Source organism: Rhodamnia argentea, chromosome 7 (genome assembly GCF_020921035.1).
Source record: "Rhodamnia argentea isolate NSW1041297 chromosome 7, ASM2092103v1, whole genome shotgun sequence".
Lineage (NCBI taxonomy): Eukaryota > Viridiplantae > Streptophyta > Magnoliopsida > Myrtales > Myrtaceae > Rhodamnia > Rhodamnia argentea.
Genome location: NC_063156.1, coordinates 9,461,740 through 9,599,587, shown reverse-complemented (window position 1 = coordinate 9,599,587; position 137,848 = coordinate 9,461,740). Strand labels below are relative to the sequence as shown.

Sequence of the window (137,848 nt, the reverse complement as noted above, 5' to 3'; positions counted from 1 at the left end):
CAAACAAGGAAGGAGGAATCTTTCAGTAGGCCCCCCTTGAGGTAACGCCCGAGTGATGATGGTGATGCTGGATTGATCCCACCATGGAGTGTCACGATGAGTCGGACTTCCCCGTCCGGTCGCGATGGCGTTAACGATGGCTTTCGGCAATGGCGACCTATTTCTAGGAGGTGAACAAGCGGTAGAAAAAGGAGGTCGGGTCGGGTGACAAAGTAGATAACAGGAAGACGCCGAAAGAGAAGAGATTAGGAAAAGACAGCTCGAGTTTTCTTAAACCGACAACGTTTAAGCATTGATTGTCCGTTCGTAGGACCGGAAAAATGAATCTAGTTAAGTAAATTAAGTTTCCTAGTTGAGATGATATCTCAAATTTGACTCCGGTGAGTCTTTGCTATACCCGATTCGTTGACTTTGATCGTTGTTTAATGCTTTCAATCGATCTTTGAAATTCAAACTTGATTGGTTTTGATTTGGGCTAGAAGATTGGATGCAATCCGAGTGGTTATAGCGGAGTTGTAATACGAACTTTTGGTTATACAAACCGGTAAAATGTCACCTTGATGTGATGAAAGTCAGTAATTTGAGCCTAATTATATCTAAAACCAATGTTAGTTTTCCTATTTGTGAGAACACAAATTATTGTGTAACGAAATGACACAAAAAAAAAAAGGAAAAATTGTCTAAAAAGTTATAGATCTATTGCATTTTTGTTAATTCAATTTTAAATCTTTTAATTGTACCAATTGAGTATTAAATCTTTTCCCGATTCGTTACTTAAGTCGATCTAGCCAATTTTAGCGGAAAATCATTAACGTGGACATCGGACGTTCCACGTGACATTGTCGGCTTTGACATGGCATTTCACTTAAGTCAAAATTTAGAAATGACTTGTGCCTTTTTTTTTTTTTTTAATGTACCCTATGGACAATTGCTACGCAGTGCATTTCTAATGGAAAGTCTACCTAAAGAGAGGTGGATGGAGTGAGATCTACGTCTACCCAATTAATCAGTACCGATGGACAAAAACTAAAAACGACGTCGGAAGGAAGGAAAGGGAGGAACACTTCGTGGATGGAACTAAAACATCATGGGCCGACGCCGTGGAAAGAAGACGACTTTTGGGCCTGAATTTAGAGCGTCAAAACCCATCAATACAAACCGAAATACCCTCCGCTGGCCTCATCAGCTGCCTGTGTATTGGTCAAATTTCAAGCCAGTAGAAATTAGGGGATCCTGTTTTATTGTAATTGGTTGTTGCAGGTAGACTTGCCAAACGGTGGGTCGGGTTGGATCATAAATTGTCCGATCCAAAAATTAACCCATATATAACTTGTTTATGAGCCATTTATTGCAATGCAAATTTCTTGACCCATACCCCGACTTGACTCATATTATTAAAAGACTTTCATAGTTAATTCAATCTAAGAAAATTTATTTCTTATAAATTTTTTAAAGTTACTAAAACATTGTGGATGATTTTTATAAATAATTTTTTTTATTTTTTAATTCTAAGAACGCGTGAGGGTGACCCTCGCAAACCACAAGGTTGGCGACCCTCGACGGCCACTAGCCAAAGGCCCAAGGCCCTCTTTGGTTGCTAGCGAGATTAGCCAGCGACTCGCTAGATTTCATAAATAAACAAAATGAAAAAATGAAAAAAAAAATAAAAAACAAAAAAAAAATTATTATGACTCACTTAAGATAGTTAGATAACACATTTATGACACATTTATGACTCATTTAAGATCCATTAAGCTATTAAGTGACTCAATTATGACCCACACTCTTAAATGTGGGTTAAAATATGGGTTCTTGACCCATTTTGCCACCTCTAGTTACGGGCTCAATTTATTTTGTTAAAAAATGAATGATTTGGATTTTTTTTTTCTGAAAATCAATCTCTATTTCATTTACGAAAATGAACATTTGCAAAGTATTACAACGTCCATGAAAATTTTTAGACCTAAATTGTCACCGATAAGGAAATCATTTTCCTTTCATTAATTATTTCAAGCAATATAAGCGATCATTTTTTGAAAATGTCTTTCAAATCATTCATTTTTCGTGAAACAAATGTAGCCGAAAAATATTTTAATCATTCATGAAATTATTAGACATAAATTGTTGGCGATAGTAAAATATTTTTCATTTACTAATTATTCTTAAGCGATACAGACGATCATTTTTAGAAAAATATTTTTCAAATCATTCATTTTTCACGAAACAAACGGAGCCATAATCTCAGTAAATTTTCCTTAAGAGACGCGATGGATGTGGCCCGTTAACCTACTAACTAATTTTGAAAACATCATTCAAAAAGTCTTGAACCTGTCGTACGAATATTAACCATTTTTAATTTAGCCAATATAATCATAAAATTTATGACGATTTTTCAACATAGCCCATCCAATCAATTTATGCGAGAAATCGATGACATGGAGATCCGGTCGACGATGGTCGTCCTCTGGCACGACAGGCCATTTTCTGGAATGCTAAATGATCTTTTCCTTCCAACTTAGCCCCCGCTAAATTATCTAAATATTCTAATTTTGCACTCACCATCTTCGCTGTGCGGGCCAGTGCGACGTCGCCAGCGATTCACATCTGAGATCGCACAACCTCTCGGTGCCCGAGTTAGGCGCACTAAGTTGGTGTCCCATTTGCTACAAAAGGCAATTGTATTTACCCGAACATGACTTGCATTTTGTTCGTAACCCCTTAGCCTAAAAGTCCTATGCCTCTTACCTCCTTCACGTTCAAAGATGATTAGCAACGACGCGTGGAATCCGACGAACGCAGGAGCCACCGCACAGGCGAAATAGACTTGGACCGAACCCGATCCTCGTACCGTATTAAAGCGTCCAACCAGAGTGAAGGGATTGCATGCACGCAAAAGAACAGATAAACCCCGTACACGCACTCATGAAGACAAAATCAAGACGATTGAACGATCCGCGCATTCCATAATGCAACCAAATCGCCCCAACGGGTCAGCGAAACCCGAACGGGGAACAAGAATCATGAGCCCGTTGGTACATGCTGCATTTGGGTATTAAAATACTTAGAAAGGGCTGCTGTGCCTGTCTCCTCCACTTTCTCTGATGATAGTTGGTGATGTGTTCTCGCTGTTTTTGGAGCACCAGGACCAAAAGCAACGTTCATATTTGCAGAGAAAGACACGACCAAAGTCCCTGCAAGATCTGAAAAGGGTTGGAAAAGCGCAAGAGGCCAAATCATCAGAAACCCACGAGAGAGGCATCTCGATCCGCGCTCTCTTTCCATGATCCGAACCGAGTTTGTGCAAATCGGCCCCCCTCGATCCGCTTAATGGCAAATTCGTCGATTTGCTTTAGCGGATCCGACTTAAACAATTGAGTAGAGGGAGATTAAGCGTGTCGAATCCCAATTACTGAGATACCTCATTAACTTCATGAGTCGGGCCAGATGAGAAAAGCCAATAAAAAGTTTTAACTTGAAGAGAAAGATTAGCCAAACGGAAACCCGACCCGACCCGGTCAAAGTCCTAATGTCAAATAATAACAAGGAAAACCGTACCTCCCCAATTCATGCAATTCACATGCACTTGAAGGAACACACCTCCCACGAGCCTCGCGTGACCACCATTGATTGACCATCATTTACTCCACCATCCTCTTTGCAGTAATGGAAAGAGAAAAGGAACAAATTCTCCTACCAATGGCATTTCCGTAAAATTCCACAATAACGATGCCTTACTTCGGGTTAAAGCTCCTCTTCTCCTTGATTCGGAACGATTCTCTCCGGCAAAAAATTGCTCACTCGGCACCCGGCACGCTGCTTCAACTCGCTCTGCTCAGCTCAGCTCAGCTCAGTCAGAATCGCGCCCGCCAACCAACCAACGACAACCGGAATCTCTCCACAGAAACCAACCAGATCTCGCCACGTCGGCGCCCGCGTCCCCAAGTGCTTCCTGCTGACGTGTCCACGCTCCTCTCTCTCCCCCCACAGCTTCGCCTTTTAATCCCACTCCGGTCCCTCCTCCGCTCTCATTACTCTCGCAACAGTCAAAACACAAGACCCTCTGAAAATCTCTCTCTCTCTCTCTCTCTCTCTCCACTCAAACTAGAACAGTTTAGGCCAAAGCCAAATCCCGTACAGTCTCCGTTCGGAAATGGCCGAATCGTGCGCTCGGAAGCTCGTCGTGGAGGTCTGCCACGCCAAGAACTTGATGCCCAAGGACGGCCAGGGCACGGCGAGCGCGTACGCCATGGTCGACTTCGACGGCCAGCGGCGGCGGACGAAGACCAAGTTCCGGGACCTGAATCCGCAGTGGGACGAGAGGATGGAGTTCCCGGTCGACGATGCGGAGTCCATGCCCTCGGAGATGCTGGAGATCAATCTTTACAACGACAAGAAGACCGGCAAGCGCAGCACCTTCCTCGGCAAAGTGAAGATCGCCGGGAGCGCCTTCGTCAAGTCGGGGTCGGAGGCGCTCGTCTACTACCCGCTGGAGAAAAGGAGCGTCTTCTCGCAGATCAAAGGCGAGCTCGGGCTCAAGGTCTTCTACATCGACGAGGATCCCCCAGCGGCCGCGGAGGCGGATCCACCTGCGGAGAAGGAAGGCAATGGCGAAGTGGAGAAGAAGGAAGAGGATAAGCCTAAAGAGGCAGAGAAAAAGGAAGACGAGAAGCCGGCAGAGACGCCGCCGGAGAACACGAAGGCAGACGAAGCTCCGGCGACAGCTCCGCCGGCGGCCGCAGTGGAGAATCCGCCGATTGCGCACTCGGAGAAGCTAAAGCATTTGAAGGAGAGGCCGGAGAACGGGAAAGCGGCTGTAAACGACCTCGAGCTTCGGTCTCTGTCGGGCGATCGGAGCCGCCGGAGCGCGTACGATCTGGTAGATAGCATGCCCTTCCTCTACGTGCGCGTGGTGAAATCCAAGCGCGGAGACGCCGATTCGAAATCGCCTGTGTATGCCAATCTCGTGATCGGCACTCACGCTGTGAAAACGAAGAGCCAGAGCGACAACAAGGAATGGGATCAAGTCTTTGCATTCGACAAAGAAGGATTAAACTCGACGCATTTGGAGGTCTCTGTGTGGATCGAAGAGAAGAAGGAAGGTGATCAGACGGTCGAGACTTGCTTGGGAACGGTCTCGTTCGATCTGCAGGAAGTGCCGAAGCGAGTGCCGCCGGACAGCCCGCTGGCTCCGCAGTGGTACACTCTTGAGTCAGAGAAGTCGCCGCCGCCGGTAAATGACGTCATGCTCGCCGCGTGGTTTGGGACCCAGGCGGACGAGGCTTTCCAGGAGGCCTGGCAGTCGGATTCGGGCGGGCTGATTCCCGAGACCCGAGCCAAGGTGTACCTGGCTCCCAAGCTGTGGTACCTGAGGCTAACGGTTATCCAGACCCAGGACCTGCAGTTAGGTTTGGGGCCCGAGCCTAAGGTTAAGACTCCGGAGCTCTACGTGAAAGGTCAACTCGGCGCGCAGATCTTCAAGACGAGCCGGACCTCGGCTGGCTCGTTGTCGTCTGGCTCGTCTAACCCGACGTGGAACGAGGATCTCGTCTTCGTCGCTGCCGAGCCATTCGAGCCGTTTCTGGTGATCACGGTGGAGGACGCGACGAACGGGCTGTCTGTGGGCCAGGCCAAAGTACACGTGCCGAGCGTCGAGAGGTGGACAGACGATTCCACGGAGGCAAGGTCGAAGTGGTTCAACTTAGCCGGGGATGAGAGCAAGCCGTACACAGGGAGGATCCACGTGAGAGCGTGCCTGGAAGGTGGATATCACGTGCTCGACGAGGCGGCTCACGTGACCAGCGATGTCCGAGCCTCGGCTAAGCAGCTGGCGAGAGCTCCGATTGGTCTGCTCGAGGTGGGCATCCGAGGAGCGACCAACTTGTTGCCGGTGAAGACCAAAGACGGAACTCGCGGGACAACGGATGCTTATGTGGTGGCCAAGTATGGGCCCAAGTGGGTTCGGACGCGAACCATCCTCGACCGGTTTAACCCGCGATGGAATGAGCAATACACCTGGGACGTGTACGATCCGTGCACGGTGCTCACAATTGGCGTCTTCGACAACGGGAGGTACAAGCGTGACGATGCGGGTAAACCCGGAAAAGATTTGAGAATCGGCAAAATACGCGTCCGGCTATCGACGCTCGACACAAACCGCGTCTACATGAACTCATACTCGCTGTCCATGCTGCTACCTGGTGGAGCCAGGAAGATGGGAGAGATCGAGATCGCTGTACGATTTTCATGCTCTTCATGGCTCAGCTTGATCCAGGCCTACACGACGCCGATGCTCCCTAGGATGCACCACGTGCGCCCGCTAGGCCCGGCACAGCAAGACATGCTCAGGCACACGGCAATGCGGGTTGTGACAGCCCGGCTGGCCCGGTCCGAGCCACCGCTCGGGCAGGAGGTGGTCCAGTACGTGCTGGACTCGGATACACACGTGTGGAGCATGAGGCGGAGCAAGGCCAACTGGTTCCGGGTGGTGGGCTGCCTGTCCTGCGTGGCAATGTTCGGCCGGTGGCTCGATGGGATCCGGACGTGGGCCCACCCGCCCACCACCGTGCTCATGCACGTGCTGCTCGTGGCCGTCGTGCTGTGCCCGCACCTGGTGATCCCCACCGTGTTCATGTACGCCTTCCTGATCCTGATCCTGAGGTTCCGGTACCGCCACCGGGCCGCCCCAAACAGCATGGACCCAAGGCTGTCCTACGCGGAAGTGGTAGGCCCCGACGAGCTCGACGAGGAGTTCGACGGGTTCCCGACGACGCGGCCTTCCGAAGTGGTCCGCATCCGGTACGACCGGCTGCGGGCCCTAGCGGGGCGGGCCCAGACCCTCCTCGGGGACGTGGCTGCCCAGGGGGAGCGCCTGGACGCGCTCTTCAGCTGGCGGGACCCTCGCGCGACGGGGCTGTTCGTGGCGTTCTGCCTGGTGGCGTCGCTGGGGTTCTACGTGGTGCCATTCAAGGTCTTCCTCCTGGGGTCGGGGTTCTACTACCTGCGGCACCCCAGGTTCCGGGACGACATGCCGTCCGTCCCGGTCAACTTCTTCCGGCGGCTTCCGTCGCTCTCCGATCAGATGCTCTAGTCAAACGAACCACCGGAACACGTGTTAGCTTGGGGGATTAATTTCTTGAAATTACTAATTATTTTTTTATACTCTTTTCGCTTTTTACGGGGTTCGATGAAAAATCGAAGTTGGGCGAGAAAAGTTTTTTTGTTGGGAAAAGCGCCCAAAGTGGGTAATGTGACCGTTGCTGGATTTTATGTGGGCCCATATTACTTCATCCTAAATCTTGGGACAAGCATCGGGCTTGTGCCATTTTTCACAAAAGCAAATATGGATATTTTCTTTTCCTTTTTTTTTCCTGCTTTTTTTTATTATTTTAAAATGCGTAGTGACCGTTGCACGGGCGAGCCTACCGAGCTCCTCCACTTTCGTTCCTCTTTCGAAGTCCACTTTGAGATTTCGGTCGGTTTCTAGAAAGTCCCATGGAATTCGAAGCTTCGGCTATTTTTTTTTTATCTCTGGTTCAAGTCAATGGCCACCAAGAGGCCAAAAAAAAAAAAAAAAAAAAAGAAGAAGTAGGAGAAGCAGCGATCAGACATTTGAGATTTCGGTCGGTTTCTTGCTTGCAAGCTGCTACCAAGTAAGTATGCATAAGTATACATAAGTCACTTTGAGATTTCGGTCGGTTTCTTGCTTGCAAGCTGCTACCAAGTAAGTATGCATAAGTCAGATTGTGATAATGACTAAGGAAACTACCTCGACCCTATCGTTTTTTTCTTTTTTCTTTTTTGGGGTGGGGGTGGTGGGTTGGTGGGGGTGGTTTCACGTCGAGATCCTATTGGGTTACGCGATGCATTTACCTAAGGATGCTGACCCATCAACGGAAATCCAATCATTGAGCTGCGAAAAAGCTGATTATGTGTACATCGGATACGATGATTTGAATTTTTGTGGTTTTGGCTTTGTCGGAACAGGGGAATGAAACTTCTATCGACGATTGGCGGGCACGAGGGCACATGAGATTTTCCGGTTGGGATGTCTTCGTTTTCGGCTTGCTCCGCCGAGGGTCATCAAAAGGGCGTTGAATGCATGAGCTTCTCGTGACTTAAAGAGGGTACGTACGACGATGGAAGCGTCTGACCAAACGAGATGGACCGTGTAACTGAAATTAAGAGGAGGCAATGAATGAAGCCACGAGCAGATTCGGCATCTGGCGGTGCGCGAAAAGGCCTTCTTCCTGCTCGAACAGCCGCGAGGCCCATGACTAATGCCACGATAAGGGGCGTGGCGTGGGGTTCATGAGGAAGAAGCGTTCGAAACGCATGGACCTTTTCCCTTTTCTCGCTTGTTTTTTTTTCGTAAGGAACACGTTCTCTCCCATCGGATCCCGATCGCATTCTCGCAGCTGGATTCGCCAGGTCTTTATACACATTCGGCACGCAATGGGAACGACTTGAAGAAAGTCCGCGTCTTTAACAAGGAAAAATGTACCCAGTTACTTCCCGAGGTTGTTGTTGCGGGAAGAGCGATCATCGATCATCGACACTTTAAGGATCCGGTCCGTGAAAACGTATCAGAGAATAGTGGTGTCATTTTCCAACACTAGTATCAGTAGCATCCGACGTTGGCCCTTCGAGCAACCATGTGAGATCGCCATGGCGAAGGACTGGCGAACCGGAGCGTGATGCCGTCGGAGTACCGAAAAAAGCTCGTGAAGTTGCCCAATTCACGAGTTGGGAAGGGGGGAAAAAGGGATGGATCAATTCGAGTGGTCATTTTCCTTTGTGGGCAATCGAGAGGGAACTAGTGATCTACGAGGAAAGACGATGATACGTTAAGGTATCTACAAATGAAGTATCTGTCATTTTCGCTTCCTTTTCAGAGTATTACCCACTAATAATCTACACCATTACATTTATTTTTTTCCTGGTCCGTGTGTTGACCTTAGAGAAAGATGGTTTATATTCACGGTCCATGGCAATTTTTACGGGAGAAGTGTCAAAAAAATCCTCAATCTATTACATTAGTGTCAATTTAGTCATAAACCTTTTGTATTGGTGCTAATTAAGTCTTAAACCTTTTGTTGGTGCTAATTTAGTCATAAACCTTCAGTATTGTTGCCATTTCCGTCCTAAATCTTTTATATTTATTCCAATTGAATTAATCCGATCAATTTTGATCAAAAATTGCCGATGTGGACATTGATTGTCCTACATGGCACGACTAGCGCTAACTTGGATATTTTTTAATATTATTTTAATATTTTAAATAATTTTTTAAGTATTTTTTTTCAAATTTTTTTAAAAATTATTTAAAATATAAAAAAAATTAAAAAAGTATTCACGTTAGCGCCAACCGTGCCACTTAGGATAATTGACGTCCACGCCAATGATTTCCAATCAAAATTGACCGAATTGACTCAATTGACATAAATGTAAAATTTTTAGGACTAAATTGGTACTATTATAAAATGTTTAAGACTGAATTGTCATTAATAAAAAGGTTTAGGACTTAAATGGCATTAATACAAAAGGTTTAGGACTGAATTGGCATCAACTGAATTGATATTAATGCAATAGGTTTATGACTTTTTTCTTTTTGGACACTTTTCCCCAATTTTCACCAGTCTGAAAATTAATCATTGGAACACGCAACTCCCTCCCGCATGTTGGCCCCAGAAGAACAGAAAAGAAGAGAGAAAATTGAAGAAGGGAGAACGTACGTAGGGACTGTACTTCCCCAATAACAAAAAGCAAAACCGCACCCCCCAATCTCAAAAGAGTCATCTTGACTTGAACTGCTCTCTGCCCCCGCAAAATTATCACGAGAGAGAGCCGTCGCGAGGGAAAACGCACGCCTTTCTTCCCAAGCAAAGCCCAAGTCGATCCGCCCACCAGCGCAGAGACCCGCCAAGAACCTTCCCAGCCACGTAACACCTCCATCGCCATCATCTTCTTCTTCTTCTTCGTCTTCGTCGTCTTCTTTTCTCTCGTTATTCGAGGCTTGGTCTGATGTTCGAGTCTTGACTTACTGTTTGGGGGGGGAAGTCTTCCGCTCGTACGGTGATGTTGGTTTCTGTGCAGAGGGGAAAGTGATTTCGTTCGGGGTCAATGTGGTTTTGGTGAACCGGAGACGGCAACAAGTTTAAATTAGTGCCCTGTTTTCAATTTTTTTTTAAATGCGTAGATCGGTTGACGTTCACGCTCCGAGATAAGCGTCACATGGCCGTATTCAACTTCCAGTTCGCTCATTTCACCAAACTTCTGTCTTTTTTTTTTTTTTGGTTGCAGAAGAAGACCAAGAATTCAAGAAGATTGGTCTTTCGATTTGACACTCCATCCTCTCATGGTACTCTCTCTCTCTCTTCTCTCTGCCCCTTCAAGTCTGGTTGAGTTCTGAAGCTCCCATTGGCTCTATTCATGACTTGCGCATCATCTTTGATCCGTTTCTGTATCTGGGCATTTTCTTGTTTTCCATTATCTTTATCGCGCGCTCTCTCTCCCCTCTGTGAGCAGCATGGAGGTCGACCCTTATGATTGTATAGGCGACTGATTAGGTGAGTGCGATTGCAGGCACAACCAACACCGCCACGGCCGCGGCAGCAGCCACCACCGCCACTGCCGCCGCAGCGCCGCCACTGCCGCGGCAGCAGCTGCCGCCACAACAGCAGGGAACGCAGAACCAAACCGCGGCGGCAGCCTCGCCATTCGTCCAGCGGCTCTTTGCGGTTCTCTTCTACGCTCAGCTGATTCTGGTGGCGATCTTGACTATAGTCCTCACAGTCCGCGGTCTCCTCTCCGCGAAGAGCCACCACTTCCACCCAGTGAAGTGGTACCCTCCGCTCCTCACCGCCGTGGCATCTGCTGGGATCGCTGGTTTCTCATGGCACTTCTACATCCTGCATAACCCTGTGAGAGCCTTGAGGGCGGCATTTTGGCTGAGTCCCTTGTTGACTTGTGCATTCGGTGTGTTGCTTGTGATGATCGAGTCCTCGGTTGGTTTGGCCGCCGGAATAGTCGCGATTATCTCCGGGCTGATACAGTCGCTGTACGGCTGCTGGGTTAACCATCGTTTTGTATATGCTGGCAAGATTCTATGGGGATCCACAGATTTCGCACCGGCTAACACGACCATCTTGGTCGGACTTTCCATTGTAGTCTCCGTCGCTTACTCGGGCTTCTTGGTGTGTGGGATCGGAGGAGCGACTGCCACCGCGACCACCTGGGACGACGTCCTCATCTTCATCATCTTGCTCCACTTGACATGGACCATGCATGTCGTCAAGAACTTGTTGCAATCCGCAATAGCTCGTATCAAATACATGAACTTTGTTTCTGGGTTAAATCGTGGGCACTCGTGTGGCTGCCTGCGATACGATGAAATACCTGGTCGGGAGCGTCTCTATGGGTTCCGCCATGGTCCCGATCATTGGGACTGTCCGAGGCTCTGCACGTGCGCTCAGCTCGATCGCAGGAGGGTCAGATGAATTCATGTTCTCGTGCACCGATTGCTACTCTGGCATCGCATCAACCCTGATTAGATACGGGAACAGATGGGGATTTGTCCACGTCGGAGCACTCAACAAAGGGTTTGTGCCAGCATCGAGGGATGCCTGGGAGAATTTCAATAGGGCCGGAATACGACACTTGATCGACTCTGATCTGACCGGCGTGTTTTGTTTCTTCTGTGGCCTAACTGGAGGAGCAATATCTGCCCTGACGGGCGGTTCATGGGCACTAGCAGTTCAAAGGAGTTATGCTACAGAGGTGTCCCTGTATGCTTTCTTGATTGGCTATTTCCTGGTAAGGTTATGCTAACCAATTTCAACTCTCGTCCTTAGCTTTGTCGGTGGTAGTCGGAAATGGTTATCTAAGTTTCTAACTTAGTTTTCGCTTTCCAGTGTCGGATATCAGTGGCGTGGGCGCAAGCATCTGTTTCGGCATACTATGTTGCTTATGCAGAGAACCCAAACAACCATCGGTTTGACTCGACCATCCCATCTCGACTTGAAGAAATGCAGAGATATGGGCATTAGAGCACACTACTTGGAAGCGAACTGCTGTTTCATAGAGAGCTCGACATTCTCGTCGGGTCAGTAAAGAGTCTGTACAGCAAAACAATTCACAGAGAACCATACTGATGTTTCCTTAGTTTTCTTCTTTTCGGGACTAGTTTTTTTGTTCTTACCATTGCATATACAAAAGCTTCAGCAGTACAATCACCTGTTCTTTAATTGCGGCTTGACAAAATCACCATGATTGAATTGCTAACTCTGTTCCTTAGTCGATCACTGCGACACCGATTGCATGAAGCAAAAGTAACTCGAAAAAAATATATATATCCATGAATTTTGCAGTTTCAAAATGAAAGTCCCAGTGGACAAGATTTGGCAGAAGAGCCACAGGAGAAACAAACCATGAAAAACTCAAATTGCTCCTAGATGACCTCGACCGCCACATTCTGAGCACATTATATTCCCGGTTCCACCACAACCTGCATGGATGGCAACCAATTTGGAAATCAGGACTCATCTCGTGAAATAAGATAAATCACTTAAACAACTGCCCAAGATATTTTTTTTAATCGGATCCCCTGAATCTATAGTCAGAAGGATGATCCAATCACATGATGTATGTCATGTTATGTATACAGAATACCAGCAAGTTCTAGGACATACAATGGATATTCATCTTATGAAAGAACGTCTTGAGCAAGTTCTAGGACATACAATTGATTTCATCATATGGAAGGATGCCTTTAACAAAATCCTGTGGGAACAAGACGAGGAGAGCAAGGACGTGACTGACCATCATCTCATATTACGCCATAGACAGCATTCTCCAATGAGGAAACACAACTTAACCAGGACTAAAGTGTCATTGAGTGGCCATTTCACAATGACAGAGGCATCACCGACCTACAGCCTTAGCTTCATTTTGAGAAATTGATGTAATTAGTGATTTAAGATTAATGCCTGATAAGTTCTCCTCTTTTTATCTTTCTTTTCAGCAAGTCTTTTTCCTTTTTGGGTCTCCTTTTGTTTTTGGCCTTCTTTCTTCTTTTACTTAAATGTTTGGTCTTTTGCTTGATTGTCTCTATTTCACCATTTGTGCGATGTTTTAATTCGGAATTAAGAACTACCGATGTTTGTGCATGCTCCCAACATTAATGAACTGTTTCCCATTACCCGTTCAAAGGAGAGGTGAATGAGGGAAATATCATGCAATCCACGTTTGACAGGCAAAGTGAGATCCTCCTTGATATGAAGAAAACCCAAAAAAAAAAAAAAAAAAAAATAAATAAACATGAGACAAAACATTAATTTGACAAATTCAGTCAAATGCATTGATAACATGCCATAATGGCGCTCAAGCTAATACCAACACTTAAATTGCACGCATAAAAAATGATTAGGCTACTTCTAAAATCTTGAAATTACTTCAGACTCACATATTTTAGATGCATTTCTCTACATAATTTGCTCACATATTCACAAGGGAGGTGACATAAAAATTCAAAGAAGTTATTTTTCAAACTTTATCTTCAGAGTGTACTCACCAAGACGAATCACAACAATATTCATAACTGTTTTGGAAGCCAAATAGTAAAAATGAAGATGCATCCCTAAAAAATTCTTGATCGAGACTTTCTAAAGCAAGAACATGAAAAAAGTAGGCAAAATTCCTATCAGATATTTACATAGCCAAGATGAACATCAAGAACATCGATCAGCACTATGGAAGGATATCCTCAGAAATTCCTCCTGTGGTCTGTTTGGATAAGGTGCGGAAAGAAAAGTGGGAGAGAAAATTGAAAACTTTTTTTGAATTTCCCCATTTCTTCTTCTTCTTCTTCTCACAAATTCATATTCTTCTGATTACCCACTTTCTCTTTTTTCCCACAAATAAACACTCAAAATGAATTGAGAAGTCCAGGGACAGATGCAGGAGTTGGCATTTTTTTGGGGGGGGTTGTTGGTGATGCAGGGAAGTCTACATGTTTTAGAAAAAGAAAGGTAAAAGAAGGAGAAGTCAGTAACTGGTTATATTTAAATAAAAAAGTTCAAAATCATTTGGCAGAAAAAAGAATTCTAAATAGTGCGAATACAATTAATTTATGAAGATGGATCCCCACCCAAAATTTTCTATCCCATTAGTTCTCTACATTTGTTCCATCAATGTAAAGAAATATATGTTTTTTCTGCAAAATCGACATAAACAAACATGTACAAAGAGTATCTTTTATCTCTTTTAATTCTACCTCAAACAAAGGAAAACTGAACTATATTCCCACATTAGGGTAAACCAAAACATTGTCATAAAGTTTGTTAAGTAAATTGTGTTTTTCTTTCAGACTCTGCAGCTAAAACATTGAGTGGCTGTGGCTCCAAAATAGAAGAGAAAGACTCATTGCAAGGATGAAATTTAAAAAGGAAGAGTCTTTGGGTAGAAGTAAAAGAAAATGTTCCTTGCATGCTCATTCTTTATACTCCCCCCCTTCCCCCTTCTTCCAACCCCCCCCCCCTTTTTCTTCCCCCTCCTCTTTTCTTCTTCCCAAATAAACAGAAAGAAAAAAAATATTCTTGGAGAAGCCTAATGAGGCAGCGCAATCACTAATGATTCCACAACAAAACCCAGACCAAGCTACAAACAGCAAAGAGCAGAGGACTATAACAGATATATATCCTGAGTTGTTCAATGTAAGGATAAGTTAGCCTTTTGCGACAGTGTCACCATTCAATCAAGAAATTCACCCAAAAGGATGATATGACACTGAATTAGAGTGGCAACTCCCAAAGAGAGAAGGTTGAAAAACTGAGTGCTCAGTTGAGTAAATGCATACATGAGTAATCAGAAGATAGCGAGTGTTGGAAAAACAAAGGAGAGTTTACCTAAGCAGCGAACTTTGACTATGATTCCCTGGCTCTCCATTATAGAGTCAACATAAAGTCCAGAACCAGAACAAGTGGAGCAGAGGACTGCACCTTTCGCACAGCAATCCTCACATCGAGGATGATCTCCGATTATTTTTTCTTCTAAAGACAAACCAACCGGCTTCTCAATCCTCTCTTCTGGAATAGGCTTATCATAACAGAACAGCGATTCAACACTGCTTATTCTTTTATGTGCATCAGCAACAGACCTTGATTCAGCCTGCAAGATGGAGAAACTTTTCTCAAATTATTCATCACCAGAATCCACTTGTCCTTAATCAGCTTTGATTAAACGAATCAACCATTTAACTGCACATATACCATCTTTACTTTATATGCTCAACTGACCAAGAACTTCAGAAGCAATCAGTCATGATAAATACGTCTACCTATGTCATACTGAAATTGAGCCTAGAAAATATTCAGATAGAAATTAAGAGGCTTTTCAATCAACTCCCAAAAACTCAAGTAAAGCTTTATGCCTTTCTCCTATTGTATGAACTTGGTGAACTTATTCTTAATGCTTAATGCAGGCGCAGCTAAATACACTGGATACAGCTTCTCGATCATAAAAATCACATTCTCCTTTGAGTCCCCAGTTCATCAAATTTCCTTCCTCGACCTAGTGCTCTAATTGCTTTGGCTTGCAATCTTAAATTGCTCCCTGCAAATCTCTTGCATATTCCTCTATATGGCCAAATCTTGTTAGTTGCATCTCCTCTAGATTTTTCTTACCTTGCAGTTGACACTACTTCATTTTTTGTACCTTTACCTTTTCCCTTTCACGATCTAAAGTAACCAGCCACCTGCACTAAAATTTTTCAATAATAACTCCAAAAATCAAAAGAATTTCAACCGATCTCCCAGAGTCAAGTAGATATATTTCCTCATGAAGGACATCTCTTGAAAGAAACTTACTAATTCACTTTCCTCATAAAGGAATCTCCACATAAAATATGAGGACTAGCAAAGTTCAAGGTATTAATTGCTTATCTCACTACTCCATAATCTAATGCGGCAGGCTCTGAATCACAGCCTCCAAAATTTTTCAAGAATGCCCATCTAAATCCCCAACTACAAGTCCTCTCTCTCTCTCTCTCTCTCTCTCGTGAATATCTCAGGCCTAAGATATCCAATTTCTACCAAAAAAGCAGGCGTCCACATATATGCAGCATTCATAATGACAATGCTTTGGAGTGAATGAATGCTTACAGCTGCGCATCTGTAAAAGTTTGAACTTTACACAGAAAATGAAGAAGCTAACGACGAGACTGATGTGCCCAATACAACCAAATGAGTGAACAAGAACATAAACACATGCTGAATTCATGGACAAGAAGTAGAGAAGAACACAAACTAACCCCATTGGAAGCAGAGTGAGAAGCAGAACCGTTGGGCACCGGCACGATTGCCTTGACTCGCTTCATGGGTCCTCCTTTTCCTTTGAACTGGAGCCCATAACAAAGCTTATCGCTCGAATCGATCGATCTGGGTGTGCAAATGGAGGTCAAGTTCGCCGACAACGGCGCCATCTTCGACGGTGACGTGTCCATTGAACACCCCCCAAAGAAAGAGGAAGCAACTTTTGATTGAATTCGAGCAATCCCGAGTTGAGGAAACAAATTTCTGTGGGGGAAGCGATTGACACAGAGAGAGAGAGACAGAGGAGAGCGAGCGCGCGCTTCGGTTCAATCGTTGGTTGTGGTTTTCAGGGCAGTCCCGTTGGTCTCGTTGTTTACGATGCACAGATGAGAAAACCCGAAACAAAATAAACAAATAATGCAAAATTAAAAGGGAAAATTTCAAAAAAGGGCCTAAAGTCCTCATGTTTTTTCAATTAAGACCAAAGTGAAGTTTAAAAGAGCCCAAAGGACATAGTATGTTTCAATTAAAAAAGTTCATAATGTTTCAAAAAGGGTCGGCCTGAAGGGCGTTTGCGTCATTTCACATTTTAATTTTTTTATTCATTTTTCTTCTTTTTCCTGATTAAAAAAAAAAAAGAAAACTCCTGCACAGGCGGGAGGGCTGCCCCTCCCGCCTGTGGCCCCGGCCCACCGCTGGTGGGGGTCGGCGGGCGGGGCGGAGGCCGGCGGGGTCGCCGGCGACCCCGCCGGTCAGAGGCGAGGGCCTCTGGCCCTCTCCCGGATCTGGGTGAGGACCGGCGGTCCCCGCCCAGATCGGGGACCGCCGGCCGTCGCCCGGGACTGGGCCGGGGTCGCCTGGTCAAGAACCGCCGCTAACCCTGGTGGACTAGCCCCCCACCAACACCACCCCCCGCCTCAGCCCTCTCCCAAACCCCTGACCCGATCCGAACCCGCCAACCCCTACCCGACCACCTTCGTCCAGGCCGACACCTCCTCCTTCAAGCAGGTCGTTCAGATGCTCACCGGATCCCCCACCACCACCGCCCCCAAGCCCGACCCCACGCCGCCCTCAGCCTCCAAGATCCACAACATCCCCCCATAAAGTCAACACCCAAGAAATCGGGTTCCGGATCCGGGTTCAAGCTCTACGAGCGCCGGAACTCCCTCAAGAACTTTAAGATCAACCCCCTCGTCCCCTTCTCGGCCCAGGTTGGCCCCAGGTTCTCGCCTCGGAAGCCGGAGATCCTCTCCCCGAGCATCCTCGATTTCCCGTCCCTCGTCCTCAGCCCGGTGACCCCGCTGATCCACGACCCGTTCACCCGGTCGTCCGCCTCGGCCGCCGCCGCAGCCGCCGCGGCAAATTACACCCCGGACGAGAGAGTCGAGAGCCCCGGCTTGGATCCCGAGGCGGAGGAGCGGGCGATTCGGGAGAAGGGTTTCTTCTTGCACCCTTCGCCGGCCACGACGCCGCGCGAGGCGGAGCTGCGGCTGCTGCCGCTGTTTCCGGTCTCCTCGCCAAGGGTTTCAGGTTCTTCTTCTAATTGAACGAGCTCGCGTGAAGTGAAATAATCGTGGGAAAAATATTTTCAATTTTCAACTTTTTTTTTTTTTTTTTTTGCGTAAGAATTGTTATATGCTTTGGTGGTGAAAAAAAAAAAGAAAAATAAAAAAGGAAAAAATTAAATAAGTGAAAAGACTAAAATACCCTTAACTCAGCCCTTTTTTGAAATTTTATGATCATTTCAATCTTATTAAATCATTTTGCCCATATTTGAAAAAAATGAAGACCAGGCCCTTTTTGAAACAACACTCAGCCTATTTGAGAAAACATGAAGACTTCGGGCCCTTTTTGGATTTTTCCCAAATTAAAAGAGTAATTTTGCTTGACTAATGATTTATGATGTATTTTTCAAAAAATAAATAAAAAAATTAAATTTTAAAAACAAAATAAATAAAAAGAAATTAGGCCCGGTAGATTGTACTTGGTACGGAAGTGGATGCAAGAAGTGGAACCTCGTCCAAATTGGTGAATTGAGGAGACTGAGTGTCGTATCATTTCACAAAAAATGAATTATTTAAAAAATATTTTTTAATAATAATTTTTCATATTATTTGAAATAATTAGTCAATGAAAATATTTTTTTCGAAAATGATTTATATTAATATATTTTCGTGAACGATGAAAATGTTTTTGTTTACTTGTTTTGCAAGCGACGTAAGAGATAATTTTTGTAAATTTTTTTTTTCAAATTATTCATTTTTCACGAAGCAGATGGAGCCTAAATATTTGTTTTATCTACCACTAATTGGGCAAAATCTAATGAATGAGAAATGATTTTAATCTTGTGTGCAGTAACAATGCAAGATGGTAAGTTAAGGACCTAGAAAAGAAGGGCTCCTTGTAACTAGTAAAGAGAATTAGAGAAGGCACTGCCCAAAAGAACGAAAACCTATTTTGATGTTTGGGAAATAGACCTAATTAGGGGGGGAGTGGGAAGCGAATCAATTCTAGAATCCTTACCTAAATTTGTTCATGATTAAAAAATTATGATATGAGTCCAATATGAATTACGGGTCCGAGCGGGCCTAAGCCAAACATACAAGTCCGACCCCAAGCCTTTTTCCTCTTTGGGCTGATCAGGTGTGGACAAGATCATTAGATCTGCCCACCCTACAATCTTTACAGTTTTCCACAAAACGAGTTTTGATATTATATACTTTCAAAGTTTTTAGCCATGTTAAGTGCCGATTATTGTTGCGAGGAATGAGTCCAAGTTTAGTTCTCTAAATTTGTCAACTTTCGTAATCGGATCGTTAAACTTCTCTTGGTGCAGTTCAACCCCCCTAACTTGGGTTATTTTTCCAATCAAGTCCAAATTTAATTCAGGAAAAAAACAAAGGCAGATCATTACGAAAATATATAAATATCTTTTTCTCTTCTTTTGGGCCGAAAATGGGCCTTGATGTTGGGTTTGACTTTTAGGTGGGCCAACAATCTTATCAGCCCAGATCAAAATTATTGACCTTTTTATTTATTTATTATTTTCTGTAATTAGCCGTTGACCAGGATTCCTCCAACTGACGCTCATGCCCGTCAGGCGTCAATTTAATTTTCTCAGCAAGGCAGTCTGAGCTCAATCGAGATGGCGGATGACACCGAGGAGGTTTCAGAAGTCGGTCCTCCTCAACAGCTCCCCCCTCCGGTAAGCTCTCCCTCTTTGGTCTCTTCAACTCCTTTTTGGCAAGCGTGTACCTCCTCCAATTGCTCGACAAATCCGATCGTGAAGTTTCCGCGATGCGTTTTGGTTGTGTCGACGTGTCGCGAATCCTTCCCTGTAATAACAATTCGGAGGAATGGGTTTCCCTCAGCATCGCCTTTCGATGGACCTGCGTGTCGATTTTTTCTTTTGAGCGTTGAGTTGGGTAATCGTTTTTGATGCTCGACGGCCCTTCGTGGGGATTGAAAACAGTTCCTGGAGGTGGTCTGCAGGAGCTCCGGCAAGCGGAGGAGGTTCGCGGCAGGCGCGGAGGCCGGATTCGCCGTGCGGGTGATGAACAAGAAGCTGGAGGGTGGGTCCCCATTTGCTCTGTACATTGAGGCAGTCAAAGAAGGAGAGGAAGCTGTGGCTTTCGGCCCTAATTCGGCCCTCGTGGACTACGGCTCTGGATGGAGGTTGCAGACTGTCATTGAAGTGGATTATACTGGTAATTCACATTTTCTTGGAGGATCGGAAAACCATAAGATCCGGCGGCTTTTGATGTCACCGTTCGGTTCTATTGTGCTTTTCTTTTGCGAATTTTATCTGCGAATTCGTTTCTGATTGCACTCCTTGATCAGGCGGGGATAAAGGTGAAGGGTTTCAGCAAAGGATGGCGCGATCGCCTTTACGGGTAAGGTTGTTGTTAATGTTCGGATCGAATTGCGAAAATTTGTTTAAAATGGTGCCATTAAAGAGAGTTTCCACGGGTATAAACTCCTCAAGGAATATAAAGTTTTCACGAGGCTAATCTTGAGCTGCCATCCAAGCACGAATACCTTTGTTTAAGAGAGTATTTTTGGCGTAAAAAGTTTTGAATTCAGGATCTTTCGCTGCACAAATCTCTTGGGAAACGAGTCATAGGCATATAGGGTCAAAGCTATGTTATGGGATCTCAAGGATCTTATGATCTGTTGTTAAAGTGATGTGATTGATCTCGGATGTTCACCGAGATGTTTACCCTGCTCTTAGGCGATGTCATCTTCAGTAGAAATGTTAGGACCTCTGTTCATTATCTCTCGCCAACTCAGTGATCTCTATTTGAGCGAGTTGTAAGTTTTCGGCCATTTCTATCATAAGGAAGCAGAAAAAAAGTCAGTGATTACTTTCACATGAATCCTTAAATGAGTTTACATTACTGTTGATTTACGGGTGAGGTGGATCTTACCAGTAGCTACTGAGCATTCACAAGCTTACTGATGCAGTCTATCCTGTATTGATGCATTTGCAGAACACCGACGGTTCGAGGGTCGCGAAGGATGTAGGAAAACCCACTATCAGTTTGGTGTACGTCGGGAAAATATTAGTTGCGTTCATTTTGATATTCGTTCTTGGTGCGATCTTCACTCTGGCTCTTGAGTATCTTCCCATGTTAATTTTGTCCATCAAGTCATTCATGTAAAGATCAATGATCCGAGTTGAATGGAATTGGTGTTCGCTTCTTCAGCTTATTCGGACAATGCACAGTTCCTTGGCACAAACATGTCTATTTCGGGCATTCTCTGTCAGCTTATGCCTCCTATGAAACATATCTTCATTGGGCGTTGCTGAAAATTGATACAAGGGATGTTGTGTAATTCGACTGTCTTTACAACAAAAGAGCGAGACCTTCAGGTTCCCCTGAAGACTAATGTACAAAGAGGGAGGGAGGAAATTCACTTTGTCCTCTCCACGAGACCCTATTATTACCAAATGAAGTACCGTGAATCAAAATAAACCATGGGGCGATTATTCATGACCTGCTGCAATGGGACTCACGAGTAATTTTTGCAGGAACTATGCTTGATGATTGGATGAGGCTTGATAAATCTCATGAGCGTAGGCTACCGGAACATAGACAGCACCTTTCAATGAGCTGTGACTCCGGCCATAGAAAATGTAGACTAGAGCTCCAATCAACATCCATATCGAGACACGGAACCATGTTCCCAACCTGGTCATCCAGTTGTCAAATGGATAATCGGATCAGTTAGATAGAGCAAATAGGTGGCATGCATAAATCGTTGAGGGGGGCAAAAAAGGGTAAGGATGCTCACCCAAGACTAACTAATAGGTAGGTGTTGACAAGAATACAGGCAACAGGCAAGAAAGGGACGAACGGACATTGAAAACCTGTTAAAAGGAAAATCAATGACAGTTTGGATCATTTAAGCATTGAATTTATTAACTCCTGAAGAAAACCTAGCCTGATTAGGACTGAACCATGGTATATCGACACTTGTCAGCCATAGAAGTTACCTCCTGCATGTCCAAAGTCATGCCTTGCATCATCCTGTTCTATGCAGGCCAGCACGACCAGACTGCCTAAGGCAGCAACTCCAGCCAACCCACATAACAGCAAACGAACAACGCTGTCGAGTTAAAGCAGTAAGGAGCTATGAAGCATAAGATAGTCACTGCCAAAATTTCAAGACGAAGGAGATCGAGGTGATTGCGTGCTTCTATGGGAGTTTTGTGCATGCATGTGTGTCAAGAAAGCATCAGCGTTTTATTGTGCTAAACATGCTTCTGTTGTGGATTTAAATATATAAAACCTGCTTCATTTACCTATTCTGCAAACAACTCCAAGCATATGGGCCACTGCTATTCAACAATTGAGGGGAGGACTCATCCTTGTGAATCACTTTAATAACCCGAGACAATCAATACTCATCAGCCTTTCAGCACTTACCTGGTAGAGTCAACTATTGATCCCCAAAAGTTTGTTCATTGATATGAATTAAGCTCCATTGAGATGATTAAAGCCAATCTAATATATCTATAGAAAGTTCAAGATGGACGACTATAGCTAAACTACATGTCAAATGTGAAAATTGTCTCACGACAGGCTCAAGATTTAACAACTTGCTCTGAGAATAGAGTGACGGGAGTAAATGAAAGGTTGGCCAACCTTGAAAGGCCTTCGACTGAAGCAGCAGATGCTAGTATAAGAATTCCTACACACACAAAAGCTATACTCCAGGAAGCAATCTTCCGCCTTCGTTCTTCATTGTCATCTGTATATGTCCAAGTCAAAATTAAAGAAAGAACATGTGCATATAGTGGAAACAGAGGCAGTGCACTATGGGAAAAATTTTACCCTTTCAAACATAAACCCACAAAGACCAGCTATTTTGTCCATAATAAAAGGAGGAAGCTACTGGTATTCTAAAAGGTATGTCTACTTGCTTAGTACTAAGAGGGGAAAGACTATTTTACACAATGAAGAGGACCCGCTTAGCCAGTGTTCATCCACCTAATAGCTGGCAAAGAAAAAACTGACCATTGCGAGCTTAAATAGAGGACGAAGATGTGCAGGAGGAAGAGGAGGGTTCTTGGACTAATTCAGCAGACATGTTAGGACAGAATTGCAATTCCCACGATTATGACAAACGAACCTTTACAGTACTGCGAATGACAAAGAAGTAGGTTAGTAAGTCTTTCCATACCTATAGTTACTTGTTTTTGCATGATATCGTCTTCGATTGAAGACTCGTTTGTCTCAAACAGCTGATCATCCTCCTTGGATGAGACAAGAGAATATCCAAAATCCATCGAAGCAGTTCCCTTGAGGTCATTATTGTACTGCGAAGATACCGAACCAATCGACTCCTGGAGTCCTGATGCAAAGGGCACTTCATCTGGTGGAACATACCTGAGAATCAGGACAGAAACTGCAACAGTGGTGAAAGCAAGAAGCGTACCCACACTAACCTGCATCCAGATAGCACAGGTAAGCAAGTGACCTCCATATTATAGAACATTTATAAACAAGTGGTTGTGACCCAAAAATCTCAATATACAATTCCAATTACTATTTGACTTACCATCCCAGCCAACTGTGAGACATCCATGAAGAATGCAAGGGCTGCAGCCAGAACACCAGTCATCACTGTACTATTTACTGGAACTTGAGTGTGTCTGTTTATATCTGCAAAGAATGATGGCAACAGTCCATCCCTAGCCATTGCCATCAAGATTCGTGGCTGAAAAGAGGAGTTTACATTCACTCGATTAAACATACTTTTGTTTCCTGACTAGGAATTGTTTTAACTACAGAACGAGCCATAGCAGCTTGATACTGGATGAACGCAAAGGAATAGGAAATTTCAGACTAAATTTTGAGTGCATTTGTTTATATCTGAAACGAAAGTTCAAGATTCATGGCTGAAAAGGAGTTCACTCTCGAACACATTTGTGTTTTATGGCTAGACAGTTACTTTGATTACAAAAAGAGTCAAAGTCAACTTCATACTTGACGAGAATGATGGGATACAAAATTATAGGTATTGAATTACATCTATTATAGATTGATCTAAGAGAGGACTGAGTAAATCAACATCTATAACCTTTTGATATCATGAACAAGTGAAATACTTCAGATGACAGCTCTATCATGTCCAAGCAGGAGAGGGAATGAAAGTTAGAAGATCTCAATAGTCACTGACTAGAAACGGGCACTATTACTTGATACAATGAGGCTAAAAGCCACAATTATTGCATACCTGAGGAAGAATTGAACCCATCAAACTTGAGCATAGAGCCATGACTGCTCCAGTGGTTAATATATATCTGCCATATAAAAAGCACACCTTCAACCATTCGATCTGTGTGAGGTGTACTCAAGCTTAAATTGTTTATCCACATGTTAAAAGCAGAATATCATGCTTACACTGCATATCGCATTCCATAGTTAGAAAATGCTGAGGAAATTGGGGTGTCCGGATCTAATGCATAGTATGGTACTAAGCCAACAATAACAACAGACACAAGCATGTACAATATGCAACATATTGACAGTGCTATCCCTATTCCCATGGGCAGATCTCGTTGAGGATTTTTCACCTGTCACATAAATCTGAAGTCAAATCGAGGTTTGATAGTTTTCAACAAGAAAAGATGTGAAGATAGTCCAGAAGTAGTTAAATTCTGTCAATCATTGTAACATAATAATAACTTCAAGGATGAACCAACTCTATACCACTACCAGTAAGAGAGCAAGTGACCGGAACTAGAAGTATTTTTGTGTCAAGTCATAAGAAAGTACTCAAGCTATCAACTTCAATATTAGATAAACATTGACATTTTGCCCAAATTATCATCATGTTGTCTACTTCATCTTCAATAGACCTATCTATGTCTTGCCTCTGATAAAGCCTGCGCAATTTACTACTTCTTCTTCTTTTTTTGTTTTTGGTCGAACTGCACAATTTACTTCACCTGCAATGACTATTTACAATTTTGTGCCACAAACGTGTTGATTAATTTCCTTGAGATTTATCAACTGCCTGCTCTCTCTTAATTGGTTATTCAAAAAGAAAAAAGTTGCTTATGCTGGATTAAACTAATTAAATGCAACATTAGTTCAACAAAAAAGAAAAAACATTAAATGCAACATGCACACATTTCCAGGAAGAAGGATATGAGTCCGAATTTATCACAGGTTTAAAACTCTTCAAGAGACCTTGGACCCTAGCTTGACATGGCAGAGTATGAAACACTATTCATTTAAGAGAGAGAGAACATATAGACATCGGAATGATTCTCAATTTGAATTTCGTCATGAAGGAAAATAATGGTTAAGAATGTATTTTCATATATGTTGAACTCCTTCACTCAAAAGAGAATTTTGAAAAAGTCATGGGACCAAATGTTTGGCAACCTCTCATTCTGCCTTGCTTCTTGCATACTCACATTTTTTGCCACAGGACACACTAGATAGACAAAATCCAGGTAATTCTTTTGAGATCTATCCTGGCGTCCTTCATTTGGCATCTTATTCTAATATATAATTTCGTTGCAAACCATATTGAAAAGAAAGACAGCATGAGCTTATTACTTTCTTGTTACACTCTATCTGCATCTTTTCTATACAACTATCTGAATAGCTTGTACACTCGGAAAATCCTCACCTCCTCAGCTGTGCTGGTAACTGAATCAAAGCCGATGTATGAAAAGAATACAACTGCAGACCCGCCAAGCATTCCAGTGACCCCATAAGGAAAGTACCTATCGTGTTCATGTACAATATTGAGTTTCTGCCTGTCTCTAAACACATAGCAAGGGGAGTACCAAAACTGTAGCTTACCCGTTGGGAAGTTCATAACCCACCCATCCTGTTTTGAAACCTATATATCCACCAGCTGCAATTATGAAAATCATGGCAGAGACATTTATTGTCGTAACGACGGTTTGCGCCATTGAACTCTGAAAAGTTAATTAAACAGTTAGAGAGAAACCAATACTCAAAGATTCAATCTAAAACACCGAGGAAAAAAGAGCTTCAGAAGTAATAAAAGGAAATGGTACCTCCTTGATGCCTATGCACAGAAGCACTGTCACAACAATAACTAAGGCAGCTGCACAAGGATCAACTACAATGCCAGTCCCCGGTATAGTATGACGAGCCAAAAAAGAGGGTAACTTATTCTCTCCTCCGAAAAACACAGCCTGAAGGAAAGGAGGAAGCAGGATAATACAGATTATCAAAGAGACTACGGATCCCCGTTATTCTCTTTCTCTTCATTATTACTATTTGTTCGCTAAGATATGAAAGAAATGGAGATGAAGGAGAAAAAATAAATATTGGTTGAAGCACACACTTATCATTTTTGTGTTTAGACCCACTATACTTGTGGCAATGCAATTGCAGTGTGACAGTTGTCCGAAGCAAGTGCACCTTAGATAGAAGGATACCAGGGGGAGTGTGCACAAAATGACAAAAAACTAGTCACCGTTCTATCAGGACCTTTTCACTCTCTCCCTGACACTGTTATACTACCTAGCATGTCCAAATTAGACTATAGATAGACAAACATAAAATCCTTTTGGAAAGAGACATATACTTACACGTGAGTGTGTTTTACCATGTTTCAATACGTACATTAACCAAAATCTTCTCTCAAGAAAGCCATAGGTGATGCCAGCTCTGCATTACATCGTGCACAGTGTATAGTATGAGGACTAAAACTCCGTTTCTATGCAAAATGTCATAATCAACCTACAGATATTTTCGTATAAGTTGAGACTTCCAAAAACAATTTGCCTGGTATGATCCTACCTAGCATTAGAAAATGTGAGAGGAGGAACCTATATGTTGGCGGTAACTCTTAAAATGATATCCAATCCAAACCCCATCAGTAATTAACAGCATGAAAATAAGAAGAGCAGAAGTGACCCTAAGTTCTTTCTATGAGAAAGCCTTCTGTTCGACAATATCACCTTTTTAATCCCTATAGTATCTTAAAGCGATTTGGGGATCAAAGTAAGTACTTGGCTAGGAATTTTAGGTGTTTCACAATTCCGTAACTACAATCTTCTTGCTTGCATTTGGAGATTTTGACATTATGACTAAAAACTTTGTGAGTTATTAAGTCATGCTTATCAGACTTGGATTTTCTGTCCATAAATTACATGCTATCCAGGATAAGATTAGTTGATTGTGAATACCAAAGAAAGACAAGGACAATGTAGTCACATAATAATTCAAAAGGACTATTATGGTGCGTTGATATCTATTTAAAGGCTTACTAAGATTTGTCTTCTGATGCTCCTTGATTATTCTCCCACCAATACATTACATTGAGCTATTAAGAAACTCTGCAGTAGATGATGGACTTACAAAGATTTACTCTGTTCTCTTTATGGTTAAGCACTACAGCATTTTCTGCCAAATAAGGTTGTGTGCATTAAACCAGGGCTTCATCAATCCAATAGATAATGACTTGTCGGTGAAAGACTCTAAACTAAACTTTTTCTCAAGTACCATTGCATCCCTTGAGTTACAGCTATAAAGTGCTATAGCAATGAAGGACGGTGCCAACAGCTTGGATGGAGAAAATGAGCAAACTGTTTACACGTGTTCTCACATATTAATTATAACAGGGTTTTGATTTTATAACATGTAATTACCAGTTATGAAAATAGCGCACCAGATTTGGGGAGATACCCCGAGCAACAGCTGAACCGCCTATTGTGTATTCCAGGATCAGTGACCAACCAATCAACCAAGCAACTCTGGGAGCAATGGCAGATGAATGAGCCAATGACATAAGGATGTAAACCTAGAAAATCATTTAGCTTATTTTCAAAAAACTCTGACCACAATGGAGGGACAGCTTAATGATACTGTCGTAGTAATCATGGAAGAATATCATCCTACAACTATTATGCTCCCAATGGAAGTGTAGATGAACAGTCTCAGGGCTTAGTCACATCAAGAACTCAACGTTGAATAAAGAGCTAGAATGGTTACCCCTCGCCAATGCATATGTACGTATAATGGTAGGCACTCCCAGCAGACGGACATCGACAAGCAAGCTCCGCATAACAGAATGCAGAAAGCGCAGCAGCGATTCCAGCGATCAGGAAGGAGATGGTTAAAGCAGGTCCGGTGTACTCTCTAGCCACTGTCCCAACGAGAATATACACCCCAGCTCCGACAGTCGCCCCAACTCCTGATGGAAAATGACATGGCATTTGTTTTTCCAAGCATTATTACCACCGATTTCCACACACACAAAAGTACCGGCTACCACACGACCATAATACTGCGAATGCGATTTATCCCACATCCCGAAGAGCGCATACAATTCAATCAACAAGTTTGCACACAGTTGCAGGCATCAAACCAAGCAGCCCAAACTGAGAAATTTCACAGTTGCTATCGTTCAGACAGCATCAACCGAGCTCGGTCGGACAACAGGAACGGGATGCGAAAGAAGCGGAGGAGGCGTTACCGATGGCAATGATGTCGAGAACCGACAATCGCCTGGCCAGCTGATGTCCCTCGCGCCTCGCGTGGACGGAATCGACCTGCTTCCTCCTCACCAGACTCCTCAGCGTCCGCGAACACTTGCCCCCGCAGAAGCTCCTCATGCCGTCGGCGCACGCGAGCTCCGATCACGCGGGGCGGAATCTGCCGTCGCGGTCGGTGGGGGAAATCCGATGGAATGAGCCCCGCGTCGATGGATGAGAGGACAAAGGGAAGCAGGGTGATGTAGCTGAGGACTGAAGATATGGCGGGGAGGGAGGGAGAGAGAGAGAGAGAGAGAGAGTGGACAGAGAAAGTCGCAGGGGTTGACTAGAGAGAGAAAGAGAGAGGGGGAAAACTAAATTATTGGGAAAGGCTGCTGCGTGGGAAGGGCCCATGAATGGAAATTGCCCATACCCGCTTATGACTCGCCATACGGAAATTGATTGCAAGAAGATGGGAGTTGCAGCAATCCCGGCGCTCTTCGATCTCAGACAACTGAATTTCGAAAAGACGTTCGAGCGGATTCTCCGACATTAGAAAGATCGTAAAATTTATTACGTAATTGCAATAAAATTTTAAATTTTTCTAAAAATTACAATTAAATCCTAAAAAATTATCAAGTTGGTATAATAAGATACTTCCATTAACTCCCTTCAATTAGATAAACGGAGAATGCAAATAAGTTTTAGGATTGGATTATATTCTTTAAAAGTTTCAGAATTCAATTGTACTTTTGTCACAAATTTTAAGACTTTTTTGTGCATTTATCCCATATTACAAAGTTGTTTTTTGGAAATGGATTAGGATTGGCCATTGATCTAATCTTGAACACAGGCAAAGTTTGCGATGGAGAGAGGTTACCCATTGATTCGGAATTCCCATTTTCCAATTTTCCAATTCATCTTGGATTCCGACCCAAAAAAAAAAAAGGGAAATCATCGTGGATTAAGACGTGTAAGGATAGCCACGAAACATTTCTTCCCGAAACATCAAACCTCAAGATTCTCTTCACACGATCTATTGACGGAGTGAACAGTTCTTTATCCTCGTGGCCAGAGGACGTCCCTTGCTCCCTAGGCATTATATCAGAAATGAACTACCGCGTCATAATAGACCAGCCCATAGTAACTAAGCCAAGTGAACCTACTCCCTAGATTACCTAAGAAATGAGTTTTTACGTCATAATTCGTGAATGCATGAGAAATACACCGCTGTGGCATCTGATCCAGCGTCATGCAAATCCAAGATTATGGAGAGGTTCATTTCTGCTCATGCATTGAAAACAAGCGTCCGTTTCTCTACCTATAGATCAAGTCATAGTACGTTTTCCAATGGCCGCGTTCACAATCCACTGTGAGATCTCATTCACGAATCTCAAGTGGCGAAAAGCCACTAGACACCGCACATTACGAACATGTCAAAGCACAGCCCCAAGACAGGTTTGTAAAACAAGGAATTAGTCGAAGAAACCATATCGCTCAAGCACCAACAAAATATGAAGTTTGGCCCTGTCGGTGTGACTATCACCGTGCATTCAGTAGCCAAGACCATCCCAAATAATGACGTCCAATCACTAGATAAGATCCGGGAACACGAAAAGTGCTTCCTGTATAATCCCAGTTCAAGAATCCTGCCATCACAAAGTTCCTGAGTTCCCACTGTGGCAAGGCACCACACCATCTCATTCACTCTTTTCATCCCTTTCTTCCTTGAATAAAGCTCAAAAAGAAAATCCAGGGCATCATATCCCCTAAATTCAATAGAATGAGGGAGAGGCACAAACCATCTTTCAGAAAGTTCGTCTGAAAACCTCACAAAGGAAAGTCGAATAGATGGAGAGAAGAACTTCAGATCGAGAAATTCCTTTCACGTGCTGAAATCACCCTATTATTTAACCAGCATTCCCAGGAATACAGATAACAGCTCATCAGCTTGAGCTAAGTCAGATCAGCTGAATATAAGTCGAATAACGAGACACTGAAGGCAGACAAGTTTCTCTGCTGTTTTGACATTCAAGAAATCCAGGAGTAATCTACAGAACCCAAATCTATGAGAGACATGAATGATTTGACAAACAAAAAGAAGACGAGGGAAAAATCTCCCCCCACTCTTTTGTTTCTTCAATGTAGTCCTTTTCTTTCACATTCTTGATCTGGCAGCAAACGAAAATGTTAATTGGTCATCCAAAGCAACATATTTACCATTCAGCTTTCTTGGCCAGGGCTAGGACCACTTGCATCTCCTCCGTCGGAGAGAGGCATCCACAAGCTCTGAGTTCTCACGCCCAAATTATCCCAGTCTCGTTGCCTAATACTCCTGTCATTTGTTTCATTGCCATCAGAAAATTGGGCAAAAACACTTCGATTTCCCCCTCCGCTGACTTGCTCTTCACATCCTGCAACTGTCTTTAGGAGCTCTGACTGTAGAGATGGGCAGTTCTCTTTAAGATACTCGAAGCCATCCGAGCGCATAACAGCTGCACTAACAGAAAATAATAACGAAAGAATGTAAATCCTAGCACAAGGAACAGCTAGCATACAAAAAGCACCAATGAAAGCTTTAAGCTTCCTTCCAGATTCCAGGCCCTTTGGCAACTGGGCACCTGGGTTATGAATAGCATTACATGTAGAATCTGTTGCAATAATTGATGGTGATTATGACATCACTTTCAAACAAAATACCAAAGAAGTTTGGTGAAAAAAATTGTTACAATGAAACATATGCAGTTACACCAAATTCTAGTCGGAACCTTGTATAAAAGGTACCAAATTCTGGAAAAAGAGAGAGCAAAAGATGCAATTTCACCATTGATAAGACGAACAAGGTTCAGACTTCTTACATCCTCAAAATGAGGATCGCATGCATTGTTCTAAACTGAAATTTTAAACATGCTAGCCTCATCACCAGTGCAATCAATCTAAACTAGAAATTACGCAAGCCAGCCCCAGATAGCAGTAACCAGACACACCACAAAAGCAATCATATCTGTAGTCACATATGGCAATTTGAGACCAAGTTGCTTAAATTCTATAAACTAAAAATTGCGCATCAACTGGGGACAAAAACATACCTACGAGGTTTTCAGCAGCAAATTTCAAACAAATAGATTTCAGATCCATGGCATGATGCTGCTCAGCAAGGGCCAAGATCCTGGCAACAGAATCCACAGATATACCCTGACAGAGGATGGACTCAGAAATCAGTTTCAATCGAGGCAAATTGTATCTGTCTGCAGCAGCTAGAAGCTTTGCCACCGGCATTTCTGATGGACTGCAAAATGCACTTGGTATTGAAAGCTCCTCGTCTTCATCTAGAGTGTCTTTGTAGATGAAATGTAGCAAAGCCTGCTCCATAAATACACAGGATACCGAGTTAAAAGGAATACAAAACCAGAAAGGAGGAGGATAGTCCAAAATTCGAGCTGTGCAGCCTATATCAAGCAAGGAAACCAAAACATACCTGGAAGACTTTAGGTTCCATATCACTTATAAATACTTCATCATTGTCTTCCTCCATCACATTCAGGAATTCCGCCTCAAATACAGGAGATCGAGCAGCTAATACCAGCTTATGAGCACGAAACTTTTCCCCAGACACATTAAAGGTAACATCAGAGCCTTCTTCATTATCCAGCAAGAAGCCAAAGTGTGCACCAATATCAGACTCAGGAACTTGTATAGAATGTAACCTTGGACAGTCTATTTCTGAGACCACAACACCCACTGTGCAATTGATCTTCAGACAGTCATCTTTAAGAAATTCTGATGTTTCAAGCATGGCCCGTCTGAAGAAACGCTTATAACCCCTACAAAGCAACGAGAAAAAAATCAACACGGATTAGTTGGAAAATATTGCCTGAGGGTACAAGAATTATTTTCAACAGCCCTCGCGAAACAGAACAAATGTTCCTTGAAATCAGAAAAGAGAACCTTGATACTACAAAAGAGTAATTCTTTTAAGAACCGGATAGAACGGCTAGGTCAACCGGTTGAACCAGGTATGGTATAAGGTCCAGTCTGGCCATGGCCCTCAGACCCAGTGTTGACCCAATTGAATCGCCAAAAATCGAATGATCCAACATGGATTACTGATTCCAGCTTCAATCGCATGTCATAAGTTTGGAGGAAAATTTTAAAGGTGGAACCACAAAACACAATGCATAACAAAGCATTCATGCAAAGCATTTGCAGACAAGCTCAAGTCATGCAATCCAAGAGGCCGCTAATTGAGAACCATGGTTCTTGATGACCTAAATCTGAAAACGGAAACACATTTCAGAAGGTTAAGAAGTTTAGGCAGACAACAAATATGAGCATCCATTGGCTAGCCCATCAACAGCAAAAGCATCAAAATTTTGGTGAAATAGCTTCTGTAAGCGGCCAACAATATAGGGAAGTTTTACAAGATGCGTGAGAAAACCTCTACTATAGAACAGCTATTCATGTTGAAATTATAAGGGGAATGGTTAACCAAGAGAGCAACATTTAGCCCTCCAAGGAGAGTGGAGAGTACCACTACTATGGAGTGACAGGTGAGTAGTGGCGACTGCCAACTTAGCTATTATATGTGGCACTTCAAACATTTTCGGGAGGAAGAAGGTTCTATTGCACCTCAAAAGTTGTCGAATCTCCTCTTGCAGAGCAGCTTGGCTTTTGTGGTAAGGATCACTCAATATTGCCAAAAGCACACAATCTATTTCAGTTCCAAGTCTATCACATTGATAAATACTTAGGAGGCACAAAAGTTGAAAAAGCTATTTTTAGAGAACAACCTTACCACTTTAGACTAAACATGGAATTATTTTGGCGTAACCCCAGAAGGAAGCACTGGAAGTGGGAAAGAAGTTGATTTAATAACTTGCAATCAAATTAAAGTCATGTGTTCAATGATCAAATCATTAGATCTACATAATATATATAAGCACTTTAGTTTGATTTACAATAACCTTTTAGCAAATTTTAAGGTCACAAGAAAACAATAAACCAGCACGGCGAAGGAAAAACATGTCGTCAAATAGAAAGCGGAATGAAAGACGCCACTAGAAGTCAAGCAAGTTCACATAAGAAGCTACAGATATGATGAAGAAACACTGTAGATATGTCGTTCGATAATTGCTTTTGAAGCTGCACATTATTGTCATGATCAAAGAAGCAATGGGTTGGCTATTTGGCCAAAGCAAAGTGGCTAATTCCTACATGGTTGCGGATGATAAACAAAAATTAAACTCATATGATCTTCTCAATCGATATACTCCATATTTCCAGGCAGAAAAGCTAACGCTTTGATTTCGTAAACACTCCAACCCTCACTACCATATCCTTTTGGAGCACTATCAGCTGCGATGCACCTTGTTGCTTATGCCCTATTTGAACCTATCTTTCTCAGAGCATACGCTCTTTCGAGGTGCAGCATCAAAGCGCACATAAAATCAGAGAGTTTCGATAATTTTAACAATCAAACTTATACTCAGTGGAACAAATTCAGCATGAGATTAGTGATGGTCTCTCTTGCAACCACAAAAGGTTTCTTGCAGACCAACTACTAGCATCACAATTCACCATTTTAAAGCAATCGGACGCTCGTCAGCGCTTAGCACATACATAAAGCAGAAAAGAAATCGAGCAAAACATATAATCATGACTATTAAAAGCACAAATAGGAAATCAAACCCAACTTACCACATACTCCCCCTGTACTTGAGCGTGTAGGGCCCGCCCTCGAGCGACCGATCGAAATGGCTGTGGACCTTGTGCTTGCCTCGGCCACTCTGGTCCAGGAGCTTGAGCTCGAACAGAGCTCGGACGTCGGTGCCCTCGCTAGCGAGCGCGATGAACACCGACACGTAAGCCGAGCTGTCCTCCGGGTTCTTGCCGTCCGGGTAGAAGTAAATCGCCCACTGGTAGCCCCCGACGGTGAAGTTCTCGCTCGCAATGTGCTTACCCACACCCATGCCCTTGGCGAGCGAGTACCCCTGAATCGTGAACTTGTGGGAACCGTTCACGGTCTTGGTGAGCGACTGCGACGACGTCGGCGACACCAGGGGGCTCGCGCTCGAGTTCGCGGGGGGATTCATGGTTTCCTCGAGAATCGCCCGGCGGTCGGAGAACGAATCGGCGGAGGCGGAGGCGAAGGGCGAGAGAGAGGTCGGGGAATTGGGACCGCGCGGATTTCGGAGCGAGAGGGATTCGCGAAGGACTTCAACGTCGGGTAGGCGAATTCGAACGTGGAAGGGAGAAGGTCGATGATCATGTTCACGAGCTCGTCACCATTGGCGAAGGCAAAACTTCTTGCGTTGGGTTTTCTGGGGGAAGCTGCTGATCCCGTGCGCACGACTCTTCTCCTTTTCAATTTTTTTTTCCTCGCGTTTCCATTCGTAATTTCTTCGCGGCCCCAAATATTTTATATATATAATATATATATAATTTTTCAACAAAAAAAAATTAATAAAAGAAAAAAATTTATGCATTTTTTTGGTCAGAAAGTATTAAGCATTTAACACTATTATTCTTAGTACGTCTTTCTATAATTGATGAGATTTTCGTTATTAATTATCCACTTTCCTTTTTCAAGCAAGACTTAATATTGATCGGTCTTCCAATTTCTTTCTTCTTCTAGCTTCGTAAACAAGAGTTCGCTCTACGGTCTTCCCAGGCGAACTCGCTAGCCATGGTGGGGTAACAACGTGCGGCCACAAGGCGGGCAGCCGGCTACAACGACACGAGAGAAAGAGAGACCGCACTCGAGAGAAGAATTGTTATTTTTTTATTTATGTTCCAAGAAATAGAAAAGTAAAAAAAAATATATATACTTTTCATTTCTGTTCCAAACCTATTCCTCGACTAAAAATTCGTTTCATAAATAGATAAATAAAATTGCATTGCCGTAACGGATTCATGTTTCGGGTTTGAAAAAGAAATGGAGAAATCGAATGGTTGTCATTTGCGTTCTAAGTAATTGGTGGTCGAGGGAAAGCGAGCATCACCTTGTATACGTTGGGTGGAGCTTGAACAAGCCGCAACCCTTTCTAGAGAAAGTCAATGTGAACTTTCGGTTGGCTATTAAGCATGTTATCTCGCTCGGGAGTGTCAAAAAAGCCCGCGCGGGACGGCCCAGCCCGACTCGGCCGTAAAATTCACTTAATTTTCGGGCCTTTTCAAGTTGGATTTGGTACTCGGGCCAGGCCGACTCATTGTCCGACTTTTTTTAACACCAATGTTTTCTTTTTAATTTAATTTATTTTTTATATTCTTTTATTTGATGGGTTTGTTAATTGATTCCGATTCAAAAAAGAAAAAGGAAAAAAAAGAGAATCGGACTGGAATCCGGCTCGGGTTGAGCTCTGATCTGTTCTATTTCGGGTCGGGCCGAGACCCAGTCCCGTTGATACCCCTAATCTCGGTTGTAGCGCGTATAAGTATTTATAAAATATTGATACCTTTAATGTTTAATAACCAAATGGACATTTTTCTCAATTATTTGAGATCCACGTTCGGTATGACGCGCTTCCCCGGCCACATGATCAATAGGCTGCAGATTTGTTAGCATTGCTATTATCGGAAGAATTTCAATAAATTATCTATATAACACATTGCCTTTGTTAGCATTGCTATCATCGGAAGAATTTCGATAAACTATGTATAACACATCACCTATTATAACTAACGAGTTAAAATTGTGGATGCTCTTTTTTTTATATCGCCCTTAATTAAACATTTCGACTTATTTGAGTTTCTTATTTTTCCTTCCTTTATTTGGATGATCAAGTGTGCCAGGCGGCCATATTTCGGAGTGAACTAGTGTAAGTAAGAGTAATGGATCGGAATAAAAAAGCAAAGTAAATCCGTGCGTGATGAGAAAAATTAACAAAAAAGTCATAAACCTATTGCAATTGCGTCATTTCAACTATAAACATTTTTGTGTCAATTAAGTTTCAAACTTTTTGCATTTGTTCTAATTTTGTCAATTCGGCAGCGAAATTGAAACGTAAGTAAGGGATCTTATCACCGGCAAGGATTTTGGTCACTTTGTGGAAAAGTGTTCCCACCACTTATCGGACTGCATAAGTGTATTTTGCTATTGGTAAATAGTGAGTTTGAACGAGAATGGAACTTTTCAAGGGGAAGGAGGAACATAGCATTGCTTGGGAAATTACAAAAAAGTTCTAAAAATATTGTAGTTGTGTTAATTCAGTTTTAAACCTTTTAATTTGGATAATTCTATCATTTTTTGGCCAATTTTCGCCAATAACCACTGAAGTACATGCCGGCCATCCTACTTGGAAGAATGGGCCTTGGAGAGGACAAACTTCGCAATTTTTTTTTAAATTTTTTTTATATTTTTGATGTTTCTTATTCCTTAATTTTTTTTCTTTTTTTTCCTTCTTCCTCCACTGGTCACTTGGCCTCGACGACTGCACGTTATCAAACCACAAGCGAAGGTCGCCTTTGCTGGATCTAATGAGGGCTAACCTTGCTGGATCGACCGAGCATTGACCTTGCAGAATTTGGTGCGGATCGTTTATTTTTTATGAAACCAAAGCTAAAAAATTCAAAAGAAAATTTCTTGAAAGTTTAACTTTCACCAAACGAATGGAGCCTTTGGACGAAATGGCAAAAAAAAAAAAAAAAATTTGGTCGAGAGGAAAACATTGTTAAAATTGAAGTTGTTGTGATCTCGATGGAGTGGCGTGCATGCAAGCGACGGAACGGAAGTCTCTCAAAATACATTTAAACTCCATGGTTAATCTCGACGCCCAAACCAAAGCTCTTCTTTTCCTGAACATGTCCTGAGTAAAGGGGAGGAGAAACAGGGAGAAGCCTTGCATGAGGGAAAGTGGGACAAAAGCACATTAATGGCAACAACACGAGAGAAAAGCCTTGAGAAGTGGAAGAGAGACTTCTCCCCCTTTGAGTTTGACCCTCCCCTCATTAACTCCTCCCCTCAAAAATTAAAAAGACGAAACGAAAAAGAGAGATCTGAACGGTAGAGAGTTGGTAGCTGGCGCCAAATTTTGAGGAATTTCCGAGTTTTTCACCAACTCCCAATCTCCTCCTACCTTCGCCGACGCTGTTGCGGCGAGGAGGTTCTTGTCGCAGTCGATGCAAACTCTCACGAGCTGGAGTTTTGGTCCACTCGTTGCCTGTAGCCGGCGCTCGTGGCGTTGAAGCTTGTGTTTGTTTTTTTTTTTTGTGCGGAACAAGTGTTTTAGTTTCGTATAGGAGGTTCAGGTGATTCAGCAATGGTGGCAACGGTGGTGGCGATTATAGACCGGAGAAAGAGAGTGACTCGGGGAAAGAGTCGAGCGTGATGACCGTGCCATGGCCGCTGCCCGAAGAGGGTGATTTGGTTTGAGTAGCTGCGAATTGTTTGAAATGAATGTGGATGCGCTCATGCCAGTTGGATTGAAAATTACCTTCACCGAACGAAACATCAATGAGACAGAAAGGAGATCGACACAAAACAACAGAGTTCCCGCTCATTGCAAATGTGATGAGTACGAAATGTATTTTTTCTTTTTACTTCTGCAGCGCTGCAAGAAACAGCTGCATTTGGGCAGACACTAGATTTCACAAGTACACTATTTTAAACTTCTGAAAAAGTTGAATCGTACTGGTGTAAAGCGAGAACAGAGGGCTTGGAGCGGAGGACATTCTCCTTCTGCTTGTCGATGGGCTTTCCCTGGGCGATGGACTCCTCCATTTGGATGATGCGATTACGCTTCTTGTGGAGGGTGCGGAGGCGCTAGTTGATGAGGCTGAGGACGGGGCCGTCCGGTTGCGTTGAAGGAAGGAGCGGACGACACCATCTTTTAGGAGGAGGTCAGGGTTTAAAAGTTAGGATGGTGACGTTGGGTGGCCACCGAGAGCGGTGGAGGAGTGTTGGGGAGTGGGTGAGGGGTTTTCACGCGAGAATATACATGAGTGGGTTTAAGACTTGCGTTTTCATCTTCTTTTTGCCATTTTCCATCTCTACAAAAGCTTGTTAAGCAAGCACATGGTAGAACTTTCCATTTTCATATGTTTTTCTAGCAATTTAACACTTTACATTTAGCATTTCAGAGAAGAACAACGTACGTTCATCTTCCTCACTTTTAGCATTTCTCTTGGAGGAAAAGAGCAGAAATATCCTGCCGTTTCATCATATTTCCGATTTTCCAAATTTTTCGAAAATACCGCCCGTACCTCGACCGCTATCTCCTTCTCACCTCCGCTTCCCCCTACCTCCACCTTCGTCACGTCTTCGTCCGCCTCTCTTCTTGGAAAGGCTCACAGTGTACTACTATAGGAGTGGGAGTGAGGTAAAGAAGGACAAGCCATCCAAAAGTGAGAGCAAGGTGCGGAAGGACGAACCATGCCGGAGTGGGGTGAAGGAGAACGAGTCATCTTGGTGCCGGGTTTTCTTGAAGCAACTTGCTCTAGGTCTCGGATTCTCCCGAATCAACTACTCAAGGTGATGGAGGATAAGGGTGAGCAAAAAAACCATGATCAATCCAAATCGGACCGACCGTACCCAACCGACCGATTTTGGATGGTAACCGGTGGATACGATCTAGTTCCCGATTACAATTTTATGGCACCGGCGGGTACCAATTCGATTTCCGATTTTGGGTGAAACCATACAACCGGCCCAACCGAACCGACCGCCCTTTTATATAATACTTATTATGTATGTTCTTTTAATTGAATCCCTCCAAGGCCCAGAGTCTTAGCCCATCCATTCGGAAAAAAAAGTCCACACGTCCGCTTCACCCACCCGGACGATATCCACACGAATCGCATGCTACAACCTCACAAACCAAAAACCAAAAGAAAACCCTAGCCTCAATCTTAGATATGCCTCTTCCCACTTTTGACGGGGGGAGGGGAGGAGCGGACGACGCCATCTTTTTGGAGGAGGTCAAGGTTTAAGAGTTAGGGTGGCGGCGTTGAGTGGCCACCGAGAGCGGTGGAGGAGTGTTGGGGAGTGGGTGATGGGTTTTCATGCGGAAATGGGTTTAAAACTTGCTTTTTCATCTTCTTTTTGCCATTTCCCTTCTCGGCAAAAGCTTGTTCGGCAAGTCCACTATAGAACTTTCCATTTTCGTATATTTTTCTAGCAATTTAACACTTCACATTTATCATTTCGGAGAATAACAACACATCTTCATCTTCCTCACGTTTAACATTTCCCTTGGAGGAGAAAAGCGGAACTACCCCGTTGTTTCATTATGTTTCCGATTTTTTGGATTTTTCGGAAATACCGGCCCGTACCCCAGCTGCAATCTCCTTCTCACCTCCGCCTCCCCCTGCCTCCGCCTTCGCCACGTCCTCGTCCGCCTCTCTTCTTATAGAGGCTCATAGTGTACTACTATGAGAGTGGGAGTGAGGTGAAGAAGGACGAGCCATCTAGGAGTGAGAATAAGGTGAAGAAGGACGAACCATGCCGAAGTGAAGTGAAGGAGAACGAGCCATTTTGGTGACGGGTGTCCTGAAGCAACTTTGCTCCCGTTTAGTCAAGTGAAATAGATGTCAAGGTGATAAGGATAAGGGTGAGCAAAAGAATATTTATTTGGAGTCCATCCAAACACGAACCGGACATTAATGCCTTTGATTTTGGATGGCAACCGATGGGTATAGTCTAATTCCAGGTTACAATTTTATGGAACCGGGCACTTTTTCCGAAAAATCGGTTGCAATGAATTTGGGTGAAATCATCCAACCGGCCCAACCAAACCAGCCCTTTTATATAATACCCATTATGTATGTTCTTTTAATTGAATTCCTCCAAGGCCCAAAGTCTTAGCCCATCCATAAAAAATAAAAATAAAAAAGTCCAAACATCTTATTCACCCACCTAGACGATACCCACACGCGTTGTACGCCATAGCCTCACAAACCAAAAATCAAAAGAAAACCCTAGCCTCAATTTTAGATTTGCTTCTTCTCCTTGTTGACGGGAGGAGCGGCCGACGCCATCTTTTAAGAGGAGGTCATGGTTTAAGAGTTAGGGTGGTGGCATTGAGAGGCCACCGAGAGCGGTGGAGGAGTGTTGGGGAGTGGGTAAGGGGTTTTCATGTGGGAGTGGGTTTAAAACTTGCTTTTTCATCTTCTTTTTGTCATTTCCCTTCTCGGCAAGAACTTGTTCAAGCGCCCACAAGTAGAACTTCCCATTTTCGTATGTTTTTCTAGCAATTTAACACTTCAGATTTAGCATTTTAGAGAAGAACAACGTACCTTCATCTTCCTCACGTTTAACATTTCCCTTGGAGGAGAAGAGCATAACTACCCTGCTATTTCATCATGTTTTTGATTTTTCAGATTTTCCGAAAATCCTGACTCTTACCTCGGCTGCAATGTCCTTCTCACTTCCCCCTCCCCCTGCCTTCACCTTCGCCACGTTCTCGTCCGCCTCTCTTCTTGGAGAGGCTCACGTGGTACTACTATGAGAATGGGAGTAAGGTGAAGAAGTACGAGCCATCTAGGAGTGAGAGTGAGGTGAAGAAGGATGAACATTGCCGGTGTGAGGCGAAGGAAAACAAGCCATCTTGGTGCCGAATTTTCCTGAAGAAAAGGTTTTCCTGAAGCAACTTTGCTCCCGGTCCCGGATTCTACTGAAGTAACTACTCAAGGTGATGGAGGATAGGGGTGAGCAAAAAAATAAAGATCAATCTAAACCGGATCGGACCATACCCCAATTGACTTATTTTTTATGGTAATCGGCGGGCACGGTCCGGTTCCTGGTTACAATTTTATGGAACCGACCGATGCCGGTTCGATTCCCGATTTTGGGTGAAACCATCCAACCAGCCCAATCGAACCGGCCTTTTTATATAATATCCATTATGTATGTTCTTTTAATTGAATCCCTCTAAAGCCTAGAGTCTTAGCCCATCCATCCGAAAAAGAAAGTCCACACATCCGCTTCACCCACCCAAATGATACCCACACGCGTTGCATGCCACAGCCTCACAAACCAAAAATCAAAAGAAAACCCTAGCCTCAATCTTAGATATGCTTCTTCTCACTGTCCACGGGGGAGGGAGGAGCGGACGATGCCATCTTTTAGGAGGAGATCCGAGTTTAAGAGTTAGGGTGGCGTAGTTAGGCGGCCACCGAGAGCGGTGGAGGAGTGTTGGGGAGTGGGTGAGGGGTTTTCATGTGAAAGTGGGTTTAAGACTTGCTTTTTCATCTTCTTTTTACCATTTCCCTCCTAGGCAAAAGCTTTGTCAGCAAGCCCATGGTAGAACTTTCCATTTTTGTATGTTTTTCTAGCAATTTAACACTTCACATTTAGCAATTCGAATAAGAACAACGTAGCTTCATCTTGCTCACATTTAACATTTCCCTTGGAGGAGAAGAGCAAAACTACCCTGCTGTTTCATCATATTTCCGATTTTCCAGATTTTTCGAAAATACCGGCCTGTACCTCACCTGTAATCTCCTTCTCACCTCCGCCTCCCCTTGCGTCCACCTTCACCACGTCCTCGTCTACCTCTCTTCTTGGAGAGGCTCACGGTGTACTACTATGGGAGTGGAAGTGAGGTGAAGAAGTACGAGCCATCCAGGAGTGAGAGTGAGGTGAAGAAGGATGAACCATGCCGGAGTGAGGTGAAGGAGAACAAGCCATCTTGGTGCGGGGTTTTTCGGAAACAACTTTGCTCCTGGTCCCGCATTCTACCGTAGGCACTACTCAAGGTGATGGAGGACGTGCCATCCTCATTGACGAAGCAACCTTTGCTTCCGATCCCGCAATTTTACCTTAAAGAACCAGAAGAACCGGAACCCCGGGACGAGCATTCCATGATTCTACTCCACGAGATGCTTACTCACTTAAAAGTGATCAAGTGCAAGTCTTTGAACGAGTGGGGAAGCTACATAGTATATTTAGTTGGAGTGGTGCATCACAGTGAGGTGAGTCAGTTTAAGATAAATGCAAGATCTTTATATCAATTTCTCAACCAAAAGTGAAATGCAAAAAGAGTCGTAGTTCAAAGGGTTGAACCGTCTTCTCCCTCCTCAGAACACAAGTGCGCGCGTGCGCAAGAGTGCATAATATATTTGTCGTTGGGTTGTTATTAGACATGTTCTATGTGAAGAATCTACATTTTTTTTTCCTCAAACAACACACCTCTCCTAGTCATTTAATCATGGCTTCTTGATCTATACCTGTGATAGATAATGAACCCAAACTCGGTGCGTGTCTTATTGAGAATTGTTTATAGTATGCTGCGTGACCTTCATATAGGTTACAATATAAAGACTCATTGATTGGGTGAGGGTCGATGTGAAGAGAATAACTCCTTCTCATGCTTAAGTTGTAGGAGACTCTTAAAGCACGGGAGACTCAAGATTACCGACGAAGGGAATTGTGGCCTTCCGCTAAAATTGCATTAAAAAGGAGGATTTGTGATTGTATTAGGTCTGAAATAATCCGGTTTAGGAGATTGGATGGGATAAGTCCATTTTCCTTGATTTGTTGAGGTCCGTTGGGTAGTTTTCTAAAAACTCTCGATGTAATCTAAAACTTGAAAAATGATGTTATCCCAAAACCGACTTTTGGGAAAACGTGGGTTTTGTTTTTCAATTTGGGGCTTATTCTCTTTGTCGCAAGTTCAAGGCTCAATTGACCTTGGGTATTAGCCGTCTACTGGCTATTTGGTCTTGGGTGGAAGCCGGCTTTGATTGTTCGAATTAGGGATGTCTAAAGGCGGTCTTGCATGCATATTAACAAAAAAATGTGCGAGTGTCACTATTTCGATGATCTTGAAATGTTTCTTTTTTCCGGGCTAGTGCTTAAGTTAACTTATACTAATCAAAGAACTAGCATTTACGTTAACAACTACTTAAATATGAATTGTTTAGTCAAGTAAAATAGATGTCTTTTTCTATTATGTTTGATCCTCAAGAATAGTTTTACTTGGGAGTATAGATACGAAAACACATTTAATGCATTTGTTAGATATTTACAAATATTTGATAATTGTGTTACTATTAGGCATTACGGCACTTTCTTCCGAAAAAAATCAAGATGCATTGAAAATCTCGTCTAAAAGTGTTATTTCATCTCTCTCCCTCTTTTTTTTTTTGGACTGATTCACACTATTTTAATTTTATTACCATAACGATAGCGAATCCTCGTTACGGGGGTTACCCACTGGTTTAAATCGAAAGTTTTACTCATCGAGCTACGTGATGAGAGGGATGATATACTGAGGCATGGTAAGGAAGAAGACGATCGATAAGGAGCGAAGATAGTGAGGCCGGATCAACTCGACTCAGCAAGTGTCGCAAGTGTTTATTCTATTGGCGTTGTGTTGTGTCGTGTTCTTAAACCAATCTTTTTTTTAAAAAAAAATTCCATCCCATAGGTTACCGAATAGAGGATCCAAGATGTATTGTTGATAGATGAGGAAAAATCCAATGAATGGGTCATCAAGAATAACGTTTTTTTGCCTTCGTATGCTGAGGAAGAATTGGAAAGACTTACGAACGATTGGAAAAAGAAATATCCCAATGTAATGAAGGTTATATTAGACAAAAGAAACCGGTATCGTACTTTTTACTTAGAAATTTCAATTCGCCTTACTAGCTGACTTTCATAATCTTCTTGTATTTTATAGGTTTATGATTTCCAAGCTCCTTGATGAAGTCTCGGTTTATAGATTAGCAATTATGATCGTGGGTGCTGCACACGTCAAGGGCATAAGGATCCTTATTGAGGAGCTTCGGGTAGATAAGGAAGATTGACGAGTTTCTGGTAGGACGATTAACCTCGAGGTTGCGGCTTTGGGTTGGTTTGTGTTGGAGTTGTTTTTTGTTGGTTGTTCATTCTGCTTCCCAAGAGTGAACTATGGTTGGGTTGTTAAAGAATCCGTAGTTTTTTTTTTCTCCTCAAACAGGAAACCTCTCCAGTCATTTAATCATGACAAATAGTGAACCCAAACTCAAACTCGGTGCGTATCTCATTGAGAATTGTTTATAGTATGCTGCGTGACCTTCATATAGGTTGCGGAACAAAGACTCATTGCTTGAGTGAGTGTGGACATGGAGAGAATAACTCCTCCTCGTAGAAGACTCTTAAAGTGTAGGAGACTCAAGGTTACCGATGGAGGGAATTATGGCCTTCCGCTAGAATTGCATTAAAAAGGAGGATTCTTGATTCTATTAGGTCTGAAATAATCTAGTTTAGGAGATTGGACGGGGTAAGTCCATTTTCTTTGATTTGTTAAGGTTGTTGGGCGGTTTTCTAAAAACTCTCGATGTAGTCTAAAGCTTGAAAAAGATGTTATCCCAAAAATGACTTTTGGGCAAATGTGGGTTTTGTTTTTATAGTTGGGGCTTATTATCTTTGTCGTAAGTTCGAGGCTAATTTGAACTTGGGTATTAGCCGTCTATTGGCTATTTGGTCCTAGTTGGAAGTCGGCTTTGATTGTCCGAATTATGGATGTCTAAAGGTAGTCTTGCATGCATATTAACAAAAAAATGTGCAGTGTCATAATTTCTGATGATCCGGAAAGGTGTCTCTTTTTTCCAGGCTAGTACTTAAGTTAACTTACACTAATCAAAGAACCATCATTTTTATTGACAACTGCTTAAATATGAATTGTTTAGTCAAGTAAAATAGATGTCTTGTTCTACTATGTTTGATCCTCAAGGATAGTTTTATTTGGGAGTACAGATACGAAAACACATTTAATGCCTTTGTTAGGTATTTACAAATATTTGATAATTGTGTTACTAATAGGAATTCCGGCACTTTCTTCCAAAAAAAATCAGGACACATTGAAAATCTCGTCTGAAAGTGTTATTTCATCTCTCTCTCTCTCTCTCTCTCTCTCTCTCTCTCTCTCTCTCTCTCGGGATTGATTCACACTATTTTAATTTTATTACCATAGCGGTAGCGAATCCTCGTTAGAGGGGTTACCCGCTGGTTTAAATTGAAAGTTTTACTCATCGATTTACGTGATGAGAGGGATGACATACTAAGGCTTGGTAAGGAAGAAGGCGATCGATACGGAGCGAAGATAGTGAGGCCGGATCAACTCGACTCGGTAAGTGTCGCAAGTGTTTATTCTATTGGCGTTGTGTTGTGTTGTGTTCTTAAACCAATCTTTTTTAAAAAAAAAAAAACTCTATCCCATAGGTTACCGAACAAAGGATCCAAGATGTATTGTTCATTGACGAGGAAAAATCCAATGAATGGGTCACCGGGAATAGTGCTTTTTTGCCTTCGTATGATGAGGAAGAACCGGAAAGACTTACTAACAATTGGGAAAAGGAATATCCTAATGTAATGAAGGTTATATTAGATGAAAGGAACCGGTACTGTACTTTTTACTTAGAAATTTCAATTCATTCTTACTAATTGACTTTCCTAATCTTCTTATATTTTATAGGTTTATGGTTTCCAAGCTCCTTGATGAAGTCCTAGTTTATAGATCATCAATTATGATCGTGGGTGCCGCACACGTCAAGGGCATGAGTATGCTTATTGAGGAGCTTCGGGTAGATAAGGAAGATTGACGAGTTTTGGGTAGGACGATTGACGTGGTTGCGACTTTGGGTTGGTTTGTGTTGGGGTCGTTTTTTGTTGATTGTTTATTTTGCTTCTCAAGAGTGAACTATGGTTGGGTTGTTAAAGAATCTATAGTTTTTTTTTTCACCTCAAATAGCAAACCTCTCCAGTCATTTAATCATGACGGATAGTGAACCCAAACTCAAACTCGGTCGTATCTCATTGAAAATTGTTTATAGTATGATGTGTGACCTTCATATAGGTTGCAGAACAAAGACTCATTGCTTGGGTGAGTGTGGACATGGAGAGAATAACTTCTTCTCGTAGGAGACTCTTAAAGTGTAGGAGACTCAAGGTTGCCAATGGAGGGAATTGCGGCCTTCCGCTAGAATTGCAATAAAAAGGAGGATTATTGATTCCATTAGGTCTGAAACAATCTGGTTTAGGAGATTGGATGGGGTAAGTCCATTTTCTTTGATTTGTTGAGGTCCGTTAGGCGGTTTTCTAAAAACTCTCGATGTAGTCTAAAGCTTGAAAAATGAATTTTTTTCCCAAAAATGACTTTTGGGCAAATGTGGGTTTTGTTCTTCAATTTGAGGCTTATTATCTTTGTCGCAAGTTCAAGGCTCAATTGACCTTGGGTATTAGCCGTCTACTAGCTATTTGGTCTTGGTTGGAAGATGGCTTTGATTGTCCAAATTAGGGATGTCTAAAGGCACTCTTGCATGCATATTAACAAAAAAATGTGCAATGTCATTATTTCTAATGATCTTAAAATGTGTCTCTTTTTTCCGGGCTAGTGCTTAAGTTAACTTATACTAATCAAAGAACCAGCATTTTTGTTTATAATTGTTTAAATATGAATTGTTTAGTCAAGTAAAATAGATGTCTTATTCTACCATGTTTGATCCTCAAGAATAGTTTTATTTGGGAGTACAAATACGAAAACACATTTAATGCCTTTCTTAGATATTTACAAATATTGGATAATTGTGTTACTATTAGGCATTCCGGAACTTTCTTCCGGAAAAAAAATCAGGATGCATTGAAAATCTCGTCTAAAAGTGTTATTTCGTCCATCTCTCTTTTTGGGACTAATTCACACTATTTTAATTTTATTACCATAGCGGTGGTGGATCCTCGTTATAGGGGTTACCCGCTGGTTTAAATAGAAAGTTTTACTCATTGAGCTCTGTGATGAGAGGGATGATATACTACGGCTTGGTAAGGAAGAAGGCGATCGATAGGGAGCGAAGATAATGAGGGCGGATCAACTCGACTCGGTAAGTGTCGCAAGTGTTTATTCTATTGGCGTTGCGTTGTGTTGTGTTGTGTTCTTAAACCAATATTTTTTTTAAAAAAAAATTCCATCCCATAGGTTACCGAATAAAGGATCCAAGATGTATTGTTCATAGATGAGGAAAAATCCAATGAATGGGTGACCAGGAATAGTGCTTTTTTGCCTTCATATGCTGAGGAAGAACTGGAAAGACTTACAGATAATTGGGAAAAGGAATATCCCAATGTAATGAAGGTTATATTACACGAAAGGAACCGGTACCATACTTTTTTTTTAGAAATTTCAATTCCTTCTTACTAATTGACTTTCCTAATCTTCTTGTATTTTATAGGTTTATGGTTTCCAAGCTCCTTGATGAAGTCCAGGTTTATAGATCAACAATTATGATCGTGGGTGCCGCACACATCAAGGGCATGAGGATCCTTATTGAGGAGCTTCGGGTGGATAAGGAAGATTAACGAGTTTCGGATAGGACGATTAACCTCCAGGTTGTGACTTTGGGTTGGTTTGTGTTGGGGTCATTTTTTGTTGGTTGTTTATTTTGCTTCCCAAGAGTGAACTATGGTTGGGTTGTTAAAGAATCTATAGTTTTTTTTTCACCTCAAACAGCAAACCTCTCCAATCATTTAATCATGACAGATAGTGAACCCAAACTCAAACTCAGTGCGTATCTCATTGAAAATTGTTTATAGTATGCTGCATGACCTTCATATAGGTTGCAGAACAAAGACTCATTGCTTGGGTGAGTGTGGACATGGAGAGAATAACTCCTTCTCGTAGGAGGCTCTTAAAGTGTAGGAGACTCAAGGTTGCCAATGGAAGGAATTGTGGCATTCCGCTAGAATTGCATTAAAAAGGAGGTTTCTTGATTCTATTAGGTCTGAAATAATTTGGTTTAGGAGATTGGGTGGGGTAAGTCCATTTTTTTTGATTTTTTGAGGTCCGTTGGGCGGTTTTCTAAAAACTCTCAATGTAGTCTAAAACTTGAAAAATGATTTTTTTCCCAAAAATGACTTTTGGATAAATGTGGGTTTTGTTTTTCAATTTGATGCTTATTATCTTTGTCGCAAGTTCAAGGCTCAATTGACCTTGGGTATTAGCCGTCTACTAGCTATTTGGTCCTTGTTGGAAGTTGGCTTTAATTGTCCGAATTAGGGATGTCCCAAGGCGGTCTTGCGTGCATATTAACAAAAAAATGTGCGGTGTCATTATTTCTAATGATCTTGAAATGTGTCTCTTTTTTTCGGGCTAGTGCTTAAGTTAACTTATACTAATCAAAGAACCAGTGTTTCTATTAATAAATGCTTAAATATGAATTGTGTATTCAAGTAAAATAGATGTCTTGTTCTACTATGTTTGATCCTCAAGAATAGTTTTATTTGGGAGTACTGATACGAAAATACATTTAATGCCTTTGTTAGATATTTACAAATATTTGATAATTGTGTTACTATTTGACATTCGGAACTTTCTTCCGAAAAAAAATCAGGATGCAATGAAAATCTCGTTTGAAAGTGTGAATTGATCTCTCTCTCTCTCTTTTTTTTTTTGGGACTAATTCACACTATTTTAATTTTATTACCATAGCGGTAGCAAATCCTCGTTACGGGGGTTACCCGCTGGTTTAAATCGGAAGTTTTACTCATCAAGCTCTGTGATGAGAGGGATGATATACTAAGGCTTGGTAAGGAAGAAGGCGATCAATACGGAGCGAAGATAGTGAGGGCGGATCAACTCGACTCGGTAAGTGTCGCAAGTGTTTATTCTATTGGTGTTGTGTTGTGTTCTTAAACCAATCTTTTAAAAAAAAAAAAAAATTCCAATGCCATAGGTTACCAAACAAAGGATCCAAGATGTATTGTTCATAGATGGGGAAAAATTCAATGAATGGGTCACTAGGAATAGCGCTTTTTTTGCCTTCGTGTGCTAAGGAAGAACTGGAAAGACTTATTGACAATTGGGAAAAGGAATATCCCAATGTAATGTAGGTTATATTACTCGAAAGGAACCGATACCGTACTTTTTACTTAGAAATTTCAATTCTTTCTTACTAATGGACTTTCCTAATCCTCTTGTATTTTATAGGTTTATGGTTTCCAAGCTCCTTGATGAAGTCCCAATTTATAGATCAGCAACTATGATTGTCGGTGCCACACACGTCAAGAAGATAAGGATCTTGATTGAGGAGCTTCGGGTGGATAAGGAAGATTGACGAGTTTCGGGTAGGACGATTAACCTTGGGGTTGCGGCTTCGGGTTGTTTTGTATTGGGGTCGTTTTTTGTTAGTTGTTCATTCTGCTTCCCAAGAGTGAACTATGGTTGGGTTGTTAAAGAATTTGTAGTTTTTTTTTTTCCTCCTCAAATAGGACACCTCTCCAGTCATTTAATCATGACGGATAGCGAACTCAACCCAAACTCAAACTCAGTGCGTATCTTATTGAGAATTGTTTATAGTATGTTGCGTAACCTTCATATAGGTTGCAGAATGAAGACTCACTACTTGGGTGAGCGTGGATGTGGAGAGAATAACTCCTTGTCGTAGGAGACTCTTAAAATATAGGAGATTCAAGGTTATTGATGAAGGGAATTGTGGCCTTCCGTTAGAATTGCATTAAAAAGGAGTATTTTTGATTCTATTAGGTCTGAAATAATCTAGTTTAGGAGATTGGATGGGATAAGTCCATTTTCCTTGATTTGTTGAGGTCTGTTGGGCGGTTTTCTAAAAACTCTCGATGTAGTCTAAAACTTGAAAAATGATTTTTATCCCAAAAATGACTTTTGGGTAAATGTGGGTTTTGTTTTTCGATTTGAGGCTTATTATCTTTGTCGCCTGTTCGAGGCTCAATTGACATTGGGACATAATGAAATATTTAAACCGTTTCTCTCTCCGAATGGTTACGATTCTTTCTTGGCTCTTCTTGCCATATGCAATACACCACTTATTTCATTTTATTTTTTTGCAAGTAAAAATTACCAACACAGCCAACCCAAATAAAAGAAAAATTTATTGCAAATACTAAATTAAATATGTCACGACTGTGAAATTGAAAATACATTTTAGTGGTGGAAATTCCTTCATTAATCAGCAAAAGTGATTTGGGTGGCACTTCATTTTTCTATTATACGATCTGACGACACATGATTGTGCTTCGTTTTCTACATTTAATGTGGAATTTCAAGTAACATATAGTTCAATAGCCTAATTTCGGAAAAATTGAAAAGAAGTCGTGACTACATTTTCGCCTCCTTATTATGACCGTTAAATTGCTGCAGAAGTTAAATTCCAACATTTCCAAATCGTTGCACACGAAAACTCGAAAGTAGATGGATTTTCTTGACTTCAACTGGATTAGTGGCCCTTTGCTAAGATGAACAACCAAAGGGGTTAGTTGCGGGGATCGCCCATTGTTCAATTAATTTATCCTAACGAGAGTCTAGGGACGTGACTTCCATTTCCATTTGATATAACTAGGAATATAAATTCAAAAGTAGATAAAAAAATAAAAAAAAAGTCAAATGACCATCAAATTGATTTGTTAAGCAACATAATAAGACAAGAAAACAAATTGATCTGGTTACATCCTCAGTTCCTCACGCTATTTCTCCATTTAGATGAATTTAAAATCCACAGAGCAAGTCTGACTTCTACGCATATTCTTTTGCCCAGAAATCTTTACGTATTGATTCTATTGTTTGAATATAAACACAATGATTTTTTTTGGTTTTTTTACTTTATCTTTTGCAGAAACGGGCAAGCGTCATTATCATCATCTTAAACAAATTAAGTGGAAAATCATAATTATTATGTTAAAAAAGAAAATCAAGGTACAAATATCTTGATTTAATCCATCACATTCAAATCATTTGACTTTATCTACCCAAACTCTCACCTAAAACTTTTACTTGTTTGCCAAATACAAGTACACATTGATGAGCCAATGAACCCCACCAGAGGGTCACCGAAACGGATTTAATTCCTCATATTTATACTGAGTTATAGGGGCATTCCCCATTTCCCGTGGAATTCCAGGGCCTAATCAGAAATCAAGAATATTTCACAACAGTGATAAAATTGTGGGGCGCGCCTATTTCTGGGTTAACAATGTTCAAAGTGAGAGACTTTTTGCTCGAGAACAGATTGCTGCAGCTTCAAATGTTTGTCCAAGAAAAACCAACGAAGTTAGACCCTTCGGTTTGCCCGAAGTGAATATGACCACAGACCACCCATTCATACATACCAACTTGTTCCGTTGCAGGTCATACAAGATTTCATGGAATATTCGAATAAGGGATGAGAAAAGAGTTGAGTCACACCCATTCATACATACCAACTTGTTCCGTTGCAGGTCATACAAGATTTCATGGAATATTCGAATAAGGGATGAGAAAAGAGTTGAGTCAAGCGAGGAACCAGATTCTATTGGGGTAAGGACAAACTCTTGGATTCCTCCGCCAAAGCAAGAGTTGAAGTTTAATGTAGATGATGGGTGGAGGGATAACAAAGGAGCCACAGGTATTATCGCACGATCGGATGGAGGCTCGGTTGTTCAAGCGTGGACAAGACTTTGAAGATGGAACTCACCATTGGAAGTGGAAGTTGCAGCTCTTCTTTTCACTTGCAATGCTCCTGAATCTCTCGGTATTCACAAAGCAGTCTTTGAAAGTGATTGCTAGGTGTTGATTGACGCACTACACCATAGGAGCCTTTGCCCTTGGTGCATTTATCCATTCATCTCGGACTCTTGTCTCCTCCTAAGCAACAACCCAGGATGGAGTTTGAAGTGGATCAGTAGAACCTGTGATATAGTTGCTCATGGGCTCGCGAATTGAGCTTTTCATCATATAGGAACTATATCTTCTTTTCTTTTAATGATCTCCCATATAGAGTGAAAAATAATGTTAGTAGAATCTTCTTTCATCAATCATCTTAACGTAGGCTCCTTTTCCTCCTTGTAATCTTTTGCTCTGCTTTGATGGAATGAAAGTGTTTTTCTAGCAAAAAAAAAAAAAACTTGTTCCGCTGCAATTGCATCTAATAAAGATGTAACTTGCAAGAACTGAAGAACCCAATAAAAAAGCACTATGAAACTGATGAAACACGATTCTAAGTCCAGCATAGTAACACATATACTGTTCAAATAACTCAAACTTAGGATTCGAATAGGTACTGTTTAATGATACCACCGGCTACTCCTTCTCTTCTCTCCATAAGCATGTACTGCGTGAATGCAATGAGGACGCCATGTCAATGATTCTATGCCAAAATCTCTATTTTTAACACTAAGTATCCTGTAATGATCATTCCATAGAGAGAGAGAGAGAGAGAGAGGAGTAACATGAAGGCAAGAGAAACAAATTCATAACAAGATAAGATCACACTTTTATATAGAAAGTTGGCACATTCCGCCGGAAATGGTCGTATGCATCCTTCATTTGCCATATAGTTAAGCTAGCAATCATGTAACTTTTTCGTTAAACTAAAAGGTTGGGTCAGGCGATTCTCGACATGTTCCCTTTACATGAAAAGCAGTTAAGCGTTTTTGTTTTTTTTTTTTTTTAGCTTAAGCGTGTTTGTGTCATGAGTAAGTCAACCCGTTTATACACAAAAAAAAAAAAAAAAAAATAGAGTTGTCATTTCTCGAGTATGGTCTTTTCAATACATTTATGGCACGCTTAGATACATTACTAAATATGTTAGCATATCACATGCATTGACACTACACATTCAGATGCATTTATCAAACAGATTAACACTTCAGTGGTGACCACATGACATATTTAGATACATTTACATATGGCTTATGTCAAATATACCGTGACTTGTGAACCCAACTTTGACATGACACCATTTGGACACGAAAAAAACCAACTATTACGAAGTACCGGTGTCAAGTGCAATCACAATACTTGAGAAATATAATGCGGAAGAGAGGAACAAGTAACTCATATATTTTCGATATTCATAACGAGCATTACATCAACCTAGCTATTTACAGGCTTTATGAGATCATTATCTAAGGTAAATCAAGATACGCACAATCAAAGGATATACGCAAAATTTTGAGAGATACAAAATATCAATATAAATATTCTAAATATCTCTAATATAGGAAAATATCCTACAGAATTATTCTAGTTATATCTAACAACAATTACTTCGGAAAAGGAAAAAAAAATTTGCAACACTACAAGAGCAGAATGATCTATACGTTTGAAATTTGAACACAAAAGTAGTCTTGCCCTCTATGTTTACATCTAGAACTACTCCTCATACAGTGGCGGAGAACACTCTTCCTCAGGCTCCAGGTATCGCGGTTTCGAGTTGCCTTTCGATGGAAGCCCGATGGTAAGTTTTCTCCAGGGTGTTTACATGTAGATACACGACAGTGCCTCTCAGATTCCAAATGCTTCGGTATGATGAGATAATCAAAATCTTCCAGCAGAATTCCCAGGCAAAATAACCAAGAAATTTGATAGACCAGTACTAAACAAAGTTCCATTAACCTTAAATGAAGTTTCTAGGACTAGAGCTAGATAATGGTTACATATCAAGCCTAGAGAAGCTTGTGTTACAGTAGAGGAGATCCCCATGCAGTTATCTCCGGCAGGTGCCGGCAGATGGACGAACGCACTACCCGGATCCTGCCTGAAGCTCGGCCACTAAATGAGTCAGGCCATATTTTCAAGAAGGCTTTGACAAGTCCCTGACATAAGCTTTGCCGATATTCTCCATCTCCAACCGACAAGACCAGAGTGCCTGCTCCTCAACCGAGGAAGTCGCGCGCCCTAAAAGACTTACCCCAGGTTCCAACTAGTTTCACGTGCTCGATCTTTCCAGACTCCGATCTAATTGGTGTCGTCGGGGAGTGGAGACTAGAGGATTTGCATACCTTGAGGCATTTGAGCGGTGATACTTCACCAATGGCACCAGCGACTGCACAACATCTGCTATAAGTGGCCCGTAGTCAGATTCTGGCTGCACGCACATTGCAGCGATTGCGGCCGCCGCCTGGATGACCTCTCTTTCAGTGAATACTGGACCCCTCTAATGCAGGATCCCCCATTATCTGCACGACCTTTTCCCTATCCGTTAGTAGAGGCAAAGCCTGTCGGTCAACAGTAAAGACCATTAAAAATGTTGCAGCTCTTGAAATCGCTGTGAATCACTGGAAGATTAATGTGCTCATGGGAGATACTCCAAGACCTTTTGCAGCTTCTAGAGCTATTCTTAGCTGGGTTTCCCAGTCCAACTTTGAGTAGCGAGCACTAGAAACTGCAAAGAACTTGAACAATAAATTTAACCAGCAAGAAACCCCCTTCAACACAAATCTGTATTGGAACAACTCGTGAATTGAGCGAGAAGATTATTATTATTATTATTATTATTATTATTATGTGTGGTGTAGGGCAAAGAGAGAGACTGCCAATTTTAGTGAACGACATCTTTCGCGTGGTAAAGCATTCACAGATGAAACCTAAAAAGACAGTGGGAGGGTAAATTTTGACGGCAAAATTTAACAAAAATTAATTAAGGGCAAATTTGTCATAAATATACCAGTTTAAAGTAAATTTATCACAAGTATATTACTTTGGGGGTTTTTTATGATAAAAAAATTAATTTTTGGTAAATTTGTCACATGGGTACCTGTTTGGCATTTTTTGTGGTCAAAAAAATAATTTGGGATAAATTTATCATCGGGATACCAATTTGGGATTTTTTTATAGTAAAAAAATAATTTTTAATAAATTTGTCATAGTATACCAATTTGGACGCTCGTTTTTATACCAAATTTAGTCCTCATGGCCTCCCCACCACATAATCAATAGGACGCAAACTTGTTGGTATTACTATGTATCGAAAAAAAATTCAATAAACTATTTATAATACGTTACTTATTTAAACTATCATGGATGCTATTTTTTTTTAGCGAATTAGTGTAAGTAAAAATAATGGATTGGCATAAAAAAAAAAAAAGGCCAAGTAATTCCGTGTAGTGCCTAATCCTTAGCAAGCTGAAAACTAATAAATTTTTGGATGCTTATGCTAATCTATGTTCTGGTATTGTTCAAAGCTCCCCTTAAGATTAGTTAGTAATCTTTGGACTTTCGCCTAGGGTCTCTCATGCAAAAGGTTGAGAGATTTCCATAGAAAAAAAAAAAAGAAAATTAAAAAGAATGACCAATCTAGACAAGAATTTTGAAACTTTGGACCATCCTTGGATATTGCAAAGTCCTTAGGTCAAAATCTATATAACCCCAGAGGACCTAATTAGGACAAAAGGGGTAAGAAAACTTGGCAAGTTTAAGGAGGATGCTGTAAAAAGCTCAAAGTACAAGAAATCGAACAGTACATTTTTCTCGTACAATGATAAAAAAATAAAAAATAAAAATCACGTTTTCAAACTCGATTGGCCTTCGACCAAAAAAAAAAAAAATCAATTGGCCAAAGAAAAATTTCAATTGCGAATCACTGGAGTTGCCCCGGTGGCCATCTTCACAGGAGAGAGATGTGGGGAGTTCGATCATTCATCTTCTTTGTCGGAAGATTTGGGGTGAGAACGTGCGAGCCAGGAGCAAGGTTGCAACCAAATGGGTAAAATTGTGGCGAAGACGGGCGTTACCCGGACCCGCAAAATCCTACGTGGACGCCCAAAAGGGCACAAGCAACGAATTGGATATTTCTTCTCAAATTCCAGTGAAGAAGATATCCCTCCTCCCTCGAGTTCGAGCTCCGGCTCCGTAGTCTCCTTCAGTCCACCTCTCTCTCTCTCTCTCTCGCTCTCTTCCCCCCGTTTTTGGCGCCAAATTTCGAGGAATTCCCGATTCATTTTGCGCGATTTTCACCAACTCCAGTCTTGTCCGACCTTCGCCGACGCTGCTGCCGCGAGGAGGTTCTCGTCGCGGTCGATGGGAACTCTCACGAGCTGGAGTTTCGGCGCGCTCAACATCAAGCTCCGCTCGTTGCCCGTAGCCCGCGCTCGCGGCGTCGTAGCTCGGTGCTTCGAGCCCGCGAAGTCGAGGGGCTCGTGTTTTTTGTGCGGAAGAGGTGTTTCGGTTTCGTATAGGAGGTTAGATAGGTTCAGGCGATTCGGCAACAGCGATGGTGATGGCGATTATAGACCGGAGGGCGAGAGTGACTCGGGGAAAGAGTCGAGCGTCACGACTGCGCCACCGCCGCCCGAAGAGGCTGAAGAGAGAAGCCGCGCCGAGTTCGAGTCAGAGAAGATTCCGTCCAGGGTACGTGTGTTGATTCTCTGGTTCTCTCGTTGGTAATGATTCCTGGTTGCGTTGAATTACTGATGAGCTAGTTGGCGAGGCAAGAGTGATTCGATTGAGTACTGAGTAGTTGCGAATTGTTCGAAATGAATCTGGATGCACTCATGCTAGTTGGATTGAAAAGTGCCTTCACTGACTAAACACGTCCTTAAATTTGTACGTGAGGTCTGTTGCTTACTGCCGTGCATAGGTACTTCTGGGAGGCAGTTCCATCAGGCGAATTGTCTGAGCGTTTTTCCTTAGAATAATTTCCTGCATTTTCTTTTCCACATCATTGCCAGTAGCCCAAAAAAACTCTACGGCATTCGCCTGTCAGTCAGACTACTTTCATGCCTTATGGAATAGTATCTCTTTCCTGAAACTGTCGAAGGAAGCTGTTTACCGAATTGCAGTAGACTGTTAAATTTGTTGCTTTAATTTTAACCTCAGATATAATCTGCTGGTCAGTACACAATTTACGTAATTCAGGGTTTGAATTCCCCATGCCTCCTCTTTCAAAATTACCAAGTTGTGTACCAAATGTCGGTGAGATAGACAAGAGAAAGAGACAAAAGAGCAGAGTCAGCTCATTACAAAAGATACGTATTATTAATCTGATGAGTGCGAAATGCTTTATATTCCTCCAGCTGCCAGAAACACCTTCATTTGGACCGACTTACACTAGCTTTCAAGTAGACTCTTTTAAACTTCTGGAGCTTCTCGGACCAGAAAAAGTTGATCCTGCTGATGTAAAGCTAATCAAAGAAAAGCTCTTTGGCTACTCAACATTTTGGGTTACAAAGGAAGAGCCATTTGGAGACCTGGGTGAAGGTATACTTTTTCTTGGAAATCTCAGGGCAAAGAGGGAAGATGTGTTTGCCAAGCTGCAAAAACAGCTTGTTGAAGTCTCTGGAGATAAGTACAATCTTTTCATGGTTGAGGAACCCAACTCAGAAGGACCTGACCCTCGAGGGGGGCCACGCGTTAGCTTTGGTTTGTTGAGGAAAGAGGTCTCGGAACCTAGACCAACAACTCTTTGGCAGTATGTGATAGCTCTATTGCTATTTCTTTTAACCATTGGTTCATCAGTGGAGCTGGGAATTGCGTCTCAGGTATTGAGCAACTAATAATACTGCTCAACTTTGTACTCCTTGATCCTTACACCTCGCTGCCTTTTTTTATTTGCCTTTCTTTTTTGTTATTTTTTAAGTGCTGTCGTGAAATTCACCAATCATTTTTTTCTTGCACTAGACGTAAGTCCTTACCTCCATGTATTTAACTGCACAGATAAATCGTCTTCCACCGGAAGTTGTGAAATACTTCACTGATCCAGATGCTGCTGAACCACCAGATATGGCGCTGCTATTTCCATTCGTGGAATATGCGTTGCCCCTAGCATATGGTGTCTTGGGGGTTCTAATATTTCATGTAAGAAGTGTGCCTCTGTCCTTCTTTTGGGATGAAATACTTTTTGCAAATGATGGTTTGATATTTTTTTTTCCATGGTATATATCCTGTCTGTATAGTAATTGTCTTTTTGTTTCATTGTTTGAATTTGGTGGTCATAATTCTATGCCTTGGGTCTCAAGGTCAACTGCTAATTAAATGTCTCTCTGCATAGTACCTCTAAGATATTATAGTGACATCTTTATAGGAACATGATAAAATGCATAAAATCCAATTGAAGGAGTACTTCATACAAGTGTAAGAGTTAAAGCTAACCACTGAGAGGCAAGGGCCACCGTTTTCTTATTAGAAGGTTTTTTTTTTTTTTTTGTCCCGCCAGGGGGTGGGGCAGGGCGAAATAGCCTATGGGCTATTGGGTAGTTCTTATAGCCAAAAATTTTTTAAGTCTTCACTTCATTATTGAGTTCTAAACTCATTGAATCCAGTTTTCATGTTAACATGGACATGTCATTAACTGATCAAAAGTTATTTCAGAACCATATACCTTGGCTCTGTTCATACATAAGTTGTTTATGTGTAGGAAGTTGGGCATTTGCTTGCTGCCTTGCCAAAGAAAGTTAAGTTGAGCATTCCTTACTTTATTCCCAACATCACTCTTGGAAGTTTTGGTGCCATTACTCAGGTGAGTGATTTTTTGACCTCATTAAAATGGTTATTCCAGTTGATACAGGCAATGTTAGTGACAAAAATACCCTTTCAGAAAATGAAATTGATGTGCTGATAAGCATAGTTTTGCATTGGTTTTTGATGTTGCTGAAGATGTAACTCAGAACACCCTCTGGAGCCAAGTTTCTGCTATTTGACATTACTACGGTAGAAAAACAAAAGCAATCACTACCTCCTGTTGGTCAAGAAACATCCTTTTGCAGCCATCATGCTGTCCTAATAGGCTAGTCATTAGCAGGTTGATTTTGTAATTGGCTTGTCAAAGACATTTCAAACCTGCCAATTATCACCAGCTCCCTAGTGTGCTCTGATGATGCTTTACCTAGATTAGCAATGCCCAAAATTTTTGGCACAGCCTTTTTCAACCTATCCGCCGGTATACATTACACGTAATATTTAAGAGTATAGTTATTTAACATAATCAGCAAGCTGGAAAATAGTGCTCTGTTTGGCTTATTGTGAAAATAAAATGTTCTAATACTAGATTTAAAATGTCACTTCATTACAATTGTATTAATATCATTGCAGCCTTCTTTTAATTGTCAAGTCTGTCTACGGCTCACTTCAGCCTTTTCAGTATTTGCGTGTCCACATTAATGACCTTCACTGGGCATGCAGTCCTACTTTGCCTGGGTTTATGTTACTCAAGAATTTTATATTTCATTGCAGATGCAGTTTATTTAAGTCTATAGCATACTTTTATAGCGTAGTAAGATGCATGGGTATCATATAAGCATGCTGGTTTTTACATCTTTTTTTTTTTTTTATTAAAGCAAAGCTAGACTTCTCTTTTTTGACCAATCTACTTCTAAATTTCCTCTTTAAGTTGTGTCAATCAGTCAAAGTAGCGCACTTGAAAAATGCATAGGTATGTCACTAGATGGTGAAGTAATCTTCTAGGAAGGATATAAATGTTGTATCTGCAAAAAATTTTGCAGTTCAAGTCAATCCTTCCTGATCGGACTACAAAAGTTGACATTTCCCTGGCTGGGCCTTTTGCTGGTGCTGCCCTCTCTTTCTCAATGTTCGCTGTTGGTCTTCTGGTTTCATCGAATCCTGATGCTTCCGGAGATTTGGTGCAAGTTCCTAGTATGTTGTTTCAAGGTTCTTTGCTTCTTGGACTCATCAGTAGAGCAACTCTTGGTTATGCGTATGTCTCCCTTCTATTAGCTGTACATTCTTGGCAATTTGCTGGAGACATGTTTCTACTCCAAGATTCTGATGTATGCTTTGACATTTTAAACATGCAGGGCAATGCATGCTGCTACTGTTTCGATTCATCCTCTTGTGATTGCAGGATGGTAATTGGATTGTGGAACCACTATGATGCAATATCTCATCCCGCTCTTTGTGACGTGCAAGTGTTTATCTTCTAGTCATGTGTTGCAGGTGTGGATTGACTACATCAGCCTTCAATATGCTTCCTGTAGGATGCTTAGATGGTGGAAGAGCTGTGCAGGTATATCTGCTTGCTTGTGGCTAGAAAAGTAGGTCAATTAGAGCGAGTTTGTTGGTGAAAGTGATGCTAGCGGCAATGACAACTAGAAGAACTGATGCATTAGCAGGTCCTTTTTCTTTTATTAAAAAAAAAAAATGAACTTCAAAAGCGTACAGTAGTATAACAACCAGGTTGAAATGGAGAGGTGGTTAACCTTGGTAATTACTTTAGTAGCATTTGGAACTTCACTAAACAGCGAAGACATTGTAACTTTCCTTTTTTTAGGTCTTAGAAGATTGTAACTTGATAGAGCATATTCCACCTACGTTTTGCAGTTGAAATTAACTGAGAACTGCAGTAGTGGGAAGTTTTGTTTTGGGAAGACTAATCACCAGTGCGAGAGTGATTATTCTTTCTTGGCTATCTACTAGTCACTTTACTTTTGTCAGCTTCTATAAGTAATTTGGATTCCTCAGTCTCATTAAAGCATATATCATGTAATGTTAAAGCTGCCAGGTCATATTTTTGTGAGGAGTGGATTTCACACGTGCCATGACTAAGATTTTAGAACTCATGTTGTCTTTCGTTTCTAGTGCATTTCTGGAGATTTTAGTACCCCGTTCGAACTTCCAATAGTGTTATTCGTTTATCCTTTCGGCTTTGACTTTTTACACTCATGCAGGGTGCTTTTGGTAAAAGTGTTCTACTAGGATCTGGTCTGACCACTTATACAATGTTGGGATTAGGAGTGGTGAGGCTTTTATTTCTGTTGCTTTCTTTGCTAAAAGTATTTGAGCTTTGCTGCTACATCCATCTGCATTCACTAATCACATATGCATCTAAAAGAAGCTAACACTGTCCCTCGTATGGAAACTTGAACGTGGTTTTTTCTGGTTCTGAGTACACTCATATTACCTGATATTGCACCATTATTGTTACAGCATGTTGCAAAATGATATAAGTCTACTGTCATCATCGTTTCCTAATTTGTCATCAAATCTTGCTTTCCATGCAAAGATTTGATTGGAGTTTTGCTTTCTTCCAGTTGGGGGGACCTTTGTCACTTCCTTGGGGGCTTTATGTTTTGATTTGTCAGGTAAGCACGATCTGCGATTAAAAGGTATCCCTGCAATTTTGAGGCTCAAAAGGTCTGAGTGCGCCTTTTCTCTTACCTTCATCTCTGTACAGAGAACCCCGGAGAAACCATGCTTGAACGATGTATCAGAAGTCGGGACATGGAGGAAAGCAGTGGTGGTAGCAGCTGTCATGCTCGTTGTGCTGACACTCCTCCCAATATGGGACGAGCTGGCAGAAGAGCTAGGCATAGGCCTTGTGACAACATTCTGATGTATGGTGGCGAAACTGATAGTACATAGAGCAAGTCGGTTCAGCCCTTCAAAGCATAAAACCGACGGCAATTTTTGAAACGATGGTCAATAAAAAAAAGCTCGCTCGATATTTTTTTTCTCTTAATATTTGCTCTTAAAAATCTCAATTAATATTTCCACCCCCAATTTCCTCAACCACCTCTACTGGTTTCATAGAATGGCCAAGCGAAGAAGAGGGGGTTTGGGGCCTCCATAGACATGATGACTCATAAAACGATCGCTTACAAAACGTAGGAGTCTCACTAAAGGTGTGCTTTGCTGCGGTTTCCGTCTGAAGATCTTGCAAAGACATCGCTTCCAAGGATTTTCCTTGAAAGCACATCTACACGTAAATCCGGTAAGCCGGCACTGCAGGGAGGATAGTACCTAGGAAGATCGAAAAACTACCAACAATTCTGACCACTTCGTAGTTCCTTCGAAAATGACAATTGCAAGCAACCCGCACATGCCATATGCACGCCGAAAACTTATGTTAGTAATTGGTTAGGGGCCGCGCGAACGCAGGCCCCCGCTGCCACAAATTATGACGTAGGCTCAGCCACTTGGGCTGACCTTAGGCGGGCGCCCCTCCGAGAGTGCAATGGAAGTCGCCAACCTAGGCCATGGACCTTCATGATCGCCCATTGACCCCGTCCAGGTAAGTATGGTGCTCTTGCCACTTAGCCTCCATTTTATAAGATGCTTTCCCTCTCTTGCGCTACTAGTTGTTCGATGTGGGACACGGAAGTAAAACGACAAGGGCGAACGAAAAAGTAGAAACCATGCTAGTCATGTTACTAAAAAAAGTAAAAACAAGTCTGTTATTCACACCAGTGACATGGACATGAATGGCCCTGTGTCTATGAATGAGGAGGAGAACAAGAAACTCACGCCCGGGGCCATTTTCCTAAAAACTCTCTCTTCACCTTCCACGGAAGATTTCGTCCCCGAAAATGGCGGGCACATGGCTCTCCTCTTCCCCCTCCTCCTCCCCCCCCCCTCCCCCTCCCCCTCGTCCTCGTCCCTGGGCGGGTGCGGGAACTGGGGAAGGGGCTCCAGGGTGTGGGAGGACGCTGCGGCGCCGATGTCGAAGTTGCTGGCGCCGGCGAAGCTGCCAATGTTGATGAAGTTGTTGGAGGTGGCGGAGGAGTTGTTGGAGTACTCTGGTTGCAGCATCGGGAGGAGGTAGGGGCGGGGCGGCTGGGGCTGCTGCATCTCCGGGGTCTGGAAGGCATTCGCCACCGCGTATCGGCTGCTCATCAGCTGCGTATGCACCAGAGAGAGCTCAGCTTGCAGGGTCGCCACCTGCAGACGTAGGCATTACTTTTGTGGAGATAACACTCATTAGTTTTGTTCTCTGGTGGGGAAAAAGATTGGGGAAGACGCGGATGCTTCTGGCAATCAGAGGGGAAACAAATCAGGTCAGCTTCAAGAGAGAAACGAACGTTGTGAATCAGTCACCTCATAAGCTACTGGGAATCCATTTGAGTTTTGTTCTCTTCTTTTTTCCTGGATTAGGTACCGATACCACAGTGCCCAAGATCCTAGCCAAGCATTTTCCAAGAACTTGATCCCTGTCGGCTATTATGGCCAAACAAACTAGGAGGAATTGCCAAGCACTTGGTCTAAAAAATCAGAAACGAAGTTTAGAACCTGGGCTCGAATCCTCTTTCGCTCGCTTATTTCAGACAATCCTCGCCATTTTTTCTTATGTTTTTGCTGGTTGGCTTTCCATCAAGGTGTGAAACGGTCGGAGGATAGAGAGTTTTTGCTATTATATGTAGAAAGATAGATTTTTTATACTATGGTAACAGTGGGATCGGCGAGCTGTTCTATCTCACTCGAGGAGAACTGGAAACTCCTAAATACCTTGGAGATACGCTGGATTTGTCCAATGAATACATTGTACACAAAGGATTAATTGTCTATGTTAATGTTCCTGGTAGAAAATCTCTATGGAATCAGCCATCAAGTCAAGCAGAGCAAAAAGGGAAAGGTAATTCAAACCCCAAAGTTTAGCCATCTCCTTATTTGCTGTCGGAGCTGCGTTTGTTCTGCATCATTGATTCAGAGGAATTTAACAAGATTTTGCACAAAAGTCAGTGTTTTTGTGAACCTGTTGTTGCAATGCGAGGATGGTCGACACGCAGCCATAAACGGGATCTGCCAGCCTCGCCTGGGCTTCGTGCGAGACCGTCACAACTGCATCCTGCCTCCTGTCGACAGGAATGTGAAGGAGCAGCTTGGACACATTGCTCGCCCCAAACACCTTGTGCACAGCAGCGAATTTAGCTGCCCCCTGATCCGACCCAAAATAGGGCGCGAATATGCACCCCTTGGTGCACTTCCTCCTCAAGAACTTGCACGCACCGCATGGTGCCCCATTAGGAGGCGCCGCCACCTCCTCGGCCGCCGATTCCACTGGGGGAATGGCACGCCTGGCTGCGCTGCGGCCCTTGCGCCGATCATCCGACATGCCATCACCTTGCATCCCATCCATGCTGAGGTCGGTGCCAATCCTTTCGTTGGTGGTAGTGGGTGAATCAAGAAGGAGAAGGTTGCGGTAGATGTTACTTGATGCGTGATATAAGACAGAAAAGGGTGGTGGCTTGTGTCCAAATGGAGAAAAAGGAGAAGCGGACGATGGCACGTTGCTCGCGTGAAGCGCCCTGGCGAGGCGAGGCGAGTTGAATGAGGTAAAAGAGGGAGAGAGAGAGAGAGAGAGAGAGACGTTATGTTTGGTGAGAGATGGAGAAGAGAGAGACATGGGAAGAGTCTGGTCAGTGGTGAAGTGATATTAGCAAAAGAGAGTGAGTTCATGTTTCACCTTGAGAAAAAAAATGGGGAAAGAATTAAATGTGAGATCAAATAATTAATTGGCGAACATCGGTTTGTGTGTGAAGAGGAAGAAGATTGTGTTTGTGTTGCTGGAGGGAGGTGCAAGAATTGTGCTTCCCGTGGCGTGTGGAATGCTAGGAAAACTAGGCGTGCATGCATGTCTTACCAATTACCATGTATGAATGCACAAGAAAGCAACGTCCGATCCACAAAGTTTCTCCTTATGTTCTTGTTTTTTCGCATTTTACATAAACAGAAGATATTAGTATGTTAAGTAATCATGATTTGTCATGCTTTCTAAGCATGTACACTCAACTGAAACACAATCTGTCTCACCCCTCTATGTGAGGTGACAAGCTGAAATCATGCTTAACCTCTCATTTTATAGCTCATACCGACATGATATCTGTGCTTCAATCTAATGGCCGGCGATATAGCTATGATGCAGTTTTACGCAATCGACTGTCCATACTCCCAATAGAACATAAAAGGGCAATGCTGGGAAGATTGTGGAAATTCCCAGAGGAGTAATGAGCATAAGAAAAAGGTACACTTGAATGACTACTTGTGCAGGAGTCAAGGACAAGAGCTTATTCTCTATTTCACAGAGCTTGTAATATACAGGATGCACACTGTCACTGTCATCCAGTTGCACAGGAAACTTACAAAAATTGCAAGAAAGGATAACCGAGCAAGGAGAAACTTGAACTAATGTATACTTATCAAGCCAAAGAACTAATTATAGTGGAGCATCAGCCGGAAAAATCTCTCTGAGAATAACGTCTTGATTTACTTGTGTTTTCCTGTTTTGCTCTTTTAATTCCATCAACTGCAAACCAAAATGTGTCACATTTACTAGTGTTGTACAATGCATGAAGTTTTGAATAATGGATTTTCTTTCTTTTATAATGTGTTTCTGTAAGGCTTCTCTCTTTTTCTAGTGATGGTGTTTCCAAAAGTTGTAGTAATTTACTATCTCATAAAGGAGTTTGAGAATTTCAAACACAACCGTTTAGAAACATCCAAAACCATTCAAATTTTCAAGAAGATATGTTCATCAATTTTGGTCCATTCATTGACATCAAAATGGGATTATAGATGAGTCAGAAGGAAAGCAAGTAGGGAATCAGGACATTTCACAATGACTTTCCATTCTATGGAGGATGGCACAAGAATAAGAACCTCATCGGATGGAGAGACGTAGCCCCGGCTCTTGTGAAGGGGATGTTGGAGACCCTTCACTGCTCCGTGAGTCTCCTCGCCATGCATCTTGGACCTGAGCAGCGAATTGCAAGTTCCACAGAACGTCTTCAATAGATGGTCTATCTGCGGGTTCCTTGTTCAAACATCTCACGCAAATTTCCATCATCGTTCTCAATGATTGGTCTGAGCATACTCTTCGAATCGAAGAGTCAACAGAGCTCCTTCTAGTGGTATCATCACCCATCATACTCGATTGTAGCTGCAAATGTTCAATGACGCCATACCCAAATATGAGGAAGGAAAAGAACTCTGTCGGTTTGAGGCAAATTGTTACTGAAACAGGGATCAACAATTATAAAGCTAACTGCACATTCTTTTTTTTTGGCACTCTTTCTATACAAAAATGTGCATGACAGGGTGAAATCTTAAGTGTTGCAATTGATGGACAATAACGACAACCTGCGACATGACCACTCAAAACAATCCTGTAAATTTTAGTTTTCAAACTACTGCAAAATGATATAGCAATAAATGAATTTAATTTAATCTAGCAACTTGCAAGAGCAAGACAATTAGTATTCTTCATTATCTAATGCAAGAAAATGCAGGAACTGCTCTTACTTGGTCTTTTACGACATCAACTTCACTGTTTGATCTGAATGGCCTTCCTGATATGATCTCTAGCAGGATTACCCCAAAGTCATAGATGTCGGTCTTATCCTGGTGTTTCATCCTGAAATATCGTAAACTCAGAAAAAATTAAACTGTCAATGTATAAAAGGTAAATAAGTTGTTTGATAATATTTATTCCAAATGCACCATTTATCATGCAGTTTTGACTCGCATGGCAGAGAGGGCAATGGTGCATCAAACAGAGACACCGTACCAGTGGAATGCATGTACTTTGGGAAAGAAAAGACTTTGTCCCTGTTGTGCAAACCGTTTTGTTGTACTCGTGAGTTAAGAGTGTCAGATATTTTAAACTCATCATAAAATGAATGAGCGCCATAGAACTATCTTATTATTCACCAAAACATTCAAGCTTCATTGAGTCTTGTATGGTCATAACTGGTTGTAATCACTTAGAGCACTAAGAATTTCTTCACGCACCTAGCAATTATTTCCTTGGATCCTCCAGAAGGCATCTTACTACCCTCCTGAAAAAAAAAAAAAAAAAAAAAGGGAATATTTTAGCAGCAAAATTACGATGTTTCCGAACAGAAAAAAGCATAAAGAGCCACAACCAGTTTCTTTCTGGTACCTTCCCCTCTTCCTCTGCTAACAATGGAAGGCTATAGCTGCTTATTTTGGCAACAAGATTCAGATCAACAAGAATATCAGTCATTTTCAAGTTGTTTGAATATAAACCGGGCACAATCCCAGTATGTAGAAATTGAATGCCCTTCGCTACCCCAATTGCAGCACCAATCCTTTGTGACCAGGTGAGTGATTCCCTAGCACGCCGCCCTGCCAAACATGTCCAAAGTCGTAATCGGTCCATAACGAGAGAAAGTACCGTACAAAAATAATTTTTCTGCCTAAAAGATTACAAGAAGAGAACAGAAGAACTAATTTTACAGGTATAGCTCGATCAAACAAGGCCATTACATTTATGGTCCAACTCAGATATAAAGTGAAATTCAGATTTACCCGAGATCCAGCTCCTTAATGTACCATTTGGTACATATTCGAACACAAGAAAGATTCTGCTCACGCTTGAATCATCCCAGTAACACTCGAAGCAGTGTCCAAGAGCACTGACAACATGGGGATGTCTAAGTTTTGAAATTAACTCGATGTGGTGCATGAAGTGCTGAATGCTCTGGCTTTTCTTAACTTTCAGGCATTTGATGGCTACAAGAGACCCATTCTTCAGCTGACCTTTGTACATCTGAAACCATTACAAAGAGAGGCATGGGATTCTGACATAGAGAATATTAAACACTATTGGCAATGCTCAGCTGATGAGACACCAATTAAATGGCGCAGAGACAATGACAAATTACAATCTGACATGCTTCTTAAATCACTTCTTCCAAACTTTAGAGGAGGAAAATACTTCATTTTGATCCAAATACACAATGCAAATCTCATGCAACATGAAGTCAATATCACTGATCAGTTGCTGGAAGTAGGAGGAATTTTCTTCTCATGGTCTATGCCAAAATTTATCATGCCAAAAAGCACCACATAGAAGCATACAAAATGAAGAGAACAACAAACGGTGTCACTTAATATAGATTAGATAGCATACCTGGCCATGAGAACCTTCACCTATGAAAGCAGATGTATCAAAGTTACCAGTGGCCTCTTCAATCTCCTCCAAAGAAAAGGTCCGGTAAGGTGGAAGCCCAAGTGCTCCCAGCTTCATGGTCTGAGATATGTATCCTTCACAAGGGCATAACGAAATTATCACTCTTTGTGCTTGATATGTGGAACTTAGATTATCAAGTGTGAAAATAGATTCTTTGGTCATGATGGTTTTCGTTCTCAATCATTTCAGGCGTGTGCATTGTATGGTTCTTCTCTCGCCCACAGAACGTAAGGATGACCGAGCTCCGTTTGTCAATGATTATCAATTAGAACTTAAAACCTCCAGTGGACGCAGACAGTCTCAGATCAGTCCAATTTTTGTTATTTAGCCAGCCAAGTTGAAGTAGGTGATTCTATATCAGGCACAGTATGATAACTTTTACCGTCACATAGCAGAAAGGGCAAGCGTGGTACAATTCTCTTCCGGTGGAAGAATAATAGACAATCACGCTCTGCTTGTTGAACCTCTAGGGCATGCACATGGCTGGGTGAGCGCAAGTTGAAGCAGATGATTATTTCCTCTCATGTTTGGCAAGATAAAATTTACAACCACACAAGCAATACTGAAAAAGCTCTTCTGCACTCACTAGAGAATCACCACTGGTTCAAATAGAAAGAATCAAGGATGAGCTATACAACATTGACTAATGGGATTCCACTTACTTATTTCTGCACAACCATGTTGTCTTTTTACTGTCATAAATTCTTGGAATAGCAAACTATTAATAATGTACTAGGTTGGCAAAAACTAAAACTCTTCTAAAATGCTTGGGTCTCCTTAGACATCACTACTAGTCAATACATAATATGGGAAGCCAAAGAGGCATCCAGATACATTTATACCCTCTTATTTGCACAGGTAGTCTTTCATATGCATTTCAAGCACAAGCATAGTGCGATGCAGAGAGAGAGAGAGCACTCACTGGCATCAGTGAGCAACTTTGAGGTATACCCAGACCCAGTCGATGCTTTCTCGGTTATCAGCCTCGTAGGAGGTGATTTATTTGCCTTCCTGGCATTGGCTCTTCTGATAGCCAAAAATATCAGACTGACAAGCAAAATTCCTCCCAAAATGCCCCCTACAATGCCCAAGGCAAGAACTGTTTTAGCCGCTTGTTTTCGCTTCTTCTGGCCAGGCACTATGCCAACAGCTAAAGCCTCATTGTGGCAAAATGAAAGTGGCTGTTGATCTTGATCTTCAGCAGCCAAACAATTCTTAGCATACGAGACATGACGCTTCTTTGAATCAGACAGACAATCAGGCAAGCTTCCCGTCAAAAGATTGGATGATAAATCCACAAATGTCAATTCATCATTGCAAGACTGATTTTCGGAAAGCATGCCTGTCAGTTTATTTCCCGCAATATTTAGAAAAGTAATAGAGGGGAGAACCAGCAAAGAGTGCGGGAATGGCCCAATGAAACTATTGAAGGAGATATCTAGATGCTCAAGCTGATAATATGAGCTTAGATCAGAAGGAATTCCAGATCTGAACTTGTTCTTGCTGATTATGAGAGTGACCAACCTATTGTCAAGTTTCGGAAATTGACCTTCAAAAGCATTATCTTCCAAGTCAAGAACTTGAAGATTTCTCAAACTGCTTAAGTCTGGCACTTCGTCGGAGAAATGATTATGTGACAGTGAGAGAACTCTGAGATTCTCCAAGTTACTCAAAGCATCAGGCAGAGATCCATTAAATGAATTCTGTCTCAGACTTAGCACAGTCAAATTCAGGAGCTTACCAGTCCAATCTGGCAGTGGACCGGAGAACATGTTCTTGTCAAGAATGAGCGTTTGCAGGATTATCAAAGACGAAACCTCATGGGGGAGTGCACCATACAAGAAATTAGAGCTCACATTGAATATCTCCAGCGATGAAAGCCGTGCGATTTTACCAGGCAATGGCCCCCACAAGCCCAGAGAAACTAGTGTGAGGACCTTCAAATTAGGAAGCTTTACCAGCGTCGTCACAAAGGAATCCACGGAAAAGTTTTGCGGCAATGCAGGAGCCCCATTCTCACCTATTATAATAAGCTGTGTCACACTTTCTTCATAGCACACGATGGTGAGAGATGAATTGGTCTCAGTATTGCAGAAATCTGTGCCGTCAGTCCAGCCTCTTAAAACAGGTGGATTGTCCAAAAGATATTGAATTCTCAGAAGGGTCTGGGCCTGGGAAGACTGAAGCTGTTCTGTGGGGCGCATTGAGAGAAAGATAATGGCAAGAACCAGAAATGCATATCCATTGAATGCTTTTTCCATTGCTCTGACACAGCAATAGAACACACAAGACATCACACAGTTCCCTCAAGACGGAAGATGAATATATTGCAGACCGAACACTTGCAGAAATAGCAGGTGGACACTTGAGATGCTCCTGTGGGTTCTACAAAAATTATGAAACTATGTCCTTGTCAATTGCTGAACTTTTGGTCCTCAAGACTAAAATAGAGGTCTGCAAGCTTCGTTATCATGGATATTGTTAAAGAACTGACACCATAAAAAATTTCAAGAAGATTATGTACAATTTGTCCATTGAGAGAGTGAGAGAGAGAGTTCTTCTATTTCTTTTAAGGTCTGGTTCAATTCAACCAACTTCAAGTAAGCTGAGACCTCTACCACATCTGCTCGTCCCCAAGCTGTTATTTTGGTTTAGATGATATTGTATGCTCGAGTAAAAAAAACTCACTTTTATGTTGCCAGTGAACATGAACAAATGCATCCAGTTAACTGTAGAGCTCCTTCAATAGCTTTCCGAAACAGCCCCTGAAACAAACTCCAGAAAACACACAAATTTTCAGCAGCAAGCATCAAAATCCCAGCACAAACTTCTCCTGCAGAGACCAACTCTTACCCAATCTCATAATTTCACTTGGTTATAGGAGCGAAAATGGAAAACATGGAGTAAAAGCAGATTCTGAAGTAAAATTCCCGGGGGGGGGGGAGAACCGGGGGGAGGGGGGGAACCCATATGGCTTACCGCAGTGAAGCCCAGAAAAACAAATGAAATCTCATCCACACCACACACTTGTAAGCAGCTTTACTATCCTTTTTCCTTCAAAAGGGGGTCATGTGATTCTTTCCCCACGGGCACAGACACTGTGTTCTTCTTCAGGGTTCCAGTGACGAGTTCTCATTACATTGCTTGATAGAAAGACGACACAGCGACACGGGTCTGTTCAATGGCAATTCAAAGCACCCACAACACAACACGAGAGGGTGACCGGGAAATCCCACATACCGACATTTCCGTCACTTTCCTTGGAACACCCCTTCAAAAGAAAAGGAAGAAAAAGAAAAAGAGCGTATACCCCCTTGCTTCCTTTCAACTATTCTCGCTATTATTTTGCCCTTTCTGTGGTATGTATGTGGAGAGAGAGAGAGAGAGAGAGAGAAGGAACGGAGATTCTAGCAGACGATGACCCTTTATTCCTCTCACTTTCAGAGCAATAAAACATCACCTTCTGTCTCCTTCTCTCTCCTTTCTGTACGTGGAGGCCAACCCATTTCAATAGAGCTGCAAAATTATCTGTAGATTAAAGGAAAAAAAAAAGCAATGAAAGGAAGAGTTTTTTCAAAATTGTAAAAGAATGACAAGGAGGGCGGGGATTTGCACAGAAGGGTTCAAAGTAAGCTTTCGCTTTCGGAGTCTGGTGAGGCTTTGGCTCTCTCTCGTCCCGTCATTGCTGCAATTCTGTGCCGTCGAAGTGGACCCTCCACTCCCCTCCCTACTCGTTTGCTTTTGGCGCCTCTCTCTCTCTCTCTCTCTCTCTCTCTCTCTCTACAGTGCTAGTAACGGTTGAATTGATGCTCATTTGAACAAAAGAGATGACGAGTGAATCATCGACCGTTATCCGACCAAAAACAAAAAATAACCGACCGTTATTACCGCAAGTGAAATAGCAATGGTTCCTGTCTCTCCCATCAAAAGGAAAAACCTTGAATGACTCAGATTCAGGTTTGGTTTTGGAAAGAGAGTCATTGGGGCGAAAAAAAATGTTTTTTTCATGTTTTCTCGTATGCATGTTTTTGGAGTTTACATGGTTTCATTAGGCGTTGTTCACATGCGCCCCGCATGATCCAGAGGCGACACACTGCACTCCAAGTGTACAAGTACGTCTAGAGCAGATTGTCCCAACATTTCTATGATAAGTTCGGTCCGCGTGGTTCGTTTAATTGAATGGATGACATGTCATTTGATTCGTTAGTTTGATTTCAATCTCTCAAAATAATTGAAGCTCCTTTCGTTATAGTTGCCCCTTGCTTTGCAACCACTGCAAAATTTATACAGTCACTTCTTTAACGTTGCCATGTTTCACAATTAAAAAAAAAAAAAAAACCTCTGCTCGATATGTAACACCCTAATAAATTCCTAGTCCCGCGATCCATCTCTACAATATCGTGTCTTCAACCAATAATTCACATTCCGACCAAAAAAAAATCGAATAATTCACATCATTTATGTGAATTTATCGATAGACTACTTCTCTTCGAAAGACACAAATCTCTTCGAGAGTATTACCGATTTTAAAACGAGATATCAAAACGTACGATAAGATCTTGATCGAATCGGTATTATAAAAGCTAACGGTCAATCCAAGCGGATCCTTTCTTCGACGGAGCACCGTCGTGGGCACGAGAAAAGCCAAGTGCCACCAACCATTTATGAACAGGACCTCAGTTTGGCTGTTCAAAAGTCAAATGTCTGTATAATTTGTTTGGTGATATCTAGGATCTTCTTGGGGGAACTCAAAAGGCCCACGTTCGAAAGCGACGGGACGAAAGTAACAATCGGCCATAATTGCACGGAGCTTCGACAGTAGTTGAACATCTCATTCCCTCTGTCGAGCCCATCATAATTATTGAAAGAACGCTGCGGATGTTTCCTTCTCTAGCGATGATTGTCATGGGAGAAATCATGTAGGGTAATCCCTTAAAAGACACCAACTTTAAGTTCGATGACGATTTTAACTCAAATTTTCTTTTTAATCTCATAAAAAAGCATCGACTTTGGATTAAATGAAGATTCCGGCCCGAACTTTTTTTCATCCCGTGAAAAATCATAAACTTTAACTCAAGTAGCAAATTCGACCACCATTATTGTAGATTTCATCTTTAAACATGTTGAACACTTGTTGTTTCGGAAATGGTTTAGCGACTCGTTCAATTGCCTCAAGTGCGGACTTGTTTCGGCTTTCAAAGATGTACACCATGCAGCAGGCAAGCATCGTTTTTCAACATCCGTGGCAGCTTCACTTGTCTTCAAAAGCTGCACAAACAAGAAAAAAAAAATAGATGATAAACCGCCACGACCATTAGCAATCGGTGGCCTTCTTTTGTTGGTGACCACATATTTAATCCGCTCCATCTTACAAACTTACTGGAAAAGAGCGATGTAGCCGGATAATGAAGAAATCAACATGAAGTTACCGCATACATCGAAGCCCAAAACGCATCATGTTTACTAACTCGGTTCCTAAATACTAAACATTAAGAGTCTTCACCGGCTCTTCTTCAAACATAGATAGTGCGAGTGCCTCAAATACTTCCTAATCAGCTAAATCGGTCATTAAGTGACTAAACTTTTCGAATTCATGACAATGGCGATACTCCTTAATGTAACTCAATACATATTCTTCATTAAACGAGCCTTAATTAGTTCCAAATTAATGGCGGTCGGATTTGGGACTTAAGTTAAAGTTTGTGATTTTTCATGGGATGAAAAAAAGGTTCGGGCCATAATCTTCATTAGACCTAAAGTTGATGTTTTTTTAGGGAATTACCCCAATCATCATAAGATTTAGGGAATATTCGAAAAGGCTTGCGGATCAGGACATGATGATGCGAGTCGAGTTAGGGGGATACCACATAAAGTTCCATTGTTAACGGAATGCCATGGGCGGTTGGTGACGAGGCTAATCGATCATAAATCGGTGTTTTGGAAGACGGTCAATGGAAAGTCCGGGGCCTTTCAATTGTCCAGGATTCACGTGAGATAGAATAAATAAGACAAGATTGAAAAGATCGCTTCTTTTCGAAGATTGAATCGTTAAATGTCAACTATTGTTAGGTGAAAACGAAGTTTGTTATCGACGATTGTAATTGGTCGAGGCACCAAGAGGAGGAGCACCATGCAAGGGAGTAAGCGTTCATCTGTTGTAATTAATGGACTCCTTTTCGGTCTTCTTTCGACTACGTATGAGCCGGGGCCCCTTATTAACAACGAGTGTCTTACGAACGCTTGCTTAAGCACACTTAATAAAAAATTAAAAGAATATTGCAACAAATTCCAATCCTACGTGGCAAGAGAAGCAGTACATATGATTGGCTGCTTAACAAGCGCTGGAAGCACTGAGTAATGGAAACCCATCAATGAATACGAACTTCCAACCTTGGAAAATAGCCTCTACAGCTTTGCAAGTAAACTGTCATTATCGAGGACTGAATGTATTCCAACCATGATGCATCCTCTTCCAATAGCGAAATGGGTCACTAGATCTTATTTCCTTTTTCAAGGTATTGAGATCTGCAATAAGCCAGAACCAGATTCGACATGGATTCCGGAGCATAACAATCTCAAGCACGACGCATTGGATCGCAAAAAGGGCAAGCAAGCTCAGGAACCAAGCCCCACTGTGCTTGGCCCGAAGAGAAAAGGAACTCGGAAGGGTGAAATCAAAGAAAAGGAACAGACGGCAACATGCAAAATTAGTAAGAGATTCCAGGTAAAAAGGTAGAACAGATGCGTCGCCATGAAACCATGTTTCTGAACACACGATAGACCCAATGGTTTCGTATTTCAGATTTGTTCTTGACAGTACTCACATCACATGGTCATACCTCACACGGTCATACCTATTTCACTACCTCATAACATAGTATACCGAAATCCTGTGGCACTGGAAAACGTCGGAGTTTAAAATCAAGCTCAAACTCTTCCTGGTTAGACGGGCCATGCTTCAAACTAGAATGTTTCTCAACTTACTTGACAGGGCATTCTATGAACTAGAGGAGGAACTAGAGGGGACATTCAGTGAACAATCAGGCACCGCATTGTCATATGAAGTGGTGTGTGACAACCAACAACAACATGCAACACATGGCTCTAGCAAATGTTATGGTCCTCATTCTAAAAGAAAGAAGGGAAAAGGGGACGAAGATCGTTTCAATTGAAAATTTGTCCTTGATAGTTGCATGCAACATCAGCTAACAGCGTAGTGTTTGTTCTCCGCTGAACATTCTCTCGATAGCCACAAAGTACCGCTCATTATCTTGTCAATTCGGATGAACTCAATTGTCCAACTCTGATGCCACTAGGCATTTGGGTTAGCACAACAGATCAACAGTTCAGGTATAAAACTCCCAAACCACGTAGCACCAAAAACTAAAAAGAGGAGAAGAAAAGACTCTCCAAGGCCAAAAAAGCCTGGGAGAGGAAAATTTTGAAGTGATTCCGACCGAACTTAAATTTCACAAAAACCACTCTAAGGCTTACTTTTCTCAGGTAACTATCCTGAAGATTTAACAAAACATGAAATGCTCATGGATCACACCCAAAATCATTGATAAGAATGACAGCCACGCAGATTGCAAGCATCTAATTTCTTTTTTTCCCCTGTTTCTTTCGGGCATACTTTCCCCCTCACAACTAGCAAATCACTGATAAAACCAAATTTACCCCAAGTATACAACTATGAAGTCCAAAGTTTGCAACTGAATCTAAACTGCACAAACTATCCCTCTTAAGAAAAGAAGGGCAAGTATAAGTACACTCATCACATGAGAAGGATATTACAATTGAAAAAATTTAGGAAAGTCACATTATGACCATCCAAACATGTGAACCAGATCACCTTGTCCATCTCCAAAAGGCATACAATATGATGACCGTCAAGATCATGCCTGCATACTTGATCCATTTGTCAACACGATGCCGCCTCTCAACGAGTTTCAGTACAGAGTTAGAGAGTCCCACTGTGTTAAGAATATCCAATGCTCTTCGTTGAGCTTTCTGGAAAAATAAAAGAACTGCCTGTCACTTTTGAAGATATTATAATAAGAAAACCACGGTCCAAATTAAAAAACAGTCTTGTGCCTCATTCATGTTTTATCATCCTAGATCTCCAAAATTATTTTGTGGCCTTTGGCTACCTGGAATACCTAGGGGAACATATAAACTAATTGCTAACGGACAAACATGGGCAGCACAAGTTATTCAATATTTAAGCAGTGGAGGTTCAACCTTAGTCATGTATAACTGATTTTCCCTGAACCTACTGTTTTTCATTGTCTCATTAGTCACCAATTGTTTAATATGTGGCCTCAAAAAGTCAAGTAACATCTCAGAAGGATTCATCTTCAAAAAGGATTCTCTATTCATCATTTTAATCTTGTCAGTGTACCCATGAAAAGAAAACCTTATTTATGCATGGTAATAAAAAGTAAGCTGCCAGATACCTTGAGGCGTTCCCTTTGCTCAGAATATTTAGAAAGGATGGCTACTCCAGTAGCATAGGATTCTTCCAACATCCTGGATGAATTACGGGCAGATTGCATTGCTTGTGCTTCCTCATCAAAAATTCTTAAAACATGAGCAGAATCCCCATCCTAGAACACAAAATCCATTAGATGTTGAGTAAAGATAGCTTCACTGCCATAGAAGACTTCATGTTATATAGTAGATAAAGGATGACATACCGCCCTTCCAAGCAATTCTGCCTTCTCTTTAGCTTCCATCTTTCTTTGCTGATTTCTTGAGGAGTACTTGTCTAGGCTCACTTTCAATGACTCAGCCTCTTCAGCTACTTGTTCCACCTTTCTGTGCCATTAAGTCACAATAGCAATCGAATCAAAAGCCAATGCGATCATGCGATGGATGGCCATTAAAAAAAGTCAGTTCGGAATTTCACAATAATGAGAAAGCTACATTAATAAGAAAATGTTAAAGAACTAGAAGTGAAATCAATGGACAACAGAAGTTATCTCAACCTAAAAAGGAAAAAGAGAAAAGCTTAAACTATAAGTATACACCACTAACACTACTTCCAACGTACAATTCATCCGAGAGCATGAAGAATACAATTCATCCGACATCACTAACAGATTTTAAATGCTTAAGGTGATACAACTCTGTAGTTTCCCAATAATGGGGATTGCATAAGTGCAAAATAATTTGTTAATCTGTCTGTTAAGTGACCATACATGGTTTGACTACTGAAATAATTACTTACAGAGGTTCTACAATGGCTAAGCAATATTGACAAGCAAATCTACAGATTCCTGAGCCTCAGAGTTTCATTTTCATTGACTAAGAACTGTGACAAAAATTGCAAAAACAACCCAAAAGAAATTTCATGAAAAAAGAGGATTCTCAATTGATCTCCAGAACTACATCATCGTCTAGTCTAAAATTTTTTGGTAACGCCGTCTAGTCTAAAATTTTAACAACGCCCAAAATCAAGGCCGGTGTAAACTTACGAAGCTCGACTAGTAAAGGTGCTGTCCTTCACCATGGAATCGCAGAAGAAACTTCAAAGCATTTTGGCATTCAAGAAAATAGACCAAAGATCAAGATGAATTAAGCTGAAACAACCACCACCCTCGCGAAAGCCTGACTTGCAATTCAACCATCCCATCAAATACAGCTTCGAAATCGAAACAGCCGAAATGCACACAGAGACAACTGCACCGAAATTCTTCGCGTTTGGTTCAAATGAAAAGCGTAGCGCGTCAATCCAAATCCAAATCCGCACACAAGGAACTGACCTGATAACCACAAAGTTCTACGACAGGAGTCAACCGATTAAAGCTTATGCAGGAGAGAATCGATTACCTCCTCCAGAGATCGCGCTGAGACTTGGCCCCTAGGAAGCGCCAGAGACGGTCCATCTCGATGCAGAGGGACTGAATCTGGACGATGTCTCGCCTGATCGAGGTCGACAGCTCCGGGGAGTCCAATCCGCCGGTGGCGGCGGCGGTGGCGGAGCACTCGAGCCTCTCCAGCCGCTCGAGCGCGTCCCTCGTCCGCAGGAGCAGCCTCTTCGCGCTCTGGTATATCTCCGACAACGTCCCTCCGCCGCCCGCTCCGTCCATCGCCGTCGTTGGGATTGGGATGGCTATTCAGATTTCCCCACTAGTGGAGAGAGGGAGGAGAAGTTGAACGAGGGGTGAATTTTAATTTGCTTTTCTTCCGTTGTGACGGAAAAAATTAGTTGCCGTTTTCGGTTTGCTTCGTTCGGGCCTGGCTTCGCTCCGCCTTCTAGGCACGACTATTTTTCATAACAGAATGAATTTGTCGATTCCGCAAGTATCGATGTTTTACACACGCGCGAAGCGTGCACAGATCCGTACATATGGGAAACAATTAATTAAGGGAGAAGAACATCTGGAGTGTGTACAACACCCACTTTAATATCAATATTTTTTTTATTACTTAAGTGCCAGTTTTTTTGAAAAACGATTATTTCAGTAACAAGTCCGACGTGGTTTGCCGAAAATCATAAGAAAACGTGAACGAATCCAATTAGCAAAAAAAAGTCAAAACTTAAAAAAAATCCACCTAAAAGCTAAAATGGAAAAAAAAAAAATTTATAAAAAAACTAAAAATCAAACCAACATTGTAATTGCAAAATTACTAAATAACAAAAACAAGTAAAAAAAATTCAAGATGAGTTGTAGCGAGCTTGCATACCGTAGCGGGGGATGTTGATCGGCCAAGGGTCGGCGACCCCGCCAGTCGGGCGGGGTCGCCCGCCAAGGGCCGATATGTCCTATGTGGATTGCCATTCTTGACGACGACAAGGCGGGCGGGGCAAAGCCCTCACCCAAAATTATTTTTAGGTGATAAAGATTTTTTAAAATTTAATTTAATTTTTTAAAAATATTTCAGGTTAATTTGTAAAATGATACTACACGTGGCATCCACGTGGACTTTTTTTAAAAAAAAATGTCACGTGGAATTGGCACGTAATTGATCTTTTTTTAAAAAGAAAAATTCCACATAATACTAAAAAAATAATTAAAAATGTCACGTGTACTTTTGTTGCCGAAAATTGAAACTTAATTGATCGTTTTTATCCGATTCAAGCACTCCGGATGTTTTTCTGCCAATTAATCAAGAATAGTTTGCAAAAAAAAAAAAGCAAATCATATTTTTTTCTTTGTTTTCCAAATATTTTTACGTTAAAAAATTATATTTCATTTGTTTCGATAAAAAAAAAATAATTTAAAAATATTTTCAAAAAAGGGCATGAAGTGTTTTGATTTTCTCAAATAAGGGTTTGAGATAGACGTTGTTTCAAAAAATAACTTGAAGTGCCTTTTTTGTTTTAAAGAAGGACTTGACCGAAAAAAAATATTCATCTTTTACCTTTTTAAATTTTTTTTCCTTTTTTTCTTTTTCTGTTTTCATTTTATTTTATTTTTTACTTTTCCTTTTTTCTTTTTCTTTTCCCCTCTCCCGGCCATCGTCGGCTTGCGAGGGCCTCTCACCCCGCCGTTGGACGACCCTTGCCCAAGCCGGCGTGTGGCAAGGGTTGCCTCGCCGGATGGTCGATGTGATCAAGATATTTATCTTCTTTTCAAGATCTGAATCGAACCCAGTAGCTTGCAAGAAGTTCTTATTGGATTCGAGTGAGTGCTCGATTCGATCGTGGTCTTCGATCTTGGTGGGTTTTGGTGGAGAAGTTGAAAGAATTCCGGTGATCTTTTCTTGAGTGGGAAAACAGGGAAGTGGGGTTCCTCCTATAGTTGGCCTCTGATTGTTTCTTGGCTCTCACTTTCCGGGAAAATAGTGAGCGAGACCTGGAATCATGTGAGGGGGAGAAAAAAGAAAAGGTTCGAAAAATCCGAAACTTGGCTGTTTGATGGGAGGTTTGGTCCGAAAGACTAGCAATCAGGCGAGGGCGACCGCCGCCCGACGGTAGCGTGGCCATCCCTCATGAAAAAGGGGGAAAAAAAAGGAAAAAAAAAAAAAAAAAAAAATTAAAATAGTAAAAGACGAAAATATCATTTGATCAGATTTTTTTAAAATAAAAAGGATATTTCATGCTCATTTTTAAAATAATATCCACTTTAAATTTTTTTTAATAAAAAAATCAGAGTAATTCGAGCTCTTATTTATTTTTTTTTTTTTTGTCATTTCATTTGGTTTTGCGTAAGAACAACGGAGAATCTAAATTTGAAATTCCTAACTAATGTGGGACAAATGGTTTGACCCGTTGACTCCTCGGCTGATATTCCTTACTGGAAAGCGACGCTCCCAACGACGCCACTGCCGAGAGTTGCGTCGCGAGCTCCTAGCCTCCTACTGCCTTTTTCTCCTCCGGCTCTGTTCCGCCGTCCCGCGTCAATCTCAATCGCTGTCGGTCTTCGAGCCTCGGCCGAAAATGAGGTAAAATCGCTGGTGATCATGCTCTCTTCCTTTGTGTGCTTCGAGAAATCGGCCATGTTCGTCGATGAGACGCTCCTGTCGCTACCCGCGCTTGCCTGAGTCACTCGCAGATTGGGGTTGCTTCAGCTTCAGGCGATTGTGTTTGTCTTTTTCTTGTGCAGTTTCAGTGGTTCTTGTTCTGCAATGCCTTCTTGTTTCAAAAGCGCACTTCGCGAACCCAACGTGTTTTTAGGTTTTTGCAAGCAGACGGGGAAAAGCTGCGACGTGTGTGTGTGTGCCGACTCTTTGTTTTTTCTCTTGTGCGATAAACAGTAATGATGTTGCTAGCGAAAGTTCGGCCTCTGTGGGTCACTATATAGGACAACAGTTCAGTTCCTCCACGCTGTGCAGCTGATGGAGTTGGTTTTTGTAGGCATCTTTGGCTTTTTAACATTTTATGCAATGAATTTAGAGCTTCCTTTGGCATTTTCATATAGTGGTGATTATTCTTCCCAATGCAGTCGTCAACCTGAGGTTCTCTGGGCGCAGAGGTCAGACAGAGTGTATCTCACCATTTCTTTACCTGATGCAAAGGATGTCTCGGTGAAATGCGAGCAACAGGGCTCATTCAGTTTCTCGGCTGTTGGGGTGCAGGGGGAATCCTTCAGTTTCAGCTTGCAACTATATGGATCGATACTACCGGAGGTGGGGCTGTGTGCCATTTAATGCTTTAATTTTGTATAGGTTCAGATTATATGCATCGGCTTGTGTTGTTCCTATGTTCAATTTCATTTAGTTCAACTCACATTGCACAATGCATAGTCTATGTCAGTTGTCAAGTGTCGTACTTTTGATTTTTAACGATCAATATAATCGGCTGGGAGGATATTATACTACTTTGAGAGGGGTATGTATTTGGTAGAAAAGATGGGACTTTGCTTGGACTGCCTTTAGCCTGTGTTTAAGATGTTAAGTACTTTACATTTGCTCGCTACTTTTATTCAAAAGAGCTGCCAGTTTGAGCTATGGGGAGCTATATCGGACAAGAGAGGATAGCTATGCTGATATGATAATTTAAAGTAGTAACAAGTTGGTTTTACTTACTTGATACTCGGCTATATTGCTATCATAAGATATGGCACCATTGTTACTTATCCATAAAAAAGATACCAACAATTGTTGTCGGGGTAGTTTCATACCTACCGGTAATTTCTTCTTTGTCCCTGCGACACTTCCTTCGGAGTTGCTCCACCAAACCATATGCAGATGCTGTGGTCAAGATATACTGATTATATGTGAAGTTTTCCTTTTTGAGATATTTTGAGGAGTTCTATTGTCCAGTGGTTCTTTTGGTTGAACCTTCAGCTCTCTAGCTTTGAGTTATGTTTGTATTTTACCAGGGTTGTAAGACGAAAATAGGGCTGAGGAATATATTCTGCACAATCCAGAAAGAGCAGAAAGGTTGGTGGAAAAGACTATTGAAGTCGGAAGAAAAACCTGCACCTTACCTGAAGGTTGACTGGAACAAATGGTGTGATGAGGATGAGGAATCACCTTGTAAGTTCACAATATTTTCCTCCTGTGGGTATTCTTGACTCTATTGGCGGCGCCTATGGTGTTTTGTAGTTGATTATTTTATTTCTTGGGGACTATATCTGAAGACTTCTCTGCAATTGAAATTGTAGATTTGAAAGAAGGGTAATTGCCGAAAGGTCTTATGTGGAATAAGATGGCTGTGGTCTGACATACTTATATTTCTTTGTGTGACACGTTTCTGTTTCATGCGAGCGTCTCCTTTTTCTGCATAGCATTTGGTTGTCAATGTTGTTCATTCAACCTATTCAGTTGTATAGTTGGAGACAAATATTTTAGTGGATTATGGGGTTTTAAACGACCCTGCCGTGCCTTGTGATGATTCAGTTGTTGATGAGAAAATTTTGTGCCAAAAGAAGAGTAAGCAGAAAGAATTTGCCTAATTGCTAGCATTGTTTTCAGTTTCTAATGACGGAGGACGGTCTAAAAAAAATGTCTTTTCCATGTTCTTGGCCATGTAAATGTACTGGCACCCACCCCCCCTGCACAGATAGAAAAGTTAACTTCGTAGAGGATCTGTTGCTGACCATTCATTTTCAGTGACCAAGTTATAAGCACTTCAATAGTTTAGTAAGCTTATTGAAAATTCTTATAGTTCATTGACCTAATTGAATGTAACTGCCAGGTTGAATACTCATAGTTTATCTTGTTTTGTTTTTTAATTGGAGTATTCTTTACATCCCCTTCACCACAAATATATGCTTAAACGTTACTTACACAGTGTAATTATCTTTCTTGATGTTTTGAATTCTTTCCTTGTATAAAGGCCTTATTATATCACTGCTTTCTGGCGCATATAAATGCCTTAGAAAGCCTTGTGCTTAACTGTATAGTATTGGTCTTTCCTCCTCAAGTATATCTACTTTGAGATTAAGAATATGGATGACTCGGCTTTAGGTTTCATGTAAATGCTTGTATCGTCTAGAATGGCTTTACTCCACACCTCAGGAGCTAGACTTGATATTACTTACTTTCAAGCCTTTAGGGTCCTTCTGCTCGTGAATTAAATATTGCATGTTGCATCCATGAGATGTTTTGCTTATTTAGTGGATGTTTCACTCATGTGAATTCTGTCTTTCTTTTTTTTTGGCAGCTGATTTAGGATCTGATGGCGATGATGCTATGGTAATTGGATGGACTCTTACATTGTCTCTGCCTAAATATATTTCATAGAATAGACAAACTTATCATGTCATTTGTTCTGCTGCAGCATGGAGGTGAAGATGATGAAAGCAGTGATGATGAAGGAATGCTCTGTGAGTTGAACAGAACTTTGTTCTATTGAAATGAAGTTGTTCATTAATTACTGAAAGATGTTATTGGTTGCATATCGTGTTTTTGTTGAAAAAATTCTTTGTTTTTTCCACTTCACAAAATCCATAGGCATTTGCAGGTTAGAGCAAAGCAATGCTAGAGATGCTGAAACCAGTTTATCGAGATTGGTTTATAGAGTAACGTGATCCTCTATAAGTGGTAATTTAATTTAGAGTGCCAACTTGTCCAACAAGTTATGCCACATCACTTAGTAGACCAGTCTTAGTGTGTTTGTATAATCGTTTGGTTTAAGTGTTCTTTATCTTTGCAGTAATGGTCAGCTTCTCTCTGCTTCTTTGAGCTTTATCAAGCGGTGGAAAATTGGGTCTTTTGTCTAGCTAAGAAACTTGTTTGCTTTTTAGTCAAATATGTAGTTCATATTTACCTACTTAGATGAGACAATTATCTCAAATTAAGACTATTGTTCAGCAGCCAATCCAGTCTTAAACTTTTTAATTATGTCAATTTAATTCTAAACCTTTTGACAATTGGGCACTTTAGTCATAAACCTTTCAATGATGCCAATTTAGTTCTAAACATTTTGAAAATTTATCAATTTAGTCCCAAACCTTATAACACTTACCAATTAGTCCTTTAGACTAATTTCGCCGAGAAATTGTTGAAGTGGACAACTTTTAATTTTTTTTTTAAATATGTTTTTTATTGATTTTTTACTCTTCTTTTTTTCTCCTTTCATGGCGGCCGGCAATCTCCACTGGCCACTTGGCTAGGGTCGGCGATCGCAGGCCTTAGGACGAGGATTGCAAGGACGTCATTGGGCGCGACTCTCCTCGTTAGATCTTGGCAAGGGTTCGTGAGCCCTCGTTGTGGCCAACAAGGGCGCCACGAACCTTCACCCAGGCCCTTGTCGAGCATTGCAAGGCCGGACAAGGGCCACGAGGGCTCACAACGCCCTTGCCTAGATCCGTTGCCCTAGCCATCACCGGCCACAGCAAGGACAAGTGAGGGCGACAATGCCCTCACTGTGGCCCGCAACGCCCTTGTCCAAGGGCCGGTAGGGTCACCGGTCCTTGCCGATTGCCGGTGACATCGGTGGGCTTGAAGGTCCTATGAAGGGAAGAAGAAAAGAAAAGAAAAAAATCAATGGAAAATTTGGAAATTTCTATAAAAAAAATTAAAATTTATCCACGTCTGTTATTTTCGGTCAAAAATAGCTAGAAGGGCTAAGTAAGTAATTCATTAAAAGGTTGATGACTAGTTGGCAAATCCTCAAATGATTTAGGACTAAATTGGTAAGTTATCAAAAGTTTTAGGACTAAACTGGCACTATTGAAAAGATTAGAACTATCCCACCAAAAAAAACAGATTAGGACTAAATTTGCGGCCAGAATGTGCATTGTGACCTTCGCCATTACTGCTGTTGGTCAATGCTGGCCTTTCCCTTAGCCTTGATTGCCTTGATTGCTACTGCCGGTTCACCTGGTAGAGAGGTTGAAGTTATTGATTTCTAATCATCTACCCTGTTTTACAGATCTCCCTGACTTGGAGAAGGCTAGAGGGAATTAGTAAAAGAAGTAGCACGAGAAGTACATCTCCGGTGAGCCCTGTTTGGTGCACTTGAGGAGGTTAAGCATAGGATAGGAAGCACCAGTAGTACTCGTGGATGCTTGCAGCTTAGCCCATCAGGTTGTCTACAATCTCAGCCAATCTAGATCATTAATATTGACTTCGTTTTGCATGTGAGAACTTGAGTATTCATCCTGCCGCTATTAACGGAGGTCTTGCTGCTCTGGCCGCTTTGGCCCATTTTGTCTCCGGCCCCAATCGACGATCCCACTCCGGTGTTGATCTGTGCCTACTGTGCTGACAAGTAACTAGTACATAAACTTGACCTATCTTGATACTCTAGTTGCCCTATGCTATCATCCTCCAGGATGAAACTTCTTTGGCTGATGGAAGTTTTCTCTGCCCTTGTCAGCTGGTTTGGCCAAGAAAACAAAAGGAATAAATGAACTGGTGTTTTGATCAAATGCTCGTTTCCTTTGCCATACGCCTGTCCTCCACTGAGTTATTATTATTATTAATTATTTTATTTTTTTGCCCCTGCCTTTCCCCAGTATTAGATGCAGTCGTAAGCACGTCTGTGGATTAATTCCTATTTTCACCTTCTGCTCAATGGAGGGTGCGATTGGATAGACATTGAATCTTCATGTTTTTTTGCTTGATCTGAATTTTAAGTCGGATTTGCCAAGTTTTTCCTTACACGTGATATCTGGAACTCAGGAAAATTTCAAAAGGTCTAAGTGTTCTCATTTTCTCAAATGACAGCTCAAATAGGCCTTTGTTTCTAAAAATGATTTGATTACGGGTATTTTCGTTATTTTTTTTTCTTTTTCTTCCTCATTTATTTTTTTTTTCCCTTTGTTTCAACCGGCAAGTGTCTTTTTTAAAATAAGGTTTACTTTAAGCTTTTACTTGAAAAAATGAGTCTTTGCGGTCATTATTTGAAATTTTTCCTTAAATTATCATAGCATGTAAATGTTGACATGTGAATTCATAATATACAAACTTTTGAATTTGCTGTAGTTAAACAAATGTCATAAATCTAGTGGCGGATGCATGTCGAGTCTTATTTAGATTTGCGCGAATGTGCTTTAAACTTGTGGCTCGTGAGAGCCTGAGCAGGCCTACCATGCCCAGTTGCCCACGACAAATAAAAGAAGACAAGAATCGATCTCTTTGACTTTTTATACTCTAAACTAAAATTAAAGAGGACTTGGCACATTTAAAATCATTTTAATTTTTTTTTTTTTGGGATTTTATTTTATTTTTTTTATTCATCAGTATTTATAATTTCAATATGTATTTGAGAATCACGCTCACGAGTGACTCCGCTTGAGAACATTCTAATAAATTCATTTATTGAGTATCGGATATCTTCAATGTTCTTTAGAGCTTGACGCGCTTCCCTCCTTAATTTTCTAAGTTTCCTTAGCTTTGTCTTTATTTCCCCGATTATATTATATATAAAACCAATGGTTATCAAAATTAATAATAGAAAATTGATGTTGCTTCCACGTCACCGGATACGAAAATGTTCCTCTACGGCTGTCGGCAACCACGCAAAAATTTCAAAGCTTGACGCGCTCTGTTTTTCCATAACTACACGCCGCACACGCGTGGTCCACCACTTGCAACTTTCCAAAAAAACAGAGTGGGACGAGGCTCGTGATATCTCCCCTCCGACGTCGTCGTCTTCTTCCTCCACCCTCGCCTATAAATTGGGGAGCCAACCCCAGACCGAACCAGAGTCAGATCCGCTATCTGTTCTTCATCAGATCGAACCATATAGAGCGAGAATGGCAGGAATCATCCACAAGATCGAAGAGACCCTCCACATGGGAGGAGGCCACAAGGAAGGGGACCACAAGAAGGAGGAGCACAAGAAGGAGGAGCACAAGGGGGGGAGCACAAGGAAGGCGTCTCCGACAAGACCAAGGACCAGATCCACGGCCATGGCGACCACCACCACGACAAGGAGGGCCACGAGAAGAAGGACAAGAAGAAGAAGAAGGAGAAGAAGAAGCACGAGCACGGCCACGAGCATGGCCACCACGACAGCAGCAGCAGCAGCGACAGCGACTGAGCCCCCCCGCCGATTCGCAGTCAGGTGACGTTATAATGTCATTTCCGTACCGATCGCTGGTTTTTTCCCCTTAAAATCTGTCAGATCTGAGGGTGGGTGGGTTTGTTCGGTGTCGCAGGCGAACGGCGTCGGATCTGAGCATGGGCGTGCCGGCCGACTTTCATCCTCCTCGTCTACTTCAATAGGAGTTCTGTATTTGCTGCTTTGTTTAGTCCGATGACATGCTTTTCGTGCCACCTATGTAAACTAACGTGCTTCGCGAAATAATATGTTTTCATCGGGGAGAATTTTCGTATCGGATTGCCTTCTACATCTTGCGGATCGAGTTCGTCTAAATCGTTGATGGCATGAATTCCATGACAAGATCGACATAACTAATGATTTTGATAATCCTTAACCTGTAAGATTTATAGTCAATGCAATAAATTTTCGTGGAAAATGATCAAGTATCTGAGGGTGTGATCTCACATCAACGTGCGATGTGATGTGATAAAACGAAGGAAATTCCCTCTGAGATTGGTGTGCAGCTTAGCAATGGCCCACGGGCCGCGCTGGCCCAAGCACGGTTCAGCCCGAAGCGATTGGGCCGGTAATGGGCCGGGCCTTTTACGAAAAAGGGGGGGTCTTGAGAATGCGTTTTGGTCGGCTCTAGCGTTTTCGTCAAAAGTATATCTTGAAAGAAGATCCCGACTAAACAGATGTATTTTGAACCCTGCACTACTTGTTAACGATGATAACATAGCAAGACGGAGAGCGAGAGAGCGAGAGAGAGATCTGCATTCTGTTTGATTAGCATCGTGACTGAAGAAATTAATCTCCTCTAACAAAGAAAAACAAAGTAAAGAGATAGAATATATTTCACGACAAATTGATAGCGGTTCGGCCTTCCACTAGGCACACTTTACACTCTTAATGGTCACAAACGAGACTTGAATCCATCAAGTAGCGGCGGTCCCACTACGAGAAGAGGAGCTCAGAAGACGGCCCTATGAGCATAAGCACCTTAAGCACCTTATAACCCTACGGTCATCGACACCAGTGTGATGCTTGGCGCTGTGATATATTGTGGATGGCTTCGAGCTTACTTCTTCATAGCCCGAGGAAACGCCTCCCGTCTCTGCTATGGAGATGACCAAGTGGTTCGACACGAACTAGTAAGCGAGGGGTCTCAGACAATTACAGGTGAAAATTCCCTTGTGTTTTGATGTTTTAACGAACCCATGTACATCCGACCAAAAAAATAATGATAATAACCCATGTATCTCAATATGGTCCCAGCCACGCTACATTGTGCCTAAATTGGGTCCTGTGATGTCAAAAGGCCCGTCACCGAGTACAAGGGGGCCAAGAAGGTGAACGCTAGGGCTGTCAAAAAGGCCCGATCTGGCCCGGCCCGAGAAAATTTCCTAAGTTTTCGGGCCGCACCTTGTACTGTTTCAATACGGGCCAGTACCATTGGGGCCCGAAAAATAAAAGCCTTGGCCTCCGGGAATGAAAAGAAGACAGGCCGATAGAAGACTCAAATAACCCAGGCCCAACTCTACTACTGCTCAATGTGCTCATCATCATATTCACCGCAACGTCTCCCTCCTCGCGACGCCCAATGCGCAAGGTGACAGCAGTGCGAGAGGAAGTAAGTTTGGCGGCAAATCAGGGGAAAAAGCGGAAAAACTCGACGAACAGCAAGGTGATGCTTCAAAGGTGGAGTCTTTGTCCTACGAAACGACGCCGTAAGTCTCAGCTTCGTCTTCGAGATCGTCTTCGGCTGGTCGGAGCTCGAAGAGGTGGGTGTTCCTGAAAGATTTTCTGAGAAGCAAAAGCGGAGGGAGTAGCAACACAACAAGTTCTGGAACACGCTCTCGTTCTCGCCAGTCAAGAGAAGAGAGACAAAGATAGACCCGCCAGCTCCGTCTCATCTTCAACCTCGAAACAGAGTAAAGTTTCAAGCTTGTCTCCAGCATTTGGGCTTGCTGGAAATTTTCTCGACGCCGAGAAAATCAAGAAAGGTGGTAACGGGCCGGGGCGGCGGCGGCGGCGGCGGCTCCGGGAAAAAATCAGGTGGGAACAGGCCGGTGAACGGGTCGTCAGGTGGGAAGAGGAGGGTCCCCCCATCGCCACACGAGCTGCATTACACAGCGAACAGGGCCCAGAGTGAAGAGATGAGGAAGAAGACATTCTTGCCTTACAGCCAAGGCCTGCTTGGTTGCTTTGGGGGTTTAGCTCAAAGGGTTATGGTGCCATGAATGGATTTGCTAGAGCTCCGAACCCTGTTTCTTCCGGGTAAAAAAAGGGAAAAAAGGAAAAGAGAGATTGTGCTGTTAGGTTTCTCATAATAAACCGTATAGATCTGGGCTTTTGCCTTTTTAACTTGGCTCTTTTTGTTCTTTTGGATCAAGATTTGATGATGGGTCGTTAGTGTACTTATGGAAACCTCTCCGTTGATGAGCCTTCTCTTCCTGTTTACTAGCGAAGAAGATGTGCCTCAGATTATTATTTGGGGTTTATGTTCTATATAATGATGATTTGTGTACCCAGTTTACATTGCATTAACTGGTGAATCAGGGTAAAATTCCTCTCTTTACTTCCTCATGGATCCACAACTTTTTTTTACTGTTCTTTTTCATGGTTTTCAGTTCATTTTTCATGCTGATCTACAATGCCTGAGTGAAAACAGTCTGTGGTTATGTGCAAATCATTAAAGATCATGTGGACATGATCACATGGTTGTTCAGTGTCCAAGGGAAGGCGCGTGAATATCTAATGTTAGCCGTAAGGAGGAGTCCCCGTGGAGGACCCGAGAATTTGAACAAGGATGCTACACACCAACCTGCAATTCACACACACACACACAACCCAAAAAAAAAAAAAGTTGGGCCGACCCGACCCAAATATCTTGGCCATATATGATTCGAGTTCCGAGTCGGGCCATTGACACCGCTAGTGAATGCTGGTCCATAATTTCTTCATTCTTGCTGTCTCAATTGCCCGTTCGATTGGATCGATTTTCAGCCCGACCCAAAAAATAGTGTGTATATTTTAGCGACCTGATCCCAAAACCCGATCTAAATCGGACAATGAATCGGGCAGCATCGCGTTTGGATAAGCGGTTTCAGTTTCTATACATGTTCCATTTGAAAACTACCTATCGAAACATGTTCCTCATTTTTTAGAACCTATAGGATCGGGAAGTTACGAGCCATGGTAGAAAGAATTGGAAACACGGGACTTTGCTCTCCGATCGCTTCATTATGCCGACGTTGTCACGGCCGATTCTTTGAATGTGGCTCGTTGTCGAATGCACCTCTACCTCAATAGTAGTTGAAGACAAAGAGCTAGCAAAAGCCGGTGGGGTATCCTTCTTTTCACGAAGCAATGACATACAAATTTCTAGGCATTGCCTGATGAAGGCGTCATCTCCAGTTATGGGATGGAGTTCGTCGGATGGAACCGATTGGCACATGCAACATACGGATTTTAGAACCAATTCCTCACCATCGCTGATATCTACTTCAATTGGACATCCTTACGAAGCCCCAAATGTTGGTAGTAAGAAACAAGCAGAGTTTCGATTCATTTTCAACCTCTAATTTAAGACGAAAAAATTACAAAAAAAATCATAAACTTATTGTAATTATATCAATTCAATCCAAAATCTTTTTTTCGCCAATTGACTAAATCTTTTGTATTTACACCAATTCAATCCATTTTGCCGACCGGTCTTGGTGTGGCGCCGCATGTGCTAACTTGGACAATTTTTTAAAATTTTTTAATTTTTTTTTTCCTTTCTCACTGTGGTCGGCAAGGGCCACGAAGCGCTCGCCCTAGCTGGGCAAGGGCATAGCGGCCGCGGCGAGGCTATGGTCACCTTCATCGCCTACAAATGAATGTAAAAAGGTTTATGACTCAACTAACAAGAAAAAGAGAAGACTTAAGATAATCGATGCAATTGCAATAGCTTTAGGACATTTTAATCATGGTTAATGCCGTTTCATTTTTAAAAAAAAAATCACCCTCCTTATTTGCTAATTTCACTGACACCATGTATGGAACAAAATGAGTGGTTGCTTGACAGATAATTGTCAGACCACAAAACATCCGTTGCATTGCTGAAAACCTGCAAAAAGTCTTTCAAGACCGCAACAACCGTCTTTATCTTAGAAGCAGCCCTCGAAAAGATTGCTATGACCCTCTTCATTAAAGGGGCGGTGGCATTTGGGATCTTTAAACCTTTATGTGATATTCAATATGAAACGTGATTTTTTGTTTTCTTGTTCAATTTAGCCCCTATAATACAAATCGACTCAATATAGTCCATCCGTTAAGTATTGCACCACGTCACTTGTATTTCTCTAACGCGAAATGCCGAGTCAGCATTGAATCGGTCAAAAATTGATGTGGCTGGCTTCTCTTTTCTCCGCCTCCTAATCGGTTGGCATTGCCGGTCATCACCACCATGACTGCAATCATCGTCTTCACACTCCATCACCAACTTTTCCTATCTTGTACTGATTTTTATTTATCTTTCTTAGCTACACTTTAAATCTATCTACTATTGTTATGAAATTGTCGACTTTAATTTGAGTGGCTTATTAACTTTTCTCCAATATAGTTATTGCAATGCCTCGCCGGTCCCGGGGATCGGTTCTTGTGGAGGAGCGGTTAGTGTCGGCACAACGCTCTTTTGACACCGCATTTTAAAAAAAAAATTAAAACCTTTGAATGCAATTACCACATAATTTTCCTAAAACTTTTACGCTATATTTTTCTCCATAATCACGAATCAAAATATAGCATTTTATAATCACAACCTGTCTGGGCTTTTGGGCTTGGGATTTGAAGCAATGGGCCCAACTCCATTACCCGACCTGGACTCGAGGTCAGCCCCTAACCCGGCGACCACCCGAAGACCTGATCGTCTAGCCTTCTCCTCGTTTCAATCTCCTAGCTTAGCTTAGAAAAAGGGGGGAATTCGTATTGTTTCGGACCTCGTAAACACCGAAGCTATCACTATTATAATGTCTAATTACACAGTAATACTAGAAAATTAATTGGACAACATCGACAGTTTTAGCTCTTGTAAAGCAATGGTGGGCCCGATTCAATTCGTCTCCTCCGCAACAAATCCTACTCGAATCGTTTGTACGTCGTCTCGAGGATTCAATATGTCGGAGCCTACAAAGGCGAAGACGATCGATAAGTTGAAAAAGTCCCCTCAAGTTACGTGCGGAGAGACGCACATAATCTTTAGCTACAAAGTAGAAACTTAGGAAATTCGGCCGGGGGGTGTGTATCGATCCGGTTTTCGCAACTAGTTCGCCTCCCCGTGCAATTTTAACGGCACGGTGCCCGACGTGTTGGGTGTACCCAGGATTTTTGTTCGACATGTGACGAACCGTAAGATTTGGTTATACGACGTCGCTTTCGTTAAATTTGAATTTAAGGAAATTAGGCTTTCCAGAACCAACGCGATTCACGTGGGATCTCGTGGATGGAGATTCTTCACACGTACGATTTGTGGGGTCATTTGATATGTGTTTTTTTGCAATCAAGTCCACTCATTCGCTCAATCCAAACAAGCTAAGCTTCCGATTAGTCATTAGAGGTGAGCGATTCTCGATCCGGTCCGGTTCCCGAGCGGTTCCAAAGGTTTCCGGTCCGTGGTTCCGAAAAGTGGATGCATATTTCGTAATTCTTCAACCAATCACACACAAGTAAACATACGGTCTCCAAATAAACTCTATTACAAATTTACGACTTACACGTTTACTATTCAATGAACTCTATATGCAAACATCCATTGGATGCAAACTAGACATCAGTAAACACACTTAATTTTCAGATTCATTGAGAAAAATGGTTGCTGCATAGCTCTTATTAGGTTTGTTTTTTAAAAAAATTGAAAAAAAAAGGACCGGTCCGGTTTGGGGTATCCGGTCTAGTCTTAGGCCCTCGAACCAAGAGATCGGACCACCCGGTCACCGATTCTAATTTTAGGAATCCGGAACCGCATCGGATCCTCCTAAAATCGAGAATCCACTATAATCAAATCGGTCCGATCTTATCCGGAGCCGGTTCAGCATCGCAGCCGGTAAGGTCTTTTTACTCATCCCTATTAGTCATATTTTAAACTCACGTACGTTAAAAACATGCTCGACTGTTGGGTTGAGAATCCCATCGTGTTTTCTCTTTCTTGGAAATTTTTGTTATTTCGTAATACATTGTAAAATGTCGATATACTTTTCATTGTATTTCGACCGTAAAAATTGTTGCGAAAATCATGGAAATTGGAGGACTACCGCTAGGACCTTAACCTTTGAACTATCCTGATGAGCGATACTGATAAATACACTGCTATGAAAAAGAATTTAACACTCCCGTACCTCCGCATCGAATGAGAGAAAATTTGTGATTTAGAGACTTAATTTTTCTATCAAACGAACGGCACATGAATACTATTTTAGAGGCATGACACGCACGACATGCGAAAATACTCTGATGCTTATAAATTAATGACTCCCCAATTTTTGCACTTGTCCTAATTATATCCAAAACTTTTTTTGTCACGTAAAAAATCACCGATTTTTACTTTTATCTCAATTCTACCGGTCTAATACCCTTAAAAAAACCCAACTTTAGCTTTTGTCCCAATTCTACCAACCTATGCAAAAAAAAAACCCTAACCCCGGGAGATACAGAACCACTTAAGACGGTACGTTTTGGATTCTCCCAAGCATTCAACAACCTAAAGAACGATTAGACGTGGAAATCTAATTATTTGTATGAATGATATTAAATATCATCGTTCCTAAAACTTGTTGTTTTCAAATTTCAAAAATTTATTGGTAAGTTCGGCGATAAAATTTGAGCCACATGGGATTAACTAACGGTGATTATGGATGAAAGGTTGGCGGTGGTATAATTGGGACAAAAGTAAAAATTGAGGATTCTTTATGGGATAATTTTTTTTGGATATAATTGAGACAAATGCCAAAGTTCGGGGTTTTTTGGATATCATGCCGGTAAAATTGGGACAAAGTAAAACTTAGATGTTTTTTATGAGACAAAAAAAAAATGGATATAATTAGGACATGGGCTAAAGTTGGGGATTTTTATGAGACAAATTTTTTTTTTTTGATATAATTGGGACAAAGGCTAAACATGAGGGTTTTTTTGGGTATCAGGCCTAATCATAGGGTGCTGTTATTTTCAATTCCTATATGACTAAATCCACTCGATTTTCATCAAACAGATAAAATTACCCTCTATCATTAAATTACAATTTAAATTGGTGGTTTCAAATTTATTTACTTTCCTTTTTTATTGGTTTTCTTGTATCTATGCAAGATTTATATACCATAATTAAGAATTTCATATGTTCATTTTTTGTTTATGGAAGATTTTCCTTGAATGTTAAAGGCCATATATATTTTCTTAGGTAAGATATTACTTCCATGAGAATTTGTTTTGTCCAAAAAAGAAATTTTCAAAATATCTGGTTCTTTTCTACATTGTTGATCAAATTTATGGATATGTTATCAAGTAGATCAAAGTTAATTAAATCAAGACATTGCATAAGATTTTTTTTTTTAAATGCCATTTTAGATTAACAAAAATGAATATCCTCTGTGGATTATTTATGCCAAAAAAACCAAAATACCTTATCATGCATAATAATTTTAGTGCTTTCCTAGATATTCCTCCAACGTCTCGGATGCTTTGAATAAAAGTATCTCGCCAATATAGTAAGAAAAACAAATAAATTCTTTGATATAGTAAATAAAGAGAATTGACATATATTTTAGACTAATGAAATTAATAAAAAGTTCACCAACAAAATGAGCTCTAGAGATAATAGGGACAAAAAATAGAGGAGTATGATGAAGAAGATACTTTTTGATTTTATACTATATCAAAGAACGTCTTTTTTCTTACTATTAATGAGATAATTTTACATGGAGCGTGTAAAACGTTATACAAATATATGAAAATGCATTTTTCTTTAATACGCTAAAAAGAAAAATATGTGAAATGCTTAATTATGGCTACTATCCTAAATAGAAAAAGAAAAATTAGAAAAAAGGAGAAATGTGGCCATAACTTTATATTGTAATTGAAAAATTGATGCCAAATTTGTCTTTTTAGTGGAAAAGGGGGTGGATTTAGTCATTTAAGGGGTAGAAATAGCGTCACCTTTAATGGTTTTTGGGTGGCTATGGTTTTCTAAATTAAAGAAAGGAAAAAAGCCGCCAAAACACTAAACAACATCTACTATGACACATTTACCCCAAACTTTTTTCGGGTAACACAAAGAACCCCAAATTTGTACCTGTGTGACACAATTACTCAAAACTTTTCTGTGACACCACAAAACTCAAACTTTTATCCATGTGAAATATTTATTCCAAATTTTTTTATTATGACTCCAAAAACCCAAACTTGTAGGCTTGTGACACATCCCATTAGTACAAGTTTGGGGTAAATGTGTCATATGAGTATAAGTTCTGAGTTTTTGTATGGGTTAATGTATCGTAGAGGCCATAATTTAGGGGTTTTGGTGGCTTTTAAAAAAAAAAACCCTCTTTTCTGGAAAAATGAGAGAATTATTAAAAAATTTTAAACATATTGCAATTGTATTAATTCAGCACTAAAACATTGTAATATTTTTTTGAATTTTATTTTATTTTTTTCGTTTTCTTTCTTCTTCTTTTTGCTTCCTTCTTCTTCCAATCGATTGTCGGCAGCGACCGACCAAAGGTAACTCCTGGCTGGCAAGGTTGAGCCTTGCCGTGGCCGAGCGAGGGAGACCTTGCCTAGCTATGGCCGGGCCGCCAGCTCAAATCTAGTGAGGCTCGATCTCGAGCAACCATGGCGAGGCTTGGACCTCGCTAGTCGGTTGCCTGCAGCGATTGATTGCAAGAATAAGAGGGAAGGAAAAAAAAAAAATAAAAAAAATAAAAATGGAAAAAAATAAATAAAAAATATTAAAATATCATGTCATCGGTTCGGTTTGTCAAAATTGGCCGGATGGATTGTATTTTTTTTTTGTCGAAACCGGATGGACTGTATTGGCACAATTGTAAAAGACCTAGGACTAATCAACAGAAAAAAAAGTTTAGGCTTTAAATTGGCATAGTTGTAATAAGTTTAAAACAGCCTTGATAATTTTCGAAAAACAAAAGAAAAAGGAAAAATATTAGCGAAAGAAAAGGCCCATTACATTTTGGTGGAAAATGACAAAAAGGATCCGTCGCATTTTTTTGTAGGTGGACAAGCTCCAAACGATGTCTGTCGCATCACCTACGATCTTCGGGGATCGTTAGGACCTAATCAAAATGAACGAGACAAGTCGCGTGGTTTGGTCAGTTTGAGGAGGACGTTTTGTCTATGTTACTGTCTTCTCTTGCATTCTACCACAACGCAAGATGTTTTCGGTGATTCCTCTCCCATTTCTTGGTAGCATCGAACCTGGTGACCGTTTCCTCTGGTAAATAAAAGCAATCTGATGGCCTAAATGACAATTGTTATTTACTAATGAAAAGGAATTTGGTGAGTGGGAGGAGTAATTTCAAGTGTATTTACAGTTAATTAGTTGTTAAGCAACTTTGTTTATCACGTGGGACCCACCTTTGTTTGTCCTCGATCTCTCTTGTGATCATTGCCCAATGATTTCGCTTTCATTTTCTCCGCGAGAGTCGGGGGCACCCCCAATTTTCTGATTTAAACCTAAAAAGAAAAGGAAAAAATGTGAAAAGTTAAGATCAATTTTCTGGTTTAGCTGTCGGGTAGTATCCGGATCAATTTTACGCATTCAACTTGTCTGCTTACTCACGTTATTTTAAAGACGTGTTTTCACCATTTCTACTCCGTGCACTTAAGATTTTACTCTTGAGTGCTCTCAATAAGACTTAAACCTAATATCACAAGGAGAAGAGTAAACTTTCTTACCATTTAAGCCACGTACATTGTTGGTAAATGCACGATTGTTACTTGATGGACAAAATTATACACCGTCAAGTTTTTCATTCGAGCTTGGACTATGGGTTTTTTAAGCAGAGATGGCAGAATGTATTATCTTCTAAAATACCGAGGATGTAGCACAAATTACTCCCAACATCAATAGTTGATGGCTAGCCACAAGGTTTTCTTGTTTAGAGTATGCTTAATTCACGGGAAAAGTATCAAGAAGTTCTAAACATATTGCATTGGTATCAATTTAGTCATAAACCTTTCAATTTGACCGATTTAGTCCTAAACATTTTCTCTTTTTTATCAATTGAGTCCATTCGACCATTTTAGACGGAAAATTATTGACGTGGATGTTGATCATCCTATATAACACAACTGCACTAATTTGAACATTTTCTAATATATTTTTTAAATAATATTTTGATTTTTTTTCTTTTTTCCATGGCCTTTGCTTGTGGCCAACGAGAATTGGCCTCACCTAAGTGAGGGTAACCCTCGCGGCAACAGGTGAGGGTCTCCCTTGCCTAGTCTAGGGCGAGCGTCGGCAAGGTCAACCCTCATCCAAGTAACGGCCGGTGAGGGCAACCCTCGCTCAGGCAAGACCAACCCTCGATGGCCATGACAGGCCATGGAAGAAAAAAAACACAAAAATATTAAAAATTATAAACAAAATATCCACATAAGCGAAAATTATGCTATGTAGGACGACCAATGTCTACGCTAGTAATTTCTGAGTTTAAATTGGCTGAATGGACTCAATTGAGAGAGCTAAAAAAATTTAGGACTAAATTGGTCAAATTATAAAGTTTAGGATTAAATTGGTACTAATGCAATATGTTTATGATTTTTTGATACTTTTCCTCTTAATCCACATCAACTCACGATAATTACCCTCCCTCGTCATTTTCTTTGTATAGTTGGCCCGTTCCAGGGCAAATTTGACTACAGTGCATGGTGTATTAGGTAAAGTTAAAAGTTCATTCCCAACATATTTCTCTTAATTGAATGAGCCAACTCCCCAGAGTGCATATTTGATCTTCATTGTTGTATCCTCTCGATTGAATGACCTAAAAGAAACTTTGGAGCTAACTACTCCTTAGTCCCTCATGCACTCGGGGACTATGGAGAATGAAACTTGCTCCTAATTGTGGCCAAAATGGGGAGGGGGAAAAACCTAAAAACCTCTGGCCCCCACAACAATGTTCAACATAGACGAGAACATCACCATACTAATCTCTTTGTACTTCGTGGGAATTAGTTTAGTAACAAGAAACCCATTATTGTGCTAAAACCAAATTAAGAGAATCTACCCTTTTTAAACCCCTATATGCCCACTTGGTTTCGAAGAAAGATCCTTTAAATGCCCACATCATAGAATACTTAAAAAAAAGAAGAAGAAGAAGAAGAAGAGACGTGTGCTTTTCTCAATTTACATGCAATTTTCAATTGGTATGGTGAAAATGACTATGCGCACAACCAACTCCGGAAAGCAACTTCAGTTTTCTCCCCTTCTTTGACTTTACTCAGCCGTGTCTTTAGGAGTCGAGACGCCGAGCGGAACAAGTCCTCATCGTTGTTTACACCACCACGTGGCGCTCTCCCATTCGCGCCGGCCTACCTCGTCCTTTGTATTAAAACCCCCTCTCGTCCCCCGTTCGACACTTCCTTAATTAATCCTCGCTTTCCCTCCTTAATCCCTTGGAAAAATCCCCCCTAATTGAAAACAGCAACAAATGAACCACCGAAACTGAAAGCGCAACTCGCGAGTCCCGAGAAGGAGGAAAAGAGAAGAGACGCATTCGAACCATGGACCGGCTCATAGGCTTGGAGCCGTCGAACGTCGTGGCGGTCCGGATCGAGCCGGGCCAAAAGAGTTGTGGCCAGCTCGTCCTCCGCAACGTGATGTACACCATGCCGGTCGCGTTCCGGCTCCAAGCCATCAACAAGCCGCGCTACACCGTCAAGCCGCAATCCGGCATCATCTCCCCTCTCCAGACGCTCACGGTCGAGGTCACCTACCACCTCCGGCCCGGTTCGACCCTCCCCGACTCGTTCCCTCGCTGCGAGGACTCGTTCCAGCTCCACAGCGTCGTCGTCCCCGGCGCCGCCGTGAAGGACTCGAGCTCCACCCTCGACTCGGTCCCCAGCGACTGGTTCACCACCAAGAAGAAGCAAGTTTTCATTGATAGTGGAGTGAAGGTGATGTTCGTGGGGTCGCCGGTTCTAGCCCGGCTCGTCAAGGAGGGTTCGATGGACGAGGTGAGGGAGGTGCTCGAGCGGAGTGACCCGTCGTGGGGGGCGGCCAACGCGGCCGACGAGCAGGGCCAGACGCTGCTCCACCTCGCCATCGCCCAAGCGAGGCCCGACCTCGTGCAGCTGCTGCTCGAGTTCGGGGCGAACGTCGAGGCCCGGGGAGGCTCCGGATCGACGCCGCTCGAGGCGGCGGCGTCGGTCGGGGATGCGCTGATCGCGGAGCTGCTGCTGGCACGGCGGGCGAGGGACTGAGCGGTCGGAGGGCTCCGCGTACGGGGCGATCCACCTCGCCGCCGGGGGCGGCCACATGGACGTCCTGCGGCTGCTGCTGTTGAAGGGGGCCGACCCGGATTCCCCGGCGAGGGACGGCAGCACGGCGCTCCACCTCGCCGTGGAGGAGCGGCGGAGGGACTGCGCGAGGCTGCTGCTAGCGAATGGCGCGAGGACCGACGTCCGGAGCTCCGGCGACGGCGAAACACCGCTGTACGCGGCGGCCCGCCTCGGCGACGAGCACATGGTGAAGCTCCTCCTGCAGAAGGGGGCGAACAAGGACGTCCGGAGCCGGTACGGCAAGACGGCCTACGACGTGGCGGCGGAGCACGGCCACACGCGGCTCTTCGACGTGCTCAAGCTCGGCGACAGGCTCTGCACCGCGGCCCGGAAAGGCGACGTGCGGGCGATCAACCGGCTACTGGAGAGCGGAGCAGCCGTGAATGGGCGCGACCAGCACGGGTGGACCGCGCTGCACCGGGCCGCGTTCAAAGGCCGAGCCGACGCCGTGAGGACGCTCCTAGACAAGGGCGTGGACGCCAACGCCAGGGACGAGGACGGCTACACGGCGCTGCACTGCGCGGCGGAGTCGGGGCAGTTCGACGTGGTGGAGCTGCTGGTGAAGAAGGGAGCGGACGTGGAGGCGAGGACGAACAAGGGCGTGACGGCGCTGCAGATGGCGGAGTCGCAGCAGTACGCCGGGATCACAAGGATACTCGTACAGGGCGGCGCGTTTAAGGACGGGGCCGGGCAGGTGGCGGGGTCCGGTCGGTTCGCAAAAAAGCTGGAGCTCGGGGATGAGGAGATGAACGGAGGATTGAAGATGAAGTCGATGAAGAAGAAGAAGAACCAGGTGAGAGAGAGACCGATTCGGAGCAGCTTCGATAGGTCGTCCATGGCTATGGCCGTGTTGGGCGTCTGAATCGGCCGGAGCTGATTCTTTTTCGCGAGAGGTAGAGAAAGAGAGTATGGCATCGATCGACTGTGAAATCATTTCCTCTTTTTCTCGGTTAGAAGATAACGATGCGACGAAAGGATCGGCACGATATGTACAAAATTGATGAATGTCCATCATCCTCGTTATGCATAGAGACCCAATCAAAGCTTCACTTTGTATTTTCCCGCTCCCCATGTACATTGTCCGATGATTTCTCGGAAAATTTCATGATTTTCCAAGAAAACGATTCATGTCGTGAGTTCTTATCAAGTAAGATAAAGCTAACGATGAATTTTTTCTTTAATTTTAAAAGAAAAGCAAGAAGCATGAAGAGTTAAGGAATTGTATTGAAAAAGCGAAACCGCAAGTATTATGATTCTAAGACGAAAGTCTTAAGATTTGTTGCATCGAAAAAGTCGTGGTGGGGCCGGGTAAGGGTAACCGCGATAGAAACTTTCACCGTGGTCGAGATGATAGAAATTGACGAAATATTAGCTATTCGCTGAAAGAAAGAAATGTACCCAATTGCTGATACTATGGTGTAGAATTACCTAACTCACATGGTAAATGAACATAAACTAAATACATGAGCACATGTGGATACATATGAGGCCCAAAATTATGCTTCAACTAGGGAAGTTACGAAAATGGAATAGGTCCAAGTCTACCCAATAGACGTTGGCCATCCATGGAATAGCTTCCAATAGTGTCAAGGATTTCCACCAAACCCCATCTCCTCCTCCCTCTTTTGCTCTCAATATCTTTCCGGGAGCAATGGTCACCTGTAGATGTCAGAAACCGCCGTGTGCCGCCATCGTCGACCGACGTGCCCCCATTGAGTCGCCTTTCAGTCTCTCTGTCGCCATCATCTTCGTTGTTTGATCCCTCAATAGGTTCTCTCTCTCACGGCAGAAGCAAGCAGCAAAAGCAGAGCCTCCCCGTTCCCCATTACCAGCCTTCCCTTCAAATGTTGCGACGCTATTGTGCTTGTGGATCCCTGCATCTTCCTCTTCAGGTGCATTGCCAATTACTAAGTGTGTCTCACATGATGCAATTATAAAGGCGGAACAAACTAAAATGGGTTGAACGTGAAACATGTTTATTTTTAATTGGATTAAAGGCGGGCTTATGTAAAGAGAGGAAAATGGCGATTAAAAAACGAACAGTTTGATTAAAGCGAGGAGATTAAGAAATAATCAGAAACAAGCGACTCCCAAAAGATCAAAGCAGTTCCTCCTTCCGTGTCCCGAGCGGGGGTCCCACTCACCCCTTCACCAACTCTCTCTCGCCCTCAACAAACCCCGTGCCATTCCCGCGTTAATCGGAGGGCAAATCGGGTAATTCGCAGAGGACGGGGGTTAATGGATGCAAACCTTCATATATGATCTCCCCAACCATGGTGCGACGTCGTGGAACCCCACTACCAATCCCGCACCAACCCCAGCCACCCACTTTTTTGTGTTTTTTGCCCTTTTATCTGACGTAAATTTACCCAGGCGCAAGCGCCAGTGCCGCGCGTGAAGGCACGCGACCGACCGACGCGGCTTGTTTTTGGACCCACGGCGGTCGCTTTTCTGACTTTCCAAAATCGTCCAACTATAGGAACTCGAACGGGGGCCAATGCGCGCGTACGGTTGCCTTCCATCGTACGGGGAAAAATACGTATGCAGATGCAGTCCGATCGAATCGAATTATGCGCGGACTGTGAATATCTATTCACACGGCACGTCGACACCATCAAGAAGCACGGCATTAGCTAATCCATTAGGATTTGACTTAACACAAGATTGATGACGATGATTTTTAGTAGATGGTTTTTGTTATGTCATTCATCAATCAAATTTACGAGTCTTGGATAATTTACAGGTAGAAGAGAAATGAAATCTTCTTGGCGGTGTCGATGTATTTTCAAAAGTTTGAGTTTGATCCGTGGACATTCACATCTATGTAGTTTGCTAAGGGGCCGGACAACAACGATTCTAATTCGAAAAAAGTTATTTTGATTAGAATCGTTTTTTTTATTACGTTCTCTAAACGAGATTTAGAAAATTAGAATGTGCTTGATGACCGCACAAAATTTTTATTCCTAGAACATAAATGCGTTTGGTAATTGCACAAAATTTTTATTCTTGAAAATAACTTCTTTTATCAATTTTTGTCATATAAGTCAAATAATTACGTGGTTACTTTGTGAAATTTCATCTTACATTTCGAATTAATTGAAGATTAATTTATATTCATTCTCATATATAACATATTGTATATAATATTTTATTGTGCTATTCCATCTAATTGTCATGTCATAACAAGTCATTTTAAGCTTAAAAAAAGGATAGACTATATTGAGTTAGTGTGTGATTTCGGATTAGATCGGGCCCTCGCATGCCTATACCAAATTGCAACGAAGGGATATCAAATTCGATTTTAGTGTGATTGATGACATGTGTATATGTACATATAAATGGAGTCGCCACCAATCCTTAAGAAAAATAGACAAGGAACCTTATCAAACGGTTAGGAGAAGCCGTTCGATTCTACATAATCGGAGAAATTTGGGGTCCGGAGACTTGGTTACGTTGGTGTTTCCACCGACGCCCTTTTGGCATTGAAGTTGAGTGTTTTGTAAATGTGTTTCATGCAAAATTTTAATTCATTTTTAAACCTATGAGGTAAGCCAATGCTAAGTGTTCACGCAAGTTGTTTTTGTCATTTTCCAAAATTTCTAAAACTAGACAGAGTCTAAAATACTCAAACCTAGGCAAATCACAACCAATGCAATCAAGTGTACAATCAAGAAATTTGAGGCCCTAAGGGCTTATAGAAATGTAGTTTGGGTTTAATTTTAAAGGTGTTTATGATTTCCTAAAAATGAATAAAATATATGAAATTTAGGGAATCTATGCCTAGATTTATGAAAATGAGGTCAAACTAGCCTAATTTAAGCTTTTTGTATTTTTAGGGATTTTATAGAAATTTATCTGATTTTTTAGAATTTTTTTTTTTTTTTTTATTATCTTATATGTTTTTTTAAAATGAGATCTAGTTATATTTTAGGTCGAGTGAAGAGTGATGAGAGGAACTGATTTCATTTTACTTTGTGATTCTTTTTCAGAATGAACTTTTTTTTTTTTTCTTGTTTTTACTTCAAAACTGTTTTCAAGAATATAATCATAATCATAATCATTTATTTACATCACCAAACATGATTCTCATCCTTTTTTATTTCAAAGAACAAAATCGGAGAACTTGAATTGTTGTCATTCAGGCCTCAATCGTTGTAATGGATGGTTACCAAAGGCAAGTTAGATAGATTCTCACAACCGATCAAAGTGTAAATTTCTCTTATTTTGTCCCAATGTAATTATTCCCTTTATCTCTTATTTCTTGACCTAAAACAATTTTTGCATGGCGCCGCCCGACATTTTCGGATTGGAAGCATAACCACAACGGGGTAAAAACCAATATCATCCCCCCACTACTTCACTATTTTTCAGAGTTAGTTACAGGCGCAAGTACATATAGTTGTAAATGCGGGTGAGCGCCATAATTTGAAAGCTTGATTTTTATTTAAAGTTAATTGAGTATTGACATATAAGAAAAAGTCATAAACTTATTGCAATTGTGCCAATTCGGCCCTAAATCTATTGTAATTGTGCCAATTTAGTTCTAAACTTTATTTTTTTGGCCCAGTTCAGTCCTAAATCTTTTGTAATTGTGCCAATTCAATCCACTTTGCATACTAATGTTGACGTGGATAATTTTTAATAATATTTTTTTTTTTTTTTCTCTTTATGTTCTTTTCACTATCTAATACATATTGTATTGTGGCCGGCACGCTCCGGCAAGGGTCGCCGGAGTTGCCCGACACCGGGTGAGGCCATGGTAATGGTGGGCGAGGCTGCCGTCACCTAATGGCCGGCGGCTTCGGTGACCCTTGCCAGAGCTCGCCGGTCACAGTACAGTATGTATTAGGTAGGGAGAATAAAAGAAAGAGAAAAAAAAGGGAAAAAAAAAAACAAAAACAAAAATAAAAATATTATTCACGTTAGCGCTTGCCGGTAAGGTGGATTGAATTGGCACAATTACAAAATGTTTATGACTAGACTAGCAAAAAAAAAAATATTTAGGATTGAATTGACATAATTGCAATAGGTTTAAGACTTTTTTGGTAATTTTTTTCCTAAGAAAAATGGTAAAAAAGTCATAATTTTCTATAGACATGAAAAACAAAATGTTTTATTTTGTTAGGCTCTTGTTTCTCTTAGGAATTTAAAACTTATCATGGAACCATCCTTAAAAAAAAAAAAAAAAAAAACAGAATCAACACCAGTGAAGTTTTTTAACTTTTAACCACCCTGATCTAGAGCAGGCATTGGAAAGCCTCTCACCTCTACTCTCCCAAGCTTTCTCTTCTCTTCACTGTGAGCCGCATATAATTCTAAATCGGATGTTTCTAATTCAATCCGTTATTTGGTGCAAACGTGGAACTTGATAATGATATATCCGAATATTGCCGGACCAAAAGGAAAAAAAATTAACCTAGGAAAGGATTAGTAACATTAGAAAAAGAAAAAAAAAAAGGGACCATTGTAATTTTCTTTTGCATGTGTTGTGTGCCAATATTAGTGCCCTCGTGACGCTGCTAGCGACCCCAATGTGGTGGTCACGGTTGCTAGGGACATGCATGGCAACACTTTGCTTTAGAAATTAACTTCTGGCCAAAAGTTGATTTTTCTATTTTTACTCCGAAAGTTGATTTCTGATTAGAGAAAATTGTTTGATAATGGTTGAAAATTCATACTTATGGAACATTATTAACACAACATTTTCTATGAAAAATTATTATTGACGGTAAAAATTTTTTACTTTATTTTTAATTTTTTAAAATTTCTCAAAAATAATTTTAACTTTTAAAAGTAAAAAAATACTATTTATTTTTTTGTCCCGTGGCCGAGATGGGCGGTAGTTGGAGGAGGGCAGCGGTGGTTGCGGCGGGGGGTAGTGGAGGCTGTTGGCGGCGGGCGGTGGGTGGCGACAAGCTATAGTAGCGGTCGGCGACGGAGGCATGGTTGGGAGAGAGAGGCATTGAAAATGAAAATAGGCCGAAGTGAGAGATATTGATGTTGAGAGATTTCTACTTTTGAAAGAGAAGTAACTTTTTTTAACTTCTGAAATTGGTTCAAAAATAACTTCAGAAGTAGAATTTTGCTTCAGAAGTAGAAATGCAATGTTGCATAATTGAACGGATCTTTGCTTCATAAGTTATATTACCAAATGGATTTCAGCTCCATAAGCGCTCTAAAGCGAAAATTCATTTTTAGAATTGTTACCATGCACGTCTCAAGCGACCATCATGCGGTGGTCACTAGAGTCATTCCTCATAGTGAGATATGAGACGAGCGACCACCGCGGTTGCAATTCCAAGCGACCACCACAACGGTGGCTGCCGTCCTCTCCGATTTCCGTCAAGGTGGTTACTTGAAATCTCTCCGTTCTCATGTTAGTTGGGTTTTTTCTTCTTTTGTTTTTTCGATGGATTTCTTATCCCCTCATCTTACCTATCATATCTTGTCCATACCCATACGAGTGTCTTGACGATCAAACACCGTCTATAAATACATCCTAGTGCTTATAATTAACTACTAGTCGTTCTCACGATAAGAGATACTATTGCTCAGTGACAATCTAATAAATTGTCACCATTTAGCCTTTCTTGCTAACTCGGTAGCAACTAGTGTGGTCCATTGCAACGGAATTCCATTAACTAAGCTTATATTCATTTAGGTCGATATATTTTCTAATGCTCGACCCTTTTTCCGAGGATCCAAAAACATACTCCTAGTACTCCATAGGCCTAAAGGACTATACCTGACCAGGATCAAGTCAAAAAATGGACGCATCAACTTTTTTAAATTTTTTTTTTTGGTCGAACTCTCATGTCAATACATTAAAAGTAACATACCCCATTTGTCAATCTTAAAATACGTCAACAGAGGTAAAAGTCACATACCACAGCCCTGGCTTTAAATGACTGGCAGTCCGCCAAAGCTCGAGGTGCTCCAAGACAGTTTGGCGGGTTTCGAACAAAGGATTTCGCTGTAAAAGCTCGATTGGACTTGAAAATGTCCTCTTTTTTTTTTTATTATCTCGATGTGCATGTACCATAAGTCAAGTCAGATTTATTCAGACAGCCAAATCATCACTTTTCTACTTATATATGCAAAGTCTTACCGTTTAGTAGAATTTGGGGAAGATTTACTTCCAAGATCACAGAAAAAAAAATAGGAATTGAAGAAGATTGAAAAAATTTCCACCTCGCCCCTCCTCCACAAAAAAAAGAAGAAGAAGAAGAAGAAGAAGAAGATTGGAAATAAAGTGCATAGTATCAATTTTTTTCAGACCTCTTGTTCCGACTGTTGGCAACGACTATGTTGGCACACCAACCGACGACCATGGAGATCCAAATCTCACTCCCACGCGCCATCGCAGAGCGCGTGAGAGTTTTTTTTTGGTCGAAACGTGAGAGATGTTACATCTCGCAGAGCCCCGTAAAAAATTCCCAGATCTATCTACCTTCCGGTCCCCCCACCAACTTCGGCCTTATAAATAACACGGCGACCTCTTCTTCTTCCTCGCGCCGTTCTCTCTCTAACCCCCTCGCCGCCCCGTCACTCCGAGAGAAGAACATTTCAGTCTCGTTCCCCCGGTTCAATCTCGGCGAAGGTAAGGGTCCTTGCATCGCTCTCAGCATTCCTCCACTGTTTTACCCGTGCTAGTTGCTTGTTATTGCTCATAGTGGACGCTAGATTTGAGCTGATACTGAACGTGGTTTGCTCGCACACGGTGGATCTGATTGCGTTAGCTCTCCCGCAACTGGGGTCCTGCTCCGAGTCGGCGTTGCATTCGCATAGTTCGCTTTTCACCACTAGATCGTTGGACTCTCTGTTTCTGCTGTCTTCTTGATCTGTTCCGAGCCATTCGCATCGAGCATTTCGAGTGATCGAGATCGACTGGCGAATGCGAACTTGTCTTGACCTTGGAGTTAGACGCGTTAGCTCTGGTGCTTTCTGTTTGGATCGAGGTCCAGTGCTGCTTGTGCTATCAGATCTTGTGTTTTTGGGTGGTGTCACTCTTAGATCTCCGGCAAGTCTTGGTGTTACTTTGTCCGGTTCGATCTGATCTCGCTGGTTTATTTATTTATGCGAATGGAAGACCGTTTGTCTTAAATCGTCTTTAGTTTTTAGTGGCAGATCTGCATTTGTGCCGACACCGGCGATTTTTTTGTTTGGTTTCATATGTCTGTTTCCTTGCTTTCGCCTATTTACGTGTGGTTCTGAGATTAATGTGCGAACAGAGGATCTTGAATTCCACTTAATAATGTCACCATCTTCCAGAAAGGACTTCCTTCTAATTAAAGCTTTCCAAGTTTTAAGGCATCTGGATATTTGTTTATAAGCACTGCACGTACCCATTTACTCAAACTTCCTTCAAGTATGGTTGGATCCACTCTTAGATGTAGACATAAATAGTTTTAGGGGGATCAAGTTTCGTGTGGGTGTTGGTTTTCTTACCAGATCTAGACAAAAGAAACAGAATGGTATAGCCCTTGCATCAGCTTATTACATTATTCAGGTGCGTGACTGAGTTTGACTAGATTACTTACCTCTTGTTGATGTTTGCACGGTGATCCAGAGAAATGGCGTCCCACATCGTTGGATATCCTCGCATGGGCCCCAAGAGGGAACTCAAGTTTGCCTTGGAATCATTCTGGGATGGAAAGAGCAGTGCGGAGGATTTGCAGAAAGTTGCAGCTGATCTCAGGTCATCTATTTGGAAGCAGATGGCCGCTGCCAGCATCAAGTACATTCCCAGCAACACCTTTGCATACTATGATCAGGTGCTCGACACCACTGCCATGCTTGGTGCTGTTCCTCCCAGATATGGTTGGAACGGTGGGGAGATTGGATTCGATGTTTATTTCTCGATGGCCAGAGGAAATGCCTCTTGCCCTGCTATGGAAATGACCAAGTGGTTTGACACCAACTAGTAAGTGGTGGATCTCAAAGAAGTATGAGTATTGATTTTGTTTTGATGTTCAACTAAATCATCTACCTCATTTGGTCCAGCCACTACATTGTGCCTGAATTGGGTCCTGATGTCAAGTTCTCTTATGCTTCTCACAAGGCTGTCACCGAGTACAAGGAGGCCAAGGCGGTATGCACTGGCCTAATTTTATTTTTTCATTCATGCTGTCTCATGAGATCTGGAAAGGTCAAAGTAATGAAACGATTGTTCTTGAAGTTATTATTCGTTTTTTTTTTTTTTTTTTGGGGTCAGGTGAGGGGGTGGGGACTATAAGCAGTAGTTGATGCATCAAATGTCACGTGGTTGATTGGCTTGGTGGCTAATTAACAAACTAGATGGTTTCTGATGAAGGCTTGTGTCAAATTTCTTATTATATTATCTGGACCTACACTATGGGTCAAAACTTTATGAGATTCTGAGATATATAGTGAGGGAAGAATTTCAGCAACTTACTCAACAAAATATTGACTGAACCTCTAGTTATCAATGTGGTGTGAAAAAGTATAAGAATCAAGGATTGCGAAAGTTTTTGTTGATTACCATGAAGGTAACATGGGATGGGAAATAAAGGTCTTTCAACAATTTGGAGGGGGTGGAGTTGGATCTGCCTCTTTGAGGACATTCTGAATTATTGTTGGTGGTAGTAGTCTCTTCATTTTTAGTAAGTTTTTATCAGCTCATACATTTTTGTCTTCCTTGTGCTTTTGCATAATTTTAGCATTTTTAAATCTGTCTGTTTTAAATCTGTTTGCCAATTTTCAGCTTGGCGTAGATACTGTTCCAGTCCTTGTTGGCCCAGTATCATATCTGCTGCTATCCAAGCCTGCAAAGGGTGTTGAGAAGACCTTTTCTCTTCTCTCCCTTCTCGGAAAAATACTTCCCATCTACAAGTAAGAATTTAAACTTTTCTCTAGGAGTTTTCATTTGCTCAAGTTTTGAACGCTCTTCCTGACCGTGACAAACCATTCAGGGAAGTCGTGTCTGAACTTAAGGCAGCTGGTGCTTCGTGGATTCAGTTTGATGAGCCCACCCTTGTGATGGATCTTGATTCTCACAAACTGCAAGCATTTACTGAAGCATACTCAGAACTAGCATCATGTCTATCTGGCGTGAACGTTGTCATCGAAACATATTTTGCTGATGTTCCTGCTGAGGCATATAAAGTTCTTACTTCCTTGAAGGCTGTCACTGGATTTGGATTTGATTTGGTCCGGGGAACTAAGACCCTTGATTTAATAAAGGGTGGGTTCCCCAAAGGCAAGCATCTCTTTGCTGGAGTTGTTGATGGGAGGAACATCTGGGCAAACGATCTTGCTGGATCACTCAGCACCCTCCATGCTCTTGAGGGCATTGTGGGAAAAGGTACTATTTTATGCATATTTTTGTCAAATAGTATGTTTTAAGTATCTGCAGGTTATGTATCCTTAAGTTGATATCTGAAATTCCTTATTTATCTGCAGACAAGCTTGTGGTCTCCACCTCCTGCTCTCTTTTGCACACTGCTGTTGACCTAGTTAATGAGACCAAGTTGGATAAGGAAATCAAATCATGGCTTGCATTTGCTGCTCAGAAGGTCGTTGAAGTCAATGCTTTGGCCAAGGCATTGGCTGGACAAAAGGATGAGGTGCGGTCTGTTGTCTTTTTGTTAAAAATGATGCTGAAAAGCAGCATAATATGCCCACACTGTCTCTGTTACTACTAGGTACTCTAAACAGCGTTAATCCATATTCTTAGCTTGTTTACTAGAATTATATTCTGAATTTCCATTGGCAGAAACCAATGCAAATGACTTGTGGTGGGTCTCTTAATTACTGGGTGTACTGAGCTACATACATATGGCAACAACTGGGTGAATACAGTTGTTAGCATGCAAAGTTCTTAATTTAAACTGGGCATGTCAACTAGCGCCTTTGAAAAAAATAAAGAACTAGCGCCTTTAGGCTGTTTGTTAAGCCTAATGTTCAATTTGCAAAGTATTGATTCCTAATATCGCGAGAGGGTATTTCAATTCTTTCTACCAATGGCTTTGTTTTCAGGCATTCTTCTCAGCTAATGCTGCTGCTCAGGCCTCAAGAAAGTCCTCACCAAGAGTCACAAACGAAGCTGTCCAAAAGGCTGTATGTTCCTCCACTAGCTGCTCTTCATCTTTTATGAATTCCATGTTACCGATTAAATAATGTTCCTGATGTCTTGAACTCTTGATATTCTTGTCTCTCTCAGGCTGCTGCTTTGAAGGGCTCTGATCATCGTCGTGCCACAACTGTGAGTGCTAGACTTGATGCTCAACAAAAGAAGCTTAATTTGCCAGTCCTCCCAACAACCACCATTGGCTCCTTCCCTCAGACCATGGAACTCAGAAGAGTGCGCCGTGAGTACAAGGCAAAAAAGTGAGTAAACTAGGTATTCCTTTTCTAATTGAACGATGATTGATATGACACAGGGCTGTTATTCTTCTTGTTATGACCCTCTTTGGTCCTCTGACTGTGCTTCATTATAGGGTCTCCGAGGAAGAATACGTGAAGGCCATCAAGGAGGAAATTAACAAAGTTGTCAAGCTTCAAGAGGAGCTTGACATAGATGTCTTGGTTCATGGGGAGCCTGAGGTAAGACAGTCTTTGAATCTGATATTGTAATTAAAGACAGATTATGCAGAATTGATAGATAGATAGGATCTTGTGAGCTATGTTTTCTTTCTTTAACATCTTGATCTGGATGTATCCAACGCAGAGGAATGATATGGTTGAATACTTTGGGGAGCAGTTGTCTGGTTTTGCTTTCTCTGCTAACGGGTGGGTGCAATCTTATGGATCTCGTTGTGTGAAACCGCCCATCATCTATGGTGATGTGAGCCGCCCCAAGCCAATGACTGTCTTCTGGTCCACCATGGCCCAGAGCATGACTGCTCGCCCGATGAAGGGAATGCTTACAGGCCCTGTCACCATTCTCAACTGGTCCTTTGTCCGAAATGACCAACCCAGGTACGGAAGAGCATGAACTCCATCTGTACATGGGATCCCAGAAAGAACATAAATTTTATTTCTTCTTCTGGGACTAAGGTAATATATATTCATTTCACAGGTTCGAAACTTGCTATCAAATTGCCTTGGCCATCAAGGATGAAGTTGAGGATCTTGAGAAGGCAGGGATTAATGTTATTCAGATTGATGAGGCAGCTTTGAGAGAGGGTCTGCCACTGAGAAAGTCTGAGCAATCTTTCTACTTGGATTGGGCTGTCCACTCTTTTAGAATCACTAACTGTGGTGTCAAGGATACTTGCCAGGTTCCTTCATAGCTCCCTTCCTTTTTATCCTGGTTTTTCCATTTTTTATTATGTGGAAACTCCATTTCCTGCGAATGCTGATTCCGCTTGGCGGTTTTTATTGACCGGCAGATCCACACTCACATGTGCTACTCCCACTTCAACGACATCATCCACTCCATCATCGACATGGATGCTGATGTCATCACGATTGAGAACTCTCGCTCGGATGAGAAGCTCCTCTCAGTTTTCCGCGAGGGAGTCAAGTACGGTGCTGGGATTGGCCCTGGCGTCTATGACATCCACTCTCCCAGAATACCGTCAACCGAAGAGATTGCTGACAGGATAACTAAGATGCTTGCTGTGCTCGAGACCAACATTTTGTGGGTTAACCCAGATTGTGGACTCAAGACTCGCAAGTACACCGAGGTCAAGCCTGCGCTCAAGAACATGGTCGCTGCCGCCAAGCTCCTCCGCACCCAACTCGCCAGTGCTAAGTAAGCGGTATACCAGATTTGGGGGAAGTAAAACTTCCCGAGGCAATCTATTCTTCCTACATACGACAGTGTATTCCTGTCTTTTATCATTGATTCAGCAATTGTGTTTCTTCATGGAATAGTAGAAGCCACAAACATACTCTTTGGAGTATTTTATTTTTGTTTCAGTCCTCTCTATCTCTCTTTCTCTCTTTCTCCTGGAAAATGTTTTGTGTATGTAAGAGGATGGAAAATGAGTAAAATTATCATTACCTCTTGTGCATCAACGTCATGCTTTCGACTTCTTTTCTATGGGTACTGTCCCTTCGAAAGAAACTTCCCTCCTGTTTCATTTGAAAACTTTCTGATGCCTGCTGCCAAATACAGGCCGGTTCGGATCGGTTCAGGTCTTCTTGACACCCCAGTTCTCGTACATAGTGGATAGTTATAAACTAGCATTCCTCGTGAAACTTCTCCCAAGTCAATAAATATACATTCAGAGCCTTTCAAAATCTCACTATTCGGAAGTTAAATCGGTTTGACAGAAAAAGAGAGTTCAAATCAGCATCCTAGCAAAAGAAGCCAAACACTCGGGAGGGCAAACAACACATTTCCTGTTCTAGGTTGAATGGTGATCCGCCGGTCCGGGTCGGTTCAGCGCTTGCTGATACAAAGTGAAGAAGTGGAAATCATGCTCGTGCCATGTCAAGTTAAGGACAACTTGTTAGACACGTCAGATCGAATATGACTCGTTTTGTAAGACTCACGTAGCTCTTTTAATTAAAGGGACAATAGCACTAGACCACTAGTGGTCCTTGAACATTTTCTCGTGGTTCTAATCTAGTCTTGGACCAAATAATTGGAAATCTAGTCCGTAAATTTTGAAAAATCAACTTAATGTGGTTCTTCCATTAGGTGCTGCACCGTGTCATTTATATTTTTCCGACTTGGAATGCCAAGTCAGTGTTGACTTGGTCGAACAATTACGTGGCTGACCACATCCTCTTTAGTTTCCAAGTCAGCATCTCTTCTTTTTTCTTTTTGTCCCTGCTCTCTTCTTCTTCTTCTTCTTCTTCCTTCTGATAAGTTGGCATCGCCCGTCATCACCACCATCGACGTAGCGTCCATAATCCCCATCATAGTCTTCCCCCACTTCGTCGCTGCATCGTCAATCATCACTGCCGCGTCCATCACCACCACGGCGATCGCTGCTTTGTCTTCTTCAGCATCACCTTAATCCCAATAGACCCGAATGATGAATCCCTATTTCCCGAGAACCTCACCCGAGGGCGAGGAAAGATACCAAAGAATTGCCGAACGATCTAGAGCTCGCTTTCATCGACTTGAATCCGCCACCTCTTTTCAAGTTCGACAGAACGAATATAAACAACTGGATATGAGCCTTACCCCTTATAATCTCGAATCGCTGTACACGACCTTAGTTACTTCGCAACGTATTTGACTGTTGGCTCGCATTCCTATACTTCACACTTGGTGGTGGATACGGGTGGTGATATTTTATGGATGCAACGTGGAGGATGCACCAATTGCTCCCGCATCATGCAAGGTAACTTCGAGAGAAAGGAATTGCCACCATACCGGCCCTTACCTAGCAATGATTACCCGTGGTTTTCCTAGACTAATGAGTGCACGGATGAAATAAAATATGCTGCATATGGATCATCTGACATCTACAGCAAATGGGCGGTTGGATTGGGAACCTTGGTTACAGCCTCGAAAACCACGAATTTGACTAGAAAGTGATCATAGAAAGTAACATCATTGCCGGAATTCGTAGGCTTCGGCCAAGTGCAGCTTTGGCGGTGGTGGTATTCGGGGTTCGAGTCCGGAGGTGGCAGCGGGAGGTGGTTGATTCCGACCGCTGGTGGCAACTGCGTGGCGGTGCCAGCGGTTTCTCTGGTCTCTGTGGGAAGAAGCATGAGAGAGAGAGAGAAAAAGAGAGAGAGAGAGAGAGAGATGACGTGAGAGAGAAACTAAGTCGACATGGGTGCCATGTAGACTCCACGTGGTTGCCCACATGTACAAATTTACTAACAAGATTAAAAAAAAAAAACGCGTCGATGTTCACGCATGCTAATGCCGTGAATTAGAGACAAAAAAAAATGCCGTTAATTATTTTAATTAAAAGAGTATATTGAGTGAAATTATGAAAGTACAAGGGTTAATATTGAAAATAAAAAAAGTTCACGAACAATATCTATCATTAAAGAAAAGTTTAGGGACCATAAATGTGGTTAGACCCGAATTAAATGAGTTGAATTGAGCTGATCTAACTTTAAAATGGCTCGAAAAAATCAAATTGCTTTTTTAGAATATAATGTAGAGGTATGATAATTTTATTATTTAGTGTTTAATCTTTTTTTTTGCCTGTTAACTTCTTATAAAAGTTGGCAACCTACTTTTTGAAAAATTTCTCACTCGTCTTATGTGAAGCGCTTTATGGTGACATAACTGAAAGCTCATCTCCTTCACTATTTTCATCTAGAATGACTTTTGTTACTATAACGAACCTTAATTCGAGTCCCACGTGTTGGTGCAAAAAAAAAAATCTGTAATTTAAAGCAATTCGATTTATAACTTATATCATATATCCGACGATGGTGGGGGTTTATATTATCAGTTTAGATTGCTATAAATCACCATTAAATTTTTCTCGAGTTTCATCATCAATTTTGATATACTAGAGATTAAATCTTTTTTCTTTTTTGGGTTTGAACTAGAGATTAAATTCGAAAATATATTATATTAATTTTTTTTCTAATATCCAAATTAATAAAATAAAAAAAATGGTATAATTCTGGACTATATATATGCCGATAATCTACTTCATTCGTGCGTTAAGAATCTACTTCATTCGTGCGTTCCCTCCTCGCCACCCCTCTCTCTCTCTCTCTCTCTGAGTCCACGCAGCTGCGATTCTGCTAAAGAACACGAGCGAACCGAGCGCCTTGCTCGCAACCAGGGCGAAGAATAATGTACAAATCGAGGCTACAAGAGCTGTGCCACCAGCGATCATGGGGCTTGCCGGAGTACGCGGCTTCGAAACAAGGCCCCGACCACATGCCTCGCTTCACCGGCACCGTCTCCGTGAACGGCCTCTCTTTCCAGACTCCGAACCCCTGCAGATCCTCCAAAGAAGCCCAGAACGAGGCCGCCAGGCTGGCCTACGACCACTTTTCCGCGCCGCCGGCTCCTCCTAGGGAATCGCCCCGGGTCGCGCCTCCTCCGTCTCCTTCCGGCGGCTGCAACGCTGTCGGCACGCGTAAGCGCAATAAATTGTGTTTTTGAAATGCGTGATGGATATTCGTTTTGGATGAACGTGTTCTGTGTCGTTGTTGTGATTTGTGGTTCACGATATGGCGAAATTTTGTATGTCACTCAGGGATGATTGCTTCAAGTAATTTTTGCGATTAGGGGGTGTCGGTAGGATCTTATGGGTGGAGATGATGCGAGAGGGTGAAGAATTTGGCACTCTTATGTCGATTTTTGTTCCCTTAACAGAAGTGTGCACGTTTGAGGCTCTTGTCAAATTACTCTAGCCATAATATTTTGAGAGAAAGTGGAAGTAGAGTTCATTGTGGGATGCTGATCCACATTTCGGTATTTTGAATCCTTCTAATGAGTAGAGATTGAAACTATATCGCTAGTTGCTAGTGTGTGTAAGATCCTTCTAAAGAAACAAGTTTGAGCAAGTATTCTTACAAGTGTTATTCGCACTATTCCATCGAAATACGAGTACTACAAAACTAATGACAGAAATCCCAAACTAACATGACCATGCCGCAATTAACTCAAATCTGACGCAACTCATACGTAGTTGCATATTAATCTTTTGACAAAACCTAAGTCTTAATTATATAGAACATTATTGAGCTTTTTTACTGACAATGTGAATTGAATTGTTTTACCGAGGAAAAGTGAAAACTAACATAGCTTGCCACAATTAGCTCTAGACTGACATCAACTTAGATACAATGCTACATGTTGACCTTTTGACAAAACCAAAACATTAAGCAAATTGAATATTATTTGACCTATTATAATGGCAATAGGCGACATAAAAGTGACACGGGCTTGATGATGTGTCATTAATAGTCATACCTCGGAAGTTGAGCCAAAGCTTTTGAATTTCCATTGAGAAATTGGCTAAAGGGAACAAGAAGAAAGTTAGAATTCTGTCCCTTTGGTTTAAGTGTGGGAAGAATTGAGAACCTAAGGATGGATGGTCGTGTCACTATATTGTTGCCTGTTGAGTGTTGATATACTCTTTCCTTTTATGTTTTCTAATGTTAGGAAACAACTCGTTCCAAGAGTTTAAGTTTATAGGAAACGGGTAAACCTATAATGTGTATCAAAGCATTTCGTAATTGCATCTAAGCCAAATATTATCTATGAACATGAGATATCAACATAAACCCCTCCAAATAAACAACAGGAGATAAGAAAACAATAACAGGAGAACAAGCAGAACAATAATAGGAAGGAGTGCAAGTTCTAATTTTTGACACTTGCTATGATACCGTGTTACAAACCACTTTTTCAGCAAAGTGTAATTTGTCTGGAAATGGGCTTACAGCGTATATCATGCATATTATTTAGCAGTTGTCCAGCATATGTTGAAGTTATATATTTTCTGGGGAAATTCTGATCCACTTGTTGGGTATACAAATTTTTGGCTCAGCTGGTTAGAGCGTTAATTCATAGACCATTTGCTTCAAAATATGATTAAAAACTGTACTCCTTCGTTGTAGTGGCATACAAATAATCAATGTCACACCTCATTTGGCGTCTTCCTGTTGCTAGAGTCATCTTGTGTATACATGTCTCTGATATTGCCTGTATTCTCCTAAAACTAGAGAACTTGTTCTTGAGCATTGGCATTATCACACTGCTTAAGTTTTCATATATGATGTAGTTAAGTTGAAATGGATGCAATCACAACTGTACTCCTTCGTAGTAGTGGCATACAAATAATCAATGTCACACCTCATTTGGCGTCTTCCTGTTGCTAGAGTCATCTTGTGTATACATGTCTCTGCTATTGCCTATATTCTCCTAAAACTAGAGAGACTTGTTCTTTGAGCATTGGCTATTATCATCACTGCTTAAGTTTCCATATATGATATAGTTAAGTTGAAATGGATGCAATCACAACGACGTTGATGTGTCGTGGTTGGTAAATGATGTCATGCTTATCTATTGAAATGTCAAAGAAGTCTGGAAAAAGAATCGTGTGGTGGGATGATTGATGGTTCTGATTAAAGTCGCCAGTGGAATGAAGTACAGGGTATTGACAAGCATTTTTGTCCTGTCACTTATATACTTATCTCATTGGGTTCATTTATGCAGGTGCTTCAAGTGAAAATAAAATGTTACTCCATCATCTTGCCACTGTTGGTGAACGTGCAGCCAAAACTGCCAGGGAGAAATGAAATTTCAGAAGTTGCTGAGAGCCATTTAGTTGCCAATTTGGAGAAAGAGCAGCCAGAACTACCGGAGAGCAATGAAATTTCTAAAGCCGCTGAGAGCAGCTCAATCGCCAAAGCTAGTACAGCTGGAAAAGGTCTGTTGCAAGAGGAATGAGCGTTGATAGTCCCTGTCTATTCCAACTGATAATGTTGAGGCCAACATAATCTTCTTTTCGAGTAGATTGAAAGTTTCTTTCCTTAAAAGACAAAACATTCGTTAATTAAGATCAGGTACTAGATCAAGGAAGTGATTCTTTTTGCTGATTCTGATTCACAAAGTAGGCAAGGAGTCAATTGCAAAGATCTTGTGGGAGTTGAAAGATAATGGGCTCCCTTCTCTTGATGGTGGCATTTTTTTTTTGCCCTTTAGTAAAATACGGATCATACGACGGATTGGATTACTTGAACCTTCCCTTTACCCTAGTTGCCTCCTTGGAAAAAAAGAAAGGATTATATAGAATGTGCTTAAACTGTCTTGCTCTTTCGTTGGATCGCCTGTTTATGGCATACTTCAAGTTTCTATGGTCAGGAAGCCTACCTTCCTAACTTGTGAACATGTTTGGCATTATAGACATGCAGCATTTGTATAAAAACCAACTGCAAACATTTGCTCAAAAGAGGAGTCTTGCTCTGCCTATATACTGTTCTGAGCATGAGGGTCCGCCACATGCTCGTCGCTTTCGGTGCAAAGTTTCAAATAGATGGAAGAACCTATGAAACTCCAGAGTTTTATAATACGTTGAAAGAAGCTGAACATGCATCAGCCAGAATTGCTCTCATGTCATTGTCTTCTGATACGTCTCATGAGGTAATTCAAAAAGGCAGTTGTTGCTAATTATTTTTATATCCGTATGAGTGCAGAATCCTTTCAAATTTTTTGATTTTTCTGTCATTTTGTTCCTTCTCCAGGCCGATTGTGCTTTATACAAGAGTCTTTTGCAAGAATTTACTCAGAAACAAGGTCATTGCCTGCCAGTTTATGAGACGGTGAGATGTGATGAAAGTCATATACCAACTTTTGTTTCAACTGTGAAGATAGACGGAGAGAGTTTTATGGGGCAAGAAGCAAGAACCAAAAAGATGGCAGAGACTAGTGCTGCAAAAGTTGCTTACGCCATTCTCAAAGAGCGTTCATCCGGTAAGTTGCTCATTTCTTTTTCGCATTACCCATCTTTAAGCAGTCAATATGGTATTATTCTGGATTAACTACTGGAAAAAGACAACTTGATTGACGTTAATTGAGGCCATTGTTGTCGTTTTCTATATCATGGCATGCTTTGGTGTCTTTATTAAGTGAGAGAAATCTAGTAATTACTTGTTGCTTCTTTTTCAAACTGTTGTGTTGCCTTAAAAAATGAGTAATTTGCCTTCAGTTGCTCTTGTAGCAAAATGAGTGTGCTGTAAACAATTACCATAAGATAGATTAATAGCAGTCCTTTTCATGGTTTAGAGAGATAGTTATTTTGAAAGTATTATTTCATGGTTTTCTCTCCTGTGTTGTTATTTGAGTAATTGAAAACTAGCTGACATTCTGGAATCTACCATTCATGCTAAATGTTGTAAGAGGATAATTTGATTAGATTTTGTGTGAGACCAAAACCTGGAAAAGATTATACCATTCAGTGTCCTGTTTTTCGAACGTAAACATCATTCTGGTGTTCAAGTTATGGCTGACTTTAAATGCATACATGCTTTGACGCCGTGTGTGCTGTGAGGTTTAAACTAGATCCAGCTTCTTCTTTTCTTTAAGGCCCTTTCAACTACGAATCAATTCTGTTTCAGCATTTATATTATGTTAGGGAAAGATTGGGGATAATGGAAAGATGACATCAAGCCATGGCAATTGGCAAATGATTTTGAGTTAGATAAACAATTGACTTTGCAGTATAACATTTCTGTGTATGGATAGTGCTGCAGTACCAGGTTTTTCTGTAAGCTAAAGGTTGCTTTGTTTCTTGACCTTGTAGTTGATCCATTAGATCAGTAGGATGTGTGCAAGACCAAACCCTTTTAACTGGAGTCTTTACCTAATGAGTTCCTTTGGAACTACGCTATATTCTACTTTCGTGGAAAAGGTTCTCAACCTATAGGAATTTTCTGTGATGTTTGGAAGATGGTAGTGATGTGAAATTCTAGATCCTTTCAATTGAGTAGAAAGTTGAACAGAATTGTACCCTTTGGATCAAATTTAATGGTTGGGGACATTTAATATTCACGTTCAAATGAAATCATCTTTTCCTTATCTCTTTGAGTGTTTAAAAAATACAGTATTAAAATGAGTCCATTGCAATTGATTTGTTCAGGCAAAATAAGTGCAAGCTCTACTTCCCAATCCCCTGTGCTTCAAAGAGAAAAGGCGGCTTCGTCATCATATTGCTCGCCAGCAGATGACAGTACTGGGTGCCAGCAGAAGGCCACAACTGGACTTACTCCTAGCGTGATCTCAAATCATAGTTGCTCTGATGGAAAGCATATTGATAATAATGGTAATCTTTTTAGTGTTTTAATGTTGTCTCCTCTTTTACAAATACCCTGATTGACATTATAACATATGCATGCTATTAGCTCCTATTGCGCTTGAACAACATAAAGATGGGCCTGGATGGTGTGATAAAAGAAGAAAAATTTGACATACCACATAGTGAATTAGTAGGCTAACTATTACCTTTTGTTTCAGTCATTTTATTTCTACATTTTTGCAACGTTAGTCTTAGAGAAAAATTCTAGACTGTCTCCTGAGTTTTTTGCTGGCATTATATACTCCTTTGTGGTTGTTCATAACTCCTTGTTTCTTCTGCTGTCTCCGAACTGTGAAAAGGAAATGGAAGATTATGACTTGCCATTTTAAGTTGAAGTTTCTGAAGGTCCAAAAACATGTACATTCTGTCTCACTGTTTAATTGTTGAGGTTTGACAAAGCGTAAAAAAGACAATTGGTAGTAGTAATATTTACCTAGAAAGTTGAGAAAGCTTCTATTGTTAACTTTAAGAATACATGCGACTTGAGTGAACAATGTTTTAAATGCGGACTGAGATAAAGATCTTATGGTTCTGAAAGTGGAGACTTGTGAAAGATATTTTCTGCATGCATATTGTGACTCAACCTCAAATGTTGAAGGTGACAATGGCCCTTCAATCATCGAAATAATAGACTCATTATAAATTGGAGAATATTCGATTCGGCAAAAATAGAGTTGATGCTACCAACAAGTGTCTGGACTCAGCAATTATCTGTGATATGGAGACCTTGACCTTCTAAAGTGACTTATATTGGTGTGTAGTCGTGTACTTATTTAATAAACTAGAGAGATGATTAAGCCAATCAAGATGATTAGGTTCTCTAGAAGCTAGTTGCTTTCAAGTGTGGGGGATGTAGCTTGGTATTGTCAATGCCAGTGCTATGTACTAGCATACATTCATGTTATGTCTCCTTGAGTATTAGACAAAGTCATTATCTCATGCATATTCTGATCTAAATTGGATGACAGAGAAAGTTGAAGCTAGCAACGACAATCTCCCAGGTTTATCTAGTGGATTAGATACATCCATAAGGAGATCTACTGACCAATTCATACCAAACATGGCAAATGCTCATCTGAGGGATCCGTCCCTAGCTGTTCTCTCTTCGTCTGAAGATGCTTCCTCCTCATCCTCTTCCCTCCCACAGTCCACTGATGCGGTTATCAACTCCACTGTTCTGCCACCAGCTGAATTGAATGGCTTATCAAACAATGTGGTTACGGTGTTTTCACGCGCATCAAACATGACATTTCCTCTGCAGAGAATAGTTCTGAGTGATGAAACCTGGGTTGCTGTAAGTGCAGATCCAAGTTATAGGGGCCATGCAACCTGAACTTAAGGAAATATTGTACAGGTCATGGTTGTTCAAGGCTCATAATTATCTGTACTGTTCTTGCTAGCTAGGGGATTCATCTCTATCAATATTTTTAAAAGATCCTACTTTTAATTATTCTCTATAAGTAGATGGATGGAAAAGGTTATATTATGGGTGAAAGTGGAAGTTTTCTCTACACCATGCATAGATTTTTGGAGGTTGCTTTTGTGCTTGAAGCTCTTGAGAGGCTCTTTTCAGTAACAGGACTGCTTGATGTTGTTGAATGATGCAAGTATTAAGAGTACAGGATTTTTTGAAATACTAAATAAGCCATAAGTGTTAAGTCTCTCTTAATTTCATTACGGCATTCTTTGTCGAAATTCAAAAAGAATGCTAATTGAATGGGGAAAATTAGATTTAATACATGGAATCTAAAGTTTTAGATTTAATACAGTGGATGGTTGAACATCAGATTCATCTTGTCTCCTGGATTACAAAATCGCCTCTTTTGTGGTCCTGTTACGACTCTTCTTTCTTACAGCCTTTCCTCATTTTAAAGATGTGATATCTCTCTGGGTGATGTAAATTTCTTTAAATCATGGAGCCCGGGTATCAATGGTACGTTTCTTTGATACCACGCGTGCAAACTGTGGAAAATCCTAAGACTTATGGGAATGTTCCTGTGGATGAAGTACTTGGTTGTCAGTTGAGGCTTTTTGATGGTGATTTTTCTCATTAGCCATGAATCACTTGGATAGTGTCATTGTTTCATCTTGTTTTTGGAGCAGTTTGTCACAGTAAAAGCATCTTTGGTAGCAAGAGGCCAACCTAATGCGTTTAGCACCTTGTTTGTGGGATCTTTATTGCTTTCACAGGATTATTCATAGTACTTTGAGCCTTTGTATTGTGAGTGATCTCAATTCTGAGGTGAACTCCAGTTGTGTAGTGCGCGCTCGTCAGTGCTAGTGGCTTTAGTCGATTTGATCATATTGCTAGGATGACTTGAAACTCTTTATGATAAACCAGCTCGTCCTTGTGCCAACCTTTGCTTTTGACCTCTAGATTATTTCTCTTCGTGCAATTGTCTGTTAATTCTCCTGTCCAGCTTGAGTTTCACGGGGTTAACGTCTTGTTTCTGCATTGGCAGAAGGGGGACAGGAGCACAAGACGGACGGATTAGTTGTAGACAACGGACGCAGAGAAGAAAAAATGCCAGAACAAGATAAAGAAGAGGAGGCGGTTGGCAGTAATGAGGAGAGCCAACAGAATAAGAAAAGAAAGACGTGACATTTCATTTGGTTTCACATGATCTTAGTGTAGCCATCTAAGGAACTTGGAAGCTTATTTTTCTCTGTTAGGGGTTCAGAAGTTAGTTCCCTCGGTACATAAATGTACACGTGCAAACTATGTTCTGGTCGCTGCGAGAACTTCCCAATATGCCTGGTGTTCACTCTTCGTGGGATTAGTCTTTTTGAAATTTCATTCCCGTCACAATTACAATGCGACGAAATTGGCTGTCGTAGGGATCGATTGGAGCATTCGTCTTTCAAATTACAAAATGGCCGGGAGCGCGTGGGCAAATACCCTTCCTTTGATCCATTTTTGGGTGATCTCTCGATCAAATGAATTGAAGATTGAGCGATCCGTGAGCGTGGATCAAGCTAGCCTTATCCTCCGGTAGCTCTTTGGTGGGTGACGTTACTCCTCGCTGGTTTCCAGGTCATGACGGTAAAAGATTAGACCGTGGGGTGCACAGCAAAGTGTAGAAAATTCAAGAGCATGTGGATCCCCACTAAAGCAAAGCTCTATCTTAGAGAAGAAAAGGTGGTATAAAGCAGCATTACATTATCGGAATTATGGGCAAAAGGACCTCGAATCCAACAAAAAAGGAGAGGTGAATTTCGTCAAAAGGTGTGTGAACAGCGATCCTCGGCTTAATCTCTCTCGCGCGCATGATAAAGGATGTTCGATTACGTGTGGAAGACGAGTAAAGGGGGATCAAAAGGAAGAAAAAGTGAGTGGTGTATGATGCATAGGCCGTGAAAGGATTAATAAGATGGTTGCAAGGAAGGCAAAAGCTGGAAATTTGACTTCCGATATGACAAATCCAAGACATCGATGCTGATTTCTTTGGATATGAAGACGATGAGGTGATTCATTGACTTTTGGAATCGGTGCTGTAAGTTCGTTTCTGCTTCCATTATCATATTCTTTGACTCATTACTTCGCTAGATCGACGATGGTAATCGTAGCGTTTCCCACCACTTATTTGATCAGATTGTGTAATTCCTACGCTACTCAAGCGCAAGTCGATTAGGTATGGTGACCACTATTCAGCTAGAAGGAAGCAAGTGTGCGGAATCATGCAGAAACGATGAGTTTTGGGGTCGTCGGGGTGAGTTGCAACGATGACAAAAAGAGAGAAAACAATGTCGGTATAAGCCAACACGAGCAGCAAGGACTTGTTTGGGAGAGAGAGAGAGAGAGACTCGTAATTTCATTCTAACATCAAACCAACCTAAAGAAGTCTCATTTGCAAACGGTGGCATATTATGATCGTGATTAACAACGAAAGGGGTGCTTGAAAAAGTATCAACGAATAGGCAAGCGCCCCCCCGAGGTGGTGGCCGTCCTCAGGTGTATGCCGCGAGGTGATCTTCGCCTGGCCGATGGTTGGCTTTGTTGGAGTTGGTCATCGTGCTCCACAGGCATTAAATTCTACTTGCGAACGTTGATTCTTTACCCAATCCGAGATGCGTACTCACTGATCAATTGCATAGTATGTGGATATCTGCGATATCATATGAGCAATATATATCAGGCAATCTCCTTTTGTGCGATCAATTTCTTTTCTGGGACAAAATTACTAGGTGTTCATGCATTTCTTCTGGAGGTCCTGACATTACAACCGTCACTTGTGAAGTTCTATCTTGTTATTGATTGTCGAATACGACGGTTAGCACATTATTTGTAAGAATCGCCTGACATTTCTTTAGCGGTACTCTGATGAAGCCTCTATATACCCTCTCAATCGCCGACCTTCCTTGATTCATGGAGAATAATTCTCGCGTTGTTATTGTCCAATGACGTTTGTGGTCACTGGCGCTCTGCCGTAGGTGTTCAATTGCGACTTAACTGTGATATGAGTAGAACGAGCCACGTTAATCTCCTTTCTCCACTTAGCTTAGCATATCTACCTGCATACAATAATTATACAATGAATCTTGTTAGAAAATAACGGAAGCGTGATATTTTTACTCGAAGAGATTGCCAAGTGAGACCTAAGTCCAAGCTCGTTAACATATTTAGTTTGACCCACCTTCAATAAAAAATTTAAGCCAATGAGTTATGGGTCAACTTGTATATATTAATCGTTCCACATCATATCATTTCTCAAATATGAGACTTTTTTAACATAACTTACATGTGCATTTCAACAATCTCCTACTCATCCATGGTCTCTTTTTCAAGAAGGAACCATAAGAGCTGCCATTTGAACCTTGAAACCACGTTGTTGCACCACAACACTCAATTGCCAGAACAGATTAGAGGCTTGCTAATCTACCATCATCTTTGATGCCATTTGTTGGGAAGTGAGCAGCATAAACCCGATACTTTTACTTAGCGAGATCACTAACAGAGAATGCAAGTTCGAGCTCATCAACATATCCGATTAGATCAACATTTATTCAAAAGCTTAAACTATTGAGTTTTGAGCCAATTTGGATATATATTAACTCCTCCACACCATACTAAGAGTGCGCTTGGCAATGGTTCCGATACAAAAAGCCAATTCCGATCATAATTGATTTTTTTCGATTACGTTTTCTCGATGAGTTTTAGAAAATCGAGTCGCGTTTGGTAACCGCATAAAATTTCTATTCTCGAATATAATCTCTCTTCCCAGCTTTTTTCATTTTAGTCAAATAATTGCATCTTGTCACTATAAAGTCAACCTATATATCACCACTAATATAGATCATGCATAATCCATAACTAACCTATTTATTTTGTGGAGGATGAGGGCATATGCAAGATTTTTAAGAAACAACATAAGCTCAATGGACAATTTGCACTTAAATTTTTGCCACCAATTGATAAGGAACTAGAGATGTCAAATAGGTGTGTTAGGTCGGGTTTAGGTCGGGTTGAATATGGTCCGAGAGGAGATACATTCATGAAAAGTGAGAAGCCGTGCCGTGGGGGACAGACCAACTATGAATAGATCTTACTTAGGGCTAAGAGTAGGAACATTAATTCACCAACTCTTATATAGGTTCAATAAAAATCAAGACATGAAAAACTTAAAAAGAATTTTATATTCATAATTATTTTGAATCTTCATATTGACTTATTTAACCCGTTTGACTCATTTTCATGTAATACAAATTTAACGATTCATATTCGACCCGTATTATTTAAAACCTTCTATATTTAACCAAATCATGGAATGTTTATTTTTGATAATTTGTTAAGAAAAATGATATTACTAAAACATTTTCATAGATACAGTGAAATCTTTTTGATATATTTTTTAATTTTTTAAAATTATACTTCGTTTTTCATAAAAAGAAATTATTTTCTAAATGTTTTTAAAAAAGTAATTTTATTTTATTTGTTCTTTTCCTGTTTCTCCGACGGGTAGAGACAGACTTTTCACTTTGTTGGTCTTGTTTATCAAAAGTGATTCTAGAATAAATAATCAACTTTTTTATAATTATTGTTCTGCTCTAAATCTCTTACCAGGAATAAAATCAAATAATTTGAGAATCAGAATCATTTACATTACTAAACAGGTTTCTCATCTTTTTTTGTTTTTAGAAACAAAATTAGAGAGCCAGAATCGTTGTTAAACAAGCCTTAATTCTCTGATGTGGCCGGAGGAGAGATTGTATTGGGTGGTCTTGGATTTTTCACCCTCAAAGCTAGCTCAAAGGCTTTTTCTCATACTTATAAACCAATCACCAAACCCCGATCGAAGTAGCAACAATCCGTGTCTTCCGTGTAACTGTTAGATTCAGATTTGTTGATAACCTCGTTCTGACACCAATATTGAGTGGTCTCAAGTTTTTGTTACCCAAAAATTAACTTATAATTATAAATCGATTACTAGCCTCGTTACACGATAAGACTTGAAACCCCAACAAACTGATACGTCTAAAGGAAATAATGTGGGCTGTCGGATTTGATAGGTCCAACGTGAGATTTATCGTTGCATGAGGTGATAAGCAGCGACAAGATCTCGGTCGGTGATTCAAAAGGTTTGTCTACAACTTCCCTTTTTCGAAAAAGCAAAACCGCCCCCCAATCTCTGGTCGCAACTGCACTCCACTCATCAACAATCTTTGAAAAATGTTTCATCTCTCTCTCTCCCACTCTCTCTCTCTCCCCCTCTGTCAAATGCGGGTGGCCAGAAAGAAAGCAAAAGCTTGGCAATGGCTAAGAAACAGGAATCTAAAGTCTTCATAAATAAGCAAAACTACCATCTTGACAAGGAGGAAAGCACCCAAAAAAAAGCTCAGGTCAAGCAAAAGCCATATGACTCCACCACACTTAAAGCTGCTGCTTCCACTTCAAGTTAAGAATTACAGCCCGCGATAGAGAGAGATGCGACATCTTCATGTACAACTTGGGATCAGTTAACGCCTGCGTCTTGAACATCGGTATCGTCATCTTCAGCTCCTGACTGTTATGGCCGCGGTCCGGAAGCTGGTTGTGGAGGTGGCCGAGGCCACCAACCTCTCCCCCAAGGACGGCCAGGGCGCCTCCAGTCCTTACGTTGTTGCCCACTTCCACGGCCAGCGCAAGCGCACCCGCACCGCCGTCAAGGACCTCTCCCCCCGGTGGGGCGAGGTCCTCGAGTTTGCCATCAAGTCCTCCGACATCTTCGGCAACGCGCTCGAGATCGACGTCCTCCATGACAAGGCCTACGGCCCCACCACCCGCAACAACTTCCTCGGCCGCGTCCGCCTCAGCTCCTCCCAGTTCGTCTGGAAGGGCGAGGAGGCCCTCATCTATTACCCTCTCCGAGGCAAGAGCTGGCTCAGCTGGGTCCAGGGCGATATCGGCTTGAAGATCTATTACACGGTTGAGGTCCCGCCGCCGCCTCCGCCGCCGCCTCAGCCCGCCGCGGAGGAAGCGAAGCTGCTGGAAGCCGACGCGGCACTGCCATCGCCAGTGCAGGAGGCTGAACCCAAGCCGCCCGAGTCTGCCGCGCAGTCGCTGGCTCCGCCAGATGGGGCGGCAGCCGCTGGTTCCACAACTCCAGCCACACCACCGGCTGATGGCGAAAAGCCTGATGAAGAGCCACCCAACGAAGATGCGCCGCCGCCCGCGCCACCATCGACTGAAAATGCTCCTCCAGACGTCGAAACTACTGTAGAAGCCGAATCGCCCGAAACAGCAGAGGCAACTTCAGAGGACTCCCAAGAAGTGCCGCCACCGACGCTGGCACCATCACGAACTTCCATGGGGCCCGAAATGGATGCAGCCTCTCATTGGGTGCCTCCACCTCCCGTGCCGCGGGAGGTGATGGCTGCTTCCGTCTCGGCATCAGTCCCCGAAGTCAAATTCGCGGGGCTCAATGGTCCGCATCCTCCGATGCCACCGATGACCAGGACATACACAATGGACTCGCTGGACAGCGTCGTGATGGAGCGGTCGTCGTTCGATCTGGTGGAGAAGATGCACTACCTCTTCGTCAGGGTGGTCAAAGCCCGGCACTTGCCGACCAACGGAAGTCCCGTCGTGAAGATCGTCGTCTCCGGCACTCACATCAAGTCTAAGCCCGCGCGCAAGAGCGCATCCACCGCTTTCTTCGAGTGGGACCAAACGTTCGCTTTCGGCCGCGATGCGCCGGAGTCCTCCTCCATCTTGGAAGTCTCCGTGTGGGACCCACCGTCTGCCCACATGGACAGCCGCTCTTCGTGGGACGTGGCGGGCCACAAGTTCTTCGGTGGCATCTGCTTCGACGCCTCGGAGATCCCCGTGCGGGACCCGCCGGACAGCCCGCTAGCCCCGCAGTGGTACCGGCTGGAAGGTGGCGGGGCCCACCATGGCGACCTGATGCTCGCCACCTGGATCGGCACCCAGGCCGACGAGTCCTTCCCCGACGCATGGAAGACCGATGCGGCCGGAGACGTGAACGCGCGCGCCAAGGTGTACCAGTCGCCGAAGCTCTGGTACCTGAGGGCCACCGTGCTCGAGGCTCAGGATGTCTTGCCTTTGACGGCGGCGGCGTTAAGGGAGACCTCGTTTCAGATCAAAGCGCAGCTCGGATTTCAAATGCAGAAGACGAAGGTCTCCATCACCCGCGACGGCGCCCCATCCTGGAACGAGGACTTGCTGTTTGTGGTCGCCGAGCCGTTCAGTGACAACCTGAAACTCACCATAGAGAACCGGTTACCAAGAGGGCCGGTCGTGATCGGCGAGGCGACTGTCCCCCTCATGGCCATCGAGAGGCGCGTGGACGACCGTAAGGTGGCGTCGCGGTGGTTCACGTTCGAGGACTTCAGCCGCGAGAAGACCGTGTACAAGGGCAGGGTCCACCTGAGGCTGTGCTTCGACGGAGGATATCACGTGATGGACGAGGCGGCGCACGTGTGCAGCGACTACCGGCCCACGGCAAGGCAGCTCTGGAAGCCGCCAATCGGGTCGGTGGAGCTCGGCATCATCGGGTGCAAGAGCTTGCTGCCGATGAAGACCGTGAACGGCAAGGGATCCACGGACGCGTACTGCGTGGCAAAGTACGGCCCCAAGTGGGTCCGTACGCGTACCGTGCGCGACACGTTGGATCCCAGGTGGAACGAGCAGTACACGTGGAGGGTCTACGACCCGTGCACGGTCTTAACAATTGGAGTCTTCGATAGCTGGGGATCGTCGGAATCGGACGGTCCTCAAGAAGCCACGCCTCCTGATTTTCGTATCGGCAAAGTACGGATACGTATATCTACGCTCCAGGCTAATCGAGTGTACCGCAATTCGTATCCGCTGCTCCTGCTGGCCAACGCCGGCATGAAGAAAATGGGGGAAGTGGAGATCGCCTTGAGGTTCGGCCGGACGGCTCCGACGCTCGACGTCCTGCATGCTTACTCCCAGCCTCTACTGCCGTTGATGCATCACGTCAAGCCCCTCGGAATGGTCCAGCAGGAGCTGCTGAGGAGCGCCGCCGTGAAGATCATGGCCGCGCATCTGTCTCGGTCCGAGCCGCCGCTCAAGTGCGAGGTGGTGCTGTACATGCTCGACGCCGACTCGCACACGTTCAGCATGCGCAAGGTGCGCGCCAATTGGTTGAGGATCATCAACGTGCTCGCCGGGCTGATCGACGTGGTCCGTTGGATCGAGGACACGCGCGGGTGGAAGAACCCGACCGCCACGGCGCTCGTGCACGCGCTGCTGATCATGCTGGTCTGGTTCCCCGAACTGATCGTCCCCACGCTGGCGTTCTACGTGTTCGCGATTGGGGCGTGGAACTACCGGTTCCGGGCCCGGGGTCCGGCCCTGCACTTCGACCCTAAGATGTCCCTGGCCGACGCAGCGGACCCGCAGGAGCTCGACGAGGAGTTCGACCAGGTGCCGAGCGCGAGGCCGCCGGATGTGGTCCGCGTGAGGTACGACAAGCTGCGCGCGATCGGTGCGCGCGTGCAGACGATGCTCGGGGACCTTGCCACGCAGGGGGAGCGGGCGCAGGCGCTTGTGACGTGGCGTGACCCGAGGGCCACGGGAGTCTTCATCATGCTGTGCTTCGTGGTAGCCGTGATACTGTACTTGGTGCCGACGAAGATGGTGGCGATGGCATCGGGGTTCTATTATTTCCGGCACCCGATATTCCGAGACCGGATGCCATCGCCGGCTTTGAACTTCTTCCGGAGGTTGCCTTCGCTGTCCGACCGAATGATGTGAGAGCACTTCAAAACGGAGCACAGGCTCGGCGAGGCTTTATTTTCAGTTCATGCTTTTGCAGAGCACATCAGATAAACTAGCCTATAACACTAGCCTCTCTGTTATCTTCTAAATTTTCTTCAGTTCCGTCTCTCTTCCTCTTGCCTTCACCAGTAGCTGTCGTAATCTTTTTAAATTTCCGACATCTTCCCTTGTCTACAACGTGAGATGAATATATAGCCGAGCCTTGTTCTTCAGGCATGATGAACCAGATGATGTCTAAGTTTCTCATGTACAGCATCTTCATATCCACAAAACTGACTTGATTAGCATTGCTTCAGCAATTTGCACTCTACCGACTTCGCTGTACCATATGAACGAATCCGAATCGACGTCACGCCGAACGAACATTGCCATTGCACAGGAACACAAACTCACATGTAAGCTCGAACACAATATGAAGTCCACTTCTGCAGAAGTGCACTCATGCGAAGGAAGGTGATACAGGAGAAGGTTTCAGGTGAACATGGCAGTCGAGCCACTATATTCAGAGATTCCAGAACCTAAAGATCTTGGGTCATATAGCTATGGCTTGTCCATTTTAGATTCCTAAGTACCTTCTAAATTCCTGATGAGAATGTTAAGAGTTGGTTCTTTCAGGATCTGAGACTAAAGCTCAATAGCAGAAGAAGAGAGGAGTAAAACAGAGAACGGAGCGCACCAAAGTGACCTCCACTCCACATATATGTATAACGAAGCAAGTACATCATGCGTCAATTCTTGTTCCTGAAGTTATTCACAAGCTCGATAAGGCGAAGAGAGGAGTAAAACAGAGAACGGAGCGCACCAAAGTGACCTCCACTCCACATATATGTATAACGAAGCAAGTACATCATGCGTCAATTCTTGTTCCTGAAGTTATTCACAAGCTCGATAAGGCGAAATGGCTGTGGCATCAAAGAGAAGAAACATCAATAACTCCCAACTGGGGGGTTTATGCATATAAACACACAGCCCTACGAGAACAACAACGTCGACAGAAGCTACGCAGGAAACGTTTATCAGGACGTGCTATGCTCCATCAGCTGCAGCAACTTCTTTAGGGGCAGGCTTCTCACAAGTCTCGCCGTTCTTGGCCTCGGCCTCTTTCATTTTCCCAAAGATAAATGCTTTCTTCTCCAGAAGAGCTTCGATTTTGCCATTGACCTTCTCAAGCTTATGCTTCAACTTACCAATGTCCTTGTACTTATCCTTAATGTTTTTGTACTTGCCCCTTGCGCATTCTTTCTTCTTTTCGCCCTCATCCTTCTTATCTTTCTCCTCCTTTTCCTTCCCTTCCCTATGTTTCCACTTCTTCTTCTTCTCCGCTTCGCCCTCTGACTTCCCGAGACCCTCTTCTACGGTGACTTCCCTTGATACGACATTGGGGCATCCTTCTGTCTCCTCCTCATCCTCCTTCGAATCATCACCCCCTCCTTTTTCCTCGTCGGTTTTGTCCATGTGCTTCTTCTCTTTCTTCTTTTTATCCTTTTTCTTCTTCTTTTCCTCTTCCTTTGTATCTTCAGCTTCTGTTCCCTCACCAGATTCAGAGCACTTCTTGTCCTTCTTCTTCTTCTCACTCTTGTCCTTCTTTTTCTTCTCATTTTCTTCTTTGTCATCAGCTATGGATTTCTTCGTCTTTTTTTCCTCTTTCTTACCCTTTTTCTTTTTCTCTTCCTTTCTCTTCTCCTTTCCATCTACTATTTCGTTGCTTTTCACTTCTTTCTCGGTCTCTTCATGCTCCTCAAGCTTGTCGCTTGCTTCATCACGGCATTCTTTCTTCTCCTCATTCAAAACCTTCTCTCCATCTTTTGTTATTTCCTCTTTGCCTTCATCCCTCGTCTCCTTCTCTGCATAGTTTAATTCCCCCCCTACCTCAGCTTTTTGTTCCTTTGCCATGTCTTCCTTCTGGTGCAGTGGATTGGATCTCTCAACGGACTCGTAAGATGATTCAACCTCCTCAATCTTCTCTTCCTTGAACTCACTAACCAAAACATCCCTTGTTTCTGTTTCAGCATTGAGCTCTCCACTTTTCACCGGTACTTCTCCTTTGACGGTGGATTCGTATTTCCCTTCCATGGTGATTTCCTTGCTGAAGTTCGAGATTTGAGCTGCTGTCCCTAAAATTCACAAAGGCAAAGGCACAGTCAGCCGCCGAGAATCCAGGAAGTAATCTAATGCGGGCGATTGTGCCACATGTCACAGGCGGCACTGAAAGAGCATTATTAGACAAAGAAGTTCGGCATCCTCATACGCTCTCAAGAAACTGACAAAATGAAGAACAATCAATTGGCAAACGCAGAGATTCGACGGATAGGAATAGTTGAAAGGTATGAAAAACACTCGGAATGCATAGAACATGGGGATCGGAACTGCGGTTACAAGTTTGAACACCAGTAATTGTATTCGAATGTTGATTCACCTGGCCTATTATAACTAGCATAAGCCCAAGAGAAAACTTCCTCAATCCAGAGACTGAACATGATAATGAATCCTCTGACTATAATCCAAAAGTCAGGGCGCGTCTTAATTAACGAGTCACTGGGCCTTGGAGGGTAAGATCATGACAAACTAAGTGGCCAATCAAGCAAAAATTATCATTAATAAATTTATCAGACAACATAAGCAGAAAGAAACGATTGCTGGCGAAAACCAGAAGGGAAGACCAGCCAGTTTGTCAAGCTATACCTTGCACTGAATCATCCCAACCCCAGCAATTCACAACAAAACGATCAGTACAGAGCTAACCCAAAAGAACGCAACTTTGATTGCAGCAAAGGCTGACATAAATTAAGCTCCTAAATCAAAGTTCAAAGTAAGAACAACGGCTGGCCAAAGTTCAACAAAGAATCAGCGGAGATCTCTGCTCTGTCTAAGTTCCGAAACCATCAAACGCAGACCCACGACAACGAATGAGGGACCAAACCTAACGCAAAACCACGAAACCGGAGAGCATCTGACAGACGCCGACGGCGACAAAGGAATCAGAAGTCGGCTTTCTTGCGTACCTTCGCGTCTTCTCCGACGAAGAGTGATCGGTCAAGAAATCCAGATAGCCTCTGGTTGCCTCGAGGATGTTGCCTGGGATGCAAAGTTCGCTCCTTTGACATTGGGTTGAAGCCTTTAAATAGACGAAAGATGTGAATTGGAGGAAGGTCGCGGTCTGGGTCGCGAAGTTAAGAGTTGGCGCGTCTCATGCGGCAGAGGAGGAGGAAATTCAAGGCAAGAACGCGCAAGACACGCAGCCCCGACACGCACCGACGTCGGTCGGTCTGATTCCCACGGTTAAGGATAAAGAAAAGATATAATTATTTAAATGCTGCCTCTCAACTTTCATCCAATCTATAATATAATCTTTGAATTTTTTAAATTTATTTAGTGCAAAACACCCTTAAACTTTTAATTAATTCGATATAAACCCTAAGCTTTTCTTATATATTCAATTTACTCTCTATACTATATGAAATATTTAACGTTGTCTCTAAACTTGAACTAATAAAAAAAATAATATTGAAATTTTTATATAGTTCAAGGACTAAATTGAATATGTACTAAAAATTTAAAGACCACTTTAAAGAGAATGGACTACATTGTGCGCTCGACTAAAATTCATGAATCATATTGAATAATTTGAATTTCGGGATTACATCACGTATCGTACCGAAATTCAAGGTGAGTCGTCAACCAAAGAAAAGTAGGATCTTTTAAGCTTTGATTTTGCCGAAGGAGGAAGACCATGTGACTGGTCGACTTAATTTGGAGGGTGCTAAGTAACTCGAAGGATAAGGTTTTTGCCGGTCCTTAGTCGTTAAGCAAATGGCGGATGTGACGGCCAGGAAGATCTGCCCAACTATTAGGTGGAATCAGTTCTTTCCATAGCCTTCCTTTCATTCAAACCCATCCCCCAAAGATGTGGACAGAAGCAAGACATGGGAAGGATCTCTTGGAAAACTAGCAGATTGATGGAGAGCAACCTAGCAAACCATTACACCAGAACGTCGAAAGGGGTGTTCCTGAGCATCGGCGCTCGGTTGAGGTGGAAGAGCTTAGTTTGTTAAACGCTCCTCCCGGATCCCGAGATCGAAATCGTCTCGATGGTAGCGCGACGACTAGATATCGTATCGTGAGGATGGAGCTCACCTCTTAAAAAGGTTGGGCGCTCTCATAGTCGAATCTTCAAATGACGATGTCATCATCGTGCATTGATCGTATTGTACACGGGAAAAGCTTGTGTTTAACTATAGAGCTATTTAAATCACGCCATCTTTTATAGAGGTAAAGTATCTGATAATTGAATCCTCTTTATAACCAATGCGACTTAATGAGAAATCACAAAGAACATTATGTAGTTCATATGAACATGGAATGAAACTAATCATACTTTGAGCATATCAGCAATTCCTGGCGTGCATACATCATTAATTGACTAAAGAAAGGACATGAAATAAGTTCAAAATCAAAGCACTCTTTATCCCTAAGCCTATGCTACTATAACCGCACCGTTAGTGCGAGACAATAACGGTGCATTTTGAACCACCAACACTCTTTTTTGAATGATGGGCAACCGGCAACAATTAATAGTGTAATTAGCTTTCCATCATACACTGGCTTTCATTTGAAAGCAATTCACTAGTGTCATGCAAATGACATATATTGATCACTGCCTAGACTTTGGACTTTTATTTAGAGAAGCAAAAGGTTAATATGGAGTTTTTTCAATATGAAGACAATTACGTCCACAGTTACATCGTATTAAATCTTAGTTCATTTTGTCAAAAAAAAAAAAATTGTGGCAATTGAAAATTGAATGCTTTCCTTCTGTCATTGTCAAACAATGTGATGGCAACTCGAAGGATGAGGTTTTCCCCGATCCTTAGCCGTTAAGCAAATGGCGAATGAGTAGGCCAGGAAGATCTGTCCAAAGATTAGGTTGAATCATCTCCTTCCAATTTGAATTCCAATCCCCCATAGATGTGGACAGGAGCAAGCAACCTTGTCAAGATCACTACATCGTCAAGTGGAAAGGGGTGTTCATGAGTATCGGCGCTCGATCGAGGTGGAAGAGCTTAGTTTGCGCGAACTAGTTATCATATCGTAAGGATGGAGGTTACCTCACTTAAAAAGGTTGGGCGCTACCATAGTTAAATCTCAAATGACGTTGTCATGAATGTACATCGATTGTATCAAATACGATAAAAGCTTATATTTTATTGTAGAGCTATTTAAATTATGTCATTTTTCATAGAAGTAAAATGCCTGATAATTTGATTCTATTTACAACCCATGCTACTTAAATGAGAAATCACAAAAACATTATATATTTCGTATGAACATGAAATGAAAACAAATCATACTTTGAGCATATCAGCAATTCCTTACATACTATATCATCGACTAAAGAAAGGACATGAAATAAGTTCAAAATTGAAGCACTTGTATCCGAAAAATATAATTTGTCATGTGTTTTGTACATGTACAATTTAGTTTACTGTTAAACGAAAGATGGCTTTTTCGTAAGTTGCGTGGGCCGGAGACGGAATTTTGGTTCAAAATCTCGAAAATACCCTTGTTTGAGGCTCAATAGCAGAAGAAGAGAGGCGAGGAAAACAGAATGGGTGCGCACGAGAGTAACCTCCATGCACCAACTACGTACAACGAAGTAGTACATCATGCATCAACTCTTGTCCTGAAGTTGTCCACGAGATTGATGAGACAAAAATGGCTGCGGCACCAAAGAGAAGAAGCATCCTAGGCACACTGCATTATGAGTTCGTGACCAAACATGGTCGACCGAAGCTAATGTCGGAAAACATCTACGGGGGAGGCACTATGGCTCCATCAGCTGCAGCAACTTCTTTCAGGGTAGGCTTCTCGGACGTCTCGCTGTTCCCGGCCTCGGCCTCCTTTAGTTTCCGGGAGAAAAATGCTTTCTTCTCCAGAAGAGCTTCGATCTTGCCGTCGATCTTCTCAAGCTTTTGCTTCAGCTGGCCGATGTCCTTGTACATGTCCTCTTCTTCCTCAGCAGTTTTGGGTTTGTTCTTCTTCTTCTTCTTCTTCTTCTTGTCCTTTTTCTTTATCTCTTCCTTTCCCTGCTCCTTTCCGTCTACTATTTCCTTGCTTCTCTCTTCTTTCTTGGTCTCTTCATGCTCCTCCAGTTTGTCCCCTGATTCGTCATGACATTCTTTCTTCTCCTTGTTCAAAACCCTCTCTTCATCTTTCGCTATTTCCTCTCTGTCTTCATCCCTTGTCTCCTTCTCCGCATAGTGTAATTCCTCGGCTTCCTGGGCTCTTTGTTGCTTCACCATGTCTTCCTTCTGGTGTGACGTGGATTCGATCTCTCAATCTGAAGTTCCAGATTTGAGCTCCTGTCCCTGAATTTCACCAAGGCAAAGGCACAGTTCGGCCACTGAGAATCCAGGACGTAATTCAATGCCGGTAATTATGCAACATTTCACAAAGGCAAAGGAACAATTTCTGGTTAAAACCAGAAGGGATGACCAGCTTGTGAAGCGATACCTTGCCTACATCAATGAAGCAAAGACCGACATCAACGATGCTCGTAAATCAAAGTCCAAACAACGACTGACCAAAGTTCAACAAATGATCAGCAAAGATTGATGTCACAGTTCCGTAATCATCGAACGGAGAACCCACGACAAGTAATCTATGACTAAATCTAATGCAGAAACAAGAAGCATTTAACAGACACCGACGGGCAACAAAGAACGAGAAGTCTGTTTTCTTCCGTACCTTCCCGTCTTCTCCGATGAAGAGCGGCTGATCAAGAAAAGAGGGTCATTTGGTGTCGATCCAGATTCTAGAGAGCCTCCGGTTTTCTCGGGATTTTTGACGATGCGAAGTTCGTTCCTTTGACATTAGATTGAGAGGCCTTAAATAGACCAAAATTCGAATTGGAAAAGGTCGCGGATTGGATCTTGCGAAGTAAAGCGAGGTCACATGCAGAGAAGAAGAAAACTTTAGACAGGAACGCCCGAGACACGCACCGCCTCGACACGCACCGACCTCGGTTGCTCTTTTTTCCCCGCCGTTCAGGCGTTTCTATAGATCGTCCATCAGCTAGCGAGGAAGGATAACAAGCCAGGGGATTAAATACCATATCTTTAAGCTTCTCCTTAGATAAGAAGGTCAGTAACTGGAGGAGGGCGTGTCCAACTTAATGTTTTTCTTTTCTTTTGCCGTTGTCAAACGATATGACAGCAACTCAGAGGATGAGGCTTTCGCTGGGCGAATGTTTAGGTGAGGAAATCTTTCCAAAGGCTATTGAACCAGATCCTTCAGTACCTTCCTTTCATTGGATTCATCTCCCAAAGATGTGAACAGAAGCAAGAAAGCCAATGCGCAACAACCCCCCAAAGGAGCTCAACTCCAAAGTTGTTAATGGCACTGTAGAGAACAGACGCCATATATACATAAACCTTACAGCACAGGCTCCGACGCCCTAACCTACAATGTCCAGCAAAAATCCAGTTCAGCACGACTGAGGAAGGACCTTTTGAAGAAACAATGATAGATGGAACAACCTCGTCAAGATCATTACATTAGTATGTTCAAAAGGAGAAGTCAAGTCTACGAGTGCTCGGTCGAGGCGAAAGCTCACCGTGTTAAGGACTCCCTTTCCAATCTTGGGATTGAAATCGTTCGCGACACGGCGGCGCACCCACGACGTATAATACAGAAAACATGGAGCTTACCCCCATCATGACAAGCTATGAGTACGATGGCTTTTGCTAATTAGCTTGCTCGAACTAAACACTCTGCAGGCAGATGTGCCTGGTCCTGGAGATTGCGATCCAGTTAGCTCTTTCCCCATTTTGCTGC

The 137,848-nt window shown here is 42.1% G+C and overlaps 18 protein-coding genes, 2 long non-coding RNA genes, 1 other non-coding gene and 1 pseudogene across 30 annotated transcripts; 12 read left to right on the top strand and 10 right to left on the bottom strand.

The window, feature by feature from the left end:
- Positions 1-4,024: 4,024 nt before the first annotated feature.
- On the top strand, positions 4,025-7,191 carry LOC115737841 (FT-interacting protein 3). The gene has a single exon (XM_030670204.2). It carries the CDS (start codon positions 4,151-4,153, stop codon positions 7,085-7,087), a length of 2,937 nt encoding a protein of 978 aa, XP_030526064.2. The 5' UTR covers positions 4,025-4,150; the 3' UTR covers positions 7,088-7,191.
- Positions 7,192-9,993: 2,802 nt separating this feature from the next.
- LOC115737845 (protein pns1) lies at positions 9,994-12,044 on the top strand. The gene is given in 5 exon segments (XM_048283046.1): positions 9,994-10,357; positions 10,582-10,620; positions 10,680-11,380; positions 11,382-11,811; positions 11,910-12,044. Coding segments are annotated over 5 exon segments (1,308 nt in total). The 5' UTR covers positions 9,994-10,354.
- An 85-nt stretch (positions 12,045-12,129) lies between these two features.
- LOC115737848 lies at positions 12,130-16,694 on the bottom strand. The gene is made up of 3 exons (XM_030670216.2): positions 16,304-16,694; positions 14,901-15,162; positions 12,130-12,502 (listed from the first exon to the last, which is right to left on the bottom strand). Exons 1-3 carry the CDS (start codon positions 16,493-16,495, stop codon positions 12,435-12,437), a joined length of 522 nt encoding a protein of 173 aa, XP_030526076.2. The 5' UTR covers positions 16,496-16,694; the 3' UTR covers positions 12,130-12,434.
- On the top strand, positions 16,029-21,014 carry LOC115737847. Its single transcript, XM_048283048.1, has 5 exons — positions 16,029-16,050; positions 19,450-19,509; positions 19,777-20,011; positions 20,145-20,197; positions 20,795-21,014. Exons 2-5 carry the CDS (start codon positions 19,450-19,452, stop codon positions 20,963-20,965), a joined length of 519 nt encoding a protein of 172 aa, XP_048139005.1. The 5' UTR covers positions 16,029-16,050; the 3' UTR covers positions 20,966-21,014.
- On the top strand, positions 16,846-17,950 carry LOC125315963 (annotated as a pseudogene).
- A 66-nt stretch (positions 21,015-21,080) lies between the features above and the next one.
- Positions 21,081-28,611, bottom strand: LOC115737842 (cationic amino acid transporter 4, vacuolar-like). Of its 2 annotated transcripts, XM_030670205.2 has the most exons (14): positions 28,281-28,611; positions 27,797-27,998; positions 27,474-27,558; positions 25,852-25,992; positions 25,631-25,749; positions 25,455-25,551; positions 24,215-24,387; positions 24,048-24,114; positions 23,370-23,528; positions 22,992-23,256; positions 22,454-22,559; positions 21,802-21,914; positions 21,600-21,675; positions 21,081-21,496 (listed from the first exon to the last, which is right to left on the bottom strand). In XM_030670205.2, exons 1-14 carry the CDS (start codon positions 28,417-28,419, stop codon positions 21,340-21,342), a joined length of 1,899 nt encoding a protein of 632 aa, XP_030526065.1. In that variant the 5' UTR covers positions 28,420-28,611; the 3' UTR covers positions 21,081-21,339. The 2 variants fall into 2 exon arrangements, with proteins under 2 accessions (XP_030526065.1, XP_030526066.1); XM_030670206.2 differs by lacking the exons at positions 27,474-27,558; positions 28,281-28,611 and having other exon boundaries at positions 27,797-27,982.
- A 1,557-nt stretch (positions 28,612-30,168) lies between these two features.
- On the bottom strand, positions 30,169-34,643 carry LOC115737748 (BTB/POZ and MATH domain-containing protein 4). Its single transcript, XM_030670071.2, has 4 exons — positions 33,976-34,643; positions 31,757-32,102; positions 31,368-31,641; positions 30,169-30,773 (listed from the first exon to the last, which is right to left on the bottom strand). The coding sequence occupies exons 1-4, from the start codon at positions 34,368-34,370 to the stop codon at positions 30,502-30,504; spliced, it is 1,287 nt and encodes a 428-aa protein (XP_030525931.1). The 5' UTR covers positions 34,371-34,643; the 3' UTR covers positions 30,169-30,501.
- Positions 34,644-42,389: 7,746 nt separating this feature from the next.
- On the bottom strand, positions 42,390-44,491 carry LOC125315825. Its single transcript, XR_007199125.1, has 2 exons — positions 44,351-44,491; positions 42,390-42,602 (listed from the first exon to the last, which is right to left on the bottom strand). It is a non-coding gene; the product is annotated as an uncharacterized LOC125315825 (long non-coding RNA).
- Positions 44,492-55,661: 11,170 nt separating this feature from the next.
- LOC115737831 (probable zinc metalloprotease EGY1, chloroplastic) lies at positions 55,662-61,389 on the top strand. Its single transcript, XM_030670188.2, has 10 exons — positions 55,662-56,327; positions 56,993-57,457; positions 57,633-57,773; positions 58,333-58,434; positions 59,417-59,628; positions 59,729-59,779; positions 59,868-59,937; positions 60,599-60,667; positions 60,962-61,012; positions 61,105-61,389. The coding sequence occupies exons 1-10, from the start codon at positions 55,680-55,682 to the stop codon at positions 61,261-61,263; spliced, it is 1,968 nt and encodes a 655-aa protein (XP_030526048.2). The 5' UTR covers positions 55,662-55,679; the 3' UTR covers positions 61,264-61,389.
- Positions 61,390-61,787: 398 nt separating this feature from the next.
- Positions 61,788-61,949, bottom strand: LOC115737856. Its single transcript, XR_004015066.2, has one exon. It is a non-coding gene; the product is annotated as a U1 spliceosomal RNA (small nuclear RNA).
- A 123-nt stretch (positions 61,950-62,072) lies between these two features.
- On the bottom strand, positions 62,073-64,548 carry LOC115737832 (LOB domain-containing protein 20). The gene is given in 3 exon segments (XM_030670190.2): positions 62,073-62,280; positions 62,283-62,588; positions 63,400-64,548. Coding segments are annotated over 3 exon segments (1,032 nt in total). The 5' UTR covers positions 64,051-64,548; the 3' UTR covers positions 62,073-62,205.
- A 104-nt stretch (positions 64,549-64,652) lies between these two features.
- LOC115737830 (probable inactive leucine-rich repeat receptor-like protein kinase At3g03770) lies at positions 64,653-71,009 on the bottom strand. 7 transcript variants are annotated; one of them, XM_048281727.1, is made up of 10 exons: positions 70,618-71,009; positions 70,332-70,413; positions 68,561-69,905; positions 67,579-67,712; positions 66,975-67,215; positions 66,586-66,794; positions 66,435-66,481; positions 65,946-66,057; positions 65,304-65,583; positions 64,653-64,950 (listed from the first exon to the last, which is right to left on the bottom strand). In XM_048281727.1, exons 1-9 carry the CDS (start codon positions 70,650-70,652, stop codon positions 65,305-65,307), a joined length of 2,484 nt encoding a protein of 827 aa, XP_048137684.1. In that variant the 5' UTR covers positions 70,653-71,009; the 3' UTR covers positions 64,653-64,950; position 65,304. The 7 variants fall into 7 exon arrangements, with proteins under 7 accessions (XP_048137684.1, XP_048137687.1, XP_048137686.1 ...); XM_048281730.1 differs by having other exon boundaries at positions 68,561-69,985; positions 70,332-70,403; XM_048281729.1 differs by having other exon boundaries at positions 66,586-66,791; positions 70,618-71,008.
- Positions 71,010-75,222: 4,213 nt separating this feature from the next.
- On the bottom strand, positions 75,223-77,860 carry LOC115737833 (membrin-11-like). Its single transcript, XM_030670191.2, has 4 exons — positions 77,470-77,860; positions 76,335-76,455; positions 76,095-76,244; positions 75,223-75,648 (listed from the first exon to the last, which is right to left on the bottom strand). Exons 1-4 carry the CDS (start codon positions 77,727-77,729, stop codon positions 75,487-75,489), a joined length of 693 nt encoding a protein of 230 aa, XP_030526051.2. The 5' UTR covers positions 77,730-77,860; the 3' UTR covers positions 75,223-75,486.
- A 2,043-nt stretch (positions 77,861-79,903) lies between these two features.
- Positions 79,904-84,783, top strand: LOC115737834 (co-chaperone protein p23-2). The gene is made up of 6 exons (XM_030670192.2): positions 79,904-80,028; positions 80,529-80,712; positions 81,408-81,564; positions 82,694-82,725; positions 82,811-82,856; positions 84,407-84,783. Exons 1-6 carry the CDS (start codon positions 80,024-80,026, stop codon positions 84,439-84,441), a joined length of 459 nt encoding a protein of 152 aa, XP_030526052.1. The 5' UTR covers positions 79,904-80,023; the 3' UTR covers positions 84,442-84,783.
- Positions 84,784-86,118: 1,335 nt separating this feature from the next.
- LOC115737835 (dehydrin HIRD11-like) lies at positions 86,119-86,799 on the top strand. The gene is given in 2 exon segments (XM_030670193.2): positions 86,119-86,334; positions 86,337-86,799. Coding segments are annotated over 2 exon segments (285 nt in total). The 5' UTR covers positions 86,119-86,234; the 3' UTR covers positions 86,522-86,799.
- A 1,542-nt stretch (positions 86,800-88,341) lies between these two features.
- On the top strand, positions 88,342-89,106 carry LOC115737824. The gene is made up of 2 exons (XR_007199416.1): positions 88,342-88,801; positions 88,989-89,106. It is a non-coding gene; the product is annotated as an uncharacterized LOC115737824 (long non-coding RNA).
- A 9,089-nt stretch (positions 89,107-98,195) lies between these two features.
- On the top strand, positions 98,196-100,201 carry LOC115737740 (protein VAPYRIN-like). Its single transcript, XM_030670056.2, is given in 2 exon segments — positions 98,196-98,983; positions 98,985-100,201. Coding segments are annotated over 2 exon segments (1,638 nt in total). The 5' UTR covers positions 98,196-98,293; the 3' UTR covers positions 99,933-100,201.
- Positions 100,202-106,539: 6,338 nt separating this feature from the next.
- Positions 106,540-112,054, top strand: LOC115737739 (5-methyltetrahydropteroyltriglutamate--homocysteine methyltransferase). Its single transcript, XM_030670055.2, has 12 exons — positions 106,540-106,670; positions 107,640-107,993; positions 108,074-108,161; positions 108,795-108,922; positions 109,003-109,394; positions 109,493-109,656; positions 110,069-110,149; positions 110,253-110,419; positions 110,530-110,635; positions 110,760-111,010; positions 111,111-111,312; positions 111,424-112,054. The coding sequence occupies exons 2-12, from the start codon at positions 107,644-107,646 to the stop codon at positions 111,790-111,792; spliced, it is 2,298 nt and encodes a 765-aa protein (XP_030525915.1). The 5' UTR covers positions 106,540-106,670; positions 107,640-107,643; the 3' UTR covers positions 111,793-112,054.
- A 2,599-nt stretch (positions 112,055-114,653) lies between these two features.
- On the top strand, positions 114,654-122,342 carry LOC115737741 (double-stranded RNA-binding protein 4-like). The gene is given in 8 exon segments (XM_030670057.2): positions 114,654-115,050; positions 117,138-117,351; positions 117,828-117,952; positions 117,954-118,064; positions 118,166-118,394; positions 119,560-119,742; positions 120,744-121,173; positions 122,236-122,342. Coding segments are annotated over 5 exon segments (1,011 nt in total). The 5' UTR covers positions 114,654-115,050; positions 117,138-117,351; positions 117,828-117,829; the 3' UTR covers positions 121,109-121,173; positions 122,236-122,342.
- A 4,345-nt stretch (positions 122,343-126,687) lies between these two features.
- Positions 126,688-130,124, top strand: LOC115737738 (FT-interacting protein 7). The gene has a single exon (XM_030670054.2). The coding sequence runs from the start codon at positions 126,782-126,784 to the stop codon at positions 129,989-129,991; it is 3,210 nt and encodes a 1,069-aa protein (XP_030525914.2). The 5' UTR covers positions 126,688-126,781; the 3' UTR covers positions 129,992-130,124.
- A 691-nt stretch (positions 130,125-130,815) lies between these two features.
- LOC115737742 (nucleolar protein 58-like) lies at positions 130,816-133,253 on the bottom strand. Its single transcript, XM_030670062.2, has 2 exons — positions 133,018-133,253; positions 130,816-132,129 (listed from the first exon to the last, which is right to left on the bottom strand). The coding sequence occupies exon 2, from the start codon at positions 132,086-132,088 to the stop codon at positions 131,042-131,044; it is 1,047 nt and encodes a 348-aa protein (XP_030525922.1). The 5' UTR covers positions 132,089-132,129; positions 133,018-133,253; the 3' UTR covers positions 130,816-131,041.
- A 2,361-nt stretch (positions 133,254-135,614) lies between these two features.
- LOC115737745 (ABC transporter F family member 4-like) lies at positions 135,615-137,249 on the bottom strand. Of its 3 annotated transcripts, none has more exons than XM_048282540.1 (2): positions 136,760-137,249; positions 135,615-136,380 (listed from the first exon to the last, which is right to left on the bottom strand). In XM_048282540.1, the coding sequence occupies exon 2, from the start codon at positions 136,312-136,314 to the stop codon at positions 135,823-135,825; it is 492 nt and encodes a 163-aa protein (XP_048138497.1). In that variant the 5' UTR covers positions 136,315-136,380; positions 136,760-137,249; the 3' UTR covers positions 135,615-135,822. The 3 variants fall into 3 exon arrangements, with proteins under 3 accessions (XP_048138497.1, XP_030525926.2, XP_030525927.2); XM_030670066.2 differs by having other exon boundaries at positions 137,029-137,249; XM_030670067.2 differs by having other exon boundaries at positions 137,033-137,249.
- Between the last annotated feature and the right edge of the window lie 599 nt (positions 137,250-137,848).

Excerpts from the sequence above, each read along its gene's own strand:
- LOC115737834 (XM_030670192.2), top strand. Across the intron at positions 80,713-81,407 it reads ATGGATCGATACTACCGGAG|GGTTGTAAGACGAAAATAGG; the intron begins GTGGGGCTGTGT and ends GTATTTTACCAG. Across the intron at positions 82,857-84,406 it reads TGATGATGAAGGAATGCTCT|ATCTCCCTGACTTGGAGAAG; the intron begins GTGAGTTGAACA and ends CCTGTTTTACAG.
- LOC115737841 (XM_030670204.2), top strand. The coding sequence starts at position 4,151 with ATGGCCGAATCGTGCGCTCGGAAGCTCGTCGTGGAGGTCTGCCACGCC.
- LOC115737831 (XM_030670188.2), top strand. The coding sequence starts at position 55,680 with ATGGGTAAAATTGTGGCGAAGACGGGCGTTACCCGGACCCGCAAAATC. Across the intron at positions 59,780-59,867 it reads CCTCTTGTGATTGCAGGATG|GTGTGGATTGACTACATCAG; the intron begins GTAATTGGATTG and ends CATGTGTTGCAG. Across the intron at positions 60,668-60,961 it reads CAATGTTGGGATTAGGAGTG|TTGGGGGGACCTTTGTCACT; the intron begins GTGAGGCTTTTA and ends GCTTTCTTCCAG.
- LOC115737847 (XM_048283048.1), top strand. The coding sequence starts at position 19,450 with ATGGCGGATGACACCGAGGAGGTTTCAGAAGTCGGTCCTCCTCAACAG. Across the intron at positions 19,510-19,776 it reads CTCAACAGCTCCCCCCTCCG|TTCCTGGAGGTGGTCTGCAG; the intron begins GTAAGCTCTCCC and ends GATTGAAAACAG. Across the intron at positions 20,198-20,794 it reads TGGCGCGATCGCCTTTACGG|AACACCGACGGTTCGAGGGT; the intron begins GTAAGGTTGTTG and ends ATGCATTTGCAG.
- LOC115737745 (XM_048282540.1), bottom strand. The coding sequence starts at position 136,314 with ATGGTGAAGCAACAAAGAGCCCAGGAAGCCGAGGAATTACACTATGCG.
- LOC115737830 (XM_048281727.1), bottom strand. The coding sequence starts at position 70,652 with ATGAGATTTCATTTGTTTTTCTGGGCTTCACTGCG. Across the intron at positions 69,906-70,331 it reads GTTCATGTTCACTGGCAACA|AGAGCAATGGAAAAAGCATT; the intron begins TAAAAGTGAGTT and ends TATTGCTGTGTC. Across the intron at positions 66,482-66,585 it reads TAGCAGAGGAAGAGGGGAAG|GAGGGTAGTAAGATGCCTTC; the intron begins GTACCAGAAAGA and ends TTTTTTTTTCAG.
- LOC115737738 (XM_030670054.2), top strand. The coding sequence starts at position 126,782 with ATGGCCGCGGTCCGGAAGCTGGTTGTGGAGGTGGCCGAGGCCACCAAC.
- LOC115737739 (XM_030670055.2), top strand. The coding sequence starts at position 107,644 with ATGGCGTCCCACATCGTTGGATATCCTCGCATGGGCCCCAAGAGGGAA. Across the intron at positions 110,150-110,252 it reads ACGAAGCTGTCCAAAAGGCT|GCTGCTGCTTTGAAGGGCTC; the intron begins GTATGTTCCTCC and ends TGTCTCTCTCAG. Across the intron at positions 111,011-111,110 it reads GTCCGAAATGACCAACCCAG|GTTCGAAACTTGCTATCAAA; the intron begins GTACGGAAGAGC and ends TTCATTTCACAG.
- LOC115737748 (XM_030670071.2), bottom strand. The coding sequence starts at position 34,370 with ATGAATCCCCCCGCGAACTCGAGCGCGAGCCCCCTGGTGTCGCCGACG. Across the intron at positions 31,642-31,756 it reads TGGAACCTAAAGTCTTCCAG|GCTTTGCTACATTTCATCTA; the intron begins GTATGTTTTGGT and ends TTTATGGAGCAG. Across the intron at positions 30,774-31,367 it reads TGCTGCTGAAAACCTCGTAG|CTGTTATGCGCTCGGATGGC; the intron begins GTATGTTTTTGT and ends CTGTTAGTGCAG.
- LOC115737833 (XM_030670191.2), bottom strand. The coding sequence starts at position 77,729 with ATGGACGGAGCGGGCGGCGGAGGGACGTTGTCGGAGATATACCAGAGC. Across the intron at positions 76,456-77,469 it reads CAGCGCGATCTCTGGAGGAG|AAAGGTGGAACAAGTAGCTG; the intron begins GTAATCGATTCT and ends TTAATGGCACAG. Across the intron at positions 75,649-76,094 it reads AGCAAAGGGAACGCCTCAAG|AAAGCTCAACGAAGAGCATT; the intron begins GTATCTGGCAGC and ends TTATTTTTCCAG.
- LOC115737842 (XM_030670205.2), bottom strand. The coding sequence starts at position 28,419 with ATGAGGAGCTTCTGCGGGGGCAAGTGTTCGCGGACGCTGAGGAGTCTG. Across the intron at positions 25,993-27,473 it reads GGGGTATCTCCCCAAATCTG|GCTGTGTTTTTCGGAGGAGA; the intron begins GTGCGCTATTTT and ends CCTTTCCTTCAG. Across the intron at positions 21,676-21,801 it reads TGACTTTGGACATGCAGGAG|GTTTTCAATGTCCGTTCGTC; the intron begins GTAACTTCTATG and ends TCCTTTTAACAG.
- LOC115737742 (XM_030670062.2), bottom strand. The coding sequence starts at position 132,088 with ATGGAAGGGAAATACGAATCCACCGTCAAAGGAGAAGTACCGGTGAAA.
- LOC115737848 (XM_030670216.2), bottom strand. The coding sequence starts at position 16,495 with ATGGACACGTCACCGTCGAAGATGGCGCCGTTGTCGGCGAACTTGACC. Across the intron at positions 15,163-16,303 it reads CTCACTCTGCTTCCAATGGG|GCTGAATCAAGGTCTGTTGC; the intron begins GTTAGTTTGTGT and ends TCCATCTTGCAG. Across the intron at positions 12,503-14,900 it reads AGTCAAAGTTCGCTGCTTAG|GTTGTGGTGGAACCGGGAAT; the intron begins GTAAACTCTCCT and ends CCATCCATGCAG.